The following is a 138,257-nucleotide window of genomic DNA, read 5'->3' as shown; positions in this document are numbered from 1 at the left end:
ACCTTTAGCCAGAAGTCTAGCTCATGCTGGAGCTTAAGTAGACTTTACTATTTGTTCTCTACACCTAACAGGTGTTTCTTCTGTCTTAGGTGTTATCAATTTTATTACTACAACTATTAATATAAACCCCTGCCATATCCCAATATCAAACACTGTTATTCATGTGATTAGTCCTAATCACAGCCATATTACTATCACTACCTGTATTGGCAGCTGGTAATTTTACTATGCTATTAACAGACTGAAATCTAAATACAGCTTTCTTTGATCCTGAAGGAGGAGAGGACCCAATACTGTTTCAACATTGATCTGAGTTTTCCGACACTCTGAAGTATATCTTTTGATTTTGCAAGGATTTAGGATGATTTCACATATTGTAACCTATTACTTAGGGGAAAAGAAACTTTCAGGTGCATGGGAATGGTCTGACCGATAGTGTCAACTGGATTCTTAGGATTTATTGTATGAGAACATCAGATATTCACAGTAAGGATGTATGTTGACACACAAGCCTATTTCACATCAGCCACTATAATTATTACCAGGCCAACAAGAGTAAAAATGTTCAGTTGATTAGCAATGCCTCATGACAGTAACATTAAATGACCCCCAGCTATAATGTGAGGCCTAGGTTTTGTATTTCTTTTCACAGTCAGAGGGTTAACAGGAATGTTCCTGGCTAATTCACCTTCAGATATTTTCTTCATGACATACACTATGTAGTTACATAGTTGCATTATGTACTTTCAGTGGGAGATTTGCTATTATAGGGGGCTTTCTGCACTGAATCTCATTATTCTCAGGCTATACTCAACTTGACATGAGCAAAACTTCACTTCATAAATGTATTTGTAGATGTTAACATAACCTTGCTCAAAAACATTTTCTAGGCCTGTTTGGAATACCACAACAATATTCTGGCTACCCAGATGCATACACAGTATGAAATACTATTTCATCTATAGGCCCATTCATTTCTTTAACCACAGTAATACCAATAATTCTTATTACCTGAGAAGCATTTGCATCAAGACGAGGTCTTAACAGTAGACCAACCATATCACACACTCAAAGAACCTATGCACATCATTTTAAAATAAATAAGGAAGGAATCGAACCATGAACTACTGATTTCAAGCCAAAATCATAACCATGATTTCCTTCTCTATTTAGGAGATATTAGCAAAATATTGTATCACTTTGTTGAAGTTAAGTTGTAGGTGAAAAATCTGTATATATCAATGGCATATCCTCTACAGCTAGACTTTCATGATGCAACACCAGCCATCATAGAAGAATTCTTAACCTTCATGATAACACATTAGTAATTGTTTTCTTAATCAGCTCACGAGTACTTTATATTATCTCACTTATTTTGACAACAAAACTCACACACACTGGCACTATAGACACACAAGAAGTAGACTATCTGAACAATCTTACAAGCTATTATTTTCATCTTAATTGCCTTTCCATCCCTATAAATTTTATACATGATAAACAAAATTACCACTCCATGCCTTATGATATAAACTATCAGTCACCAAAGACATTGAAGCTATGAATATACAGTTTATGAAGACTTGAAATTTTACTCCTATATAATTCCAACATCAGAGTTAAAGCCAGGGTATTTGCAAGTAGATGATTGGGTTGTTTTACCTATAGTGATAGTTAAATGAATGTTAATTTCCACAGAAGATGTGCTACGCTCATGAGCTGTGACTTCTCTAGGACGAAAATCAGATGCGATCCCAGGGCACCTATACCAAACAATTTTTCTAACACTAATTCAGTTCAGTTCAGTTGCTCAGTCATGTCTGACTCTTTGCGATCCCATGAACCGCAGCACACCACACCTCCCAGTCCATCACCAACTCCCGGAGTACACCCAAACCCGTGTCCATCAAGTCGGTGATGCCATCCAACCATCTCATCCTCTGTCGTCCCCTTATCCTCCTGCCCTCAATCCCTCCCAGCATCAGGGTCTTTTCAAATAAGTCAGCTCTTTGCATCAGGTGGCCAAAGCATTGGAGTTTCAGCTTCAACATCAGTCCTTCCAATGAACATCCAGGACTCATCTCCATTAGGGTGGACTGGTTGGATCTCCTTGCGGTCCAAGGGACTCTCAAGCGTCTTCTCCAACACCACAGTTCAAAAGCATCAATTCTTCTGTGCACAGTTTGCTTTATAGCCCAATACTCACATCCATGCATGATCACTGGGAAAAGGATACACTTGACTAGATAGACCTTTGTTGACAAAGTAATGTCTCTGCTTTTTAATATGCTGTCTAGATTGCTCATAACGTTCCTTCCAAGGAGCAAGTGTCTTTTAATTTCATGGCTACAATCACTATCTGCAGTGATTTTGGAGCCTAGAAAAATAAAGTCAACCACTGTTTTCACTCTTTCCCCATCTATTTAACATGAAGTGATGGGACCAGATGCCATGATCTTAGTTTTCTGAATGTTAAGCTTTAAGCCAATATTTTCACTCTCCTCTTTCACTTTCATCAAGAGGATCTTCAGTTCTTCTTCTCATTTTGCCATAAGGGTGGTGTCATCTGCATATCTGAGGTTATTGATATTGCTCCCAGCAAACTTGATTCCAGCATGTGTTTCCTCCATCCAAGCATTTCTTATGATGTACTCCGCATACAAGTTAAATAAGCAGGGTGATAATATACAGCCTTGATGTACTCCTTTTTCTATTTGGAGCCAGTCTGTTGTTCTATGTCCAGTACTAACTCTCGCTTCCTGACCTGCATATAGGTTTCTCAAGAGACAGATCAGGTGGCCTGGTATTCCCATCTCTTTCAGAATTTTCCACAGTTTATTGTGACCCACACAGTCAAAGGCTTTGGCATAATCAATAAGACAGAAATAGATCTATTTCTGGAACTCTCTTGCTTTTTTGATGATCCAGCAGATGGTGGCAATTTGATCTCTGGTTCCTCTGCCTTTTCTAAATCCAGTTTGAACACCTGGAAGTTCACGGTTCACGTCTTCCTGAAGCCTGGCTTAGAGAATTTTAAGCATCACTTTACTAGCCGTGTGAGATGTGTGCAATCATGGGGTAGTCTGAGCATTCTTTGGCACTGTCTTTCTTTGGGATTGGAATGAAAACTGACCTGCCCAGTCCTGTGGCCACTGCTGAGTTTTCCGAATTTGCTGGCATATTGAGTGCAGCACTTTCACAGCATCATCTTTTAGGATTTGAAATAGCTCAACTGGAATTCCATAACTCCACTAGCTTTGTTCACAGTGATGCTTCCTAAGGCCCACTTGATTTCACATTCCAGGATATCTGGCTCTAGGTGAGTGATCACAGTATCATGATTATCTGGGTCATGAAGATCTTTTTTTTACAGTTCTTCTGTGTATTCTTGCCACCTCTTCTTAATATCTTCTGCTTCTCTTAGGTTCCTACCATTTCTGTCCTTTATTGAGCCCATCTTTGCATAAAGTGTTCCCTTGGTATCTCTGATTTTCATGAAGAGATCTCTAGTCTTTCCCATTCTATTGTTTCCCTCCATTTCTTTGCAGTGATCACTGAGGAAGGCTTTCTTCTCTCTCCTTGCTATTCTTTGAAACTGGGCATTCAAATGGGAATATCTTTCCTTTTCACTTCCCTCTTTTCACAGCTATTTGTAAGGCCTCCTCAGACAGCCATTTTGATTTTTCCTATTTCTTTTTCTTTTCTGTATTTTTGGAGATGGTCTTGATTTCTGTCTCCTCTACAGTGCCATGAACCTCCACCCATAGTTCATCAGGCACTCTATCAGATCTAGTCCCTTAAATCTATTTCTCTCTTCTACTGTATAGTCATAAGGGATTTGATTTAGGTCATACCTGAATGATCTACTGGTTTTCCTTATTTTCTTCTATTTCCAATCTGAATTTGGCAATAAGGAGTTCGTGATCTGAGCCATAGTTGGTTCCTGGTCTTGTTTTTGCTGACTGTATAGAGGATCTCCATCTTTGGCTGCAAAGAATATAATCAACCTGATTTCGGAGTCATCCATCTGTTGATGTCCATGTGTAGAGTCTTCTCTTGTGTTGTTGGAAGACGGTGTTTGCTATGACCAGTTCATTTTCTTGGCAAAACTCTATTAGCCTTTACCCTGCTTCATTCTGTACTCCAAGGCCAAATTTGCCTGTTACTCCAGATGTTTCTTGACTTCCTACTTTTGCATTCCAGTCCCCTTTAATGAAAAGGACATCTTTTTGGGGGTGTTAGTTCTTGAAGGTCTTGTAGGTCTTCATAGAACTGTTCAACTTCAGCTTCTTCAGCATTACTGGTTTGGCCATTGACTTGGATTACTGTGACATTGAATGGTTTGCCTTGGAAACTAACAGGGATCATTCTGATGTTTTTGAGATTGCATCCAGTTACTGCATCTCAGACTCGTTTGTTGACTATGATGGCTACTCCACTTCTTCTAAGGGATTCCTGCCCTCAGTAGTAGATAAAATGCTCATCTGGGTTAAATTCACCCATTCCAGTCCACCTGAGTTTGTTGATTCCTATAATGTCGATGTTGACTCTTGTCATCTCCTGTTTGACCACTTCCAATTTGCCTTGATTCTTGGACTTAACATTCCCAGGTTCCTACGCAATATTGCTCTTGAGAGCTTCGAACCTTGCTTCTATCACCAGTCCCATCCACAACTGGGTGTTGTTTTAGCTTTGGCTCCATCCCTTCATTATTTCTGGAGGGATATCTCCACTGATCTTCAGTAACAAATTGGGCAACTACCCACCTGGGGAGTTCATCTTTCAATGTCTTATCTTTTTGCCTTTTCACACTGTTTATGGGGTTCTCAAGGCAAGAATACTGAAGCGGTTTGCCATTCCCTTCTCCAGTGGACCACATTCTAACCCTAACCCTAACCCACACATCTTAGTTCACTTATTCCTCAAATGTCAATGTTCACTCTTGCTATCTTCTTCTTGACCACTTCTAATTCACCTGGATTCATAGACCTAACATTCCACGTTGCTATGCAGTATTGCTCTTTACAGCATCAGACTTTACTTATACCACCATACACACCCACAACTGTTTCCGTTTTGACTTAGTCTTTTCATTCCTTCTGGATTTATTTCTTCACTCTTCTCTGGTAGCATATTGGGCACCTACCAACCAGGGGAATTCATCTTTCAGTGTCATATCTTTTTGTCTTTTCATACTGGACAACTGAATATTAAATGCCAGCTGAATTGTTAGGCAGCTAATATTCAGGAGGATTCAGGTTTTTGTAGTTGTTCAGTTGCTAAGTCTTGTCTGACTCTTTGTGACCCCATGGACTGCAGCACGCCAGGCCTCGCTGTCCTTGACTATCTCTGGGAGTTTTCTCAAACTCATGTCTGTTGAGTGGGTAAAGCCATCCAACCATCTCATTCTCTGCTGCCCACTTCTCCTCCTGTCCTCAATCTTTCCCAGCATCAAGGTCTTTTCCAATGAGTCAACTCTTTGCATCAGGTGGCCAAAAGATTGGAGCTTCAGTCCTTCCAATGAATATTCAGGGTTGATTTCACAAGAACTTTCTCTTTAACACATACAAATTTTTAGTACAGCTCAATTAAATAAAAAAACTCAACAAAAAATCAGCCAAAGGTCTAAATGCATGTTTCTCTAAAGAGGTCATACAGACGATGATAAAAGCACATGAAAAGATGCTCAGCATCACTAATGCTTTGAGAAAGGCAAGTCAAATGTACCATGAGGTATCACCTCACATAGGTCAGAATGGCCACATCAAAAAGCTACAACAATAAATTCTGCAGAGGATGTGGAAAGAAAGAAACCCTCCTACACTGTTGGTGGGAATGTAAATTGGTACACTTATTAGATAGAACATTACAGAAGTTCTTTTAAAACTAAGCACAGAAGTACCCAGTGACCCAGAAATCCAATACCTAGAAGTAGATCCAGAAAAAAAGCAAAATTTTAAAGACACCTGCACTCCAAAGATCATGGCAGCACTAGGTACGATAGCCAACACAGGGGAGCAACTTAAGTGTACAAGGACAGACGAATGGATACAGAAAATGAGGTACATATACACAAGACAATATTGCTCAGACATGAAGAAGGATGAAATAATGCCATTTCCAGTTACAGGGAAGAAACTAGAGGTGATCAAACTAAGTGCAATAACTGAGAAAGGGAAAGACAGATAATAGAGAGTACCACTTCTGTGGAATCTAAAAATGGATACAAATGAGTGTCATTACAAAATGCAAACAGATTCACAGACTTAGAAACTTACCCTTACCAAAATGGAAAGGTGGCAGGTGGTGGGGGGAGTAATTAGCTGGTACAGATCAATATTTACATGTCAAAACTGGTGCGGTTTTTGTTGTTTAGTTGCTCAGTCATGTCCGACTCTTTGCAACCCCTTGGACCGTAGCCTGCCAGGACAAAGGATGTCCATGGGACTCTCCAGGCAAGAATAGTGGAGTGGTTTGCCATTTCCATCTTCAGGGAATCTTCCCAACCCAGGGATCGATCCCAGGTCTCCTGAAAGTCTCCTGCATTGCAGGTGGATTCTTTTACCACCGAGTGAGCAGGGAAGCCATAAAACAGTTGCTGAAGGGCTCTAAATAGCCACAAGTTTGACAGGGCTTTAAATGACATCTGCCCTCGAGAAATGTCCTGGGGTATTTCATCAGAAAAGAATTCCAAACAGGGCCAAGTTTCAAGAGGCAAGTTTCAAGAGATAAATTGTACTCACAAAGTATAAAATAATAAAGCACATGGATAGATAGTCCACCCCAATAATTATTAACTCACTGCCAATCAAAACTGCAATAAGGTATCACCTCACGCTAGTCATGGAGGCCATCATCAAAATGATCTACAAAGAATAAAGATTAAATAAATAAATAAAATAAAACATCTGCAAAGAATATAAGGAAAGTGAAATCCTCCTACAATCTTTTTGGGAATGTAAATGGTGAAGGCACTATGGAAAACAGCGTGGAGCTTCCAAGAAATACAAGACATAGAAGTATCATATGACCCTGCAATCCCACTCATGGGCCTAGGTCCAGAGAATGTGAAGTGAAAGTCACTCAGTCATGTTCAACACTTTGTAACACTATGGACTATACAGTCCATGGAATTCTCTAGGCCAGAACACTGGAGTGGGTAAACTTTCCCTTCTCCAGAGGATCTTCCCAACCCAGGGATCAAGCCCAGGTCTCCCACATTGCAGGCAGATTCTTTACCTGCTGAGCCACAAAGGAAGCCCGAGAATACTGGAGTGGGTAGCCCACCCCTTCTCCAGCGGATCTTCCTGTCCCAGGAATTGAACTGGGGTCTCCTGCATTGCAGGTGGACTCTTTACTAACTGAGCTATAAAGGGAAGCGCGGTCCTCAGAAAATCACCATTCAAAACGACACGTGCACCTTGATTTTCAGGGCAGCACTATTTCAATAGGCAACACATGGAATCCACCAAAAGGTCCAGTGGAAGAAAAGTGAGGACAAGGCGTACATCTACAACTGGAACACCACTCAACCGTAAAACAGAGTGAAACAAGGAAGCTGTCAGCAGCCTGGGTGTGCTAAGAAATCATCACACCAGGTGAGGGAACTCAGACACAGAAAGACAAATGTCATGAGATATCACTTACGGGCGTAGTCTATAAATTCATAACAATGACTAATGTACAAAACAGACTTCACAGCCTGTGAAAATCAAATTATGAGTATCAGAAGAAAGAAAGAAGGGATAAAGAGTTTAGGATTTATATACACACTAAGATCTAATAAATAGATAAGCAAATAGGACCTAGTGAAAAGAACAAGGAACTCTACTAGAGAGACTGTAATAATCTATATGAGGAAAAAAATGGAAAAACAATAGATTCACTTCTATGTAAAATCAAATTAAGTCACTGTACAGGTAAAACTAATAAAACAATGGAAATCAGCCTGACTCCAATAGAAAATAAAAATTAAATTACAGAAGATCCATCTAGGGACCCCAGACAGTGGTGACGCTACAGATTAGGTCTGTGATACACTATGATATTAATATGACACCACCAAAGGATTTCACCCAGCAGAACACAGAGCAGCAACACATTCAAAGGTGCCTGACCTCATGTGAATGTCCCAAGATCAAGAGAAGAAAGACCACAGGTTAATGAGGGCAACACCCTCAATTCAGATGTTGGGGATCTCCAAGGGGCAAGACACACAGAGGTGAAGAGCAGACACGGGGTCTCTGGGCACAGGATCCAGACCTGTGTGGATGGGGTGAGACACACATGTTCCCCAAACCCTGCATCTGGGACCGCATGACTCTTGGTTAGGACAGCAGGTCCCTGATGGCTGGGCCCCAAAGGCAGAAACGAGTGGGTTCCTGGAACCTCCTGGGTTCCTGGAAGCTTCTCTCTTCCCAGAGAAGTCCTCCTCTCCTGCCCTTTGGTTCGGCCTGATACTAACTGTTTTGACAGCTGTCACGATAATGCTGAACACACTGCCTTGGTTCCAGCAGGCTCCGTTCTTTATTTTCCCACTGAGGTGTTGAGAAAACACACCAGGCATGGGGCTAGAAGACCAGGGTCTGGTCTGGTGTCTGCTGAGCAGGGACGGCTGATGGGAAGGCGATCACATAGCAACCTCACCTGCTGCCCGTTGGTTTTTTGCCTGATCCTTGTACCCTGGAATCAATGAGCCAGGTTAACCTGCCTCCCTACTCAAACTGAATATGCTAGAAAACTGGAATAATTACCAAGTAATTATTGAGGAGACTGAGGAGTCTCCATGAGCCTAAGGGCAGGTGACCCTGGCAGGAGGAAAGACTAAGAGCCCTACTGCAGCACTGACCCCTGGGAGGGCCATGGAACCCCTCTCAGAGCAGGGCACATTACCCAGAGAGGCCCACCTCAGCTCCAAACCCCAGACCTCTGAGCACTGACATTCAGACACAGGCACGGAGTTTGCCAGGACGGAGGCCAGGCCCAGTGCGCACCCAGGTCTCCACGTCCTCGTGCACACAGAACATGGTCAGGTGTCAATATTCTCATTGCAGAAAGCAAGATGTCCTGTCTAAACATAATCATGCAGACAGGATTGAAAAGTCAAAGTATTCATCCTTCAGGCATGTCTGACTGTTTGTGACCACATGGATTGTAGCCCTCCAGCCTCCTCTGTCCATGGGATTCTGGAGGCAAGAATACCGGATTCAGTTACCATTCCCTTCTCCAGGGGATCTTCCCAATCCAGAGATGAACCCAGTTCTCCTGCACTGCATGCAGATTCTTTACCATCTAAGCCACCAAGGAAGCCTCTAGACAAGACAGAGAGGTCTAAATCTACCATGCAGACAGAAGTTGGTCAGGTTTAAACTAGCATAAAGTTGCTCTCCTGGAGGCACAAGTCTCTCATCATTGGACAGGGGCACACCGTCAGGTGGGAACTGGCAAGTAACTTTCTTAAAGAAAAAATCATCACTGGGTCCCACATGTCACCCACATCAGGAAACCGAGAGAATCTTTGTCATTAAACACTTTAACAGGCAAAACAAAACTGTTACCAGTATCTTTGGCCATGTGGTGGTCAGGATCCAGGGAAGATCCAGGGATTCCTTAGAGTTGAGTCCAGTGTCTTGTAAAGACAGACAGACAGTGCCCTGATTCCTTCTTTCATGCTTCCAGCAGGAGGCAGCCACACTGGAAGCCTTCTAGAAAAGGATATTCTTTATCAGAATAAGAACTGTTGAAATGGAAAGCATACCAGTTAGTATTTGCCAACCTAAAATATTCTTAAAAGTTTGGCCCCCAGATCTTTGTGGTTCACACTGGTTCCTTTGTGTTCAGATTGTCAGGAGAGAAACGATCTGTTGTTTCAAATTGGTTTCTTCTAATTCTGTCTTTTGCTATTATATGAATGAAAGGTCACACTTGAAAAATACCTAAGAAAATTCTTGCAAGAAAAAATGGAGTCAAGGAGCCCATAAGCTGTATGAACTCTGCCTTCTAACAATTTCAATTTCAAAGACTGAGGGCAGGAGGAGAAGGGGATGACAGAGGACGAAATGCTTGGAGAGCATCACCAACATAATGAACATGAGTTTGAGCAAATTCTGGTAGATGGTGAGGGACAGGGAAGGCCAGCATGCTGCAGTCTATGGGGTTGCAAAGAGTTGGACACGACTGAGCAACTGAACCACATCAAGCTTCAATTTTCTGCCTGGAGAAACCTGATAAAATAGGCACCCTGATTTTGTCACTTCTCTGTTTAAACTCTGCTAAAATGAAATTGATATTCATATCAACATGTAAGGGTTTCTGAGTTTTGAGATGTCACACCAAGGTAAGAGGTGCTGGTGAGAATAGAACACTGCTGGTGGCAAAACGTTCTTCAAATAAAGCTCTGTTTCAAACTGCATTTAAAGACAACACTACATGGGTACATGAAGTATTAACCAAGAGCCTCAATATAGCAGGCAATATGTAAAAACAAATTTGATATCCCATATGTGAGAGTAAAAGCTACTGGTTTTTGCAGTAGTCATGTATGGATGTGAGAGTAGGACCACAAAGAAGGCAGAGCACTGAAGAACTAATGCTTTTGAACTGTGGTGCTAGAGAAGACTCTTGAGAGTCCCTGGGTCTGTGAGGAGATCAAACCAGTCAACCCTAAAGGAAATCAGTCCTGAACATTCATAGGAAGGACTGACGCTGAAACCAAAGCTCCAATCCTTTGGCCCCCTGATGTGAAGAGCCGACCCACTGGAAAAGACCCTGATGCTGGGAAAGGTTGAAGGCAAATGGAGAAGGGGATGACAGAGGAAGAGATGGTTGGATGGCATCACTGACTCAACTGTCATGAATTTGAGCAAGCTTCGGGAATTGGTGATGGGCAGGGATTCCTGGCGTGCTGCAGTCCATGGGGTCACAAAGAGTCAGACACAACTTAGCCACTGAGCAGCAACTACAACAACATGAGAGTGAATGTTTCTTGTCAGACCTGCAGCTGGTACGCACACATTGGTTTAGAACACTCCCCAACACAGATTGTCTCTAAGCTGATGAAGTGTGTCACAAGTGCATGAACCAAAAGGTAATGGATTCATTCCGGGATGGGATAGAATGTAACTTTGAACAGTCTGTAAAACTTACAGAGTCTGTAATCCACTCAAGATTTCAAATAATAAAACATTCACCTGAAATTTAAAGCCTCTTGGAAAGTTGCATCCTATCTATGAAAACATTCCATAGATTTCTTTTCATAATCAATTTTCACAGTGATAACACTTTAACTCTTCAGTTGCTGATATTATTACCAAGATAAACTTGTCCTCATGGGTGTGGGAGATGAAGTGGATCCATTGTGATTGCTCTCTGGTCAAATGACTCTCGCAATTTCGAATTATGTTCTATATCCACAATATTTATTTTTACATCCATCGAAGCCTATTTCTTAGATCTTTATGTACACCAAACAATAGATACCTGGTGAGTTCAGATTATATTAAACACTCTTTCCATAACTTTTCCAATGTCAACTGAATCAGAACAAGGTGAAGCAGGGAGAAGTGTTGAAATTTTAAATGATCTCTAAGGACCCTAAAAAAAAAAATTAGACAGAAATCCTAACCATTACTGGTCTATACAAAAGAATCACAATGTGTCTTTTTCATGAAATTGCGACAGTTGACTAACTAGAGTTGCAACAAGTTGGAGTTATGCTTGATTTGAGTTGAAACAGTTTGGATGTGGGCATATGAGGATATATAGCTGATACATACTTAAGGAGGTAACAAGTATTAATCCAAAAATGTATGAGGTATACTTTGTAAACAAAGATGAAACATTTAACTAGTTTTCACTATCTCACCCTTCCAGACTTTGCCTTCATCTACTGACCCCCTGTGGACTTGTTGACTTAGTGCCCTCAGATTAAAACTAGTCACATGCATCTTGCTTAGCTGTGTTCTCTTTGCTTGAAATTGTTCATGTTTCTCTCTCCTAGTATGCTCTTATAAATGTTACTATCTGTATCACTTATTTTGTCTATAAGGTGGTCTCCTTCATTGTCCACTGTGTAACCATCCTCTGTGTATACAGATATTTACATGTCTATGTATATAGATATCTATGTCTATATGTATCTATAATAGATATTTATATCTGTATATACATAGTTTTGTCTATATGTACATAAGTATTTATATGTCTATGTATATAAATATTTATGTCTCTATGAACCTAGGTATTTGTACATCTATGTACCTAGAATGTATATTTTTTTTGTCCATTTATTTTTATTACTTGGAGGCTAATTACTTTATAATATAGTAATGGTTTTTGTCATACATTGACATGAATCAGCCATGGATTTCATGTTTTCCCCATCCTGATCCCTGCTCCCACCTCCCTCTTCACCCAATTCCCAGGGTCTTCCCAGTGCACCAGGCCCGAGCACTTGTCTCATGCATCCAGCCTGGGCTGGTGATCTGTTTCACCGTAGATAATATACATGTTTCGATGCTGTTCTCTTGAAACATCCCACCCTTGCCTTCTCCCACAGAGTCCAAAATTCTGTTCTGTACATCTGTGTCTCTTTTTCTGTTTTGCATATAGGCTTATCGTTACCATCTTTATAAATTCCATATATATGTGTTAGTATACTATATTGGTCTTTATCTTTCTGGCTTAATTCACTGTGTATGATGGGCTCCAGTTTCATCCATCTCATTAGAACTGATTCAAATGAATTGTTTTTAATGGCTGAGTAATATTCCATGGTGTATATGTACCACAGCTTTCTTATCCATTCGTCTGCTGATGGGCATCTACATTGCTTCCATGTCCTGGCTATTATAAACAATGCTGTGATGAACACTGGGGTGCATGTGTCTCTTTCAGATCTGGTTTCCACGGTGTATATGCCCAGAAGTGGGAATCCTGGGTCATATGGCAGTTCTAATTCCAGTTTCTTAAGAAATCTCCACACTGTTCTCCATAGCGTCTATACTAGTTTGCTTTCCCAGCAACAGTGTAAGAGGGTTCCGTTTCCAAGGGGATTTTAAAAAACAGCCACTGAGGTTCCCAAATTTCATGTGCATCACCATCCACTGAAAATCTTGCTTAGAAAACATGAATTACAGGGCCCCAATTCAAAATTTTCTGATTAATTGGGTTTGGGTGGGGCCCATGGTTTACAACAAATTGAATTCTTTTTTTTTTCATTTATTTTTATTAGTGGAGGCTATAACTTTACAATATTGTAATGGTTTTTGTCATACATTGACATGAATCAGCCATGGATTTACATGTATTTCCCATCCCAATCCCCCCTCCTGCCACCCACTCTACCTGATCCCTCTGGGTCTTCCCAGTGAACCAGGCCCGAGCACTTGTCTCATGCATCCAACCTGGGCTGGTGATCTGTTTCACCCTAGATTATATACATGTTTCGATGCTGTTCTCTCAAAACATCCCACCCTCGCCTTCTCCCACAGAGTCAAAAAGTCTGTTCTGTACATCTGTGTCTCTTTTTCTGTTTTGCATAGATAGTTATGTCTATAGGTACATATATATTTATATGTTTAAGTATATAGATATTTATGTCTCTATGAACCTAGGTATTTACATATCTATGTACCTAGATATTTACATTTATGTACACTTATGTATATACAAATAGATGTCTTACCAGTATAACAGGGCCTGTAGAAAAGGGAACGCTCCTACAAAAAGACCTGACTGTGCAACTGAACAACAACCAAAAAGAAAATACATTCGGTTCACCTGCCACCAACAACACATGGTATATCAATGTTACTACAATATGAAATAAAGGTTACTTTAAAAAAAATAATGCTTAGGGGGACTTCCCTGCAGTCCAGTGGTGAAGATTCTGTGCTTCAAATGCAGGGGGCAACGGATCGACACTTGGTCGGGGAACTAAAAATCCCACATGCCACATGGCACCGCCAGTAAATAAAAAAAATTATTAAAATAAATAAGAATGTTCAAAAAGAGCACACAAGCTTTTGGGTGTTTCTTCAGCTACATTCCATATTGAATTACAGTCTTGAGTTAAAACTTGAAAGTTTTCACTTTCAAGGTAGTCACAACTGGGCATGAAAATGTCCTGATGCCTTGTGGCCATTCCCTGCAATAGCGACCTTAAAACATGCTTATGAGAACATTTCATGCAAAGATGGGCTCAGGAAAGGACATCAGTGGTATGGACCTAACAGGAGCAGAAGATATTAAGAAGGGGTGGCAAGAAAACACAGAAGAACTGTACAAAAAAGATCTTCATGAACCAGATAATCACAGTGGTGCGATCACTCATCTAGAGCCAGACATCCTGGAATGTGAAGTCAAGTGAGCCTTAGGAGACATCACTACAAACAAAGCTAGTAGAGGTGATGGAATTCCAGTTGAGCTATTTCAGATCCTAAAACATGATGCTGTGAAAGTGCTGCACTCAATCTTTCAGCAAATTTGGAAAGCTCAGCAGTGGCCACAGGACTGGAAAAGGTCAGGTTTCATTCCAATCCTGAAGAAAGGCAATGCCAAAGAATGCTCAAACTACAGCACAATTGCACTCATCTCATACACTAGCAAAATGATGCTCAAAATTCTCCAAGCCAGGCTTGACCAATACGTGAACTGTGAACATCCAGATCTTCAAGCTGGTTTTAGAAAAGGCAGGGAAACCAGAGATCAAATTGCCAACATCCAGTGGATCATTGAAAAAGCAAGAGAGTTCCAGAAAAAAAATCTATTTCTGCTTTTTAGTCTATGCCAAAGCCTTTGACTGTGTGGGTCACAATAAACTGTGGAAAATTTCCAAAAGATGGGACTACCAGACCACCTGACCTGCCTCTTGAGAAATCTGTATGCAGGTCAAGAAGCAACAGTCAGAACCAGATATGGAACAACAGACTGGCTCCAAATCAGGCAAGGAGCATATCAAAGCTATATATTGTCACCCTGCTTATTTAACTTCTATGCAGAGTACATCATGAGAAATACCAGGCTGGATGAAGCACAAGCTAAATTCAAGATTGCCGGGAGAAATATCAGCAATGCAGATGGCACAACCCTTATGGCAGAAAGTGAAGAAGAACTAAAGAGCCTCCTGAAGAAAGTGAAAGAAGAGAATGAAAATGTTGGCTTAAAGCTCAACATTCAGAAAACTAAGATCATGGCATCTGGTCCCATCACTTCATGGCAAATAGATGGGGAAACAGTGGCTGACTTTATTTCGGGGGGCTCCAAAATCACTGCAGATGGTGACTGCAGCCATGAAATTAAAAGACACTTACTCCTTGGAAGAAAAGTTATTACCAACCTAGACAGTATATTAAAAAGCAGAGATGTTACTTTGCTAACAAAGGTCTGTCTAGTCTAGGTTATGGTTTTTCCAGTGGTCATGTATGGATGGGATAGTTGGACTATAAAGAAAACTGAGTGCTGAAGAATGGATGCTTTTGAACTGTGGTGTTGGAGAAGACTCGAGAGTCCCTTGGACTGCAAGGGGATCCAACCAGTCCATTCTAAACGAGATCAGACCTGAGTGTTAATTGGAAAGAGTGATGTTCAAGCTGAAACTCCAATGCTTTGGCCACCTGATGTGAAGTGCTGACTCATTTCAAAGTACCCTGATGCTGAGTAAGATTGAGGGCAGGAGGAGAAGGGGACAACAGAGGATGAGATGGTTGGATGGCATCACCGACTCAATGGACATGAGTTTCGGTATACTCCGGGAGTTACAAATAGACAGGTAGGCCTGGCGTGCTACAGTCCATGGGGCTGCAAAGAGTCAGACACGACTGAGTGACTGAATTGAACTGATAAGGGGAAAGAATATGAAGAAGAATAGATATCTATATCTATATCAAGAATAGATATCTATATGTATACCAGACCAGCTGGAATGTAAGGGATGCTGATGGTGACTGGTTCTGACTCTCAAGACTTTAATCGACTGAAGCTTGGAGTCTCCCACAGCCCAAGACCCTTAATGAACATGCCTGTAAGTTAAAGTGTTAGTCACTCACTCATGTCTGACTCTTTGCAACCCCATGGACCACCAGCCTCCTCTGTCCATGGGATTCTCCAGGCAAGAATACTGGAGTGGACTGCCCCGCCCTCCTCTTGGGATCTTCCTCACTTAGGGGTTGAACCCGGGTCTTCTGCTATGCACAGATTGTTTACCATCTGAGTCACCACAGAAGCTGGAACATGCCTGTACTCATAGATTAAAGCTTACCCAACTTTGTGGTTTACAGAGACCCTGCTCTGGAAAGCTCCATGGTGTTCTCCATAGTTCTGCAAGTAATACACTTTTCCTTCCCATGAGCTTTGGCTGGGTTGTACCTTCTGGCTCTACACCCACCAAGAGGTAAACTCACTTTTCTGGTAACATTTCTCCATCCAGACTCCCAACCACCACTTGACACTAATTCTACAGTCAGTCGCTTTGCTTCTAATACATGGAAATCACATTAATTTTCTGTGAGCAAAGCTACCTAAGGGCCAGGAACAGTGTCCCTGTTTTATCTTGTGAAGCCAGTAGGTGTCAGGCAACCTCAGCTCAGTGGATCCACAGTCCTCCAGATCAATGCCTCGGCTTACAGAAAACACTTGCAAGGCTTTGAGGTTTTATTTATACCTCATTTCTGAAGGCTGCTCATACCTACATTAAATATACAGATGGCTCATCAGTGCCACTTCTACTTTAGGGTTAAAAATCCTCCAAGTTTTTTCTAACATCCTTATTCCACGCGTTGTGTTTAAATCTTTGACCACACGGTGTTTATCTTGTGTCTCATCAGAATGCAGTTAATTACACCGTTTCCCTTGAATAATGCAGTACTCACCACATAAGAGTTCTTGACCAAACTGGATTTGATAAGGTAGGGCACAGGTGTGCCTAGGATAAACTCCGGGAGCACGGTTACAGTCTGGTGGAGCCGATATACCAGTTGAGGGCACTGGAAAGAAACATTCAGTCTGAGGACCACCCGCCCACTTGAGGATCCAAGCCTAAGAGGTCATGCATGAAAACAAAGAAACCAGCCAAACTGCGCCTGAGCGCTGGAGGCTTGACAGACACGCCCACAGAGCAGCCAATCCCCGAGCGGTGGGGCGGGGCCTCCATCGCGCTCCGCACCCTCCGGGCGCCTATTGGCCAGACTGCCTCAGTCACAACGCCGATTGGTCGCTTGTGCCTGACAGGGTACAGGCCGGCTGCTGGCCCTTCACTTCACCTCAGCGCATAAGGACTGGACTTCGCTTAACCTCTAGCTCTCCTGGGGACACGGTGGGCAGCGCGGCAGGACAGCGGGGAGGCTGACGGGAACGCGCCCTGCCCAGCCCTCATAAACCCTTAGCCTGATGGCTTCAAATTCCAGGGTGGGAGGTCCGAAATCCTGTCAACTTTGAGTAACCTGAGTCCTATTCTGAAGGGGGCTTGGTCTCGTCAGCTTCAGGGATTACAAGTCCCTTCACCCACAGAAACACCAAACCTCTTAATGCTGCGACCCTCAAATACCTAGATTAAGCCCAGTTCCCCTCAGCCTGAGGCACCCTAAAAATACCACCCGCAGAGACACCAAATTTCCTCAACCTCACAGACCCTGAATCCCTCCGCCTGGGAGCTCTTAAAACTTCCTCCTCAAGACCCTAATTGTCCTGCCTGTCAGAGACTTAAAGTCCCTTAATAAGAAACCCCCGATTTCCTCAGCCTCACAGATCCCAAGGTTTCTCACCCTGCACATTCTACATCAGCCAAAAGATCCCCAGTCCCCTCTGTCTGAGGACCCTAGTTACTTCAGCCCGTGGGACCCAGATCTCCTCAAGCCGAGCGACTTCTCCCTTAGACGTAGGACCTACGTTATGCCCCGATTTTTCTGAGTGTCCAGGAGGAGATCCTCAAAACCCTTCTTGGAGAAACATTCCCTCTGCTGCACTGGAACAGAGCCCTAATTTCAGCCTGACCCCAGTCCAGCAGTTAGGGGTTTCCGGGTCTCATCAAGAACCCCTCCGTCACCCACAGACACTTTCCTCCCAGTGCCTTCCCTCAGAGGGGCTGAATTGTAGGGGAACCAAAGAAACCAAATCTAGTTCACATTAGGCTGATCTGTCATATCTAGTCAGGATCCGTCCATCCCACCAATACCCTCACCCTGACTTTCCCCTCACCTTCCTGCCCTGGACACTCCACCCAAGGAAGACAGACCAGGCTCTGGACACTGGTCTGGGCTATCTCAGCACCTTCTTCTTCCACAGGCACCTTGGCCTTGAGCACTCCAATGGCCATGAGGCCGAACAGGTCTCCAGAGGAGAGCACTGAGGGAGATGCCAGGAGAACAGAGTGGAAGCCCACGGTGAGAGGTGGAGGCGGCAAAGCTGGGCTCTAAGCCAGCTCTATAGGAAGGACATGGCGCTGGTCCCTGAAGCACCACAGACTGCTTGCCTGGGCAGCTGAGTGAACTTCCCTGTGACCATACACAGGATGGGAATGCCTGGTCCTGTCTGAGATGGGGGGGTGGAGTGGGACAAAACAGGACACTAGCTTCGTCAACTGCTCTGTGTCCAGGGAGAGCTAGGAAAATGCTCAGCGTTTGTTCAGGTAAGCAGGACACAGTCGGGAAGGAAAGTCTTCATCCCTGTCTCACACAGACCATCCAGTAGCTTCAGGCTACTCCCTGCACAAAAGGTGGAGGAGAAGGCCCAGCTCTAAGGTCTGACTTAGATTAGTAAATCACTGATGAAATCTATTATTTTCCTTAGGCCAAAGATGCTTTCAAAGACATCTCCGTATACTTCTCCAAGGAACAATGGGAAGAGATGGGAGAATGGGAAAAAATCCGATATAGGAATATGAAAAGAAACTATGAAGCGCTGATTGCTATAGGTAACAGGAAGTGCTGGGTGCCTGTGAGCCTGGGAAACATGAAACAGGTCTTCACCCTCACTGTTCACTTGGCCAGCTCTTAGGTGGCTTCATCTGCTCACAGTTCCCTTTTGTGTGGAGACTAAGGAAATGTTTACAGTTTTGTACCAAAGGGAGGTTGACCCTGCAGTGCACAGCTCACCTCTTGCCTTATTCTAGATTCCCCCAGCCCATCCTACAGATTTCCTTGACTTTGTGACACTTCCCATTGCTTCTATGCTTTGTTTCTCCTTCTTAGAACAAATGTTTTGCTTCTTTCCAGGTTTCAGAGCCACTCGACCGGATTTCATGCATCACCGCAGGCAGGTTATCAAGCCCCAGGTAGATGACACTGAGGATTCTGATGAAGAATGGACACCAAGGCAGCAAGGTGAGAGGCCAGGAGGATTTGGAGGTGTCTTCCTGAAACCAGCCTGGGCTTAGGTCTCAACTTCATCTCAGCCATTAGCAAGGAAAACATAATTTTCAGCATTCCGAAGTGGTTGTGGCCAAATATTTACATAAGCCTGAATGAAGATGAAGGTATAGGTTTTCCAGTGTAATTCTCAAAAGTTTTACGGTTAAAATTTATGATTCTTTTTAAAAAAGAATTATTTTTGCTAAACATTCTTAGTGGAAGGCAGTTAAAGAAACCTTAGAAATAAATTCACCAAACAGATTTAATACTAATCTCATTGGTTATTGGATTAAATCTCTTTGCAAAGGAAATAATTAACATATTATATTAAGATACATTATTTATGTATGTATTTAAAACAAAACCCATGATCTTCTTACCCTAAGGTTAAACTAATTCTATATTTTGATTTTGGGAAAGGATTGGAGAGAACTATTTATTCTCCGTGATCTTTCCCACATTTCACTGACCAGAGATGGCATCAGGTAAATAAAATGAAGTACACTTATTATAAAATAGAAGTGAGCAGCTCACTTCCTCTTCAGCTGCTCAAAGAGTTTAGAAGAGTTAATCTCCCTAGACTGGAGAAAACAATTTAAATAGTTCTATGATTCTCCATCTATGGATTTCTGTTCTCTCAGATTTTTAAAAATTATTTATTTAGTTTTGGCTGCACTGGGTCTTCATTGCTGTCCATGGGCTTTCTCTGGTTGCTGTGAGTGTCTTCTTGTTGCAGAGCACATGCAGGCTCTGTAGTTTGTGACACACAGGCTTAGCTGCCCCGCAGAAAGTGGAATCTTCCTGGACCAGCCATCAAACCTGTGTCCTCTGCATTGGCAGGCAGATTCTCATCCACTGTGCACCAGGGAAGTCCCTCTGTTCCCTTAGGTTATTAAAACTAGTGAAAGGGACATGAAAAGCAAACTTTTGGTTGTCTTCAAAGGTTTTGACATAAGGAGAGATTCTTCATAGGGAATACCTACACCTCGGGTCACCATACACCTGCACATCTTTATTTACCTTTTTAACAATTTCTGAGTGTATGGCACACTGTTGCTAATTGTGTGCATGTTAGTGTTAGTGGCCACAGTGCTAATCGCTCAGTCATGTCTGACTCTGCGTACCCATAGACTGTAGCCCACCAGGCTCCTCTGTCCGTGGGATTCTCTAGGCAAGAATCCTGGAGTGGGTTGTCATCTCCTGCTCCAGGTGATCTTCCCAACCCAGGAACTGGGCCTGCATCTGTGGCATCTCCTGCATTGCAGGTGGATTTTTTACCGCTGAGCCACCGGGGATATACATACACATTGATGTACAACAAATCTGTAGAAATGTTACATCTTGCGTGACTGAAGCCCTAACCCACTGAGGAACAATTCTCCAATCCTTCCTCCTCAGAGCCCTTGGCAACCACGATTTTATTTCCTGTTTCTATGGATTTGATTAATTTAGATGCCTCATAGAAGTGGAATCGGACAATATTTCTCTTTTTTGATTGGTTCATTTCACTTAGTAAAATATCATCAAGGCCCATCCATGACGGAGCATATGACAGAATTCTTTTTTAAGGCCTCAAAACATTCTGTTGTGTGCATGTGGATATAAGAGCTATAACATATATCTTATATATAATCTTTATCTTTTATCCACCAATGAACATTTAGATTGCTTACACATCTCGCCCATTGGGAATAATGGGGCAGTGACCATACATGTGCCCACTATTTATTCAATATCTTGCTTTCAATTCTTTATGGAAACACACTCTTGAGTGGGATTGCTAGATCATACAGCAGTTCTAATTTTCTGTGGAAACTCCATACTGTTTTCTAGAAAGCTTGCAACATTTTACATTGCCAACTGTAGTATATAAGGGTTCCAATTTATCCATATCCTTACCAAACTTGCTATTGTCTTCTTATACCTATTGCCCATCACAGAAGGTTTCAGTTTGTATTTCCCTATTGTTTAGTAATATTGAGCATCTTTTCATATGTTTGTTGGCCATATGTGTATTTTCTCTGGAGAAATGTCTATTCAATTCCTTCTCTCACGGTTAGTCACCTCACACTGCCATAAGAAAACAGACTGCATTCCTTAAACCACAGAGATTTGTTTTCTTACAATGCTGGAGCATGGAAATTTGATATCAAGGTGCCATCATGGTCAGTCAGTTTCTCTTCCTGGCTTATAGGTAGCCTTCATACTGGTGTATGCTTAGTAACCACTTATCAGATGCATATTTTACAAATATTTTCTACCATGCTGTAGGTGGCCTTTTCAACTCTGTTCAGTGTCCTTTGCTGCACAGAGGTTTTAAGATTAATCTCATTTGTCTATTTGTACTTTGTTACTAATACTTGTGCACTTGGTACCATATCTAAGAAATCATTGCTGATTCAGTGTCCTGAAGCTTCACTCTTGTTTTCTTCTAAGAGTATTATCAAGTCTTGCATTTAGGTCTTCAATCCATTCTGAATTGATTTTTCTTCAAGATGTAAGATGTTCATTATTTTGCATATGGTTATTTTTTTTGCCCAGCACCATTCATTACAGGGATTCAACTTTCCCCATTATCTTGACACCATAGATGAAGATCATTAGACCATGTATCCAAGAGTTTATTTCTGGCTGTCTATTGTGTTCCATTGATTGACATATCTGTCTTTATGCCAGCCAGCTTCCTCAGTGGCTCAGCAGGTGACGAATCTGCCTTCAGTGCAGGAGACACAGGAGATGCGGGTTCAATCCATGGGTTAAGAAGATCCCCTGGAGAAGGAAATGGCAACCCTGTCCAGTATTCTTGCCTGAGAAATACCCTGGACAGAGGAGCTTGGTGGGCTACAGTCCAAAAGGTCACAAAAAGTCAAGAAGACTGAGTGACTAAGCACACATTTTTTGCCATATCTACACTCTTTTGGTTCCTGTACCTTTGTAGTATGTTCAGAAATCAGAGGCCTCCAGCTTTGCTGTTCTTTCTAAGATTCTTTGCCTATTTGGGGTTCTCTGAGATTCCGTGTTAACTGTTGGATGGATTTTCTATATCTGAAAAAAATTCCATTCGGATTTTATTAGGAATTGCTTTGAATCTTTAAATTGCTTTGGGTAGTATGAACAGCTTAATAATATTAAGCCTCCAAATCCATAAACATGAGACACCTATCTATTTATTTATGTCAGATTCCTTTCTGCAATACTTTGTAGTTTTCAACATGTAAGTGTTTCATCTCTTTAAGTTTATTCCTAATTACTTCATTGTTTTCAATGCTATTACAAACAAGGTTCTTTGTCCAGTGTCTAAGACTCCACACTCCCAGTGCAGAGAACTTGGGTTCAGTCCCTAGTCAGGGAACTAGATCCCACATGCCGCAACAAAGACCTGGCACAAACAAATAAATAAAAATAAATTTTTTTTTTAAAATTTAGCTCTTGACTGTAGCTTAGAAAATAAAAAATAAATAGGATTGTTTTCTTATTTTCCTTTGTGGAATGGTCATTCTTAATGCATGGAAAGATATTTGAATGTTGATTTTGTCCCATGCAACTTTCTGTGGAGGATTTTTGTGTGTGTGGATTTAAAGATTTTTCTGCACATAAAACCATGCCCCTGTGAACAGACATAATGTTACTTCTTTCTTTCCAAATGGAAGCCTTTTGTTTCCATTTCTAACCTAAAGCCCTGGCTAGGACTTCTAATATTATGGTGAACAGAAATGTTGATAATGGGCATCCTTGCCTTTTTTTCTTGATCTTTTTCACTGATGACTATGATGTTAGAGGTAGACTTTCAATATATGACATTTATTATATTGCAGTCACTTCCTCCTATTTCTACATTGTTGAGTACTTTTGTCATGAACAACTAGTAAATTTATTAGATACTCTACGGAACATCAGATGAGGCACAGATGAAGTTTCATTTTTTTTTTTTTTTAATTTTAAGAAAATTATGTAATGCTCCCAGTGGAAGCACAGAGTTGATGATACAGAAATCATCTTCCATTCCTTCTTTGGTAATCATTGTCTTTGTCACTCTCTGGCTTAGAATTATGTATGCTTAATTAGAATACCCAGAGTTTGGAAACATTTCCCAACAAAAACACTGATTCTCGTCATTTTTTAGGTAAACCTTCCTCGATGGCCTTCAGAGTGGAGCACAGTAAACATCAGAAGGTGAGTATTTCCCAAATCCTGTTGCCAAAATATCCTGCTCATGGATCCAGTCACAGGTGAGAATAGGAGGAAACACAGAGATCCTGGAGACGGCTGCCTTCCTGTCCTGGATCTTTAGCACACTGTCTGATATCATCACCATCTTTACAGTTAGTAAGAACAAAAGCAGTAGTAGGCGGTTCTGTTGTTACATTATTTTCATAATATTTCAGACCTTAAGCATTATATGTGAATAAACTTACTTAAACCTTAAATCAATCCTACAGTACCTATAAGTAGGTATAGCTATCACCATTATAGATTCAAAAAATGAGGTAAAAAACATTTGATTATATGCCTGAGATCACAGTATCACTGGTAGTGCAATCTAAACCAATGCACGTTCTCTAAACCCCTTACAAACTGATTAAAACTTCCATAGTTCCATGAAGCTTATTCATACATCTTTATATTATTCATCTGAGAGATGTTTTCAACCTCAGTTCTCTTGTGCTGTGCTAGGGAGGGATATGCTAAGAAATCCGACTAAGGGAAGCTTAAGGACATGTTGGGGAGTTTGTAGAGTGGACAGTCCAAGATGAAGAAGGAGACAGGATCCCTACCTCAGAGCCTCCCACTCCAATAAGAGGAAGCAACTCACAACCCTGAGAAGCCTCAGGTTTATGACTGAAAAGCAACAAATAAGAAAATAACAGAAGGACTTCACATAGATTACCCACTTTTGAGTAGAAACTCATCATCTGGGCATCATTTCAAATGCTCATTCTTGCAGGAGGGAGTAACAGCTCCTCCTCTGAGCTCTAATAGGCGACTCTCCTGTTTGGAATCATTTGTTTAGCCTGCCCCTGTGTTATAAGCTTTGAGAGCCTAGCCCACACCCATTCATTCTCAGAAGTCCAGGCCGAGCTCAAAGCCGCTGAGGGACCCCTGAATGTTTTGTGAATGAGTGACTCCACATTTAAGCATTCGTCTAGGAGTAGAAAGGTCAAAGAATGCTGAAGATAGTATCTGTGAGCTAGACTTCAAATATAGATGCAGTTTAGGGAATAAATTGATACCAGGGGTGTACGCTCATGTTCTAACTGTATAAAATAACTGACACAACAATTTGGTGAAGGTTATTAAATTTCATGTCCACCATAATATTAAGAATTAGCCTGTATACCAATTAATGGATCAGGAAACTGAGTAGAACCAGCTAGTCATACAGCCTTGTTCAAGGAGAACTGATGAGACCAGCTACTTTAATTCCAAACATTGTCTCTAGGACATGGCAACCTGCAACTTTCATCTCATTTTCTTTATTGTCTAAATGGTTTCTGCCGATCATCTTTTCTCCTCTTAATCTCACTGCGTTGTCACCTTATTTTCCAGACGTGTTTTGTCCCCTCTGTAATTTTCCATACTTCCTCGTCCATCAAAGGACCACTAGTTAATAGAAACCCCCTGGATCTCACTACGAGCCCTTAGCCTCTTCTTTCCCTGGCCTCCAGCTATTCTCCCTGCCTTGCTGTCACTTTTATGCAGAAAGTTGCAGGGGAAGAACCTTAAGATATGAATTCTAGTTTTGATTCACTATCCACCTAGGTCCTTTTGTTACAGTCCAGTGTTCAGACCCTCCCCCCCCCCCCCAAATCAGGTATTTCCAAGAATTGTCAAAGTATTAACTAAAGTCATGCATGTGAAAACACTTCATAAAGTCCTAAAGAACTAAAGAACTGCATGTTGTCTCTTAATCACAAAGAGAATGACCAGGGCACCATTAAGTAAGGAATCTAGTTTGAAGGAATTGCTGGGAGCAGCAAAATCGCTGAAGACAAGTGGCTCCAAGCAGGCTCAGAAACCAGTGCCCCATCACAGAAAAGCAAGGACCCCTGGACAGCACCCCAGACAAAAAGTCGGTAAGAGAAATTTTGGGGAGTTCCTCTAATTAGTTCCTCTAATCCCTGTAGAAAAACTAATAAGTATGACCTAGGTGTGTGGCATGGACTTTGGGTAGGCGGGGTTTAAGCTGGACTGGTCTGAGACATGAAGTTAGCACTGGGGCCTTGGGAAATCTTATACATTTTCTGAGGTCCTGATTGCTGTCTTTAAAGTGAGGATAAGGATACATAATTCATACAGTAATGAAAGCCTTACATTAAATGCAAAAGTCTGACACCTAAAAGTAGTTCACTAAATCCAGCTGTGATAATGGGAACTGTGCTTTGTTAGTGTTTATGCCCAGAGCTCTGCTAGTGCCTTACGTGTTGTGTGCCCTTAACATATATTTTCTGAGTAGATGTGTTGGTGAACTATTTCCTAAGTAAGAAGGTTCGGAAGTTAAACCTACTAACGGGCAGTGCAGAACGCTATCACTGAACTGGGCATCTGTGGTCAGTGGAGCCTCAGTCTCCTGAACCAGTAGTTAAAGGGAAATTAAAAAAAGTATAGAGAAGGGACTTCCTGGGTGTGAAGTGGTTAAGGCTCCACACTTCCACTGCAGGAGGTGTGGGTTCCATTCCTGGTCGGGGAACTAAGATCCCACAAGCCAAGAAATAAATAATGGAACAATAAAGCATAAAATTACAAAAGTAAAAGTTTGAAAACTACATGTAAGAAAGTTTTAACAAAGTGTATAGATGGACAGGTAGGAGATCTCACACTTTCCAATAAAACAGGGACTAATTCTCCAGACCCCACCAGCCTTGCTTAGCTTCTGTTCTCCATCTTAGAACTCAGAGGAAAGGAGACTGGAGTGAAGAGGTACAGTTTACGAGAAAGAAAGGGCCACGTGTACCAAGAGGTCAGCGAGCCCCAGGATGACGACTACCTCTGTGAGTGACCCCGCTGGCCCACTCATGGAGAAGGGGCTACAAGGCCTTGGTCCACTAACCTCACCTCACCATCTGGTCCCCTGGTCATCCCCTTCCTCTATGACTTGAGGTGCAGGATCGAGGCCAAATGCCATTGTTGCAGGAAGGGGGACCCCTTCCAGGGCCCGAAACTGGGCTCTTGTCTAACACTCGGAAATGAATTGTCCAAGGAGACACATGCTGACAAAGCAAGAGATTTTATTGGGAAGGGCACCCAGGTGGAGAGCAGTAGGTAAGAGAACCCAGGAGAACTGCTCTGCCTCATGGCTCACAGTCTCAGGTTTTAAGGTGATGGGATTAGTTTCCGGATGGTCTTTGGCGAATCATTTTAATTCAGAGTCTTTCCTGGTGGTGCACGAATCTCTCAGCCAGGATGGATGCTAGCGAGAGGGATTCTGGGAGGTGGACAGACATGCGGTGTCTCCTTTTGATCTTTCCCGAACTCTTCCGGTTGGTGGTGGCTTATTAGTTCCGTATTCCTTATCAGGATCTCCTGTCATAAAACAACTCATGCAAATGGTTACTATGGTGCCTGGCCAGGGTGGGCAGTTTCAATCAGTGTGCTTCCCCTAACAACTCCCCCCTGAGAGACTTTATACTCAAGATGCTTCTTGGGAATTGGGGCGGAGGTCTCTTTCTTCTGTAAATTTTTCCTGCTGTGCCTGGGCATGGGCCTGCCTAGCAGAGCAGAAGTCTCTCTCTACCTGATCTAAGTTGGGGTGTTCTATATCTGAAACCAGCTTTTACGCTTGTAATAACAGCAATTTAGTTTGAAACTGTTGGCGCCTCTCAGAGATGAAATAGACAGGGGCCAAACAGGAGACCTTACAGGATGGTCATCACTGGTCCCCAGAAATAGGAGGCAACATTTGGAGTGAGGGCTGCGGGGTTTGTGACTTTTTTTTTTTTGCTTGGCTGGTGGTGAAGGAACAGAGCTGTGCTCCAGGAATCGTGTTTAGTCTGAAGTTACCATCTTCCACCAGGGTGGTGGCTCCAGTTCTGTAGAAGAACTCAAAAGACATTGTTATGCGTATTTCTTTGAGTAGGAACCAGGACCCTGTCTCAAGGCTGTACCGCCATTTGATTGTTTCTCCTGTTTCTGTATTCTCTCCCTTCCCTGATTTGCAATCGTTTGAATCCACCCTTTGGAACTCAGGGAAGGTCAAGGAGGCTGAATGAAGCCTATATCTTACAGATAACAAATGGGGAACACACAGCAGATCTGTACTCCAGAGTCGCCACCCACAGAGTCCTGCTCAGTTTTAATTTAGGGAACAGGGCAACTATGACTGTGATAAGTTTTTGTCAAAATGGGGCATAGGACCGCCTCAGCTTGGAGAAGAGACACTGAATTGAAAGTATTCCTGAGTTCTAAGTCCTAGATCTGAGCCTTTTATGATTAAAATCTCAATCTCTTGGTCTGCCATTTTGTTGTAACAGACCCAATTAGTAGTAGCTGGAGGAGGGATAACTGGAATTTTAATAGACAAAAGAAATCTCTTTTTTTTAAGAATAGGCCTGAAACCCAGTCTAGTCCTGGCACTTCACGGAGACTTTTAGCCAGGTGGCCAGTTGTCTAGTTTTATAAAAAGTAAGGTAGAAATTATTAGCATCCAGCAGACATTGTTTTGAGAATGGTGGCATCTAAGCCTGACACAACTCAGAAAACTCAAGTTTAGCAATATAACGTCTAATCTGAAATTACACCCATAGTAACACCTGGTTATTTTCCAGGATGTCTGAACCATAGCTGAGTACTCTATTTTGACTTTTAGTTGTAAAATTTTCCTTAATAGCCAAAGCAGATGTCACCATTACTGACGTCAGTGTTTCTCTAGGTATGAGAAGATGCAAGAATTGGGACTCATAAAATCTCTTGAAACGATCTAACTATCTGAAGGCCTGTTCTGCCAGTTTTTTTCAGAGCACCGAGTGCCTCATTCCTGATTTTCACCCTGAACTCCTTTCAGGGCTGTTGAAAGTCAGCAGTTGCACAGGCCATGATTTAATCTCTGTAGAGGTAGATGGCAAGTGTCAATCTTCAGTTGGCAGAGCCACTTTTTGCTCATAAACTTGACCATGATTTTGAGGGGGGCATTTCATGACCATTTTATCCCATGGTGCTGAGAATGTCCATTTTCAGGTTTGGCAAAGATTTTGTTGACAGGCCACTCAATGTGCTGTTACTGGACTAGGCCATTAAACAGTATCCAAAATTCTCTGGACCACCTGTCTTACTAGCCTCTTGGTCCAGGAAGACATTCCCTCTTGTTGCTTTTTTTCATATCTAGAGTTACACTGTTATCATCATCGATCTCATAGGGAACTATATATTATTTTATCAGAGGCCTCAGTCACACATTTGGCAGTGTAAGAAACAGCAGTTTTGTAAAACAGGTGAAATACAAAGAGCATAGCCAGCAGTATTAGTAAAGTCACAAGTAAGACTTAAGAGCTTCCATTAGATGTAGCCCAGTATATCCCAGGTCGTCTGACTTAGTCTACTCTGCACGAATCTTTATCTTGCACGGAAATTATCCATTGGCACCACCATCTATAAGGCACATAGCCCAGTGTAACTCAGGTCGTCTGACTTAGTCTACTCTGTACAAATCTTTATCTTTCAGGGAAATTATACATTGGCACCACCGTCTATAAGGCACATAGCCCAGTTTTTTAGTGTTACTAGACAGATTATCCTTAGTATGATTTAATTGTTTCCAACACAGAGGAGACTTTAAACCTAAATTACCATAGCATGGTGTTATCTATATAAATCCTTCTCATAATTGTGGGAGATTTTTTTTTTTTTTTTTTTTTTTTGCTGAAACTTTTCTTGTTGCTCTGATTAAGCCTGAGTGATAGAAAAAAGCTCAAATTTATGGCCAGAGTCAGAGCAGGCATTATTAATTGGCCCAGTGAGGGGATCCCATCTAGTAGCATCACAGTGACCTGAATATGACTATAATTTTTTTTTTTAAGTAAATTTTTTCAGGGCCAACCAGTTAGAGTCTTATAGTAGAGAAATTTACCAAGGTAACCCAGAATTGGATACAGGTAATTGGCCACAAACCCAAAAATTGGATTGATTTCTAAAACTAGCATAGGATCAGGCCTATGATAGAAAAGCATTTGATTTATATGCAAAGGTCTAAGAAGTCAAGAAAACACTATAAATGATCATACGAAGCAGATCCAGCATCTTGGGCAAGCTGCCTACCTCTGATGTAGTTGTCTTTTCATCCTGGTGTAGTGTAGTTTTTCCTGTTTGAGCATCATTTGAAGGTGAGATCAGGTCGGCTGTCTTTTCTATAGACCAATCCAGTGTAGGGGCCTTTGGAAGTGGGAATTAATCTAAGAGTTAATTTTCCTTCAGTTTCATTGTGCATGAGCTAGTTAAGAGTACCTGATAAAAAGCCCTTCTATCCAGGTTGGAGACAGTCTCCTAAATTATGTCTTTTTCTAGTCCTGGTTGCAGGTCATGAGGCATCTGATCTTCATCCAAAGATAGATTACTGAGATAAGCTTCAGAAACAAACTTAGGGTGTTCTTTAAGAATTCAATTAAATTTTACATTAATATCACATAACAGCAAAGAACTATCTAAGAAATGAGTCTTACTACATGCAGACCTCCATTAACTGAGATTTAACATTTTTTGAAATACCTTTTTTTTTTTCCTAAAGTTACCCTCATTTTTATCAAATATAACCAAATTAACGCTAGTTTGTTTGCAAAACAGGTCTGTTCTCACTAATTTTGGTCTAATGATTTATATAACCATAATTGTTAATAGACTTTTTATTTTGCTGAAACATTTATAGAATCTCAGACTGAACTTTTAATATAAAACAGGGCTGGGAAACTCACACCAAAGGCTTATCACAGATTTTGTCTAACAAATCTAGGTGAACTCTTTTCTTTTTAAGGGCTCAAAAATTCCTTGAGATTTTTCTACCTGTTAGTGAGATAACCTTCCTAGCTCATTTGATAAACTTACCGGAAACCTAAGAGTTCCAAATTTCTGGAGGAGTCAGATAGAGAGAAAATATAATTGTTTTGTTCATAACGTATAATTTTACCAAATTATTTTCATAGTTAGTTTGAGAGGAAGGTTTTCCTTACTCACGGAAAACACAAGATTCAAACCTGTAATTTTTTTAGATAGAAACCATAAGTTATAAGCATATTTACTGGTTCATTCAGTCCTTTGTTAACTTTTGTGAAGTCATCAGGTTTCTAATTAGAACACCAAGACATATCAAAATGTTAAGAACTCCATATAATTTCTAGGATATCTGTATTAGTAATTTTATCGTACATTATAACATGAGCAGATTCATTACTCATTTGATAATCTTTTTCATGTAATTTAACCAACCAAATAAACACAGTTTAATATCTCTCTTTGGGATGTTTCAGGGGCCCTCTGAAGCACCCCAAAGTTAGCTAGAGGTCAAAGGAACTTCAAAAGAATTCGATTTAGGAAGTTTTGTTGAAAAGATCAATTAAAAGCATTTAGAACATTTGGTCAGATTTAGTCAATGTTGACGGGTGTATCATTTAGCTTGTTGATATGTCACAATGGGCGTAAATACCAAGGCTCAAGGTCTAGTGAAAGTCAGCTCCGCCATCTTGGACCTAAGTGGCTCTAACCAGTTTTCTTATGACCATGTCATTCCTAACAAAATCCATTTATCTAACTAATTGTAATCCAATTTTAGAAAATCCTGATCATGCATAACTCTTTTTAGTATTTTTTCATACTTTTTTACTGAAAGCACACTTCCTGCTTTCCTTTAGCAACCAAGACCTAACTTTTATACTAGCATTTTATAGGTTGGTGAGCATAAATACCAGTGATAATTTATAAAACCCTTGCTTTCTTAAAACATTTTAGGATGGCATCAAATATTATTCATTTATAGTCCCAAATCTCTTTAGTTTTTCTGTAAAAGGAAATCAGTGTTTAGTAGTAAATGTTTCAAAATCTTATTTCATTTGGAAATGACATAATTATTTAATAGACTTCCAATACTTAGTTTAGCACAACCCTTAGAAATTCAAGTTACGCCAATCTGGGGAGACTATTGTAGACAGATATTTTTAAAGAATAATTATTCTTAATAGAGTTTATATACAAACTCATACCTCATTTACATTTTTTAGAAGTTTTTTCACTCGAGGTAATTTCCTTGTTGACAAACTTGTAACAGGTATAATATTTAACTTATATTAAACCTAGGTACAATGAAAATATTCTACTTGATGTTAATTACTCTAAGACATGTCTATATTAGATAGGTCAACAAACAAACATTCATATCAGGTATTTAGTACTGAATATTTCCCAGTTCACCTAAGCCTGGAATTTATTGTTTCATTTAGAATTATTTGATTTGTAAGCACTTACCTTTTTTAAGCCAATTAAGTAGAGCTAATTTACAAATTAACCTAAAAAATATTACCCAGAGAAAAAGACATACCAAAACATATTTAGACAGACACAGTGCAAGATCTAGCTTCATTTTCTAAGTTAGGTCATGAATTAGATATTACAATATAAAATTTACTAGTTTATAAAAAAGTTGAAATAAATAACATTTTTAAAGGCTTTTTTCCTTTTTCTCTCAGTCTCAGGAGTTAGAGATGGTCTATATAAGTGTTCCTGAGAGACCTGCTCTCAAGGCACAGGGAAAGAAAATCAAGTTCTAACAAAATGGCAGCAGGTCTAAATGGTGGCCAGACAAAGCAAAATGGCCATCACAAATCACAACACAGAGCAGAGTTAAAACACACACATATAAACCTGGCAGTCCTCATCAGACACTCCCTTAAATACAAGAATACAGTCTCTCAGAAAACCTTCCATAGAGACACAAAACTTCAGATGTCTTCAAAGATTTCAAAAGGAGGAAAGGAAGCCAGGTTGAAAGAAGAAGGAGGAGGAGGCGGGAAAGGGGGACAAAAGGGGTGGCCTTACAGACGTCTCTTGCCACCTACAGACACCCAGGCGTTACTGGACTTTTCCCTGGGCTTCCAGAAAAGGGAGGACTGGAACCCGGCCCTACCAGAAACCAGACCAGAAAATTCAAGTTCTCTGACAAGAGGAGATGATAGGTCTCCAATCCTCAGCTCAAGCTGAGGCCCTTCAACCAGATTCCTGCCTCCAGGACCAGGGGACTAGAAAAATGGGAAGGATAGGAAGGGCTAGGGAGAGGAAAGAGAGAGGGAAGGGGAGAGGTCAACAAAGTCTCTTGTTCCTTACCGGTCAGGGCACTCTGGCCAGTTGTCCGCATCAGAAGAGCAGGGACAAAAAGGTCCCAGTTGCAGCTGCTGGGTCTGGCCCATTGGCATGCAAGCTGGCCCCTGAGTACCCCGAGTGGTCAGGATATCAGTCTCAGCGAAGAAGAGTCCCACCAGAGTCGCCATTTGTTGCAAGAAGGGGGACCCCTTCCAGGGCCCAAAACGGGGCTCTTGTCTAACACACAGAAGTGAATTGTCCGAGGAGACACATGCTGACAAAGCAAGAGATTTTGTTGGGAAAGGGCACCTGGGTGGAGAGCAGGAGGTAAGGGAACCCAGGAGAACTGCTCTGCCTCGAGGCTCACAGTCTCAGGTTTTATGGTGATGGGATTATTTTCCGGGTGGTCTTTGGCAAATCATTTTAATTCAGAGTCTTCCCTGGTGGCTGACGCATCCCTCCGCCAAGGTGGATGCTAGCGAGAAGGATTCTGGGAAGTGGACAGACATGCCGTGTCTCCTTTTGATCTTTCCCTAACTCTTCTGGTTGGTGGTGGCTTATTAGTTCCGTATTCCTTATCAGGATCTCCTGTCATAAAATGACTCATGCAAATGGTTACTATGCTGCCTGACCAGGGTGGGCGGTCTCAATCAGTGTGCTTCCCCTAACACCATGAGTGCCCCAGTTCTTTGAGGAGGTCGTTACGACCAGCAACATCACTATACTTCCTCTCATCCCTGCTCTCACCTCCAGATTGTGAGGAGTGTCAGAACTTCTTCATCGAGAGCTGTGCTGCCCATGGGCCCCCAACCTTTGTAAAGGACTGTGCAGTGGAAAAGGGGCATGCCAATCGCTCAGCCCTCACGCTGCCCCCTGGGTTGAGCATCAGACTGTCGGGCATCCCTGACGCTGGGCTTGGAGTGTGGAACGAGGCGTCCGATCTGCCACTGGGCCTGCACTTTGGCCCCTATGAGGGCCAGATCACAGACGATGAAGAGGCCGCCAAGAGTGGATACGCCTGGCAGGTGAGAAGCACCTGTTTCCCTGTCCTCTGGCCTCTAACCGCTTGTATGTGGTGGGGGGTACTTCATGTCTACATGTGAGGATGCACATGGTGATAACATGGTCAGCAATGACACAGTCAGCCCTGGGTACTGTGTGCCCTGGGCGTGAACACAGGACCTCTATCTAAAGGTCAGAGGAGAGGTGGGACCACAGTGTACAGACACTCAGAACCTCTATCTAAAGGTCAGAGGAGAGGTGGGACCACAGTGTAGAGACACTCAGGACCTCTATCTAAAGGTCAGAGGAGAGGTGGGACCACAGTGTACAGACACACAGTTGTGACTCCTCCCTTGTGGAGCCCTTGCCTTCAATGAACCAAGGGACTCAGACTTGGAATGATGAGTAAGGGGCTTACCGAGTGGTCCGACTGGCAGGTGAATCCATGCAGGCTGAAAAACACCAATGACTACAGAGGGATATAGCTCTTCTATATCTTCCTACCAAAAAACAAATAAAAGAAAGAGGGAAGCTTGTAACTCTTTCTCTGACACTCAGATCACCAAAGGGAGGAACTGCTATGAGTATGTGGATGGAAAGGACACGTCTTGGGCCAACTGGATGAGGTGAGTGCAGTGAGCCTGCAGTGTGTAGACATTGAGACTCCCTCAATCCCACTCCCCTTTCCTTCTCAATCCGGCTCCCTCAACAGCATTCACATCTTCTTTCCTCTTTTCCCTCCATATCATGCTCTTTCATTTCAAAAGACACTAGAAAGAAGGAAATAAGAATATGGCATGTGCCGTCAAGATACAAGTCTATATGCTGAACAAAACTGGTGGACTTGAAAGCAACTTCACTGAAGCAGATCACACAATCCATGTCCTTTTGGAGAACATACGGCAGACAGACATTAGCCAATTGATTTTACGAACAGTAACCCTAGTTTTTCTATCTTTGAGTAACTACACAGTGCCAGGATAACCGAATACAGGAGACCTTGACTCTATGTTGGCAACAACCTCTTCAGGCTTGGTTCCAGTGAGAAGTGGGCTCTGAGGCCTCGGAAGGAATGGGGGGCAGGATGGCCCTGAATGGGGCCATTTTCTGAGGGCCTCCCTTTCATCAGGGCAGGCAGACAGTGAACAAACTATTATTATTCTGTGTCTCAAGCTATATCAGAGCTCAATCTAAGTTTCCGTGGGAGGGGGTGGGCAAGCAAATAGGACCCTGGATACACGTGGGGAGATGGGAGAAAGCCTCAGGAGAGAAAGCAGGCTGGGGTGAGTGCTGAGGGCTGTGTGTTAGCCAAGGAGCACCAACTCCTGTGGATGGAAGAGAGCTTAATTGAGAGTTTAGAGGAGCTGGAGGTCACCAGCCTCACGGACAGTCCAGGTGGACATGAGTCTGGAACTGGGCTCTGGAAAAATAGCTAATTAGGTAAGGAGAGAAAAGCATGGGAATTCACATGGCCTGGTTGAAGGTGTGAACAGAAGGTCCACATGAGGGGCAGCCTCAGAGGCGGAAGGCAAGGAGCTGGGCATGGTCGGAGGGTGGAGGGCACTCATCACCTGAGGTTTCTTTCCCTTTCCCGGCCTCGCCCCCAGGTATGTGAACTGTGCCCGGGACGATGAGGAGCAGAACCTGGTGGCCTTCCAGTATCACGGGCAGATCTTCTACCGAACCTGCCAGGTGGTCAGGCCAGGCTGTGAGCTGCTGGTCTGGTACGGGGACGAATATGGTCAGGACCTTGGCATCAAGCGGGACAGCAGGGGGAAGAGTGAGCTCGCGACCGCGAGAGGTGAGTGTCACCCCTCTTCCAGCACCCGACCCCATCCTGGGAGCCTCCGTGGTCCGATTTCAAAGCAGAGGACAATCCAGTCCAAAGTCAGTTGAGTTGCAATTAAAATGCCTCACAATTTTATTCTTGTCATATGATTGTGAGGAAAAATTATTATATTAAAAATGCTAGTTCTAATTTTTAATATTTCATGCAAAAAAATGTGTAACATCTCCTTCTGCTGAAAGGCTGAGAAGCAAAAAGCAACATTTCTAGCACCTACCAGCTTTCTGCCCTTTACCTGTTTCTTCCTCATTTCGTCCCATTTCTAAGAGACACATGTACAGTGATGTGCATTCAGTTACTGTTCCAGTTTGTTGTCATTTGAGTTCATACTCTGTGCCAGTCGGGGCTCCATGCACCGAAACAGACAGAACCACTGCCCTGGGGCAGCAGGGGCTTCATGCCACACAGGGGCTGGTGCTCTGAGGAAAACCAGTGCAGGGAACGTGCCTCGGGTCAGCGTGAGCAGAGGGTGGGGTGTGGTGCAGGACGGTGGGGCAGGGTCTCTGCAGAGATAACACCCGTGGGGAAGGATTCCAGGCAGGGGAGCAGCCAGTGCCTCAGACCCAGGGCCGGGAAGAGAGGCCAGGCCAGGGGTCGCAGGAGGAAGCACAGAGGGAAGGGAAGGAGGCTGGTTGGGACACGGAAGCCTCAGGGCCTGTGTCCACGTGCAGGCCCCAGGGGTCCTCCTGGGTGACACAGAAAAATCGCGCGGCTTTCAGCTGCAAGCATCATGTTCTCTGTGCTAAGACGATGCTTTGATTCATTTTTGGGAAGAGACAGCAGCGGGGAGTCCCCTCAGAGGTCAGTTCATTGCCAGACATGAGGGGAGAGTGGGCTAGCTTAATATGCTTGGGAGTGAGGGTATGAAGAGTCTGGCTGGAGATGTATGTTTAAACAGGGCTTCCTAGTGCACGTTGAATGGACTAAGACTGAATGTAATAAATGAGGTATGAGTACTGGTGAGGCTTGAGAAAGGATATGCCTTCATTTTATGATTTGTGGGAAACGGAGAGAGGAGCAATTTGTGAACCTGTTTGGGCAGCAGGGGCCAGAGACCTGTGGTCAGTGGGACCTGGGCCGCTCGGTCTCATCCAGTCTCAAACCCACTTCCTGCAGAGATCGGCACAAAGGCTGCTCTTTGAACAAGGAGCCACAAAGTCAGATTTACCCACACCTGCTGTAACCACCCCCTGTGCTGCCTCCCATATGCAGAGAGCTCCAGGCCAGGCGCCCCTAACTTAATAGACCCTTTCCCCTCACAGGGAGCCACTCAGGAGATTTCACCTAAGTCATCAAGTCTTATCCCTCAGTAGGGTAAGTACCTGTGGCCACTGTGACATGACATTTCAGTCACTTACATGCAGGGAAAGTCCCTACAGATCCACCTCTATCAGGAGAGATGCTGCCTCTGATGCTGCTGGAAGGTCCCTATCAGGGTGATATGTAGAAAAGGCCCCTGACACCAACTTCCTGGATTTCTGTAGATGTAGAGAATAAGAGTGGAGTGGAAACGTGGACTATAAAGAGACACCCGATAGGGGACAAATCGTGCACTGTCAACACTTAGATAATTAGTGAGGCAGGCCTGACCACGGCAAACCAGCTACCTGACCAAAAGCTTCCTCTTTCAGCAGAACTGAAGCCCAAGATCCACCCATGTGCCTCCTGCTCTCTGGCCTTCTCCAGTCAGAAATTCCTCAGCCAACACACTCAACGCAGTCACCCCTCTCAGACCCTCCTGAGACCATCCGAAAGAGACCTCCTCCAACCAGAGGATCCTTGCCCAGGCAATCAAAATCAGCAATATTCAGATCCACACAGCCCGAGCGACAAACCTGAGGGTCAGAAGGTCAAGGAGAGGCCCCAACAATTGCTGAAAAGCAAAAGGCTGAAGAGGATTTCAACGGCCTCTTCCTACTCACCCGGAGGACAAATGGGGGGTTCTGGGGTGCATGAGCGAATGAAAGTCGAGCCCAGCACAAGCCAGAAACTGAATCCAGAGGACACAGGCACATTGCTCATGGGGGCAGCGGTCTCGGGGATTATGAGGTTCACCTACGGAGAGTGTGGGCAAGGCTCCAAGGACAGGTCAAGTCTCACCACACACGAGATGACACACACAGGGGAGAAGCCCTATGTTTGCGGGGAGTGTGGGCGAAGCTTCCATCGGAAGTCCACCCTCATCACCCACCAGAGAACACACACAGGGGAGAAGCCGTATGTTTGCGGGGAGTGTGGGCAAAGCTTCAGTCAGAAGTCAGCCCTCATCAGACACCAGAGGACACACACAGGGGAGAAGCCCTATGTTTGCGGGGAGTGTGGGCGAAGCTTCAGTCAGAAGTCAGCCCTCATCAGACACCAGAGGACACACACAGGGGAGAAGCCCTATGTTTGTGGGGAGTGTGGGCGAAGCTTCAGTCAGAAGTCCCATCTCATCTCACACCAGAGGACACACAAAGGGGAGAAGCCCTATGTTTGTGGGGAGTGTGGGCGATGCTACTGTCAGAATTCAGCCCTCATCAGACACCAGAGGACACACACAGGGGAGAAGCCCTATGTTTGCGGGGAGTGTGGGCGAAGCTTCAGTCACAAGTCCGTCCTCATCACCCACCAGAGGACACACATAGGGGAGAAGCCCTATGTTTGTGGGGAGTGTGGGGGAAGCTTCAGTCAGAAGTCCCATCTGATCTCACACGAGAGGACACACACAGGGGAGAAGCCCTATGTTTGTGGGGAGTGTGGGCAAAGCTTCAGTAAGAACTTCAACCTCTTCAGACACCAGAGGACACACACAGGGGAGAAGCCCTATGTTTGCAGGGAGTGTGGGAGAAGCTTCAATGATAAGTCAAATCTCATCTCACACCAGAGGACACACACAGGGGAGAAGCCCTATGTTTGTGGGGAGTGTGGGCGAAGCTTCAGTCGGAAGTCACTCCTCATCAGACACCAGAGGACACACACAAGGGAGTAGCCCTATGTTTGTAGGGAGTGTGAGTGAGTCATGACCAACAAACCACACCTTAGCCACAGGAGGATTACTGCAGCCACCCCATGCCTCAGCTCTAAGGGGGCCTCAGAGGAGGCCTGTGACCCATTACTGTCCCCAGGAGTATGAGGAGAGACTTCCCAGGTGGTCCAGGGGTCAAGACCCCAATGCAGAGACCCACGTTCAATACCTGATTGGGGAACTAGCTCCCACAGGCTGCAACTAAGACACAGCACAGCCGAATAAATAAATATATGATAAATATTTTAAAGAAAGAGTGTGATAAGCAAGAATTACTTGTTAAATAGACCTTCCACTTTTATGACAGGAGAGGAGGTAGATAAACAGCAGAGGGTTTCTTAAGTGTTCTGGAGATGTTCATGCCAATTGCCTTCGTGGATTTTTAGTACTCCTCTTCTAATAAATTTTGTCTCCAAACAAATCTGAATCCCAGACTATGTACTCATTCCCCCCTTATCACTGACAGTAGTGGAGTCCAGTCATAGCTGAACACCTGGGAAGGCATCATTCTGGAGCCAAGTCAGTTAGGTCACTGGACAGTCAGTTCCTGGGTCCAGGTAGAGGAATGCAGAGTGGAGTCAGACTCACCAGGGAAGGGAATTCCTTGGCCTCCTGAGAAGTGGGGCCTCTCCTCCTTATAGACCCCGACTCTCCTTTGGCCTCTCCTGGTGGCCTTCTGGTTCCCTCTGACTTCTGTAGCTGCAAAGGTGAAGGCCACGTGCACGTGTGTGTGTGAGAGTGTGTGCCTGACTCAGCATGGGCCATCTGGTCTCTGCTGCTCCCTCAGGGTCATCACAGCATCTGGACTCCAGATGCGACCACAGGAGTCCAGTTCTCAGCCCTGCCCCGAGCAGCTGTGTGAGCTGGGGCAAGATGCTCAAACTCTCTGTGTCTCTATTCTCATCTGTGATACGGGGTGGGAGCACCAGCATTTTGGTCCCTACAGGAAGGGAAGCCACATAAACTCCCCATCTTCTGTGGCTTCAGGCTGGGGCCACGGGAGGGAGAGTTAGGGGTGGTGTAGGCAGAGGGGCTTCAACTGAAAAACGGTTGTGATCCAGAGACCTGCAGGGGGTTCTCACCTGCACCTCCCACCAGAGCTCGGCCTGGAATCCCCTGGAAGGCTGAGCAGGTCAAACCTTCTCCCTCCCCTCCCCTCCGCTCCCCTCCCCTCAAAAAGCTGACTCTTGGGGCCAGCCCACAATACCCCCAAATCTCCCATCACCCACAGCCCCACACAGGCCCTCCCTCACAGAAGTGGGATGACCTGGATGGTGGCACAGATGATGTGTGACCCCGGAGCTGGGGGTCTCAGCTGACCTTGAGCAAGGGGGTTGATGCTTTATACAGCCTCCCAGCCCAGGGAGCTGCCAGCAGCCACAAGCCAGGATCTGAAGCAGAGCTGGGAAATGGAGACTAGGGATGCGAGCTCTCTGAGGTCCCATCCTGTCCCCAGGACAGTGGCCAGGCCCCGCTTGACACCGTGACTGCCCTGCACGGTAACACAGGACACCAGCAGTCACGGGACGGACAGCCAGCTGCCTCCGTCGCATGCTCCACCCTCACCACGGTGGCCCCATGGCTGTACCAGCCCCGCCTGAGCACAGCTCTGCTTGGCTGCCAGGGCTCAGGGAACCTGGGTGAGTCGCTGAGGGCAGAGCTCCAGTGGCCAAGCCTGTCTTCAGCCACCAGACCTGCCCTGATTACTGGACTCATGAGCCCAGCCAGTATCTGAAGCCAAGATGCCTTTGGGAGAATGACACCACAGACGCTGACCCCAGAGCTCAGACTCCTGAAAACTTACTAAACAGATTATTTTTTGTCTTTTATTAAAGGGGGATGTTGGCAGAAAGCGGGGAGGGGAATGACTCCCTTGGTGGTGCTGTGGTTAAGAATCCACCTGCCAATGCAGGAGACACGAGTTCAATCCCTGATCTGGGAAGACCCCACGTGACGTGGAGCAAGTAACTCCGTTCACAACTACTGCAGCCCACGAGCCTAGAGTCTCTGCTTCCCAAACAGAGCAGCAGCCACAGGAAGTTCAGCGCAGAAACGAGAGACCAGCCCCCACGCCCAACAGCCAGAGACAAGCCCAAACAGCCAGAGACAAGCCCAAACAGCAGCGGAGACCCAGCAAGCCGAAAATAAATAAATAACCTTGCTTTAGGTAGGAGATCTCATCATTCTCTGCTGATCCAGAGGCTGGGACTCTGAGCTCCCAACAATGGGGGCCACGTTCAACTGTGGTCAGGGCACTATTTCCCACATGCTGCAACTGAAGGCCCTGCATGCCACAGCTAAGACCCAGCGCAGCCAATTAAATGAATATTTAAAAGTAGGAGGTGGTTCATCTGTCACCATAGAAAACTGCAACATTTTAGGAAAAGAAAAAACATAACATCTTATTTTGCAAGTGCTCATGGTTGATTGCAAAATCTTCTCATAATATGTAGCTGTTTAAAAAAGAAGAAACTTAGAAAATACAGAAACTAAAACCCACCCATAAATGTGTGGGGAACATCAATTACTGCAGCATCTGGCCAGCACACACGGGAACAACGTCCGTGTTTTTCCTCTACAAAGAAGCTTTCAGCCTCCACCCGCCTTCCCACCGGCCTCTGCTCTGCTCACCAAGAAGACTGCGCTTTGGCCTCGTGACCGGGGGGGGGGGAGGTTCTGTTGAACTCACGGAGGTGGAAGAGTAGGGCTGTGTGGTTGGGGGCACCGTCTGGCCTGCAGTGAGGAGAGAAGCGCGAGCTCTCCGCCTCTGGGTCCAGTAACTCCAGAGGCCTCGGGGAGCCGCCCGGGAAGAAGCCTCTCAAACACCTTCCCTGCATCATCCACAGTTACAGCACGTCCCATGTCTTGGGGTTCAGCTGTGGGTTAACAAGTCCTCACTTGTTGGACAGAAAAGTGTTTCCACAGAGAATCTGCCTGGATCTTGGCCTCGGTTGGTACAGATGTAACAGGCAGTACGTTCAGGGCTCAGGGAAGTTAGTTCTGAAGCTCTCTGGGTTTAGGGCTACAGCACGTCCTCACCTCCACCCCTTCCACGGTCATGGAGCCTTCTCTTCCAGGGGAAGGTGTTTGGCAACATCAGCCACAAAGACACATACTGAAGAGGAGAAAGGCCACGACAGGCGGGGCGGGGTGTTCCTGGGGAAGCAGAGGGGCCTTGGACACTCCATGCTTGACCCCTGCCCCACCGTCTTCTCCTCCTTCTCACTGCGCATGCAGCTTTCACCTCCTGAGTGCCCTCCAGTGAGGGGCTCCCAAGACAACAAGCTGGGATTGGCGATGGGGGAGCTGGGTGCCAGGGAACCCGAGACCCTGCAGCAGGTCAGTGCACTGTGGACGAGGGCCGGCCTCACTGAACGGTTAGGCCCTGTGCACTCAGGACACCCTCTCTGGACCCCGGGTGGAGGTTCTGCTGCCCCCAGGGCCCACCTGGGTCTCAGGAGTTGGAAGAGAGGCCGGGTTGTACTTCCCACCTCCTGCCCAGAGAATGACAAAGTCCAGTTCCCAAAAGTCAGAACAGGGTGGGCAGAGTGAGTCTTGGGTCTCACAGGTCCCTGAGAAGAGGGGTTCACTGCTCCCTGGAACCTTCTTGGCTTGTCCTCCTTCTGTGTTGTCTAAACACCAAATCTCACAAGGACGAGGCAGTCCAGGTGCCCACAGCATCACTTGCCCAGGTGCTGACAACACTCTTTATTTATTATGGGCAAGGAGACATGGTGGCTGGTGTGACGCTCCCCTGGACCAGAGAGGAGACCCCCCAGGCTGTGTCTCTTCTACTCCTGAAACCCAGGTGGGCACTGAGGGCAGAGCACCTCCACCGGGGTCTGGAGAGGGTGTCCTGAATGGACAGGGCCTAACTGTCCAGTGTGGCTTCAAGGGGTACAGGCAAGAGGGGCACTAACTCCTTTATAAATATTTCAGACAACCACTGAGTTCCTTTTGGTTTTTGGTTTCAGATTTTTTTATATGGTCCATTTTCAGAGTCTTTATTCAATCTGTTACAATATAGCTTCCATTTTATGTTTCGATTTTTCGACTGGAAGGCATGTGGGATTGTTACCAAGGCCAAGCTTGTTCTGCACGCCTCATAACAGGCCGATTAATCAGAGCCGAGATGCTGAGGCAAAGAATATTACTTTACTTGGAAAGCCAGCAGACAAGATAGCAGACTAACATCTCGAAGAAACCATCTTGTCAGGGTCTATATGCCAGTGTCTTTTATAGAACACGGAGCAGGAGTTAAGGAAATAAACTAAAAAGGCCATTTATTTGACAAATATCTCCTGGAATGGCCAGCCTCGGGAGGAGATGTGTTACTTTCTCCCTCCTGTAGCCATCCACAGGTGGACAGGTCCTGGAGAGAGGCAGAGGGGCGGGGTTTCCTGGGGCAGGCCATTGTGTATGGACAGTATCCCTAGAGCAAACAGACCAACAGGAAGCAAAGATTAGAGTAAAACTTTCAACATGGAGTCAGATTTTGTTCTTCCCTGTAACAATTCCCCAGTGTCAGCGTCCATTCCACAATCTTATGGGAAAGGGGTGATGAGTGTTCTAATTGCTCCACTAGTTGCATCTTTTGGGGAGTGCCCACCACTGGTGCCAGTGTGCTGAATGTTGAGATTTGTCTTTGTTGTCCTTTGGAAAGTCTCTACTTCATATGGATAGACATAATAATATTATAATACAGGTGTTGAGAGTTTTATTCAGTACAAATCTTTTAGGACTTCAAAACCAGGGGGCAGCATCTAAAGTTAAGGAACTTAGCACTTTTCTATGTGTGGGAAGATGCACCAGCCATCTCACTGAAATCATCCCCTTTGATACACACCTTACCACCTGGGACCAGCATCCTGACTTCTCCTTCCTGTGTTTCCTCGGGGATCACAGTGGGGAGTGGCTGAGTCTGATGGCTGCTGGAAAGCAGGTATTCCTCTCTTTCCTGAGGTTCCTCAGAGCTCACCATGAGGAGTGGCTTCAGTTTGATAGCTTCTAGATAGTAGGAGGGGGAACCTGGTTCCCCATTGAGATCATCTCAGCAGAGAGAGCAAGCAGGTCCTGTGACTCCAGACAACCTTCCAACGTTCAGGGCTCAGCGTTCAGCCTGCAGGATCCACATTCGTCAGCTCAGCCACCATGCTCTGCACTTAGTTGCTATCTAGCCCTGAAACCTACACTGCAGGAGGCCCTCTAAATGTGGCGTCCTGTCCAGCAAACTCTCGGTCACACCCTCCAAGCCTGACCCAAGCCCAGCTCTGCTGAGAGGGTCTCACTGGGACCCAGGTTCCCCTCCTGCTCTCCCACACTCCATACCTGAGTGGGGAGAAGGCAGGGGCTGGGGGCACAGTGCCTCCAAGCAGGTAGGGCAGACGTTCTCCCATCACCCCTTGTGGTCCATTCCTGGGAACACAGTCTAATGTCACTTTTAGCAGAAGAGGACATGTGCCCCCAGACCCAGCCCACTCTCTAGGGGGTGTGAGCTGTGAGCACTAACACAGGAAACCCCGAGTGACCTCCTTAGGCTGGAAGACTAGTTCCTGTGATGTGAGCTGAAGTCTGAAAGTAGCTTCTCATTGGGACTAGCCTTCTCCAGACGTAGCTTGGGGGCAGCAAGAGCGCAATAAGTGGCCCCCAGCTGGGGCAGCCACACAGTGTCTCTTGACAGCCCTGTGGAAACTGTGCACCAGAGTGACCAGGAGCCGACATTCACACAGCAGATGGCTTCTGAGAGGTCAGTGACAGACTAAAGCAACCATGAGCCTGTACTCACAGCAGACAGCCTCTGATAGGTCTGTGACAGACCAGAGTGACCACGAACCTGCACTCACCCAGCAGATGGCCTTTGAGAGGTCTGTGACAGACCAGAGTGACCACGAGCCTGCACTCACCCAGTGGATGGCCTCTGAGAGGTCTGTGTCAGACCAGAGTGACCACAAGAATGCATTCACCCAGTCGACAGCCTCTGATATGTCTGTGGCAGACCAGAGTGACCAGGAGCCCACATTCACCCAGCAGATGGCCTCTGATAGGTCTGTGACAGACCAGAGTGACCACGAGCCTGCACTCGCCCAGCAGATGTCTTCTGAGAGACCTGAGCCCAAGGAGGCTGGGAGTCCGGACTCAAACCCTGTACGCCTCTCTCCCGGCTCGGCCTCCTAATCTACTTAACCCCCACTCTGCAGCCTGACGCCGCCTGTCCTGTGCATCTCCACACTCGGACTGTCCACTCATTCACAGATATTTGCTTAGCACCTGTCTCTGGCCAGGTCGTGTTCCAGGCACAGGACAACCGTGAGGAGACAGACAATAACCCCAGTCCTTGGGGAGCAGAAATTCTACCAGAGGCCAGATGCACCGCTCCTGTGACTGAGCCCTGGCCTTGCCCTCCTCAGCCACCGGCCAGCCCTGCTGGAGCTCCGGTCCTAAGATGCAGTTCTGTCTGAGCATCTCCCCTCCTCCAAGAAGGCGCCTCTCTGGACTCCCACTCATCAGACCCTGCCTCCCCGAGTCCTGTGTCCTTCTCAGCACAGACCACCATCTGAAACGGCATCCCCGCCACCTGCGTGACCTCAGTGTACCTGGCAATGTCAAGTCCTCGGTGAAGGAAGGTCTTGGCTGCCCTCACGCCCTTTCTACTGAGTTCCCACCACAGGTTCCCATCATGACGGCCTGGAAGGACTCTCCAGACAGGTCTGGAGCAGGGGCTCGATGGGGCCCGAGAGGGTGGGCCCCTTGGGCCACTCCAGTGGTCAGGGTAGACAGGGACCTCCCAGCAGTGGCTCGGACCGGCCAGCAGGCCAATCAGCTTCCTTCTCCCTGGGACCATGAGGGGGCGAGGCTCTCATCGCTGCTAAGGGTCCTGGCTGCCCAGGGAGGGCTGTCAGTTCCACAGTCCTGAGCACCCTGTGAGCTGTTACACGTTTTACCTGTGTAATCTCAACTCCCTCAGGCAGAACGCTCTGGGCTACACACTTGGAAGAATCTACTGGAGTGGTTTCAGTTCAGTTCAGTCGCTCAGTCGTGTCTGACTCTTCACGACCCCATGGACTGCAGCACACCAGGCCTCCCTGTCCATCACCAACTCCCGGAGTTTACTCAAACCCATGTCCATTGAGTCGGTGAGGCCATGCGACCGTCTCATCCTCTGTCGTCCCCTTCTCCTCCCGTCTTCAGTTTTTCCCATCATCAGTCAGACATGACTGAGCAACTGAACTGAACTGATGCGACTGTGAATAAATGCAAGAGGAAGAAATCAAAGTCCTATCCCCTTTGTTTATCATACTGCTTCCTGACTGTGAGCCTTTCCTTCTATGAGCCCCTAGACTCCTCAAGGGGGGCAGGCACAGGTCTTGAGGCATCAACCTGCTTGTTCCCCTCTCTGCTGGCTGAGAATTGAAGCCAACTTTCTATTTCTTCCAGACTCAGTCTCTATCTTCTTTTATTCAGCTTCAGCAGGCAGAGAAGGCCAAGATTTTGGTCAGCAACAATACCACTAACCTGATCACCAGTTCAATCTGAATTAATACCACCACGCATAGTCTACTAACTAGACTCACAAGCCTACTCCTCCTTAATCAATGATAACAGCCTCAGTTTCTCATTAGTTTTCTCCCAGTCGCTATGGACACCACCACAGATTTTAACTACATGGTTATGACCCCTTATACTAACCGTCAACACCACTTATTAAAAGAATCTCTACCTGAAAAAAAATATTATCACTGCTAGTAATACTATAATTACTTTAATTATAACATTTACTGCCATAAAATTAATTCTTTTATATATTCTATTTGGAGCAACACTAGTTTCAACACTCATTATCATTACCCAAAGAGGAAATCAAGCAGAACACGTTAAGGCAGGTCTTTATTTATTTTATACCCTAGTAAGTTCTCTCCCCCTCTTAGGAATACTTGTCTACATTCAAAATACAGTAGTACCTTTAAATATTCTAATGCTGAGCCCAATCAATATCCAACTCTTGATCCAATGGTTTCATATGGTTAGTATGCATAATTGTCTTTATAGTAAAAATACAATCCTATGGCCTCCACCTTTGACTACCTAACGCACATGAAGAGGCCCCTAATGCAGGCTTCATAGTTCTGGCTATGCTGCCAGCACTACTAAACTTTGGATGCTATGGTATACTACGAATTACGAATTACAATAATTTGAAACCCACTAACAGACTTCATAGGGTATCCACTCATTCTATTGTCCTTATGAGGCATAATTATAACCAGCTCCATTTGCTTATGCCAGACAGACCTAAAATCACTCACTGCATACTCTTCTGTCAGCCACATAGCACTTTGCTATCCTTACCGGCACACCTTGAAGTGGTATAGGAGCCACAGCCCTAAAAATTGCCCACAGTCTTACATCCTCTGTTTTGTTCTGCCTGGCAAATTCAAATTACCAGGTCCATCGGCAAACAATAATCCTAGCCTAAAGCCTACAAATGTCCCTCCTACTAATAGCAACCTGATGATTACCAGCAAGTTAAACAAACCTAGCTCTACCCCCAACTATTAACTTGATTGGAGAGCTATTTGTAGTAATATCCTTCTCGTGATCAAACATTGCAATTATTTTAATAGGAATTCATATAGTAATTGCTGCCCTATACTCTTTATATATAGTCATTACAACACAGTGAGGCAAATACACACACCACATAAACAGTATCTCTCCATCTTTTACAGGAGAAAATGCTCTCTTTTCTTTAACCATCCTACCTCTTCTACTCTTATCCTTAAACCCAAAAATCATTCTAGGCCCCTATATTGTATATATAGTTTAGAAGAAAACACTTGATCGTGAATCTAGTAAGAGAAGACAATACCTTCTTATTTACCACAGAAGTAGATAAGAATTGCTGATTCTATACTCCCATGACTAACAGCATGGGTTTTTCAAACTTTTATCCACTGGTGTTAGAACCAAATTGGTGCAACTCCAAATAAAAGTAATAAAGTAAATTTCCTCTTTCACTCTAGCCTCACTATTTATATCATCTATCATAATAACAAACACTAACATTTATAAAACCACCACATACCCTCTATATGTAAGATTATCTCATATGCCTTCACCATTAGCTTAGCTCCAACAATAATATTCATGTATACAGGCCAAGAGATAATTATCTCAAACTGGCGCTGAATCACACTACAAACCCTTAAGCTATCATTCAGTTCTAAAATAGATTATTTCTCAATAATGTGTGCTGGTGGCCCTATTTGTCATATGATCAATGATAGACTTCTCAATATGATTCATTCACTCAGACCCCATCATTAACTGATTCTTCAAGCACTTCTTTTCCTTGTTACAATACTAATTCTTGTTACCACTAATAATCTCTTCCAATTACTTACTGGCTGAGAAAGAGCAGGGATTATACCCTTCCTGCTCATTGGATGATGGTGTGGATGGCAGATGCAAACACGGCAGCACTACAGGCAGTTTTGTATAACTCCTCAGTCACTCAGCTGTGTCCGACTCTTTGCGACCCCATGGACTGTAGCCCATCAGGCCCCTCAGTCCATGGGATGTTCCAGGCAAGAATCCTGGAGTGGGTTGCCATTTCCTTCCCCAGAGGCAAATCACCTCAGCGAAGCCCAAAGACTGACTGGAAAGAGGAGGCAGACTGCTGGCTTGCACTGTGTGGATGTGGGGATGCAGGCACGGGGGCGTGGATGTGAGAAAGCGGGGCCAGGGGGGCATGGATCTGTTCTGTATAACTCTGTGCTGCTGCTGCTGCTGCTAAATCACTTCAGTCGTGTCTGACTCTGTGCAACCCCATAGACGGCAGACCACCAGGCTCCTCCATCTCTGGAATTCTTCAGGAACAACACTGGAGTGGATTACCATTTCCTTCTCCAATGCATGAAAGAGAAAAGTGAAAGTGAAGTCACTCTGCCGTGTCTGATTCTTCGCGACCCCATGGACCACAGCCTACCAGGCTCCTCCATTCATGGGATTTACCAGGCAAGAGTCCTAGAGTAGGGTGCCATTGCCTTCTCCAAACCCTATGCTGATACAGGTTTTATTAAAACAACAGCATGATTCTTACTTAACTTCAATGCATGACACAACAAGTTTTTATCCTCAGCTCAGTTCAGTTGCTCAGTAGTGTCCAACTTTTTGCGACCCCATGAATCTCAGCACAGCAGGCCTCCTTGTCCATCACCAACTCCCGGAGTTTACCCAAACTCATGTTCATTGAGTTGGTGATGCCATCCAACCATCTCATCCTTTGCCGTCCCCTTCTCATCCTGCCCCCAATCCCTCCCAGCATCAGGGTCTTTTCCAATGAGTCAGCTCTTTGAATCAGGTGCCCAAAGTATTGGAGTTTCAGCTTCAACATCAGTCCTTCCAATGAACATCTAGGACTGATCTCCTTTAAGATGGACTGGTTGGATCTCCTTGCAGTCCAAGGGACTCTTTAAGAGTCTTCTCCAACACCACAGTTCAAAAGGATCAATTCTTCAGTGCTCAGCTTTCTTTATAGTTCAACTCACACATCCATACATGACTACTGAAAAAAACATAGCCTTGCCTAGACGGAATTTTGTTGGCAAAGTAATGTCTCTGCTTTGTAATATGCTGTCTTGGTTGTGCATAACTTTCCTTCCAAGGAGCAAGCGTCTTTTAATTTCATGGCTGCAATCACCATCTGCAGCGATTTTGGAGCCCTGTTTCCACTGTTTCCCCAACTATTTGCCATGAAGGGATAGGACAAGATGCCGGGCTCTTAGTCTCCTGAATGTTGAGTTTTAAGCCAACTTGTTCACTCTCCTCTTTCACATTCATCAAGAGGCTCTTTAGTTCTACTTCATTTTCTGCCATAAGGGTGGTGTCATCTGCATATCTGAGGTTATTGATATTTCTCCCGGTAATCTTGTTTCCAGTTTGTACTTCCTCCACCCCAACATTTCTCATGATGTAATCTGCATATAAGTTAAATAAGGAGGCTGAAAATATACAGCCTTGACATACTTCTTTTCCTATTTGGAACCAGTCTGTTGTTCCATATCCAGTTCTAACAGTTGCTTCCTGACCTGCACACAGGTTTCTCAAGAGGCAGGTCAGGTGGTCTAGTATTCCCATCTCTTTCAGAATTTTTCACAGTTTATTGTGATCCACAGAGTCAAAGGCTTTGGTATAGTCAATAAAGCAGGAATAGATGTTTTTCTGGAACTCTCTTGCTCAACTTAATTCAAATTTACCTATATTAGGTTTAGTATTAGCTGCAACAGGAAAATTTGCCAATTTGGGCTACACCCATAATTACCCTCAGTAATAGAGGGCCCACATCAGTCTCTGCCCTACTCCACTCAAGCACAATAGTAGTAGCAGATATGTTCATACTCATTCACCTCTAGCCTCTGACAGAAAGCTATAAATGTACCCCATCAGTTACATTATGCCTAGGGGCTATCACAACATTTATAGCAATATGTGCCATTACCCAGAATGATATCAAAATAAATCATTGCTTTCTCCACCTCCAACCAATTAGGCCTCATGATAGTAACAATTGGCATCAACCAACTCTACCCAGCATTCCTCTTTCTGCAAAAATATGCTTTTGCCTTGTTCAAAGCCATTCTATTTATGTAATCCAGATTATTCACAACCTAAATGATGAACAAGATATTCAGAAAATAGGAGGTCTGTTTAGAGCTATGACTTTTATTACAACCGCCCTTATCATTGGCAGCTTAGCATTGACAGGAATGCCTTTCCTCACTGAATTCTACTCTAAAGACCTAGATATTGAAACTGAATATGCCTTATACCAGACCCCTTATTTAAATTTAACCAGCCAAAAGTCAGCATCCCCCTTCTAGACTGAATCTAATGAGAGGATATTTTGCCAAAAACCACCTCCCTCAATCAAATAAAAATGTCTATATTAGTATCAGATCAAAAGGGGCTAATCACACTGTATTTCTTCTTTCCTTATCACCTTACTCATCAGTACAATTTAAATTTGCACAAGTAATTTCTGTAATAATTAATTATGACCAACTAGTAACATGGTTGGTTCCCCTTCTCTACAAGCTCATTTATTGCAGCACTTACTATAGTCCACTTACTATCTCTCCATGAAACAGGATCAAATAACTCAGTAGGAATTTCATCTGATATAGACAAGATCCCATTTCATCTATATTATACATTTAAAGACATCTTGGGTGCCTTGCTACTAGTTCTGGGGTTAAAAATACTAGTCCTATTTTCACCTGACCTACTAGGAGACCCAGATAGCTACATCCCGGCAAACCTCTCAACACACCTTCACACATCAAGCCAGAATGATACTTCTCATTCACATATGCAGTCCTACGATCAAGCCCTGACAAACTAGGCAGAATTTTAGCCCGAATCTTTTCTATCCTAATCTAAGTATTAATGCCATTACTTCATACATGCAAACAACAAAGCATGACATTCTGACCATTCAGTCAGTGCCTATTCTGAATTCTAATAGCATCTATTATATATTTTTCCTTATCCCACTATCAATGCCAGTAACTAGCATTACCTAAAATAATCTAAAATGAAGCGAAGCCTTTTCTAAATCCAGCTTGAACATCCGGAATTTCATGGTTCATGCTCTGTTGAAGCCCTGCTTGGAGAATTTTGAGCATTACTTTGCCAGCATGTGAGATGAGTGCAGTTGTACCATAGTTTGAGCATTCTCTGGCATTGTCTTTCTTTGGGATTGGAATGAAAACTGAACTTTTCCAATCTTGTGGCCACTCCTAAGTTTTATAAATTGGCTGGAACATTGAGTGCAGCACTTTCACAGCATCATCTTTAAATATTTGAAATAGCTCAACTGGAATTTCGTCACCTTCACTAGCTTTGTTCATAGTGATGCTTCCTAAGGCCCACTTGATTTCACATTCCAGGATGTCTGGCTCTAAGTGAGTGATCACACCATCGTGATTATCTGGGTCGGGAAAATCTTTTTTGTCCAGTTCTTCTGTGTATTCTTGCCATCTCTTCTTAATATCTTCTGCTTCTGTTGGGTCCCTACCATTCCTGTCCTTTATTGTGCCCATCTTTGCATGAAAGGTTCCCTTGGTATCTCTAATTTTCTTGAAGAGATCTCTAATCCTTCCCATTCTATTGTTTTCCTCTATTTCTTTGCACTGATCACTGAGAAAGGCTTTCTTATCTCTCCTGGCTCTTCTTTGGAACTCTGCATTCAAATGGGTATATCTTTCTTTTTTCTCTTTACCTTTCACTTCTCTTCTTTTCAGAGCTATTTGTAAGGCCTCCTCAGACATCCATTTTGCCTTTTTGTATTTCTTTCTCTTGGGGATGGTCTTGATCACTGCCTCCTGTTCAATGTCACAAAGTTCCATCCATAGTTATTCAGGCACTCTGTCTAGCAGATATAATCCCTTGAATCTATCTGTCACTTCCACTATATAGTCAAAAGGGTTTTGATTTAGGTCATATCTGAATGGTCTAGTGGTTTTTCCTATTTCCTTCTATTTAAGTCTGAATTTGGCAATAAGGAGTTCATAGTCTGAGCCACAGTCAGCTCCCAGTCTTCGTTTTGCTGACTGTATATAGCTTCCCCATCTTTGGCTGCAAAGAATATAATCAACATGATTTCAGGATTCACCATCTGGTGATGTCCATGTGTAGAGTCTTCTCTTGTGTTGTTGGAAGAGGGTGTTTCCTATGATGAATGCATTCTTTTGGCAAAACTCTATTTTGGTTTGTCTTGCTTCATTCTGTACTCCACGGCCAAAGTTGTCCGTTACTCCAGGTATTTCTTGATTTCCTACTTTTGCATCCCAGTCCCCTTTAATGAAAAGGACACCTTTTTTGGGTGTTAGTTCTAGAAGGTCTTGTAGGTCTTCATAGAACCATTCAATTCAGAAGCTGAAATTCAATTTCAGCTTCTTCAGCCTTGTTGGTCCGGGCATAGACTTGGACTACTGTGATATTGAATGGTTCGCCTTGGAAATGAACAGAGATCATTCTGTCCTTTTTGAGATTGCATCCAAGTACTGCATCGGACTCTTTTGTTGACTATCAGGGCTACTCCTTTTCTTCTAAGGAATTCTTGCCCAAAAGACATAATGGTCATCTGAATTATATTCACCCATTCTAGTCCATTTTATTTCACTGATTCCTGAAATATCAATTTTCACTCTTGCCATCTCCTCTTTGACCACTTCTAATTTGCCTTGATTCATGGACCTAACATTCCAGGTTCCTATGATATAATGCTCTTTACAGCATCGGACTTTACTTCCATCACCAGTCACATCCACAACTGGGTGTTGCTTTTGCTTTGGCTCTGTCTCTTCATTCTTTCTGGAGTTATTTCTCCACTGATCTCTAGAAGCATATTGGGCACCTACCGACCTGGGGGGCTTATCTTTCAGTGTCCTATCTTTTTGCCTTTTCAAAAGCTCATGGGGTTCTCAAAGTAAGAATACTGAAGTGGTTTGCCATTCCCTTCTCCAGTGGCCCATGTTTTGTCAGAAATCTCCACCATGACCCGTTCGTCTTGGCTGGCTCTACACAGCATGGTTTATAGTTTCACTGACATAGACAAGGCTGTGGTCCAGGTGATCAGATTGGTTAGTTTTCTGTGATTGTGGTTTTCAGTCTGTCTGCCCTCTGATGGAAATCCAATTTTCTGTTGAAGGGCGAGGTTGTATTCCCTCTCTGTTTTTTGACCTGAGGCCAAACTATGGTGGAGGTGATGAAGATAATGGCGACCTCCTTCAAAAGATGCCATGCAGGCCCTGCTACAGTCAGGCCCCCAACCCTGCAGGAGGCCACCACCAACCCACGCCTCCAGCAGAGACTCCTGGACACTCACAGGCACGTCTTGGTCAGTCTCCTGTGGGTCACTGCTCCTTTCTCCTGGGTCCTGGTGTGCACTAGGTTCTGTTGTGCCCTCCAAGAGTCTGTTTCCCCAGTCCTGTGGACGTCCTGGCGGCTCTGTGGTGGGTTAACGGTGAACTTCTCCAAGAGGGCTTCTGCCATACCCAGGTCTACTGCACCCAGAGTCCCTGTTCCTGCGACAGTCCACTGCTGACCCGTATCTCCTCAGGACACACCCAGACACAGTTCTGTCTCAGTCTCCGTGTGGCTGAGGTCCTGGTGTGCACAGGGTGCGTTTGAGCCCTCTCAGTGTCTCTGGCAGGTGTGGGGTTTGATTCTGAATGTGATTGTGCCCCTCATACCATCTCTCTGGGCCTTCTCCTTTGCCCCTGGACGTGGGGTATCTCCTCAGAGTCACTCGAGTGTGACGCAATTGCTGCTCTAGCATATGATAGAAACATCAGTCAGTCAGTTCTGTCGCTCAGTCGTTTCCGACTCTTTGCGACCCCATGGATTCTAGCACACCAGGCCTCCCTGTCCATCACAAACTCCCGGCGTTTACTCAAATTCACGTCCATTGAGTCCATCGGGTCACAAAGAGTTGCATGGGACTGAGCAACTGAACTGAACCAAATCACTGTTATTAACAGTCTCCTTCCTATCAATTTGAGCATTAGACCCCTGATTCCAATATGACCAATGAATACATTTACTCTTCAATATTTTCTATCCCTAACACTAAGCCCTATGCATATGACACATATCCTTATCCATCCTATTATCAAGTACTCTTCCACAAGCATAAGAAATGGTCTGACTAGACTTTCTTTGAGAGAGTAAATAATAAAGATTTAAATCCTCTTATATCTAGAATTATAGGAATTGAACACACCCCTAAGAATCCAAAGTTCTTTGTGCTACCAAATTACACCACATTCTGTGAGTAAGGTCAGCTAATTAAACTAATGGGCCTGTACCCCAAAAATGTTCATTTATACCCTTTCTGTACTAATAAGTCCCATCATCTTTATCATTATCCTATCAACTATTTTCTCAGGATTTATTGTCATTATAATTATCTCCATTGATTACTTATCTATTTGGCTTTGAAATAGATATATTAGGCATGATCCCCATTATAATAAATAATTCAACCCAGGAGCAACAGAAGCATCAACTAAATACTTGACACAATCCACCACATCAATATTACTCATGATAACTGTCATTATTTCTTATTCTCAGGACAATGGACTGCCACAAAACTATTTAATCAAAGAGCATCCATATTAATAACAATAGCCTTATGAATAAAACTGGAAAATCTGCATTTCACATTGCAATACCAGAAGGTATACAAGACATTATACTAACATCTGACTTCATCCTATGACCATGACAAAAACTTGCACCCATGTCTGTGCTATACCAAACTTCACCATCATTTAATTTAACAGCGTACTGTGTGCTGGGCTTAGTTGCTCAGCCGTGTCTGACTCTTTTTGACTCCAGGGACTGTATCCCACCAGGCTCTTCTGCTATGGGCATTCTCCAGACAGGAATACTGGAGTTGGTTGCCATGCTCTCCTCCAGGGGATCTTCCCAAGCCAGGGATCAAACCCAGATCTTCCACATTGCAGGCAGATTCTCTATCACCTGAGCCAGCAGGGAAGCCCAAGTTGATACAAGCTATATCCACATTATCCACTATAATTGGAGGCTGAGGATGGTGAAATCAGATGCAGTATGCAAAATCACAGCCTATTCATCAACGGTCCACATAGGATGTATAAACACCATCCTATTATGTAATCCCACTCTGACAGCACTAAACCTGGTTGCTGCTGCTGCTGCTGCTAAGTTGCTTCAGTCGTGTCCGACTCTGCAGTCCCATAGATGGCAGCCCACCAGGCTCTGCCGTCTCTGGGATTCTCCAGGCAAGAACACTGGAGTGGGTTGCCATTTCCTTCTCCAATGCATGAAAGTGAAAAGTGAAAGTGAAGTCACTCCATCGTGTCTGATTCTTGGCGACCCCATAGACCACAGCCTACCAGGCTCCTCCATCCATGGGATTTTCCAGGCAAGAGTACTGGAGTAGGTTGCCATTGCCTTCTCCACTAAACCTGGTTATATTATCTTAACTTCCACCATATTCAGAATGTCCATAACCAACTCCACCACCACCACATTATCACTATCACATACATGCAACAAGATACCAATCATAACAACCCTTATCCTCATCATCCTATTATCAATAGGAGGCCTCCCACCACTATTAGGATTCAGACCCAAGTGAACAATTATTGAAAAAATAACAACAACCAAAAAATGCATCGTTTTACCAACAGTAATAGCAATCATGGCACTACTATACTTCAACATATGACTCACACACTCCACGGCACTAACCTTATTCGTCTCTGCAAATAACAGAGAAAACATGACAATTCTACACTATGAAACAAATAACACTCCTATCCACAATAACTGCAATAGCCACAACAATTCTACCCATAACACCAATTCTCTCAGTGTGGGAATAGGAATTTAGGTTAACTAGACCAAGAGCCTTCAATGCCCTGTGTGCTGTGGGCTTAGTCGCTCAGTCATGTCCGACTGTTTGCAATCACATAGACTGTAGCCCACCAGGCTCCTCTGTCCATGGGATTCTCCAGGCAAGAATCCTGGAGTGGATTGCCATTCCCTTCTCCAGAGGATCTTCCCAACTCACAGATGGAACCCAGGTCTCCTGCATTGCAAGCAGATTCTTTACTGTATGAACTACAGGAAAATTCCTGTACTACAGGGATGTTCCTTATACTTCAAAGCCCTAAGCAAGTATAATTTACTTAATTCCTGTTCATAAGGTTTGCAAGCTTATATCTTACATCAATTGAATACAAACCAGCCACTTCAAGCTAAACCCTCTCTAGATTGGTGGGGTATAACCCAAGGAACTTTTAGTTAACAGCTAAATACCCTGGTCAACTGACTTCAACCTACTTCTATTGCAAAAGGAAAATAGAAAAAAAAAAAAAAAGTCGTATAATTGAACCGGCCTCTTTGAATTTGCAATTCATCATGAAATATTCATCACTGGACTTAGTAAAAAGAAAAAGTGGATTAAACTCCTGTCTTTAGATTTACAGTCTAAAGCTTACTCAGCCATTCTGCCTATGTTCATTAACTGCCTATTATTTTCAACTAACCGTAAAGATTTTGGTACTATATACTTATGATTTAGTGCTTGAGCCGGGAAGGCAGTGTTGCAGTGAAAAGGAAAAAGGAGGAATGAGTTTTTCTCCTTTCTTTTCTGACAACAAAGAAGATAAAGAGAACAGTGAGCAGGCCTGAACATTCCTAACTTTTCTTTTTCCTGTAACTGCTCCTTACGCTGAATGTCTGTGACAAAGTTTGCTTTTCTGTCCCTTCACTCTGAAGAAGCTACACTTGGCACATATTTTCCTTTGACTCTGCACTAAATATATCCCAATCTGCTGTTTATCCTCAGAACACTCTTCCCCTTGTAGTTACGTATCAGAAAGAAGGTCACAGAGTCACCGAGTGCCAGACTCAATTACTGGGTTATTGACATCAGTCTTCTACTGTCTTTGAAACAATGCAAAAGGAAGAAATCAAGATCCTATCCCCTTTGCTCCTCATCACTGATTCCTGACTGTGAGCTCTTGCCTTCTATAAGCCCCTAGATTCATCTCGGGGGGCAGGGCACAGCTCTCGAGGCATAAGCCTACTGCGTTTCTCCTCTATGCCAGCTAAGAATAAAAGCCACCTTTCTATTTCCTCCAAACCCAGTCTCCATATTTTTCGTTCAGCGTCAGTGGACAAAGAAGGCCAAGGTTTTGGCTGGCAACAGTAGGCACAGCCCCAAGGTTCTTAATCTGTGCTGGGTTGGGCCAACCTGGAACTCGACTTGGAGATGGCCAAATTTACAATGTAATTGTAACAGCTCATGCATTTGTAATAGTTTTCATTATACTCCTCCCTATTATGATTGGAGACTTTGGTAACTGATTAGTTTCCCTACTAGGTGGAGCTAATGACATAGCTTTTCCCTGAATAAATAAGCTTCTGACTTCTCCCTCCCTCTTTCCTCTTACTGCTTGCATCACCAATAGTTGAAGCAGGCACTGGCACAGGCTGAGCTATCTACACCTTTAGCCAGAAATCTAGCTCATGCTGGAGCTTAAGTATACTTTACTATTTTTTCTCTACACCTAACAGGTGTTTCTTCTATCTTAGGTGTTATCAATTTTATTACTACAACTATTAATATAAACCCCTGCCATATCCCAATATCAAATGCTGTTATTCATGTGATTAGTCCTAATCACAGCCATATTACTATCACTACCTGTATTGGCAGCTGGTAATTTTACTATGCTATTAACAGACTGAAATCTAAATACAGCTTTCTTTGATCCTGAAGGAGGAGAGGACCCAATACTGTATCCACATTGATCTGATTTTTCAGACACTCTGAAGTATATCTTCTGATTTTGCCAGGATTTAGGATGATTTCACATATTGTAACCTATTACTTAGGGGAAAAGAAACTTTCAGGTGCATGGGACTGGTCTGAGCTATAGTGTCAACTGGATTCTTAGGATTTATTGTATGAGAACATCGGATATTCACAGTAAGGATGTATGTTGACACACAAGCCTATTTCACATCAGCCACTATAATTACTACCAGGCCAACAAGAGTAAAACTGTTCAGTTGATTAGCAATGCCTCATGACAGTAACATTAAATGACCCCCAGCTATAATGTGAATTCTAGGTTTTGTATTTCTTTTCACAGTCAGAGGGTTAACAGGAATTTTCCTGGCTAATTCACCTTCACATATTTTCTTCATGATATATACTATGTAGTTACATAGTTGCATTATGTACTTTCAGTGGGAGATTTGCTATTATAGGGGGCTTTCTGCACTGAATCTCATTATTCTCAGGCTATACTCTACTTGACATGAACAAAAATTCACTTCATAAATGGGTTTGTAGATGTTAACCTAACCTTTTTCAAAAACACTTTCTAGGGCTGTTTGGAATACCACAACAGTATTCTGACTACCCAGATGCATACACAGTATGAAATACCATTTCATCTATAGGCCCATTCATTTCTTTAACCACAGTAATCCCAATAATTCTTATTACCTGAGAAGCATTTGCATCAAGACGAGGTCTTACCATAGACCAACCATATCAACACTCAAAGAACCTATGCACATTATTTTAAAATAAATAAGGAAGGAATCGAACCCCCAACTACTGATTTCAAGGCACAATCATACCATGATTTCTTTCTCTATTTAAGAGATATTAGTGAAATATTGTATCACTTTGTTGAAGTTAAGTTATAGGTGAAAAATCTGTATGTATCAATGGCATATCCTCTACAACTAGACTTTCAAGATGCAACACCAACCATCATAGAAGAATTCTTACACTTCATGATAACACATTAGTAATTGTTTTCTTAATCGGCTCACGAGTACTTTATATTATCTCACTTATTTTGACAACAAAACTCACACACACTGGCACTATAGACACACAAGAAGTAGACTATCCAAACAACCTTACCAGCTATTATCTTCATCTTAATTGCCTTTCCACCCCTATAAATTTTATACATAATAGACAAAATTAACACTCCATGCCTTATGGTATAAACTATCAGTCACCAAAGATATTGAAGCCATGAATATATAGTTTATGAAGACTTGAATTTTGACTCCTACATAATTCCAACATCAGAGTTAAAGCCAGGGTATTTGGAAGTAGATGATTGGGTTGTTTTACCTATAGCGATAGTTAAATGAATGTTAATTTCCACAGAAGATGTGCTACGCTCATGAGCTGTGACTTCTCTAGGACGAAAATCAGATGCGATCCCAGGGCACCTATATCAAACAATTTTTCTAACACTAATTCAGTTCAGTTCAGTCGCTCAGTCGTGTCTGACTCTTTGCGATCCCGTGAACCGCAGCACACCACACCTCCCAGTCCATCACCAACTCCCGGAGTCCACCCAAACCCGTGTCCATCAAGTCAGTGATGCCATCCAACCATCTCATCCTCTGTCCTCTCCTTATCCTCCTGCCCTCAATCTCTCCCAGCATCAGGGTCTTTTCAAATAAGTCAGCTCTTTGCATCAGGTGGCCAAAGCATTGGAGTTTCAGCTTCAACATCAGTCCTTCCAATGAACATCCAGGACTGATCTCCATTAGGATGGACTGTTGGATCTCCTTGTGGTCCAAGGGACTCTCAAACATCTTCTCCAACACCACAGTTCAAAAGCATCAATTCTTCTGTGCTCAGTTTCCTTTATAGCCCGATACTCACATCCATGCATGACTACTGGAAAAAGGATACACTTGACTAGACAGACCTTTGTTGACAAAGTAATGTCTCTGCTTTTTATATGCTGTCTAGATTGCTCATAACGTTCCTTTCAAGGAGCAAGTGTCTTTTAATTTCATGGCTACAATCACCATCTGCAGTGATTTTGGAGCCCAGAGAAATAAAGTCAACCACTGTTTCCACTGTTTCCCCATCTATTTAACATGAAGTGATGGGACCGGATGCCATGATCATAGTTTTCTGAATGTTAAGCTTTAAGCCAATATTTTCACTCTTCTCTTTCACTTTCATCAAGAGGCCCTTTAGTTCTTCTTCTCATTCTGCCGTAAGGGTGGTGTCATCTGCATATCTGAGGTTATTGATATTGCTCCCAGCAATCTTGATTCCAGCTTGTGCGTCCTCCAGCCCAGTGTTTCTTATGATGTACTCCGCCTATAAGTTAAATAAGCAGGGTTATAATATACAGCCTTGACGTACTCCTTTTACAATTTGGAACCATTCTGTTGTTCTATGTCCAGTTCTAACTCTTGCTTCCTGACCTGCATATAGGTTTCTCAAGAGACAGATCATGTTGCCTAGTATTCCCATTTCTTTCAGAATTTTCCACAGTTTATTGTGACCCACACAGTCAAAGGCTTTGGCATAGTCAATAAAACAAAAGTATATCTTTTTCTGGATCTCTCTTGATTTTTTGATGACGCAGCACATGCTGGCAATCTGATCTCTGGTTCCTCTGCCTTTTCTAAATCCAGCTTCAACATCTGGAAGTTCAAGGTTCATGGCTTGCTCAAGCCTGGCATGGAGAATTTTAAGCAGCACTTTACTAGCATGTGAGATGAGTGCAATTGTGGGGTAGTTTGAGCATTCTTTGGCATTGCCTTTCTTTGGGATTGGAATGAAAACTGACCTTTCCAGTCCTGTGGCCACTGCTGAGTTTTCCAAATTTGCTGGCATATTGAGTACAGCACTTTCACAGCATCATCTTTTAGGATTTGAAATAGCTCAACTGGAATTCCATAACTCCACTAGCTTTGTTCATAGTGATGCTTCCTAAGGCCCATTTGATTTCACATTCCAGGATGTCTGGCTCTGGGTGAGTGATCACACTATCATGATTATCTGGGTCATGATGATCTTTTTTGTACAGTTCTTCTGTGTCTTCTTGCCACCTCTTCTTAATGTCTTCTGCTTCTGTTAGGTCCCTACCATTTCTGTCCTTTATTGAGCCCATCTTTGCATAAAGTGTTCCCTTGGTATCTCTGATTTTCTTGAAGAGATCTCTAGTCTTTCCCATTCTATTGTTTTCCTCCATTTCTTTGCACTGATCACCGAGAAAGTCTTTCTTATCTCTCCTTGCTCGTCTTTGCAACTCTGCATTCAAATGGGTATATCTTTCCTTTTCTCCTTTGCTTTTCACTTCCCTCTTTTCACAGCTATTTGTAAGGCCTCCTCAGACAGCCATTTTGATTTTTTGTATTTCTTTTATTTTTCTGTATTTTGGAGGATGGTCTTGATTTCTGTCTCCTTTACAATGCCATGAACCTCCATCCATATTTCATCAGGCATTCTGTCCAACAGATCTAGTCCCTTGAATCTATTTCTCTCTTCCACTGTATAGTCATAAGGGATTTGATTTAGGTCATACCTGAATGATCTAGTGGTATTCCCTATTTTCTTGCATTTCACTCTGAATTTGGCAATAAGGAGTTCATGATCTGAGCCATAGTTGGCTCCTGGTCTTGATTTTGCTGACTGTATAGAGCTTCTCCATCTTTGGCTGCAAAGAATATAATCAACCTGATTTTGGTGTCGGCCATCTGTTGATGTCCATGTGTAGAGACTTCTCTTGTGTTGTTGGAAGACAGTGTTTGCTGTGACCAGTGCATTTTCTTTGCAGAACTCTATTAGCCTTTGAGGACAAGGTGGTACATCTACAACTGGAACACCACTCAACCATAAAACAGAGTGAAACAGGGATGCTGTCAGCAGCATGGGTGTACTAAGAAATCATCACACAAGGTGAGGGAACTCAGAGACAGAAAGACAAATCTCATGAGAGATCACTTACAGGCACAATCTATAAATTCATACCAGTGACCTAATGTACAAAACAGACTTCACAGCCTGCAAAAATCAAATTAAGAGTATCAAAAGAAAGAAAGAAGGGATAAAGAGTTTAGGATTTATATACACACTAAGATCTAACAAATTGATAAGCAAATAGGACCTAGTGAAAAGAACAGGGACCTCTACTAAAGAGACTGTAATAATCTATATGAGGAAAAAAATGGAAAAAGAATAGATTCACTTCTATATAAAATCAAATTAAGTTACTGTACAGCTAAAACTAGTAAAACAATGGAAATCAACCTGATTCCAAAGGAAAATAAAAAATAAATTACAGAAAATTCATCTAGGGTCCCCAAACAGTGGCGAGCCTACAGATTAGGTCTGTGATACACTATGATGTTAATATGACACCGCCAAAGGTTTTCACCCAGCAGAACACAGAGCAGCAACCCATTCAAAGGTGCCTGACCTCATGTGAAAGTCACAAGATTAAGAGAAGAAAGACCACAGGTTAATCAGGGCAACACCCTCAATTCAGAAGTTGGGAATCTCCAAGGGGCAAGACACACAGAGGTGAGGAGCAGACACAGGGTCTCTGGGCACAGGATCTGGACCCGTGTGGACGGGGTGAGACCCACACTGTCCCCAAACGCTGCATCTGGGACTGCATGACTCTTGGTTAGGACACCAAGTCCCTGATGGCTGGGCCCCAAAGGCAGAAATGAGTGGGTTCCTGGAACCTTCTCTCGTCCCAGAGAAGTTCCCCGTCTCCTGTCCTTTGGTTCTGTCTGATACTAACTGTTTTGACAGCTGTCACGATAATGCTGAACACACTGCCTTGGTTCCAGTAGGCTCCATTCTTTGTTTTCCCACTGAGGTGTTGAGAAAATACACCAGATGTGGGTCTAGAAGATGGGGGGCAGGTCTGGTGTCTGCTGAGCAGGGATGGCCAACTGGAAAGCGATCACATAGCAACCTCACCTGCTGCCCGTTGGGTTTTTGCCTGATCCTTGTACCCTGGAATCAATTAGCCAGGTGAACCTGCCTCCCTACTTAAACTGAATATGCTAGAAAACTGGAATAATTACCAAGTAGCCCACCTGAGGAGTCTCCATGAGCCTCAGGGCAGGTGAGCCTTGTAGGAGGAAAGACTAAGAGCCCTAAGGCAGCACTGACCCCTGGGAGGGCCATGGAACCCCATTCAGAGGAGGGCGCATTACCCAGAGAAGCCCACCTCAGCTCCAGACCCCAGACCTCTGAGCACTGACATTCAGACACAGGCACGGAGTTTTCCAGGACAGAGGCCAGGCCCAGTCCGCACCCAGGTCTCCACATCCTCGTGCACAGAGAACATGGTCGGGTGTCAATATTCTCATTGCAGAAAGCAAGCAGTCTTGTCTAAACATAATCAGTGGTCACCTCACTAGGAGTACTACCCAGGCTTGGGTATGAACAGTGTGATGGGCATGGGGAAGAAAAATGCATTTTTCAGGTTGTGCTTGGGGATCCCATGCAGGAAATGCCCCCGTGCGGCTGATTAGTATTCCCAGCAAGGGGTGGGGCTTGCCCAGAGCTCTGTGAGCCTTGAGTGTAAAGGTCTTCTCAACACATGCCCTCACAAATCTCTTTTCTCATCTTGTTTTCTTGCTGGAAGCTCCCTTGGAGCTTACCTCACAGCCAAAACCAAGGTGGAATTCATTTCCATGAGCAGCTGCCACAAGCTCCCAGCTTCTTGGATGAAACACTGAGTCATCCTGTCCTGTGCATCTTGTTCCCATGGTCTCTCATTGAGCTGGTTTGCTCTGGAGGAAAGAGGAATGGATTGTGTGCTCCACCTCAGTCCTCGTTTGTCCAATTGACTCATAGAGTCAACCAGCGTGAGGTGCACCCCTGGGGACAGTTTGTTGGCTTAGTAGGTCTTCTTGAGTTTCCTGTGAGGTGTTCACATCCTGTTGCCCATTTGTTGCTATCTCACCATGTGTCCATCACTCTGCTGAACATTTTAAGAGGTAGAAAAATCACGCCGTAAACAAACCCAAAAAATGCCTCTTAGAATTTGAAAGAACCTAAAACCTGATAGAAAAATGGGCAAGAGCATGATCCAACACTTTATAAGAAAGATGTATCACTGGCCTTTAAATTTTTGAAGACATGTTTAAAGACATGAGCAGCCAATTCACAGGAAGAGTATGGAACTAGCCCTGCAGTACTTAAGAACTTATTAAATCTAACGAAGGTAAGAAAAATGATACTGAAATTCTCTTGAGAACTGAAATTCAGGCAGAAGTGGCAAAGATTTTACTAATTGCAGACAGAGACATTAGGATACTTGGTATAAATGTGTTTTGTGTTCCAGAAATAAGGAGAGTCATGGAAATCCTAAAAGAGACCCCATTTGATCTTACAGATATGAAAAACATTGTGTCAGATGAAGCTCATTTTAAGCGTTCCCTATGGCTCAGATATTAAAAAAAAAATAACCCACCTGCAACATGGGAGACCAGGATTCAATCCCTGGATTGGGAAGATCCCTTGGAGGGCGGAATGGCAACCTGCTCCAGTATGCTTGCCTGGAGAATCCCCATGGACAGAGGAGCCTGGCGGGCTACAGTTCATGGGGTCAAAAAGTGTTGCACAGGGCTGAACAACAAAGCACAGCACAGTGCAGCACATTGAATGTTTGTGAAAGAAATTCAGTTAGGGAGGAAATAGGGAGAAAGGGAAAAAAGGGAAATGAAAGGAAGGAACGAAAATTCTCCGTGGCTGGTAGAACAGGGCAACCAGAGATGTACCCCAGCAGGACAGCACCCCACATGTCCATCTGACCACTCTCAGCCGGTTTCAAACAGCCATCGCCACCTTTGGTCCCACACCTTCAACCAAACTCATGTGCAGGGTTTACCACTAACAGGCTAATAGTCATCATGGTTTCTCCTCATTCAAATCGTGATTCACCCAGAAGTGAAAAAGACACGTGTGCCCAAATGTTCATCACAGCACTGTTTACTATAACCAGGGCATGGAAGGAACCTAGATGTCCATCAGCAGACAAATGGGTAAGAAAGCTGTAGTACATAGACACAATGGAATATTGCACACGCATTATGAAGAACACATGTGAATCCGTTCTAATGAGGTGGATGAAACTGGAGCCTATTATACAGAGCGAAGTAAGTCAGAAAGAAAAACACCAATATACTATACTAAGGCATATATATTGATTTTAGGAAGATGGAGATGATAACCCTATATGGGAGACAGCAAAAGAGACACAGATTTACAGAACAGCCTTTGGACTCTGTGGGAGATGGCGAGGGTGGGATGATCTGTGAGAATAGCATTGAAAACTGTATATTATCATATGAAAAATGGATAGCCAGTCTATGTTCGATGCATAAGACAGGGTGCCCAGGACTGGTTCACTGGGCTGACCCAGAGGGATTGGATTGGGAGTAAGATGTGAGGGGGAATCAGGATGGGGAATACATGTACTCCCATGGCTGATTCATGTCAATGGGTGGCAAAAACCACCACAATATTGTAAGGTACATACCCACCAAATGAAATAAATAAAATAAAATAAATTAGAATCCTTTGATTAAAAGGGCCTAATCAGTATTGACTTTTTGACCTCCAAAAACGCTCTTCTTTCTTTCCTTTCTTCCCTCCTTCCTCCCCCCTCTTTCTTTCCTTTTCTTTCTCATTATACAAATGTTAAAGCTTGCTTTCCATTTATAGTTATGACAAAGTCCTGGCTCCATTTCCCATGTTGTAAAATGCATCACTGAGCTCATCTTCCACCTAACTATCACTGGGTACCTCTCACTCCCCCACCTCTGTATTGCCCCACCCTCTTCCGCTCCCAGCTGGTAACCAGTAAATGCTTCTCTATATTTGTTCATCTCCATTAATATCATATTCTCTACTTCGCGGTTTGTTTACATTCTATGTGTGATATCATACAGTATTTGTCAATCTCTGTCTGAGGTATTTTACTCAATATTCTACCTTCCATGTTGCTGCAAATTCCAATTTTCTATTCTTTTGATGGGGCAGCTCCTCTGTATGCCTTTTGAACAAATGGCATGCCCCAGTGCACACGACACAGCTCCCAAGCTAAGTGTCCATCTCTGCACTCACACAGAGAAACTTCAAGTCCTCTTCCTCTTCTCCCATGGGAAGTGTGTCTTTGAAGCTCAGTCTGGAACCAGTTTTCCCCCTACTTTCTGGCAAAGTGGACCTTCTCATCACATCTCCAACTCCACAGAAGCCATCTCCCTCCCTCCTCACACACTTATCCCTTCCCTGCCCTCTCTGCCCCCCACTATCAGAGAACTCAGAGACAAATATAATTTCACATCAACTTGATTTTATTTTATTTTCGTTATTAGTGTATGTAGTTGCTATAATATTCAGCATCTGTACTTTTGGCCAGTAATCAGCGGCCAGACCCCTAATCATTTCTGAGGTGTCTAGACATGCCCCGAAGTCACTGGCTGTTGATTGGTCCTGCTGGAATGGCAGGGTTCTCCATGGTTTGTGGGACATCCTCTGGTTCATTCTGATTAGCTGGAATGACAGTGGTTCCATGGTCTCTGGGACCTCCTCTGGTTCCTTCTGATTTCCTGGAATGGCAGTGGTCTCCATGGTTCCTTCTGATTCAGCTGTGCTTTCGCCTTGGAACTCTGCTACAGGGCTTTGAGCATCTGATTTTCTTATGCTTTTTTGTGGTGGGAGTTTTCAGAGAAGTTTTCTTGGGCAGCTTTGCCAGAATGGGATTATTCACCCTCACGGTTACCCTGGCCACCTGGAGAAAACAAGACAGGGAGCAAGAATGGCACTGGTTTGGGTAGAGTGTGAAGGCAGGTGGGAACGATGGCTTCAGCAGAAGGGATGTGGACATAGAAGGGTTATGTGCCAGGCAAGGACAGGGGATGGTGGCTTCTGGGGTGGGGTCGATTGCCAAGATGAGTTTGGCTGCTTTCAGTTCACCTTGACATTTTTTTCTGGACCTCAATTAATAGCAGGTCTTCATCTTCTCCTGGGTAACAGGAGGTGGGTGTTCCATAACTACTCTGGAGCCTTGTGGCTTCCCAGTCACCTCAGTCATTTGGAGGACTCACAGTGGCCTGCTCAGAGTCCCTGAGCACCCCTATATATACCCGTCCCCATGGAGCCTCACCCTTATGCTTTATGAGGGCAGCAAGTCACTTCCCCAGCCAATGGTGGCCCTGTGTGTCGTTTGACATCACAAAGCCCTATCCTGACATGTCTAGCGGAGGATGGGGAGCAATTCAGATGATTTGCTGGGAGAAATGAGGCATTAGTAATGCCCTCAAGAGGCCTCCAAACTCACCTGCCACCCTCACCTCTATGTCAATTCTGATGGGTCACAAAGCAGGCAGAGTGCATCTCCTCCAAACCTTGCCCCACAGCCACACTCCTCGGGCATTCATTCTGTTCTCTCTCAGCTTTCAGCATTTTCTAGCTTTTCATATCTTGCCTAAAGTTCCTGCATGACAACTAGGTTGTGTTTAAGTGTCTGTGGAAACGAGAATCATTGCTCGTTCATCCTGCAATGTGGTCTTAACGCACCTTGAAGCCCATTGAATTCTGGGCAAGCCGACAGAAACCTTTCCATCCCACCTCCTTGTCTCAGTGATCCCGGAGCTCGCCTCAGTTTTCTGGTCTCCAGTCAGAAACCCTTGTCTTCAGGCTGTGAGAATGCAGTGAATACACTTGCCGTTGCTCCACACGGAGCTTTCTGGTTTCAAGTCTAGGACTCAGGGTCACCTCACTAGGAGTACTACCCAGGCTTGGGTTTGAACAGGGTGATGGGGATGCGGCAGAGAAATGCATGTTTTAGGTTGTGCTGGGGGATCCCATGCAGGAAATGCCCACCTGCGGCTGATTAGTATTCCCAGCAAGGGGTGGAGCTTGCCCAGAGTTGTGTGAGCCTTTTGTGCAAAGGTCTTCTCAACACGTGCCCTCACAAATCTCTTTTCTCATCTTGTTTTCTTGCTGGAAGCTCCCTTGGAGCTTACCTCACAGCCAAAACCAACGTGGAATTCATTTCCATGAGCAGCTGCCACAAGCTTCCTGCTTCTTGGATGAAACACTGAGTCATCCTGTCCTGTGCATCTAGTTCCCATGGTCTCTCATTGAGCTGGTTGGCTCTGCAGGAAAGGGGAATGGATTGTGTCCTCCACCTCAGTCCTCATTTTTCCAATTGACTGGTAGGGTCAACCAGCCTGAGGTGCACCCCTCGGGTAGGTTCTTGGCTTAGTGGGTCTTCCTGTGTTTCCTGTGAAGTGTTGAAATCCTGGTGTCCACTTGTTGCTTACGCACACAGTGTCCATCACACTGCTGAATATTTTAGGAGGTAGAAAACGCACGCCATAAGAAAACGCAAAAGATGAGTCTTAGAGTTTTTAGTATATCTAAACAGCTGAAAGAAAAATGGGCAAGAGGCACGAGCCAACACTTTATAAGAAAGATGTATCAATGCCCTTAAATTTTTGAAGACATGTTAAAAGACATGAGCAGCCAATTCACAAGAAGAGTATGGAAGTAGCCCCAAACCATGTAAAGAACATTTTAAAGCTCACGAAGGTTAGAAAAATCATACTAAAATTCCCTTGAGACCTGAAATCCAGGCAGAAATGGCTTAGATTTTAGTACCTACAGACAGAGACATTAGGATACTAGGAATAACTGTGTTTTGTATGTTCTAAACGTAAGGAGAGACATTTAAATCCTAAAATATACCCCATTTGATCTTACAGACATGAAAAACATAATGTCAGATGAAGCCTATTTTAAGGGTTTCCTGTTGGCTCAGATAGTAAAAAAACCTAATGCCCACCTGCAATATGGGAGACCAGCATTCAATCCCTAGGTTGGGAAGATCCCCTGGAGGGGGGAATGGCAGCCTGCTCCAGTATGCTTGCCTGGAGAATCCCCATGGACAGAGGAGCCTGGCGGGCTACAGTCCATGGGGTCACAAAGAGTTGCACACGGCTGAGCAATGAAGCACAGCACAGCACAGCACAGCACAATGAATATTTGTGAAAGAAAGGCAGGTAGGGAGGAAAGAGGGAGAAAGTGAAACAAGGGAAATGAAAGCAAGGAAAGAAAATCCTCTTTTGCTGGTGAGAACAGAGCAACCAGAGATGTCCCCAAGCAGGACAGCACCACACATGTCCATCTGAGCACTTTCAGACGGTTTGAAACAACCATCTTCAACTTTGGTCCCACTCCTTCAACCAAACTCATGTGCAGGGTTTACCACTAACAAGCTAATAGTCATCGTGGTTTCTCCTATTCAAATTATGATTCTCCCAGACTTGAAAAAGACATATGTGCCCCAGTGTTCATCCCAGCACTGTTTATAATAACCAGGGCATGGAAGCAACCTAGATATCCATCAGCAGACAAATGGGTAAGAAAGCTGTAGTACATAGACACAATGGAATATTGCTCAGCCATTAAAAAGAACACATGTGAATCCATTCTAATGAGGTGGATGAAACTCGATCCTATTATACAGAGCGAAGTAAGTCAGGAAGAAAAACACCAATACACTATACTAAGGCATATATATTGAAATTAGGAAGATGGAGATGATAGCCCTTTATGGAGACAGCAAAAGAGACACAGATTTATAGAACAGTCTTTTGGACTCTGTGGGAGACGGCGAGGGTGGGATGATCTGAGAGAATAGTATTGTATCCTGTATATTATCATATGTAAAAGGGATAGCCAGTCCATATTCGATGCATAAGACAGGGTGCTCACGGCTGGTGCACTTGGCTGACCCAGAGGGATGGGATGGGGAGGGATGTGGCAGGGGGAATCAGGATGGGGAACACATGTATACCCATGGCTGATTCATGTCAATGTATGGCCAAATCCACCACAATATTGTAAGGTAATTGTTATGCCCGATGTCCGAATCCCCGAGTGGGAAGAGAGAAGACCTTCAAGAGAATGCAACTCACAGGAAGGGAAGTTTATTACTGACTCGAGCCAGGACTCTCCGCCCACAACCAATGCACTGGTGTGAGTCAGAGAGTCCTGAGCCCAAGCAGTTACACAAATTTATAGAGTGAGAAGCGGATTGGTCACACGTTTGCAAAGCAATTTCATTGGTCAATACTTTCACGCGCACGAGTCTTTCCTGGGGGTTTCCACCCCATTCCTAATTTCCTAATTGACAAACATCGGTCAGTGTTAAGTGAAAGCTAATTCGTCTTAATTCACAAACAGTGGCCAGTGTTAAGTGAAAGCTACCTGATAATCTTATCACTTAGGACGGCCTACTCCTAATCTAAGCTGCGTTACTTCTGCTCGCCTCACATTCCCCCCTGTCTGTTGTTCAAGTAGAGGAATCTTCCTCTTTTCCATCTTGGACCGCTGACACTATAAGTGGACCCAGGAGGGTGGATTCCTGAGGTCTCGTTGAGCAGCTCATGAGTCTTCCCGTCACTGATCAGCAGGAGAATTAGGAGACTTCCCGGCGGACGAGTTTCAGTACGGGAGAGGACTCCTCTTTCATTTCCTGTTCTTCCGATGTGGCTTGCCGCACGTGATTGCTGTGAACCCAGTGTCCAACCCCGTAGGAGTGGTACGGAGAACAACACAAGGGCCTTTCCATCTAGGTTTTAAGGGCAGCTTATAAGGGGTGTTACATGCCTGAAAGAGTGCGAAGGGAAGGAGGCTCACCCAGTCCCCGCAAGTCTCTATTGCCAACTTTGTCAAAGTTTCTTTTAGGGTCTGATTCTTTCTCTCAACCTGTTCTGAGCTCGGGGGATTATATTCACAACGTAACTTCCATTTTGTCCCCAGAGCTTGGGCCAACCCTTGTACAATCTGGCTCACAAAGGCAGGTCCGTTATCAGAGCCCATAGTCACCGGCAGCCCATACCTAAGCATTATCTCCTCTAAGATCTTTTTAGCAACCACTATTGCTGTCTCTCCCTTAGCAGGGAAGGCTTCCACCCACCCTGAGAAGGTATCTACCAGAACCAACATATAGCGATACCCGTACTTGCCTGGCCTTACCTCAATGAAATCTATCTCCCAGTGTTGCCCTGGCTCTTCCCCTCCGTACCTTGTTCCCGTGTGCTGCTTTTTCCCTGTTCTCATCAGCTGGCATGCTTTGCAAGCCTGGATTATCTCTCGTCCAGTTGTATTTTCCTCAAACACTGATCAACACGCAGATTTAGTCCATATTTGGTTTCATTTATCTACTGAGTGTACCCAAGCTTCTTCTTCAAAGACTCTGGCATCTCAGGGGGAGGAGGGCGAGGGAGCCTGAAGTAGACCTTCACAGAGTGCAGTCAGAGTGCCGATCATGATGATGCGGGGAAAGACTCCCTTCCATACACCTCTAAATCCAAGTCTCTTGAGGACCTGAGAGGCATTGCTACACTTCTCTTTATGCAACACAGACACCACGGAATCAGCAACAGTACGTTCAAAGCAGGCAAACTTCATCATGGTGTATGGTATCTGTCTCATCCAAAAAGGAGCAAGCCCCCTGTAGAACGCCTTTAAGCCTTCTTCCTTATACATTTTGGGAGCTGCATCCCTCAGAGTGTTAGCATAACCTGGTTGGGTTTGAATTCGAACCTTACAGCTTCCATAGGAGCCAGAGAAATGTCAGCAAAGAATTCAGCACTGCAGAGGCAGCCAAATACAGTGATGTGTGCCCCAGATAGGAACTCTCCTCTCCCAACATGTAGTTCATAAAAGCCAAACTTGCAGAGCCCCTGCAGGGAGTAGCCAATGAGGGTCGGGGCCCATCCTTTGGCCAAACCATGGAAACCATTCTCTTTGAGTGTAACTGAAAATCCATTAAGAATGCCCTTGTACTTCTGTAGGTCCACATGCATATGGCATTTCACTAAATCCAGAGGAACAACAGCAGTGTGTGTCAGACCACAACTTAAGACCCCACCAAAGCCACACAGTGCATAAAAGTTCGTGGAGCCATATTCACAACTGTACTCTTCTACCATGGTGGCTCCCGCTTTCCTTTGCCCATCTTTTACATAGCTGCTCCCATCGGTGAACCATCATGGAGCTACAAACAGCTGGAATGGCTTATTTTGGGTTAGGTAGGGCAAGGGCTGGGGCTTCTAGTAGGGCCCGTCTGAGTGTCTGGAAAGCCTGTTTCATTGTCTCAGTCCAAGTCCAGCTTGGGGTCTCTTTACTTCCCTCATACAAGGGCCGGGCCTTCTCAGCAAACCCCATGGTCCACAGTCTGCAAAATCCAACAGTCCCCAGATACTCTCTCACCTGGAAGGGAGTCTTGGGCCTTCATGGCCTGGGTTAGCCACCTTTGCTCATGCCTGATCTTATACCCCAAACAGGTGACCTCTTGCCGGGCTATTAGCAGAAGGACCTCTGGGTGGCAAGTCTGATATTCGTAGAGGTCCTCACTCAGAGCCTCTTGAAGCTCTGTGGGATTACTGGTTGGCCTTCCCCCTCAGTCCACTCAAAGGCAAATATCTCCTGGCCCTGGGACGCCAGGGGTAGGCTGAAAAAGGCATCTTTCAAGTCCGACACAGTGTACCAAGTGTACTCAGGCAGCAAACTGCTCAGGAGGGTATACGGGTTAGATGTCACTCACTGTTTATTGACTTCTCGCAGGTAATCTGTCCCCCCTGGCTTCTTTACCGGCAGTAAGGGGGTGTTCCAAGGGGATTGACACTGCTTGAGAATTCCGGCATTCATGAGACGTCGAATGTTGGAAGTGATCCTCCGCCAAGCTTCCTGGCTCATGGGGTACTATCTCACCCTCACAGGAGTTGCCTAGGCCTTTAGCTTGATGACGACCGGATGTCTGTTTGGCCAGTCCGATCCCTGCCATTTCAGCCCAGGCCAACGGGTATTTATTCATCTCTTAAGGCTAGGGAAAAGACATGTATCGGCTGTCCAAGTCCATCCATGACTGTCATTCTCCCAGCTCTGTAGGCTTAACTGAATAAAACCCAATGGCCTCTCCTTTCTTCCACAGAATCTTAGCATAATCAGTACTGCTATGACACAGGAATAGGATCTCATTTCTCTCCATTTCCTGCTTTAACCACTCTCTCCCCAAGAGTTCTCACCTGCTTAAGCCCCTCTCTAGAAGGGACAGATGTTTTCACAGTATCATCAATAGCCCACCACTAATCAGCAAGGTAAAGCACCACAGCTGTGAGTGAGTCCTCAGGTGCAAAGGAGCAAGAACTTTCTGGGTCTGATCTCCACCATAGAGAGGTACAAAGTCTACATTTGACAGGCTAACAGGGAGCAGAATTTTCCAGTTCCTCATGACTGCGATTATCCAACATATACCCAGGACTCGGGGAGGGGTGCCGAGTCTTGACTTCCCTAGTCACTGTCTTCCCCTGCATATAGAACTCGAAATCCAGGGGAGATTCTCTCTCTGGGTCATACCTCTCCTCAGGTCCCTCTTAGGGCACTCGTTTTTCCAATGCCCCTCTTCTTAGTAGGCGCACTGATCTTTCTTTAGGGCCTGCCTTTTTTATTTCTGTTTTCCTCCCATAATCTGGGCTAGCTCCCTCTGGTTCTTCCGGTTTTCCCTCATTCTATATTCTCTATCTTCCTTCCTGATCTTCTCAGCTAATTCCCTTTCCTCCCATCGAATTCGTTCTTCCCTTTCTTCTGGGGTCTCCCTATTATTAAATACCTTTTTGGCTGCTTTCAATAAATCCTGAATCGTCTGTTCTCCCAATCTCTCTATCTTTTGTAATTTCTTCCTAATATCTGGGGCTGCCTGATTTACAAACGCTAACAGAACTGCAGTACATGACTCCTCAGCCTGGGGATCCATAGGTGTATGTTGCCTGAAAGCTTCCATTAGCCTCTCTAGGAAGGCTGTCGGGCTCTCAGTGGGCTCTTGCCTGACTAAATTTACCTTTGCCAAATTTGTCGGCTTTCTTGCTGGGGCCTGCAGGCCAGCCATCAGAGTTGGCGGTACACTTGGAGACGCTCCTTACCTTCCGCTCACTCAAAATCCCAGTTAGGCCGCAACAGAGGAAACCCCTCCTCCAGGAGATGAGGCTGGGCGGTTGGCCTCCCGTTGGCCCCTGGGACCCGTTTCCATGCTTCTGCCAGAATTCGCTCCTGCAACAGCTGCTGACAATCGTAGTGAAAGGAGAGTTTCACCTGGTTGGGCTCTAGTTATTGAGGCTTACTTATTGTAGGGCCTTCAGAGCCCGCTAGAGTGTTGCCCTTGCCGGGACTCATCAATTGCCCCCACAACTGCTCGCCTGTTCACTGAAACTCCTGAAAAGAGTGGGAATTGAACCAGAGACAATGCCAGCACACACACAAACACGGACAAACATGGAGAGCCAAAGACAAACACACAGACTGACAAATGTCGGCCGACAACACAGTGCTGGGTTTTTGGGCCCCCTGACCAGACTCGGGATCAGGAGAGGAACTTTCCTTCCCACAGAGCCGACTGCCTTCCAGCACGCTCACTGGCCTCGGCCTTTAGCCGGCTGGAGAAAGCTTTCTCCTGCCCAGATACCTTCCTGCTTCACAGCAGGGCCCCGGAATTACTCTGGACTTCCTGTGCCACATACCTTCCTGCTTTACAGCAGGGCCCTGGAATTACTCTGGACTTCCTGTGCCACATACCTTCCTGCTTTACAGCAGGGCCCTGGAATTACTCTGCACTTCCTGTCCTGCCTGAGACAATGCCGGCACACACAGACACAGAGAGCCAAAGACAAACACACGGACAGCTGACAACACAGCGCTGGGTTTTTGGGCCCCCTGAGTTTTCCTGAGCACCGGTGCTATTACCTATCCTTCCCCTCTGTCCTGGAAGTGTTGTCTTCCCCGGGTAAAGGGATCCTGGACGAGCCCCCAAATGTTATGCCTGATGTCCGAATCCCCGAGTGGGAAGAGAGAAGGCCTCCAAGACAATGCAACTCGCAGGAAGGGAAGTTTATTACTGACTCGAGCCAGGACTCTCCGCCTGCAACCAAAGCAGTGGTGCGAGTCAGAGAGCCCAAGCTGTTACACAAATTTATAGGGTGAGAAGCGGATTGGTCACACGTTTGCAAAGCAATTTCATTGGTCAATACTTTCACGCGCACGGGACTTTCCTGGGTGTTTCCATCCCGTTCCTAATTTCCTAATTGGCAAACATCAGTCAGTGTTAAGTGAAAGCTAATTGGTCCTAATCGGCAAACAGTGGTCAGTGTTAAGCGAAAGCTACCTGATAATCTAACCAAGTAGGAAGGCCTACACCTAATCTAAGCTGTGTTACTTCTGCTCGTCTCACAGTAACTACCCACCAATTAAAATAAATACAATAAAATAAAATGCATGCCTTTGCCAAAAAGGGCCTAATCAGTATTGGCTTTTTGACCTCCAAAAACGCCATTCTTTTCCTTCCTTTCTTCCCTCTTTCCTCCCCCCTCTTTCTTTCCTTTTCATTCTGGTTATACAACTGCTAAAGTTGCTTTCCATTGATCACTATGACAAAGACCTGGCTCTCTTCCCCATGTTGTACAGTGCATCCCCGAGCTCATTTTCCACTTAACTAACTCTGCGTGGCTCCGACACCCCCACCTCTGTATTTCCCCTCCCTCTTCCACTCCCTATCTCTAACCAGACGATGCTTCTCTATATCTGTGTGCCTCCATTTTTATCATATTCTCTACTTTGTGGTATGTTTAGATCCTATAAGTGATATCATACAGTATTTGTCTATCTCTGTCTGAGTCATTTTACTCAATATTCCACCTGCCATGTTGTGGCAAATGTCAACATTCCATTCTTTTCATGGGGCAGCTGCTTTCTATGCCTTTGAACAAATGACACTGCCCCCCCCCCCCACACAGGACACAGCTCTACAGCTAAGTGTCCCTCTCTGCACTCACACAGAGAAACTCCAAGTCCTCTTCCTCTTCTCCCATGGGAAGTGTGTCTTTGAAGCTTGGTCTGGAACCAGTTCTTCCCCCTACTTTCTGGCAAACTGGAACTCCTAGTCCCATCTCCAACTCCACAGAAGCCATCTCCCTCCCTCCTCACACACTTATCCCTTCCCTGCCCTCTCTGCCCCCACTATCAGAGAACTCAGAGACAAAATTAATTTCACATCAGGTTGATTTTATTTTATTTTCGTTATTAGTGTATGTAGTTGCTATAATATTCAGCATTGGTAAAGTTGGCCAGTATTCAGTGGCTAGACCCCAGAGCATTTCTGAGGTCTCTAGCCCTGCCCCGAAATCACTGCCTGTCCACTGGTCCAGCTAGAATGGCAGGGGTCTCCATGGTCTCTGGAACCTCCTCTGGTTCGTTCTGATTAGCTGGAATGGAAGGGGTCTAAATGGTGTCTGGGAACTACTCTGGTTCGTTCTATTTAGCTGGAATGGCAGGGATCTCCATGGTCTCTGGGACTTCCTCTGGTCATTCACATTAGCTGGAAATGCAGGGGTCTCCATGGTCTCTGGGACCTCCTCTAATTCATTCTGATTATCTGGAATGCCAGGGTTCTCCATGGTGTCTGGGACCTCCCCTGGTTCCTTCTGATTACCTGGAATGGCAGGAGTCTCCACGGTCTCTGGGACCTCCTGCGGCTCCTTCTAATTCAGCTGTTGATTCGCCTGGGAAATCTGGATACAGAGCTTTGAGCGTCTGATTTTCTTAAGCTTTTTCGAGGTGGGAGCTTTCAGAGAAGTTTTCTTGGGCAGCTTTGCCGCAATGAGATTATTCACCCTCACAGTTACCCTGGCCACCTGGAGAAAACAAGACAGGGAGCAAGAATGGCACTGGTTTAGGGAAGAGTGTGAAGGCAGGTGGGAATGATGGATTCAGAAGGGGTGTGGGCAGAGAAGGGTTATGTGCCAGGCAAGGACACTGGAGCGTGTCTTCTGGGGTGGGGTCAATGGGCAAGAGGAGTTTGGCTGGGTTCAGTTCACCTTCACATTTTTTTCTCGACCTCAATTGTGAGGAGGTCTTCATCTTCTCCTGGGTAACAGGAGGTGGGTGTTCCATAACTACTCTGGAGCCTTGAGGCTTCCCAGTCACCTCAGTCATTTGGAGGACTCACAGTGGTCTGCTCAGAGCCCCTGAGCACCCCTATATATATCCATCCCTATGGAGCCTCACCCTCATGCTTTATGAGGTCAGCAAGTCTCTTCCATAGCAATGGTGGCCCTGGGTGAACTTTGACATCACAAAGCCCCATCATGACATGTCTAGCAGAGGATGGGGAGCAATTCAGACGATTTTCCATGAGAAATGAGGCATTAATAATGCCCTCAAGAGTCCTCCAAACTCACATGCCACCGTCAACTCTATGTCAACTCTGATGGGTCACACAGCAGGCAGAGTGCATCTCCTCCAAACCTTGCCCCATAGCCACACTCCTTGGTCATTCCTTCTGCTCTCTCTCAGCTTTCAGCATCATCTAGTTTTTCATATCTTGCCTAAACTCCCTCCATGACCAATAGGTTGTGTTTAAGTGTCTGTGGAAGCGAGAATCATTGCTCGTTCATCCTGCAATGTAGTCTTAATGCACCTTGAATCCCATTGAATTCTGGGCAAGCCGACAGAAACCTTTCCATCCCGCCTCCTTGTCTCAGTGTTCCCGGAGCTCTCCTCCATTTTCTGGTCTCCAGTCCGAAACCCTTGTCTTCAGGCTGTGAGAATGCAGTGAATACACTTGCCTTTACTCCACACGGAGCTTTCTGGTTTCAAGTCTAAGACTCAGGGTCACCTCACTAGGAGTAAAACCCAGGTTTGTGTTTGAACAGGGTGATGGGGAAGGGGCAGAGAAATGCATGTTTTAGGTTGTGCAGGGGGATCCCATGCAGGAAATTCTGCCCTGCGGCTGATTAGTATTCCCAGTAAAAGAGACACAGATTTACAGAACAGTCTTCTGGACTCTGTGGGAAACGGCGAGGGTGGGATGATCTGAGAGAATAGGAATGAAACATGTATATTATCACATGTGAAAGGGATAGCCAGTTCATGTTCGATGCATAAGACAGGGTGCCCAGGACTGGTTCACTGGGCTGACCCAGAGGACTTGGATTGGGAGGAAGATGTAGGGGGAATCAGGATGGGGCATACATGTACTCCCATGGCTGATTCATGTCAATGTATGGCAAAAACCACCACAATATTGTAAAGTAAATACCCGCCATTTAAAATAAATAAAATAAAATAAAATAGAATAGAATCCTTTGATAAAAAGTGCCTAATCAGTATTGACTTTTTGACCTCCATAAACGCCATTATTTTCCTTCCTTTCTTCCCTCCTTACTCCCCCTCTTTCTTTCCTTTTCTTTTCGATTATACAACTGTTAAAGTTTGCTTTCCATTTATAGTTATGACAAAGTCCTGGCTCTATTCCCCGTGTTGTACAATGCGTCCCTGAGCTCAACTTCCACCTAACTATCTCTGTGTGCCTCACACTTGCCTACCTCTGTATTGCCCTGCCCTCTTCGCCTCCCCGCTGGTAACCAGTAGATGCTTCTCTATATTTGTGCACCTCCATTATTATCATATTCTCTACTTTGCAGTATTTTTACATTCTATAAGTGATATCATACAGTATTTGTCAATCTCTGTCTGAGATATTTTACTCAATATACTACCTTCCATGTTGCTGCAAATGTCAATATTCCATTCTTTTGATGGGGCAGCTCCTCTGTATGCCTTTTGAACAAATGGCACTGCCCCCACACACACGACACAGCTCCCCAGCTAAGTGTCCATCTCTGCACTCACACAGAGAAACTCCAAGTCCTCTTCCTCTTCTCCCATGGGAAGTGTGTCTTTGAAGCTCAGTCTGGAACCAGTTCTTCCCCCTACTTTCTGGCAACCTGGACTTTCTGGTCCCATCTCCAACTCCACAGAAGCCATCTCCCTCCCTCCTCACACACTTATCCCTTCCCTGCCCTCTCTGCCCCCCACTATCAGAGAACTCAGAGACAAATAATTATTTCACATCAGCTTGATTTTATTTTTTTCATTATTAGCGTATGCAGTTGCTATAATATTCAGCATCTGTACTTTTGGCCAGTACTCAACGGCCAGAGCCCCAAGCATTACTGAAGTGTCCAGCCTGCCCAAAAGTCACTGCTGTCCACTGGTCCAGCTGGCATTGCAGGGGTCTCCATGGTCTCTGGGGCTTCCTCTGATTCGTTCTGATTAGCTGGAATGTGAGGGGTTTCCATGGTCTCTGGGACCTCCTCTGATTCATTCACTATAGCTGGAATGGCAGGATTCTCCATGGTCTCTGGGACCTCCTTTGGTTCCTTCTGATTCATCTGTTCATTTGCCTTGGAACTCTGGCTACAGAGCTTTGAGCATCTGATTTTCTTAAGGTTTTTTGTGGTGGGAGTTTTCAGAGAAGTTTCTTGGGCAGCTTTGTTGGAATGGGATTATTCACCCTCACGGTTACCCTGGCCACCTGTAGAAAACAAGACAGGGAGCAAGAATGGCACTGGTTTAGGGAAGAGTGTGAAGACAGGTGGGAACGATGGATTCAGGAGAAGGGGTGTGGGCAGAGAAGGGTTATGTGCCAGGCAAGGACAGGGGAGGGTGTCTTCTGGGGTGGGGTCGATGGGCAAGAGGAGTTTGGCTGGGTTCAGTTCATCTTGACATTTTTTTTTCTGGACCTCAATTGATAGGAGGTCTTCATCTTCTCCTGCGTAACAGGAGGTGGGTGTTCCATAACTACTCTGGAGCCTTGAGGCTTCCCAGTCACCTCAGTCATTTGGAGGACTCACAGTGGTCTGCTCAGAGCCCCTGAGCACCCCTATATATACCCGTCTCCATGGAGCCTCACCCTCATGCCTTAGGAGGTCAGCAAGTCTCTTCCCCAGCCAATGGTGCCCCTGGGTGCTCTTTGACATCAAAAATCACCATCCTGACATATCTAGCGGAGGATGGGGAGCAATTCAGATGATTTGCTGGGAGAAATGAGGCTTTAATAATGCCCTCAAGAGTCCTCCAAACTCACCTGCCACCCTTACCTCTATGTCAATTTTAACGGGTCACACAGCAGGCAAGTGCATCTCCTCCAAACCTTGCCCCACAGCCACATTCCTCGGGTATTCATTCTGTATTCTCTCAGCTTTCACCATTATCTAGCTTTTCATATCTTGCCTAAACTACCTCCAGGACAACTTGGTTGTGATTAAGTGTATGTGGAAGTGAGAATCATTGTTATTTCGTCCTGCAATGTGGTCTTAATGCACCTTGAAGCCCACTGAATTCCGGGCCCTCGGACAGAAACTTTTCCATCCCGCCTCCTTGTCTTAGAGATCCTGGAGCTCGCCTCCGTTTCCTGGTCTCCAGTCAGAAACACTTGTCTTCAGGATGTGAGCATGCAGTGAATACACTTGTCCTGGCTCCACACGGAGCTGTCTCGTTTCAAGTCTAGGACTCAGGGTCACCTCACTAGGAGTACTACCCAGGCTTGGGTTTGAACAGGGTGATGGGGAAGGGGCAGAGAAATGCATGTTTCAGGTTGTGCTTGGGGGTCCTATGCAGGAAATGCCCACCTGCGGCTGATTACTATTCCCAGCACTCACCCAGAGCTGTGTGAGCCTTGTGTGCAAAGGACTTCTCAACACGTGCCCTCACAAATCTCTTTTCTCATCTTGTTTTCTTGCTGGAAGCTCCCTTGGAGCTTACCTCACAGCCAAAACCAAGGTGGAATTCATTTCCATGAGCAGCTGCCACAAGCTTCCAGCTTCTTGGACGAAACACTGAGTCATCCTGTCCTGTGCATCTAGTTCCCATGGTTTCTCTTTGAGCTGGTTGGCTCTGGAGGAAAGGGGAATGGATTGTGTGCTCCACCTCAGTTCTCGTTTTTCCAATTGAGTGGTAGGGTCAACCAGCCTGAGGTGCACCCCTGGGGACACTTTGCTGGCTTACTGGGTCTTCCTGGGTTTCCTGTGAAGTGTTCACATCCTGTTGTCCATTTGTTGCTTACTCACCCAGGGTCCTTCATTCTGCTGAAAATTTTAAGAGGTATAAAAAGCATGCCGTAAACAACCCAAAAAATGCCTCTTAGAATTTTTAGAAGATCCTCAAACCTGATAGAAAAATGGGCAAGAGGCACGAGCCAACACTTTATAAGAAAGATGTATCACGGGCCTTTAAATTTATGAAGACATGTTTAAAAACATGAGCAGCCAATTCACAGGAAGAGTATGGAACAGCCCTAAACACGTTAAGAACATATTAAATCTAACTAATGTAAGACAAATCATACTAAAATCCCTTGAGAACTGAAACTCAGGCAGAAGTGGCATAGATTTTGGTAATTGCAGACAGAGACATTAGGATACTTGGAATAAATGTGTTTTGTGTGTTCTAAAAATAAGGAGAGTCATGGAAATCCAGAAATAGACCCCAATTGATCTTACAGTTATGAAAAACATAGTGTCAGATGAAGCCAATTTAAAGGGTTTCCTGATGGCTCAGATAGTAAAATATATATATATATACCACCTGCAACATGGGAGACCAGGATTCAATTCCTGGGTTGGGAAGATCCCCTGGAGAGGGGAATGGCAGCCTCCTCCAGTATGCTTGCCTGGAGAATCCTCATGGACAGAGGAGCCTGGCAGGCTACAGTCCATGGGGTCACAAAGAGTTGGACATGCTGAACAAAGAAGCACAGCACAGCACAGCACATTGAATGTTTGTGCATGAAATTCAGGTAGGGAGGAAAGACGGAGAAAGCAAAACAAGGGAAATGAAAGGAAGGAAAGAAAATCCTCCGTTGCTGGTGAGAACAGAGCAACCAGAGATGTCTCCCAGCAGGATAGCACCACACATGTCCATCTGAGCACTCTCAGCCAGTTTGAAACAACCATCTCCAATTTTGGTCCCACACCTTCCACCAAACTCATGTGCAGGGTTTACCACTAACAGGCTAATAGTCATCATGGTTTCGCCTCATTCAAATCCTGATTCACCCAGAAGTGAAAAAGCCACGTGTTTCCCAATGTTCATCACAGCACTGTTTACTATAACCAGGTCATGGAAGCAACCTAGAAGTCCATCAGCAGACAAATGGGTAAGAAAGCTGTGGTACATAGACACAGTGGAATATTGCTCAGCATTAAAAAGAACACATGTGAATCCATTCTAATGAGGTGGATGAAACTGGAGCCTATTATACAGAGCGAAGTAAGTCAGAAAGAAAAACACCAATACACTATACTAAGGCATATATATTGAATTTTGGAAGATGGAGATGATAACCCTATATGGGAGACAGCAAAAGAGACACAGATTTACAGAACAGTCTTTTGGACTCTGTGCGAGTTGGACAGGGTGGGATGATCTGAGAAAAGAGCATTGAAACCTGTATATTATCATATGTGAAAGGGATAGCCAGTCCATGTTGCAGGCATAAGACAGGGTGCCCAGGACTGATTCACTGGGCTGACCCAGAGGGATTGGATTGGGAGGAAGATGTGAGGGGGAATCAGGATGTGGAATACATGTACTCCCATGGCTGATTCATGTCAATGTATTTCAAAAACCACCACAATATTGTAAAGTAAATACCCACCAATTGAAATAAATAAAATAAAATAAAATAGAATTCTTTGATAAAAAGGGCCTAATCAGTATTGACTTTTTGACCTCCAAAAACGCCCTTCTTTTCCTTCCTTTCTTCCCTCCTTCCTCCCCCCTCCTTCTTTCCTTTTCTTTCTGATTATACAACTGTTAAAGCTTGCTTTCCATTTATAGTTATGACAAAGTCCTGGCTCTATTCCCCATGTTGTACAATGCATCCCTGAGCTCATCTTCCACCTAACTAACACTGCATGGCTCCCAAACCCCCATCTCTGTATTTCACCTCCCTCTTCCCTTCACTGCCTCTAACCAGTAGATGCTTCTCTATATCTGTGTGCCTCCATTTTTATCATATTCTCTACTTTGTGGTATGTTTAGATTCTATAAGTGATATCATACAGTATTTGTCTATTTCTGTCTGAGATTGTTTACTCAATATTCCACCTGCCATGTTGCTGCAAATGTCAATATTCCATTCTTTTGATGTCGAAGCTCCTTTGTATGCCTTTTGAACAAATGGCACTGGCCCCCACACATGAGACAGCTCCCCAGCTATGTGTCCATCTCTGGACTCACACAGAGAAACTCCAAGTCCTCTTCCTCTTCACCCATGGGAAGTGTGTCTTTGAAGCTCAGTCTGGAACCAGATCTTCCCCCTACTTTCTGGCAACCTAGACTTTCTGGTCCCATCTCCAACTCCACAGAAGCCATCTCCCTCCCTCCTCACACACTTAGCCCTTCCCTGCCCTCTCTGCCCCCCACTATCAGAGAACTCAGAGACAAACATAAGTTCACATCACCTTGATTTTACTTTATTTTCGTTATTAGTGTATGCAGTTGCTATAATATTCAGCATCTGTACCTTTGGCCAGTACTCAGCGGCCAGTCCCCCAAGGTTTCCTGAAGTGTCTAAGCATGCCCCGAATTCACTGGCTGCCCACTGGTACAGTTGGAATGTCAGGGGTCTCCGTGGTCTCTGGGACCTCCTCTGGTTAGTTCTAAATAGCTGGAATGGCAGGGGTCTCCATGGTCTCTGGGACCTCCTCTCGTTCGTTCTGATTAGCTGGAATGGCAGGGGTCTCCATGGTCTCTGGAACCTCCTCTGGTTCCTTCTGATTAGCTGAAATGACAGGGGTTTCCATGGTCTCTGGGACCTCCTCTGGTTCATTCTGATTAGCTGGAAATGCAGGGGTCTCCATGGTCTCTGGGACCACCACTGATTCATTCCAATTAGTTGGAATGGTAGGGGTCTCCATAGTCTCTGGGACTTGCTCTCCTTCGTTCTGATTAGCTGGAATGGCAGGGACTCCATGGTCTCTGCAACCTTCTCTGATTCCTTCTGATTCAGATGTTCATTCGCCTTGAAACTCTGACTACAGATATTTGAGCATCTGATTTTCTTAAGCTTTTTTGTGGTGGGAGTTTTCAGAGAAGTTTTCTTGGCAGCTTTGCCGGAATGGGATTATTCACCCTCACGGTTACCCTGGCAACCTGTAGAAAACAAGACAGGGAGCAAGAATGGCACTGGTTTAGAGAAGAGTGTGAAGACAGGTGGGAACGATGGCTTCAGGAGGTTTGTGGGGAGAGAAGGGTTATGTGCCAGGCAAGGACAGGGGAGGGGCAGAGAAATGCATGTTTAAGGTTGTGCTCGGGGATCCCATGTAGGAAATGCCCACCTGCAACTGGCTAGTATTCCCAGCAAGGGGTGGAGGTTGCCCAGAGTTGTGTGAGCCTTGTGTGCAAAGGTCTTCTCAACACGTGCCCTCACAAATCTCTTTTCTCATCTTGTTTTCTTGCTGGAAGCTACCTTGGAGCTTACCTCACAGCCAAAACCAAGGTGGAATTGATCTCCATGAGCAGCTGCCACAAGCTTCCAGCTTCTTGGACGAAACACTGAGTCATCCTGTCCTGTGCATCTAGTTCTCATTGTCTCTCATTGAGCTGGTTCACTCTGGATGAAAGGGGAATGGGTTGTGTGCTCCACCTTAGTCCTCATTTTTCCAATTGATTCGTTGGGTCAACTAGGCTGAGGTGCACCCCTGGGGATAGTTTGTTGGCTTAGTTGGTCTTCCTGGGGTTCCTGTGAAGTGTTCACATTCTGTTGTCCTTTTGTTGTTTACTCACCCAGGTCCCATCACACTGCTGAACATTTTAAGAGGTAGAAAATGCACACCGTACACAAACCCAAAAGATGCCTCGTAGAATTTTTAGAAGATCTTAAAACCTGATAGAAAAATGGGCAAGAGGCACGAGGCAACACTTTATAAGAAAGATGTATCACTGGCCATTAAATTTGTGAAGACAGGTTTCAACACATGAGCAGCCAATTCACAAGAAGTGTATGGAACCAGCCCCGAACCACGTTAAGAACACATTAAATCTAACGAAGGTAAGATAAATCATACTAAAATTCCCTTGAGAACTGAAACTCAGGTAGAAGTGGCATAGAGTTTAGTCATTGCTGACAGAGACAATAGGATACTTGGAATAAATGTGTTTTGTGTGTTCTAAACATAAGGAGTGTCATGGAAATCCTAAAATAGACCCCATTTGAACTTAACAGACATGAAAAACATAGTGTCAGATGAAGCCCATTTTAAGGGTTTCCTGATGGCTCAGATAGTAAAACAAACAAACAAACAAACAAACAAAAAAAACACCTGCAACATGGGAGACCAGGATTCAATCCCTGGGTTGGGAAGATCGCCTCGAGAGGGGAATGGCAGCCTGCTCCAGTATGCTTGCCTGGAGAATCACCATGGACAGAGGAGCCGGGCGGGCTACAGTCCATGGCGTCACAAACAGTTGGACAGTGCTGAGCAATGAAGCACAGCACAGCGCAGCACATTGAATGTTTGTGAAAGAAATTCAGGTAGGGAGGAAAGAGGGAGAGTGGGAAACAAGGGAAATGAAAGGAAGGAAAGAAAATCCTTCGTTGCTGGTGAGAACAGAGTAACCAGAGATGTCCCCAGCAGGACAGCACCACACATGTCCATCTGAGCACTGTCAGCCGGTTTGAAACAACCATCTCCAACTTTGGCCCTACTGCTTCCACCAAACTCATGTGCAGGGTTTACCACTAACAGGCTAATAGTCATCATGGTTTCTCCTCATTCAAATCCTGACTCACCCAGAAGTGAAAAAGACTCGTGTGTCCCAATATTCATCACAGCACTGTTTACAATAAGCAGGGCATGGAAGCAACCTAGAAGTCCATCAGCAGACAAATGGGTAAGAAAGCTGTGCTACCTCCACACAATGGAATATTGCTCAGCCATTAAGAAGAACACATGTGAATCCATTCTAATGAGCTGAATGAAACTGGAGCCTATTATACAGAGCAAAGTAAGTCAGAAAAAGAAACACCAATACACTATACTAGGGCATATATATTGAATTTAGAAGATGGAGATGATAACCCTATATGGGAGACAGCAAAAGAGACACAGATTTACAGAACAGTGTTTTGGACTCTGTGCGAGTTGGACAGGGTGGGATGATCTGAGAAAAGAGCATTGAAACCTGTATATTATCATATGTGAAAGGGATATCTAGTCCATGTTCCATGCATAAAACAGGGTGCCCAGGACCGGTTCACTGGGCTGACCCAGAGGAATTGGATTGGGAGTAAGATGTGAGGGGGAATCAGGATGGGGAATACATGTACTCCCATGGCTGATTCATGTCAATTTATGCCAAAAACCAACATAGTATTGTAAAGTAAATACACACCAATTGAAATAATTTAAATAAAATAAAATATAATCCTTTTATAAAAAGTGCCTAATCAGTATTGACTTTTTGACCTCCAAAAAGCCCTTCTTTTCCTTCCTTTCTTCCCTCCTTCCTCCCCCCTATTTCTTTCCTTTTCTTTCTGATTATACAACTGTTAAAGCTTGCTTTCCATGTATAGTTATGACAAAGTCCTGGCTCTATTCCCCATGTTGTACAATACATCCATGAGCTCATCTTCCACCTAACTATCATTGCATGCCTCCCACACCCCCACGTCTGTATTGCTCCACCCTCTTACCCTCCCCGCTGGTAAACAGTAGATGCTTCTCTATATTTGTGCACCTCCATTATTATCATATTCTCTACTTTGTGGTATGTTTACATTCTATAAGTGATATCATACATTATTTGTCAATCTCTGAGTTATTTTAGTCAATATTCTCCCTTGCATGTTGCGGCAAATGTCAATATTCCATTCTCTTGATGGCGAAGCTCCTTTTTATTCCTTTTGAACAAATAGCACTGCCCCCCCCCCCCCCACACGACACAGCTCCCCAGCTAAGTGTCCATCACTGCACTCACAAAGACAAACTCCAAGTCCTCTTCCTCTTCTCCCATGGGAAGTGTGTCTTTGAAGCTCAGTCTGGACACAGTTCTTCCCCCTACTTTCTGGCAACCTGGACCTTCTCGTCCCATCTCCAGCTCCACAGAAGCCATCTCCCTCCCTCCTCACACACTTATCCCTTCCCTGCCCTCTCTGCCCCCCACTATCAGAGAACTCAGAGACAAATATAATTTGACATCAGCTAGATTTTACTTTATTTTCTTTATTAGTGTATGCAGTTGCTATAATATTCAGCATCTGTACTTTTGGCCAGTACTCAGTGGCCAGACCCCCAAGCATTTCTGAGGTTTCTAGACATGCCCCGAATTCACTGGCTGTCCACTGGTCCAGCTGGAATGGTAGGGTTCTGCATGGTCTCACTGTCCTCCTGGTGTTCATTCTGATCAGCTGGCAATGCAGGTGTCTCCATGGTCTCTGGTACCTCCTCTGATTCATTCTGATTAGCTGCAATGGCAGGGGAGTCCATGGTGTCTGGGACCTCCTCTGGCTCGTTCTGATTTCCTGGAATGGCAGGGGTCTCCATGGTCTCTGGGACCGCCTCTGGTTCCTTCTGATTCAGCTGTTCATTCAACAGGGAACTCTGTCTACAGAGCGTTGAGCATCTGATTTTCTTATGCTTTTTTGTGGTGGGAGATTTCAGAGAAGTTTTCTTGGGCAGCTTTGCAAGAATGGGATTGTTCACACTTATGGTTAACCTGGCCACCTGGAGAAACAAGACAGGCAGCAAGAATGGCACTGGTTTAGGGAAGAGTGTGAAGACAGGTGGGAACGATGGATTCAGGAGAAGGGCTGTTCGCAGAGAAGGGTAATGTGTGAGGCAAGTATAGGGGCACATGTCTTTTGGCGTGGGGTCGATGGGCAAGAGGAGTTTGGCTGGGTTCAGTTGACCTTGACATTTCTTTCTGGACCTCAATTAATAGGAGGTCTTCATCTTCCCCTGGGTAACAGGAGGTGGGTGTACCATAACTACTCTGGAGCCTTGTGGCTTCCCAGTCACCTCAGTCATTTGGAGGACTCACAGTGGTCTGCTCAGAGCCCCTGAGCACCCCTATATATACCCGTCCCCATGGAGCCTCACCCTCATGCTTTATGGGGTCAGCAAGTCTCTTCCCCAGCCAATGGTGGCCCTGGGTGAGCTTTGACATCACAAAGCTCCATTCTGGCAAGTGTAGCGGAGGATGGGGAGCAATTCAGTTGATTTGCTGGGAGAAATGAGGCATTAGTAATGCCCTCAAGAGGCCTCCAACCTCTCCTGCCACCGTCACCTCTATGTCAACTCTGATGGGTCACACAGCAGGCAGAGTGCATCTGCTCCAAACCTTGCCCCACAGCCAGAATCCTCAGGCATTCATTCTGTTCTCTCTCAGGTTTCACCATTATCTAGCTTTTCATATCTTGCCTAAACTCCCTCCATGACATCTAGGTTGTGTTTAAGTGTCTGTGGAAGTGAGAATCATTGCTCGTTGGTCCTGCAATGTGGTCTTAATTCACCTTGAAGCCCATTGAATTCTGGGCCAGCCGACAGAAGCCTTTCCATCCTGCCTCCTTGTCGCAGTGTTCCCGGAACTCGCCTCCATTTTCTGGTCCCCACTCTGAAACCCTTGTCTTCAGGCTGTGAGAATGCCATGAATACACTTGCACTTGCTCCACAAGGAGCTGTCTCGTTTCAAGTCTAGGACTCAGGGTCACCTCACTAGGAGTACTACCCAGGCTTGGGTTTGAACAGGGTGATGAGGAAGGGGTAGAGAAATGCATGTTTCAGGTTGTGCTGGGGGATCCCATGCAGGAAATGTCCACCTGCAGCTGATTAGTATTCACAGCAAGGGGTGGAGCTTGCCCAGAGCTGTGTGAGCCTTGTGTGCAAAGGTCTTCTCAACACGTGCCCTCACAAATCTCTTTTTTCATCTTGTTTTCTTTCTGGAAGCTACCTTGGAGCTTACCTCACTGCCAAAACCAACGTGGAATTCATTTCCATGAGCAGCTGTCGCAAGCTTCCAGCTTCTCGTAGGAAACACTGAGTTATCCTGACCTGCGCATCTAGTTCCCATGGTCTCTCTTTGAGCTGGTTGGCTCTGGAGGAAAGGGGAATGGATTGTGTGTTCCACCTCAGTCCTCGTTTGTCCAATTGACTCGTAGGGTCAACCAGCCTGAGGTGCACCCCTGGGGACAGTGTTTTCAGGGAATGTTTGACGGGAGGATTCCTACGTGCTGTCTCTCATGAGTCCTTTGTCCCTCTTCAAGCGGAACAGCACGCTGCTCCCAGGGACGGAAGTCATTGTGTGAGGCAAGCACGAGTCTCCTTTAGTAAACATTCTCCTTAGGACAAAACAGCTTAGTCACCTTCCCCTTTCTTTTTTTTTTTTTTTGTTTTATTTTTTTTTCCTGCACTGACCCAGCAATGAATTCTTGCCTGGAGAGTCCCATGGACAGAAGAGCCTGGTGGGCTACAGTCCATGTGGTCACAAAGAGTCAGACACAACTGAACACCTGAGCACACACACATGAAAGAGAAATGGACTCGGGGACAGAGGGGACAGACTGGCGCTCTCCGAGGAAGAGGCGGTGGAGGGCCAGAGTGGGAGGCTGGGGTCAGCAGATGTAGCTTTTGTAAGTAGAATGGTTAAAGAAGGCCTTGCTGCATAGCAGAGAAAAATATTCAGTATCCAATGATAAACTATAAAAGAATACTTTTAAAAAGAATGTATATGTGTGTATAAGTGTATCTCTGAGCTATGAGCAGAAATTAAGAGATTGTAAACCAGCTATACTTCAAAAAAAAAAAAATACGGATAAAAAAAAAAAAAGAACAGACCCTAGCCAATTACAATAGACACTCAACCCAGGAGCACCAAGTCCCGAGCAGTCAGAACATGGACCAACCAGTCAGAAGAGGGGCCGACAGGAGACGGGGTCCCACGGTGGCCCACAGGCTGGATGGGAGCCCTGGGTGCCGTAAGCCACAAGTGTCGCTGGAGGAAATGAGAACTCTACCCACACGACTCCCCTTCCAGCTCAAAACAAAGCGGTTCTGCTTCCCCTGACCCCTTAACTGAGGGGCCCTGGGACGCCCTGGCTTGGTGCTGGGACCAGGAATGTACTGGTCAGACCCCAATGCAGGGGAGGTCTGTGAGGGCAGCTCTGGAGCAGGTGGGCCAGGATGAGCGCAGCAGCTCTGCCCATTCCTCAAAGGTCGGACAAAACAGAGCCCAGGAGGCTGGAAAGTGTCCTCATGGAGGGCAGGTCCAACGTGGGAGCCTCCGCTCTCCAGCTGGGGCCCAGCGCTGACCCCCTGTGCCGGTCTGCAGCGTGTTCTGCACACGCCCTGACAGCTCAGCCGCTGAGCCCCAAGGAGAAGGCTTGTGATGGCAGCCATGCCCACAGGCACCAGCAGTACTGACCATCTGGCTCCCGGCCAAACAGCGAGGCCCAGCTGAGACCAGTGGGCACCTTGTCAGCGGTGCTCCAGGGTGGGGCCCGAGTCACCAGTAAATGGCAGTGTCGCGATGCAGGCCAGCAGGACTCAGCCTGGCAGATTCCTAGAATCAGCGGGGACACACCGACCCATGAACGCTCCCGGTCCTGGGTCAGGCAGAGACCCGAACAGGCAGACAACTGCAGAGAGCAGAGCCCACGGCACAGACAAGGAGCACCCGTCCCCGGGCAGGGAAGGGGCCCCATCTCAGGGGGCGCTCTTAGGATCCCCCAGCTTAAGCATAAAGAGGCTTCAAGCACAGGTGGGAGGAGCAGACTTGGAGCTGCTTTTAAGTCATGCAGGGCAGGATACGCAGGTGAGTGAAGGCCAGAGGGAATGTACCATAGAAAGCAGAGTGTCTGGGGAACAGATGGGCTTGGGTGGAGCTGAGCCCAAGGGGGCTGGGAGTCCGGACTCAGAAACCCTGTATGCCTCTCTCCCAGCTCGGCCTCCTAATCTACTTAATCCCCACTGTGCAGCCTGACGCCGCCTGTCCTGTGCATCTCCACACTCTGACCGTCCACTCATTCACAGATATTTGCTTAGCACCTACCTCTGGCCAGGTCGTGTTCCAGGCATGGGACAGCCGTGAGGAGACAGACAATAACCCCAGGACTTGGGGAGCAGAAACTCTACCTGAGGACAGATACACCGCTTCTGTGACTGAGCCCCGGCCTTGCGCTCCTCACCCACCGGCTGGCCCAATGGAGCTCCAGACCCAGATGCAGTTCAGTCTGAGCATCCCCCCTCCTCCACGAAGGCGCCTCTCTGGACTCGCCGCCTGTCAGGCCCTGCCTCCCCAAGTCCTGTGTCCTTCTCAGCACAGACCACCATCTGAAACGGCCTCCCCGCCACCTGCGTGACCTCAGTGTACCTGGCGATCTCACGTCCTCGGTGAAGGAAGGTCCCGGCTGCCCTCACACCCTTTCTGCTGAGTTCCCACCACAGATTCCCATCATGGTAGCCTGGAAGGACTCTCCACATGGGTGTGGGGCAGGGGCTTGGTGGGGCCCGAGAGGGTGGGCCCCCTGGGCTGCTCCAGTGGTCAGGGTAGACAGGGACCTCCCAGCAGTGGCTCGGACCGGCCAGCAGGCCGATCAGCTTCCTTCTCCCAGGGACCACGAGGGGGCGAGGCTCTCATCGCTGCTCAGGGTCGTGGCTGCCCAGAAAGGGCTCTCAGTTCCACAGTCCTGAGCACCCTGTGAGCTGTTACACGTTTTACCTGTGTGATCTCAGCTCCCTCAGGCAGAACGCTCTGGGCTACACACTTAGAAGAATCTACTGGAGTGGTTTCAGTTCAGTTCAGTCGCTCATTCGTGTCTGACTCTTCGCGACCCCACGGACTGCAGCACACCAGGCCTCCCTGTCCATCACCAACTCCCGGAGTTTACTCAAACCCATGTCCATTGAGTTGGTGAGGCCATGCGACCATCTCATCCTCTGTCGTCCCCTTCTCCTCCCGTCTTCAGTCTTTCCCATCATCAGTCAGACATGACTGAGCAACTGAACTGAACTGATGCGACTGTGAATAAATGCAAGAGGAAGAAATCAAAGTCCCATCCCCTTTGTTTATCATACTGCCTCCTGAATGTGAGCCCTTCCTTCTATGAGCCCCTAGACTCCTCAAGGGGGGCAGGCACAGGTCTTGAGGCATCAGCCTGCTTGTTCCCCTCTCTGCTGGCTGAGAATTGAAGCCAACTTTCTATTTCCTCCAGACTCAGTCTCTATCTGCTTTTATTCAGCTTCAGCAGGCAGAGAAGGCCAAGATTTTGGTCAGCAACAATACCAGTAACCTGATCACCAGTTCAATCTAAATTAACACCACCACGCATAGCCTACTAAATAGACTCACAAGCCTACTCCTCCTTAATCAATGATAACAGCCTCAGTTTCTCATTAGTTTTCTCCCACTCCCTAAGGACACCACCACTGATTTTAACTACACGGTTAAGATCCTTTATACTAACCGTCAACACCACTTATTAAAAGAATCTCTACCAGAAAAAAAATATTATCACTGCTAGTCATACTATAATTACTTTCATTATAACATTTACTGCCATAAAATTAATTCTTTTATATATTCTATTTGGAGCAACACTAGTTTCAACACTCATTATCATTACCCAAAGAGGAAATCAAGCAGAACACCTTAATGCAGGTCTCTATTTATTTTATACCCTAGTAAGTTCTCTCCCCCTCTTAGGAATACTTGTCTACATTCAAAATACAGCAGGACCTTTCAATATTCTAATGCTGAGCCCAATCAGTATCCAACTCTTGATCCAATGGTTTCATATGGTTAGTATGCATAATTGCCTTTATAGTAAAATTACAATCTTATGGCCTCCACCTTTGACTACCTAACGCACATGAAGAGGCCCCTATTGCAGGCTTCATAGTTCTGGCTATGCTGCCAGCACTACTAAACTTTGGATGCTATGGTATACTACAAATTACGAATTACAATAATTTGAAACCCACTAACAGACTTCATAGGGTATCCACTCATTCTATTGTCCTTATGAGGCATAATTATAACCAGCTCAATTTGCTTATGCCAGACAGACCTAAAATCAATCACTGCATACTCTTCTGTCAGCCACATAGCACTTTGCCATCCTTACCCGCACACCTTGAAGTGGTATAGTAGCCACAGCCCTAATAATTGCCCATAGTCTTACATCCTCTGTTTTGTTCTGCCTGGCAAATTCAACTTACCAGGTCCATAGCCAAACAATAATCCTAGCCTAAAGCCTACAAATGTCCCTCCTACTGAGAGCAACCTGATGATTACCAGCAAGTTTAACAAACCTAGCTCTACCCCCAAATATTAACTTGATTGGAGAGCTATTTGTAGCAATATCCTTCTCGTGATCAAACATTGCAATTATTTTAATAGGAATTCATATAGTAATTGCTGCCCTATACTTTTTATATATAGTCATTACAACACAGTGAGGAAAATACACACACCACATAAACAGTCTCTCTCCATCTTTTACATGAGAAAATGCTCTCTTTTCTTTAACCATCCTACCTCTTCTACTCTTACCCTTAAACCCAAAAATCATTCTAGGGCCCTATACTGTATATATAGTTTAGAAGAAAACACTTGATTGTGAATCTAGGAAGAGAAGACAATACCTTCTTATTTACCGCAGAAGTAGATAAGAATTGCTGATTCTATACTCCCACGACTAACAGCATGGCTTTTTCAAACTTTTATCCATTGGTGTTAGAACCAAATAATTGGTGCAACTCCAAATAAAAGTAATAAATTAAATTTCCTCTTTCACTCTAGCCTCACTACTTCTATCATCTATCATAATAACAAACACTATCATTTATAAAACCACCACATACCCTCTATATGTAAGATTATCTCATATGCCTTCACCATTAGCTTAGTTCCAACAATAATATTCACGTATACAGGCCAAGAGATAATTATCTCAGACTGGCACTGAATCACAATACAAACCCTTAAGCTATCATTCAGTTCTAAAACAGATTATTTCTCAATAATGTGTGCTGGTGGCCCTATTTGTCATATGATCCACTATAGACTTCTCAATATGATCCATTCACTCAGACCCCAACATTAACTGATTCTTCAAACACTCCTTTTCCTTGTTACAATACTAATTCTTGTTACCACTAATAATCTCTTCCAATTAATTACTGGCTGAGAAAGAGCAGGGATTATGTCCTTCCTGCTCACTGGATGATGGTGAGGATGGCAGATGCAAACACAGCGGCACCACAGGCAATTTTGTATAACACCACAGTCGCTCAGCTGTGTCCGACTCTTTGCGACCCCATGGACTGTAGCCCACCAGGCCCCTCAGTCCATGGGATGTTCCAGGCAGGAATCCTGGAGTGGGTTGCCGTTTCCTTCCCCAGAGGTGAATCACCTCAGCGAAGCCCAAAGACTGACTGGAAAGAGGAGGCAGACTGCTGGCTTGCGCTGGGTGCATGTGGGGATGCAGGGCACGGGGGCGTGGATGTGAGAAAGGGGGTCAGGGGGGCATGGATCTGTTTTGTATAACTCCGTGCTGCTGCTGCTGCTGCTAAATCACTTCAGTCGTGTCCGACTCTCTGCAACCCCATAGACGGCAGACCACCAGGCTCCTACGTCCCTGGGATTCTTCGGGAACAACACTGGAGTGGGTTGCCATTTCCTTCTCCAATGCATGAAAGAGAAAAGTGAAAGTGAAGTCACTCCGTCGTGTCTGATTCTTCGCGACCCCATGGACCACAGTCTACCAGGCTCCTCCATTCATAGGATTTTCCAGGCAAGAGTCCTAGAGTGGGGTGCCATTGCCTTCTCGAAACCCTATGCTGATACAGGTTTTATTAAAAGAACAGCATGATTCTTACTTAACTTCAATGCATGACACAACAAGTTTTTATGCTCAGCTCAGTTCAGCTGCTCAGTCATGTCCAACTTTTTGCGACCCCATGAACCTCAGCACACCAGGCCTCCTTGTCCATCACCAACTCCCGGAGTTTACCCAAACTCATGTCCATTGAGTTGGTGATGCCATCCAACCATCTCATCCTTTGCCATCCCCTTCTCATCCTGCCCCCAATCCCTCCCAGCATCAGGGTCTTTTCCAATGAGCCAGCTCTTTGCATCAGGTGGCCAAAGGATTGGAGTTTCAGCTTCAATATCAGTCCTTCCAATGAACATCCAGGACTGATCTCCTTTAAGATGGACTGGTTGGATCTCCTTGCAGTCCAAGGGACTCTTCAAGAGTCTTCTCCAACACCACAGTTCAAAAGGATCAATTCTTCAGCGCTCAGCTTTCTTTATAGTCCAACTCACACATCCATACATGACTACTGAAAAAAACATAGCCTTGACTAGACGGAATTTTGTTGGCAAAGTAATGTCTCTGCTTTGTAATATGCTGTCTTGGTTGTGCATAACTTTCCTTCCAAGGAGCAAGCGTCTTTTAATTTCATGGCTGCAATCACCATCTGCAGTGATTTTGGAGCCCTGTTTCCACTGTTTCCCCAACTATTTGCCATGAAGGGATAGGACCAGATGCCGGGCTCTTAGACTCCTGAATGTTGAGTTTTAAGCCAACTTGTTCACTCTCCTCTTTCACATTCATCAAGAGGCTCTTTAGTTCTACTTCACTTTCTGCCATAAGGGTGGTGTCATCTGCATATCTGAGGTTATTGATATTTCTCCTGGTAATCTTGATTTCAGTTTGTATTTCCTCCAGCCCAGCATTTCTCATGATGTACTCTGCATATAAGTTAAATAAGCAGGCTGAAAATATACAACCTTGACATACCTCTTTTCCTATTTGGAACCAGTCTGTTGTTCCATATCCAGTTCTAACAGTTGCTTCCTGACCTGCATACAGGTTTCTCAAGAGGCAGGTCAGGTGGTCTGGTATTCCCATCTCTTTCAGAATTTTGCACAGTTTATTGTGATCCACACAGTCAAAGGCTTTGGTATAGTCAATAAAGCAGGAATAGATGTTTTTCTGGAACTCTCTTGCTCAACTTAATTCAAATTTACCTATATTAGGTTTAGTATTAGCTGCAATGGGAAAATTTGCCAATTTGGGCTATACCCATAATTACCCTCAGCAATAGAGGGCCCACATCAGTCTCTGCCCTAATCCACTCAAGCACAATAGTAGTAGCAGATATGTTCGTACTCATTCACCTCTAGCCTCTGACAGAAAGCTATAAATGTACCCCATCAGTTACATTATGCCTAGGGTCTATCACAACATTTATAGCAATATGTGCCATTACCCAGAACGATATCAAAATAAATCATTGCTTTCTGCACCTCCAACCAATTAGGCCTCATGATAGTAAGAATTGGCATCAACCAACTCTACCCAGCATTCCTCTTTCTGCAAAAAAAATGCTTTTGCCTTTTTCAAAGCCATTCTGTTTCTGTAATCCAGATTGTTCACAACCTAAATGATGAACAAGATATTCAGAAAATAGGAGGTCTGTTTAGAGCTATGACTTTTACTACAACCGCCCTTATCATTGGCAGCTTAGCATTGACAGGAATGCCTTTCCTCACTGGATTCTACTCTAAAGACCTAAATATTGAAACTGAATATGCCTTATACCAATGCCTGATCCCCTGCACAAACCGCCACCTCACTCACAGCCGTCTACAGCATCCTCACTCTCTTCTTCATGCTACTAGGACGGCCTCAATGTACTACTCTGATTATCATTGACAAGAACAACCCCCTCCTAATCAATTAAATGCCTACTAGTTGGAAGTATTTTTGCTGGCTTTATTATCTCCAACAATATTCCCCAACAGCAGTTCCACAAATAACCATACCTTACTACCTCAGAATAACTGCCCTGGCCCTGAATATTCTAGGCTTCATCTTGGCACTCAAAACTAGTAGTAACACAAAACCCGAAGTACAACTATTCAAATGTATTCAAGGATACTTTTCCACTATCATACACTGCCTGACCCCTTATTTAAATTTAACCAGCCAAAAGTCAGCATCCCCCTTGTAGACTGAATCTGATGAGAGGATATTTTGCCAAAAATCACCTCCGTCAATCAAATAAAAATGTCTATATTAGTATCAGATCAAAAGGGGCTAATCACACTGTATTTCTTCTTTCTTTATCACCTTACTCATCAGTACAATTTAAATTTGCACAAGTAATTTCTGTAATAATTAATTATGACCAACTAGTAACATGGTTGGTTCCCCTTCTCTACAAGCTCATTTATTGCAGCACTTACTATAGTCCACTTACTATCTCTCCATGAAACAGGATCAAATAACTCAGTAGGCATTTCAGCTGATATAGACAAGATCCCATTCCATCTATATTATACATTGAAAGACATCTTGGGTGCCTTGCTACTAGTTCTGGGGTTAAAAATACTAGTCCTATTTTCACCTGACCTACTAGGAGACCCAGATAGCTACATCCCGGCAAACCTCTCAACACACCTTCACACATCAAGCCAGAATGATACTTCTTATTCACATATGCAGTCCTACGATCAAGCCCTGACAAACTATGCAGAATTTTAGCCTGAATCTTTTCTATCCTATTCTAAGTATTAATGCCATTACTTCATACATGCAAACAACAAAGCATGACATTCTGACCATTCAGCCAGTGCCTATTCTGAATTCTAGTAGTGAACCTCTTAACACTCGCATGAATTGGAGGGCAACCAGTAGAACATCCCTTTATCATCACTGGACAACTAGTAACTATTAAATGTTTTTCCTTATCCCACTTTCAATGCCAGTAACTAGCATTACCTAAAATAATCTAAAATGAAGTGAAGCCTTTTCTAAATCCAGCTTGAACATCCGGAATTTCATGGTTCATGCTCTGTTGAAGCCCGGCTTGGAGAATTTTGAGCATTACTTTGCCAGGATGTGAGATGAGTGCACTTGTACCGTAGTTTGAGCATTCTTTGGCATTGTCTTTCTTTGGGATTGGAATGAAAACTGACCTTTTCCAATCTTGTGGCCACTCCTAAGTTTTATAAATTGGCTGGAACATTGAGTGCAACACTTTCACAGCATCATCTTTAAAGATTTGAAATAGCTCAACTGGAATTTCATCACCTCCACTAGCTTTGTTCATAGTGATGCTTCCTAAGGCCCACTTGATTTCACATTCCAGCATGTCTGGCTCTAGGTGAGTGATCACACCATCGTGATTATCTGGGTCGGGAAGATCTTTTTTGTACAGCTCTGCTGTGTATTCTTGCCATCTCTTCTTAATATCTTCTGCTTCTGTTAGGTCCCTACCATTCCTGTCCTTTATTGTGCCCATCTTTGCATGAAATGCTCTCTTTTCTTACCTCTAATTTTCTTGAAGAGATCTCGAATCTTTCCCATTCTATTGTTTTCCTCTATTTCTTTGCACTCATCACTGAGAAAAGCTTTCTTATCTCTCCTGGCTCTTCTTTGGAACTCTGCATTCAAAAGGGTATATCTTTCTGTTTCTCCTTTGCCTTTCACTTCTCTTCTTTTCAGAGCTATTTGTAAGGCCTCCTCAGACATCCATTTTGCCTTTTTGTATTTCTTTCTCTTGGGGATGGTCTTGATCACTGCCTCCTGTTCAATGTCACAAAGCTCCATCCATAGTTATTCAGGCACTCTTTCTGGCAGATAAAATCCCTTGAATCTATTTGTCACTTCCACTATATAGTCAAAAGGGTTTTGATTTAGGTCATACCTGAATGGTCTAGTGGTTTTTCTTATTTTCTTCTATTTAAGCCTGAATTTGGCAATAAGGAGTTCATGGTCTGAGCCACAGTCAGCTCCCAGTCTTCTTTTCGCTGACTGTATAGAGCTTCTCCATCTTTGGCTGCAAAGAATATAATCAACCTGATTTCGGTGTTGACCATCTGCTGATGTCCACGTGTAGAGTCTTCTCTTGTGTTGTTGGAAGAGGGTGTTTGCTATGATGAATGCATTCTTTTGGCTAAAGTCTATTAGGGTTTGTCTTGCTTCATTCTGTACTCCAAGGCCAAATTTGCCTGTTACTCCAGGTATTTCTTGATTTCCTACTTTTGCATCCCAGTCCCCTTTAATGAAAAGGACACCTTTTTTGGGTGTTAGTCCTAGAAGGTCTTGTAGGTCTTCATAGAACCATTCAATTCAGAAGCTGAAATTAAATTTCAGCTTCTTCAGCCTTATTGGTCTGGGCATAGACTTGGACTACTGTGATATTGAATGGTTCGCCTTGGAAATGAACAGAGATCATTCTGTCGTTTTTGAGATTGCATCCAAGTACTGCATCGGACTCTTTTGTTGACTATCAGGGCTACTCCTTTTCTTCTAAGGAATTCTTGCCCAAAAGACATAATGGTCATCTGAATTATACTCACCCATTCTAGTCCATTTTATTTCACTGATTCCTGAAATATCAATGTTCACTCTTGCCATCTCCTGTTTGACCACTTCTAATTTGCCTTGATTCAGGGACCTAACATTCCAGGTTCCTATGATATATTGCTCTTTACAGCATCGGACTTTACTTCCATCACCAGTCACATCCACAACTGGGTGTTGCTTTTGCTTTGGCTCTGTCTCTTCATTCTTTCTGGAGTTATTTCTCCACTGATCTCCAGGAGCATATTGGGTACCTACCGACCTGGGGAGCTTATCTTTCAGTGTCCTATCTTTTTGCCTTTTCATACTGCTCATGGGGTTCTCAAAGCAAGAATACTGAAGTGGTTTGCCATTCCCTTCTCCAGTGGCCCATGTTTTGTCAGAAATCTCCACCATGACCCATTCGTCTTGACTGGCTCTACACAGCATGGTTCATAGTTTCATTGAGTTAGACAAGGCTGTGGTCCATGTGATCAGATTGGTTAGTCTTCTGTGATTGTGGTTTTCAGTCTGTCTGCCCTCTGATGGAAATCCAATTTTGTGTTGAAGGGCGAGGTTGTGTTCCCCCTCTGTTTTTTGACCTGACACCAAACTATGGTGGAGGTGATGAAGATCACGGCGACCTCCTTCAAAAGATGCCATGCAGGCCCTGCTACAGTCAGGGCCCCCAGCCCTGCAGCAGGCCGCCATCAACCCACGCCTCCAGCAGAGACTCCAGGACACTCACGGGCACGTCTTGGTCAGTCTCCTGTGGGTCACTGCTCCTTTCTCTTGGGTCCTGGTGTGCACTAGGTTCTGCTGTGCCCTCCAAGAGTCTGTTTCCCCAGTCCTGTGGACGTCCTGGCGGCTCTGTGGTGGGTTAACGGTGAACTTCTCCAAGAGGGCTTATGCCATACCCAGGTCTACTGCCTCCAGAGTCCCTGTTCCTGCGGCAGTCCACTGCTGACCCGTATCTCCTCAGGACACACCCAGACACAGTTCTGTCTCAGTCTCCGTGTGGCTGAGGTCCTGGTGTGCACAGGGTGCGTTTGAGCCTCTGAGTGTCTCTGGCAGGTGTGGGGTTTGATTCTGAATGTGATTGTGCCCCTCGTACCATCTTTCTGGGGCTTCTCCTTTGCACCTGGACATGGGGTATCTCCTCAGAGTCACTCAAATGTGACGCAATTGCTGCTCCAGCATATGATAGAAACATCAGTCAGTCAGTTCAGTCGCTCAGCCGTGTCCGACTCTTTGCAGCTCCATGGACTCCAGCACAATAGGCCTCCCTGTCCATCACCAACTCCCGGAGTTTACTCAAATTCATGTCCACTGAGTCGGTGATGCCATCCAACCATCTCATCCTCTGTCATCCCCTTCTCCTCCTGCATTCAGTCTTTCCCAGCATCAGGGTCTCTTAAAGTGAGTAAGTTCTCCACATCAGGTGGCCAAAGTATTGGAGTTTCAGCTTCAACATCAGTCCCTCCAATGAATATTCAGGACTGATTATGTTTAGGATGGATTGGTTGAATCTCCATGCAGTCCAAGGGACTCTCAAGAGTCTTCTCCAACACCACAGTTCACTAGAACACTTTCTAACACCATACACAAAAATAAACTCAAAATGGATTAAAGATCTAAATGTAAGACCAGAAACTATAAAACTCCTAGAGGAGAACATAGGCAAAACACTCTCCGACATAAGCCACAGCAAGATCCTCTATGACCCACCTCCCAGAATATTGGAAATAAAAGCAAAACTAAACAAATGGGACCTAATGAAACTTAAAAGCTTTTGCACAAGAAAGGAAACTATAAGTAAGGTGAAAAGACAGCCCTCAGATTGGGAGAAAATAATAGCAAATGAAGCAACAGACAAAGGATTAATCTCAAAAATATACAAGCAACTCCTGCAGCTCAATTCCAGAAAAATAAATGACCCAATCAAAAAATGGGCCAAAGAACTAAACATACATTTCTCCAAAGAAGACATACAGATGGCTAACAAACACATGAAAAGATGCTCAACATCACTCATTATCAGAGAAATGCAAATCAAAACCACAATGAGGTACCATTACACGCCAGTCAGGATGGCTGCTATCCAAAAGTCTACAAGCAATAAATGCTGGAGAGGGTGTGAAGAAAAGGGAACCCTCTTACACTGTTGGTGGGAATGCAAACTAGTACAGCCGCTATGGAGAACAGTGTGGAGATTTCTTAAAAAACTGGAAATAGAACTGCCATATGACCCAGCAATCCCACTTCTGGGCATACACACTGAGGAAACCAGATCTGAAAGAGACACGTGCACCCCAATGTTCATCGCAGCACTGTTTATAATAGCCAGGACATGGAAGCAACCTAGATGCCCATCAGCAGATGAATGGATAAGGAAGCTGTGGTACATATACACCATGGAATATTACTCAGCCATTAAAAAGAATTCATTTGAATCAGTTCTAATGAGATGGATGAAACTGGAGCCCATTATACAGAGTGAAGTAAGCCAGAAAGATAAAGACCAATACAGTATACTAACGCATATATATGGAATTTAGAAAGATGGTAATGATAACCCTATATGCAAAACAGAAAAAGAGACACAGAAGTACAGAACAGACTTTTGAACTCTGTGGGAGAAGGTGAGGGTGGGATGTTGCGAAAGAACAGCATGTATATTATCTATGGTGAAACAGGTCACCAGCCCAGGTTAGATGCATGAGACAAGTGCTCGGGCCTGGTGCACTGGGAAGGCCCAGAGGAATTGGGTGGAGAGGGAGGTGGGAGGGGGGATCTGGATGGGGAATACGTGTAAATCTATTGCTGATTCATGTCAATGTATGACAAAACCCACTGAAAAAATAAATAAATAAGTTTAAAAAAAAAAAAAAGCATCAATTCTTCGGTACTCAGCTTTCTTTATAGTCCAACTCTCACATTCATGCAGGATGACTGGAAAAACAATACCCTTGACTAGACGGATCTTTGTTGACAAAGTAATGTCTCTGCTTTTTAACATGCTGTCTAGGTTGGTCATAACTTTTCTTAAATGCAGTAAGCGTCATTTTATTTCATGGCTGCAATCACCATCTGCAGTGATTTTGGAGTCAAGAAAATAAAGTCAGCCACTGTTTCCACTGTTTCTCCATCTATTTGCCATGAAGTGATGGGACCAGATGCCATGATCTTAGGTTTCTGAATGTTGCTGCTACTGCTATGTCGCGTCAGTCATGTCCGACTCTGTGCAACTGAGTACCCCGTAGACGGAAGCCCACCAGGCTCCCCCATCCCTGGGATTCTCCAGGCAAGAACACTGGAGTGGGTTGCCATTTCCTTCTGCAATTAATGAAAGTGAAAAGTGAAAGGGAAGGCGCTCAGTCGTGTCCGACTCTTCTCGACCCCATGGACTGCAGCCTACCAGGCTCCTCCTACCATGGGATTTTCAGGGAAGAGTACTGGAGTGGGGTGCCATTACCTTCTCCTCTAAATATTGAGCTTTAAGCAAACTTTTTCACTCTCCTCTTTCAGCTTCATCAAGAGGCTCTTTAGTTCTTCTTCACTTTCTGCCACAAGGGTGGTGTCATCCACATCTCTGAGATTATTGACAATGCTCACAGCAATCTTAATTCCAGCTTGTGCTTCCTCCAGCCCAGCATTTCTCATGATGTACTCTGCATATAAGTTAAATAAGCAGGGTGACAATATACAGCCTTGACATACTTCTTTCAAATTTGGAACCAGTCTGTTGTTCCATGTCCAGTTTTAACAGTTGCTTCATGATCTGCATGCAGGTTTCTCAAGAGGCAGGTCAGGTGGTCTGCCTTTCCCATCTCTTTAAGAAATTTCCACAAATTATTGTGATCCACAGTCAAAGGCTTTGGCATAGTCTATACAGCAGAAATCGATCTTCTTCTGGAACTCTCTTGCTTTTTCAATGATCCAGTGAATGTTGGAAATCTGATCTCTGGTTCCTCTGCCTTTTCTAAAACCAGCTTGAACATCTTGATATTAACATTTCACATATTATTGAAACCATTATATCTACTACTGTGGGCAAGAGTCCCTCAGAAGAAATGGAGTAGCCATCATAGTCAACAAGCGAGTCTGAAATGCAGTACTTGGATGCAGTCTCAACAACGACAGAAGGATTTCTGTTCATTTCCAAGGCAAACCATTCAATATCACAGTAATCCAAGGCTATGCCCTGACCAGTATTGCTGAAGAAGCTGAAGTTGAACAGTTCTATGAAGACCTGCAAGACTGGAATGCAAAAGAAGGAAGTCAAGAAACACCTGGAGTAACAGGCAAATTTGGCCTTGGAGTACAGAATGAAGCAAGGCAAAGGCTAATAGAGTTCTGCCAAGTGAATGCACTGGTAAAAGCAAACACCCTCTTTGGAAAAAAGTGTACTTAAAACTCAACAATCAGAAAACTAAGGTCGTGGCATCCAGTCCCATCACTTCATGGCAAATAGATGGGAAAACAATGGAAACAGTGACAGAATTTATTTGTGTGTGTGTGTGGGGGGGGGGGGGTGTCCGCCAGGCTCCAGCAATATGTGAACTGTGAACGTCGAGATGTTCAAGCTCGTTTTAGAAAAGACAGAGGAACCAGAGATCAAATTGCCAACATCCGCTGGATCATCAAAAAAGAAAGACAGTTCCAGAAAAACATCTATTTCTGTTTTATTGACTATGCCAAAGCCTTTGACTGTGTGGATCACAATAAACTATGGAAAATTCTGAAAGACATGGAATACCAGACCACTTGACAAGCCTCCTGAGAAATCTATATGCAGGTCAGGAAGCAACAGTTAGAACTGGACATAGAACAAGAGATTGGTTCCAAACATGAAATGGAGTACGTAAAGGCTGTATATTATCACCCTGCTTATTTAACTTATATGCAGAGTACCTCATGAGAAACCCTGCGCTGGAGGAAGCACAAGCTGGAATCGAGATTGCCAGGAGCAATAACAATAACTTCAGATACGCAGATGACACCACCCACATGGCAGAAAGTGAAGTAGAACTAAAGAGCCTCTTGATGAAAGTGAAAGAGGAGAGTGAACAAGTTGGCTTAAAACTCAACATTCAGAAAACTAAGATCATGGCATCTGGTCCCATCACTTCATGGCAAATAGATGGGGAAACAATGGAAACAGTGACAGGCTCTTTTGGGGGGCTCCAAAATCACTACAGATGGTGACTGCAGCCATGAAATTAAAAGATGCTTACTATTTGGGGGGGAAAAAAAAAAAAACTATGACACACCTAGACAGCATATTAAAAAGCAGTGACATTACTTTGTCAACAAAGGTTGGTCTAGTCAAAGCTATGGTTTTTCCAGTAGTCATGTATGCATGTGAGAGTTGGACTATAAGGAAAGCTCAGCGCCGAAGAATGGCTGCTTTTGAACTGTGGTGTTGGAGAAGACACTTGACAGTCCCTTGGACTTCAAGGAGATCCAACCAGTCCATCCTAAAGGAGATCCGTCCTGGATGTTCATTGGAAGGACTGATGCTAAAGCTGAAACTCCAATACTTTGACCACCTGATGCGAAGAGCTGACTTATTTGAAAAGACCCTGATGTTGGGACAGATTGAAGGCGGGAGGAGAAGGGGACGACAGAGGATGAGATGGTGAAATCGCATCACCGACTCAATGGACATGGGTGTGGGTCGACTCCAAGAATTGGTGATGGACAGTGAGGCCTGGAATGCTGCAGTCCATGGAGTCACAAAGAGTCGGACAGGACTGAGCAACTGAACTGAACCAAATCACTATTATTAACAGTCTCCTTCCTATCAATTTGAGCATTAGACCCCTGATAACAATATGACCAATGAATACATTTACTCTCAAATATTTTCTATCCCTAACACTAAGCCCTATGCATATGACACATATCCGTATGCATCCTATTATCAAGTACTCTTCCACAAGCATATAAAATGTGTCTGACTAGAGTTACTTTGAGAGAGTAAATAATAGAGATTTAAATCCTCTTATCTAGAATTGTAGGAGTTGAACATACCCCTAAGAATCCAAAGTTCTCTGTGCTACCAATTTACACCACATTCTATAAGTAAGGTCAGCTATTTAAACTATTGGGACTGTACCCCAAAAATGTTCATTTATACCCTTTCTGTACTAGTAAGTCCCATCATCTTTATCATTATCCTATCAACTATTGTCTCAGGATTTATTGTCATTATAATTATCTCCATTGATTACTTCTCTGATTTGGCTTTGAAATAAATATATTAGGCATGATCCCCATCATAATAAATAAATTCAACCCAGGAGCAATAGAAGCATCAACTAAATACTTGACACAATCCACCACATCAATATGACTCATGATAACTGTCATTATTTATTATTCTCAGGCCAATGGACTGCCACAAAACTATTTAATCCAACAGCATCCATATTAATAAGAATAGCCTTATGAATAAAACTGGAAATATCTGCATTTCACATTGGAGTACCAGAAGGTATACAAGATATTTTACTAACATCTGGCTTCATCCTATGAGCATGACAAAAAATTGCACCCATGTCTGTGCTATACCAAACTTCACCATCAATTAATTTAATAGTGTACTGTGTGCTGGGCTTAGTCACTGAGCCGTGTCTGACTCTTTGCAACCCCATGGACTGTAGCCTGCCAGGACAAAGGATGCCCATGGGATTCTCCAGGCAAGAATACTGGAATGGTTTGCATTTTCTTCTCCATGGAATCTTCCCAACCCAGGAATTGAATCCAGGTCTCCTGAAAGTCTCCTGCATTGCAGGTGGATTCTTTTACCACTGAGTGAGCAGGGAAGCCATAAAACAGGTGCTGAAGGGCTCTAAATAGTCACAAGTTTGACAGGGCTTTAAATGACATCTGCCCTCAAGAAATATCCTGGGGTATTTCATCAGAAAAGAATTCCAAACAAGGCCAAGTTTCAAGAGGCCAGTTTCAAGAGATAAACTGTACTCACAAAGTATAAAATAATAAAAGTACATGGATAGACAGTCCACACCAATAATTATTAAATCAATGCCAATCAAAACTACAACAAGGTATCACCTCATGCTGGTCACAGTGGCCATCATCAAAATGATGTACAAAGAATAAAGATTAAATAAATAAATAAAATAAAACATCTGCAAAGAATATACGGAAAATGAAATCCTCCTACAACCTTTTTGGGAATGTAAATGGTGAAGTCACTATGGAAAACAGCATGGAGCTTCCAATAAATACAAGACACAGAGGTAACATATGACCCTGCAGTCCCACTCATGGGCCTAGGTCCAGAGAATGTGAAGTGAAAGTCACTCTGTCGTGTCCAACACTTTGCAACACAATGGACTATATGGTCCATGAAATTCTCTAGGCCAGAATACTGGAGTGGGTAGCCTTTTCCTTCTCCAGGGGATCTTCCCAACCCAGGGGTCAAGCCCAGGTCTCCTGCATTGCAGGCAGATTGTTTACCAGCTGAGCCACAAAGGAAGCCCAAGAATACTGGAGTGGGTAGCCCATCCCTTTTCCAGTGGATCTTCCTGTCCCAGGAATTGAACTGGGGTCTCCTGCATTGCAGGTGGATTCTTTATCAACTGAGCTATCAGGGAAGCATGGTCTACAGAAAATCACCATTCAAAATGACACGTGCACCTTGATTTTCAGGGCAGCACTATTTCAGTAGGCAAAACATGGTATCCACCAAAAGGTCCAGTGGAAGAAAAGTGAGGACAAGGCAGTACATCTATAACTGGAACACCACTCAACCATAAAACAGAGTGAAACAGGGCTGCTGTCAGCAGCGTGGGTGTGCTAAGAAATCATCACACCAGGTGAGGGAACTCAGAGACAGAAAGAAAAATATCATGAGACATCACTTAGGGCACAATCTATAAATTCATACCAATGACCTAATGTATAAAATGGACTTCACAGCCTGCGAAAATCAAATTATGAGTATCAAAAGAAAGAAAGAAGGGGTAAAGAGTTTAGGATTTATATACACACTAAGATCTAACAAATTGATAAGCAAACAGGACCTAGTGAAAAGAACAGGGAACTCTACTAAAGAGACTGTAATAATCTTTATGAGGAAAAAAATGGAAAAAGAATAGATTCACTTCTATGTAAAATCAAATTAAGTTACTGTATAGCTAAAACTAATAAAACAATGGAAATCGACCTGACTCCAATAGAAAATAAAAATTAAAGTACAGAAAATCCATCTAGGAGACCCCAGACAGTGGCGACCCTACAGATTAGGTCTGTGATACACTATGATGTTAATATGACACCGCCAAAGGATTTCACCCAGTAGAACACAGAGCAGCAACCCATTCAAAGGTGCCTGACCTCATGTGAATGTCACAAGATTAAGAGAAGAAAGACCACAGGTTAACCAGGGCAACACCCTCCATTCAGATGTTGGGAATCTCCAAGGGGCAAGAAACACAGAGGTGAAGAGCAGACACGGGGTCTCTGGACCCGTGTGGATGGGGTGAGACCCACACGGTCCCCAAACCCTGCACCTGGGGTCTCATGAGACTTGCTTAGGACACCATGTCCCTGATGGCTGGGCTCCAAAGGCGGAAACGACTGGGTTCCTAGAAGCTTCTCTCGTCCCAGAGAAGTCCTCCTCTCCTGCCCTTTGGTTCTGTCTGATACTGTTTTGACAGCTGTCACGATAATGTTGAACCCACTACCTCGGTTCTGGCAGGCTCCGTTCTTTGTTTTCCAACTGAGGTGTTGAAAAAATACACCAGGCGCGCGGCTAGAAGACGAGGGGCAGGTCTGGTGTCTGCTAAGCAGGGACGGCCGATGGGAAGGCGATCACATAGCAACCTCACCTGCTGCCCGTTGGATTTTTGCCTGATCCTTGTACCCTGGAATCAATTAGCCAGGTGAACCTGCCTCCCTACTCAAACTGAATGCACTGAAAAACTGGAATAATTACCAGGTAGCCCACCTGAGGAGTCTCCATGAGCCTCAGGGCAGGGGAGCCTGGCAGGAGGATAGACTAAGAGCCCTACTGCAGCACTGACCCCTGGGAGGGCCATGGAACCCAACTCAGAGGAGGGCACATTACCCAGAGAAGCCCACCTCAGCTCCAGGCCCCAGACCTCTGAGCACTGACATTCAGACACAGGCACGGAGTTTTCCAGGACGGAGGCCAGGCCCAGTCCGCACCCAGGTCTCCATGCCCTCGTGCACACAGAACATGGTCAGGTGTCAATATTCTCACTGCAGAAAGCAAGCACTCTTGTCTAAACGTAATCAGTGCAGACAGGATTGAAAAGTCAAAGTGTTCATCCTTCAGACATGTCTGAGTGTTTGTGATCACATGGACTGTAGCCCTCCAGCCTCCTCTGTCCACGGGATTCTGCAGGCAAGAATACTGGATTCAGTTGCCATTCCCTTCTCCAGGGGATCCTCCTGATCCAGAGAAGAACCCAGTTCTCTTGCACTGCATGCAGATTCTTTACCATCTAAGCCACCAGGGAAACTCCTAGACAAGACAGAGAGGTCTAAATCTACCATGCAGACAGAACTTGGTCAGGTTTAAACTAGCATAAATTTGCTCTCTTTGGAGGCACAGGTCACACACATGCATGGTCTCTCATCATTGGACAGCGGCCTCACCCTCATGTGGGAACTAGCATGTAAGTTTCTTAAAGAAAAAATCATCACTGGCTCCCACATGTCACCCACATCAGGAAACCAAAAGAATCTTTGTCATTAAACACTTTAATGGGCAAAACAAATCTGTTACCAGTATCTTTGGCCATGTGGTGGTCAGGATCCAGGGAAGATCCAGAGATTTCTTAGAGTTGAGTCCAGTGTCTTGTAAAGACAGACAGAAAGTGACCTGATTCCTTCTCCCATGTTTCCAGCAGGAGGCAGCCACACTAGAAGCCTTCTAGAAAAGGATATTCTGTATCAGAATAAAAATTGTTGAAATGGAAAGCATACTAGTTAGTATTTGCCAACCTAAGATATTCTTAAAACCTTGGCCCCAAGATCTTTGCGATTCCTACTGGTTCCTTTGTGTTCAGATTTTCAGGGTAGAAACAATCCATTGTTTCAAATTGGTTTCTTCTAATTCTGTTATTTGCTATTATATGAATGAAAGGTCATACTTGAAAAAATACATAAGAAAATTCTTGCAAAAAAAAATTGAGTCAAGGAGTCCATAAGCTGTATGAACTCTGCCTTCTAACAGTTTCAATTTCAAAGACTGAGGGCAGGAGGAGAAGGGGATGACAGAGGACGAGATGGTTGGATAGCATCACCAACATAATGAACATGAGTTTGAGCAAACTCTGGTAGATGGTGAAGGACAGGGAAGCCCAGCATGCTGCAGCCTATGGGGTTGCAAAGAGTTGGACACGCCTGAGCAACTGAACCACATCAAGCTTCAATTTTCTGCCTGGAGAAACCTGATAAAATAGGCACCCTGATTTTATCACTTCTCTGTTTAAACTCTGCTAAAATGAAATTGATATTCATATCAACATGTAAGAGTTTCTGAGTTTTAAGATGTCACATCAAGGTAAGAGATGCTGGTGAGAATAGAACGCTGCTGGTGGGCAAAACATTCTTCACATAAAGCTCTGTTTCAAACTGAATTGAAATACAACACTACATGGGTACATGAAGTATGAACCAAGAGCCTAAATATAGAAGGCAATATGTAAAAACAAATTTGATATCCCATATGTGAGAGTAAAAGCTACTGGTTTTTGCAGTAGTCATGTACAGATGTGAGAGTAGGACCACAAAGAAGGCAGAGCACTGAAGAACTAATGCTTTTGAACTGTGGTGCTAGAGAAGACTCTTGAGAGTCCCTGGGTCTGCAAGGAGATCAAACCAGTCAATCCTAAAGAAACTCAGTCCTCAACATTCATAGGAAGGACTGACACTGAAACCAAAGCTCCAATCCTTTGGCCCCCTGATGTGAAGAGCCGACCCACTGGAAAAGACCCTGATGCTGGGAAAGACTGAAGGCAAATGGAGAAGGGGATGACAGAGGAAGAGATGGTTGGATGGCATCACTGACTCAACTGTCATGAATTTGAGCAAGCTTCGGAGTTGGTGATGGGCAGGGATTCCTGGCGTGCTGCAGTCCATGGGGTCACAAAGAGTCAGACACAACTTAGCAACTGAACAGCAACTACAACAACATGAGAGTGAATGTTTCCTGTCAGACCTGCAGCTGGTATGCACACATTGGTTGAGAACACTCTCCAACCCAGATTGTCTCTAAGCTGATGAAGTGTGTCACAAGTGCATGAACCAAAAGATAATGGATTCACTCCAGGATGGAATAGAATGTTACTTTGAACAGTCTGTAAAACTTACAGAGTCTGTAATCCACTCAAGATTTCAAATAATAAAACATTCAACTGAAATTTAAAGCCTCTTGGAAAGTTGCATCCTATCTATGAAAACATTCCAAAGATTTGTTTTCATAATCATTTTTCACAGTGATAAAACTTTAACTCTTCAGTTGCTGATATTATTACCAAGATGAACTTGTCCTCATGGGTGTGGGAGATGAAGTGGATCCATTGTGATTGCTCCTGGTCAAATGACTCTCGCAATTTCTAATTATGTTCTATATCCACAATGTTTATTTTTACATCCATCGAAGTCTACTTCTCAGATCTTTATGTACACCAAACAATAGATATCTGGTGAGTTCAGATTATATTAAACACTCTTTCCATAACTTTTCCAATGTCAATTGAATCAGAACAAGGTGAAGCAAGGAGAAGTGTTGAAGTTTTAAATGATCTCTAAGGACCCTAAAAAAAAAAAATTAGAAATCGTAACCATTACTGGTCTATACAAAAGAATCACAATGTGTCTTTTTCATGAAATTGCAACAATTGACTAATGAGAGTTGCAACAAGTTGGAGTTATGCTTGATTTGAATTGAAACAGTTTGGATGTGGGCATAAGAGGATATATAGGTGATACATACTTAAGGAGGTAACAAGTATGAATCCAAAAATTTATAAGGTGTACTTTGTAAACAAAGGTGAAACATTTAACTTGTTTTCACTATCTGGCCCTTCCAGACTTTGCCATCATCTACTGACTCCCCTGTGGACTTGTTGGTTTAATGCCTTCAGATTAAAACTAGTCACATGCATCTTGCTTAGCTATGTTCTCTTTGTTTGAAAATGTTTATGTTTCTCTCTCCTAGTATGCTCTTATAAATGCCACTATCTGTATCACTTATTTTGTCTATAAGGTGGTCTCCTTCATTGTCCACTGTGTAACCATCCTCCGTGTATACAGATATTTACATGTCTATGTATATAGACATATCTATGTCTATATGTGTCTATAAAAGATATTTATATCTGTATATACATAGATAGTTATGTCTATATGTACATATATATTTATATGTCTATGTATATAGATATTTATGTCTCTATGAACCTAGGTATTTATACATCTATGTACCTAAAATGTATATTACTTTTTTTCCCATTTATTTTTATTAGTTGGAAGTTAATTACTTTACAATATTGTAGTGGTTTTTGTCATACATTGACATCAATCAGCCATGGATTTACATGTATTCCGCATCCCGATCCCCCCTCCCACCTCCCTCTCTACCCGATCCCTCTGGGTCTTCCCAGTGCACCAGGCCCGAGCACTTGTCTCATGCATCCAACCTGGGCTGGTGATCTGTTTCACCCTAGATAATATACATGTTTTGATGCTGTTCTCTCGAAACATCCTACCCTCGCCTTCTCCCACAGAGTCCAAAAGTCTGTTCTGTACATCTGTGTCTCTTTTGCTGTTTTGCATAGATAGTTATGTCTATATGTACATATATATTTATATGTTTATGTATATAGATATTTATGTCTCTATGAACCTAGATATTTATACATCTATGTACCTAGAATGTATGTCTATGCATATAGACATTTGTATATCTATGTACCTAGACATTTATATCTCTATCTGGACATTTATGTATCTAAGTACCTAGATATTTACATTTATGTACACTTATGTATATACAAATAGATGTCTTATCAGTATAACAGGGCCTGTAGAAAAGGGAACGTTCCTACAAAAAGACCTGACTCTGCAACTGAATAACAACAAAAGAGAAAATACACTCGGTTCACCTGCCACCAACAACACATGGTATATCAATGTTACTACAATATGAAATAAAGGTTACTTTAAAAAAAATAATGCTTAGGGGGACTTCCCTGCAGTCAGTGGTGAAGATTCTGTGCTTCAAATGCAGGGGGCGAGGGTTCGACACTTGGTCGGGGAACTAAAAATCCCACATGCCACATGGCACTGCCAGTAAATAAAAAAAAAATTATTACAATAAATAAATAAGAAAGTTCAGAAAGAACACACAAGCTTTTGGGTGTTTCTTCAGGTACATTCCATATTGAATTACAGTCTTGAGTTAAAACTTGAAAGTTTCAACTTTCAAGGTAATCACAACTGGGCATGAAAAAGTCCTGACGCCTTGTGGCCATTCCCTGCAATAGCAACCTTAAAACATGCTTATGAGAACATTTCATGCAAAGATGGGCTCAGTAAAGGACATAAATGGTATGGACCTAACAGAAGCAGAAGATATTAAGAAGTGGTGGCACGAAAACACAGAAGAACTGTACAAAAAAGATCTTCATGAACCAGACAGTCACGATGGTATGATCACTCATCTAGAGCCTGACATCCTGGAATGTGAACTCAAGTGGCCTTAGGAGACATCACTGCAAACAAAGCTAGTAGAGGTGATGGAATTCCAGTTGAGCTATTTCAGATCCTAAAAGATGATGCTGTGAAAGTGCTGCAATCAATATGCCAGCAAATTTTGAAAACTCAGCAGTGGCCACAGGACTGGAAAAGGTCAGTTTTCATTCAAATCCCAAAGAAAGACAAGGCCAAAGAATGCTCAAACTACTGCACAATTGCACTCATCACATACACTAGCAAAATAATGCTCAAAATTCTCCAAGCCAGGCTTGAGCAATACATGAACTGTGAACTTCCAGATCTTCAAGCTGGTTTTAGAAAAGGCAGAGAAACCAGAGATCAAATTGCCAACATCCACTGGATCATCGAAAAAGCAAGAGAGTTCCAGAAAAAAATATCTATTTCTTCTTTACTGACTATGCCAAAGCCTTTGACTGTGTGGGTCACAATAAACTGTGGAAAATTCCCGAAAGATGGGAATACCAGACCACCTGACCTGCCTCTTGAGAAATCTGTATGCAGGTCAAGAAGCAACAGTCAGAACCAGACATGGAACAACAGACTGGTTCCAAATCAGGAAAGGAGCACATCAAGGCTATATATTGTCACCCTGCTTATTTAACTTCTATGCAGAGTACACCATGAGAAATACTGGGCTGGATGAAGCACAAGCTAGATTCAAGATTGCTGGGAGAAATATCAACAATGTAGATGGCACAACCCTTACGGCAGAAAGTGAAGAAGAACTAAACAGCCTCCTGATGAAAGTGAAAGAGGAGAGTGAAAATGTTGGCTTAAAGCTCAACATTCAGAAAACTAAGATCATGGCATCTGGTCCCATCACTTCATGGCAAATGATGGGGAAACAGTAGATGACATTATTTTGGAGGGCTCCAAAATCACTGCAGATGGTGACTGCAGCCATGAAATTAAAAGATTGTTACTCCTTGGAAGAAAAGTTATTACCAACCTAGACAGTATATTAAAAAGCAGAGATGTTACTTTGCTAACAAAGGTCTGTCTAGTCAAGGCTATGGTTTTTCCAGTGGTCATGTATGGATGGGAGAGTTGGACTATAAAGGAAACTAAGTGCTGAAGAATGGATGCTTTTCAACTGTGGCGTTGGAGAAGACTCAAGAGTCCCTTGGACTGCAAGGGGATCCAACCAGTCCATTCTAAATGAGATCAGACCTGAGTGTTCATTGGAAAGACTGAGGTTGAAGCTGAAACTCCAAAGCTTTGGCCCTGATGTGAAGAGCTGACTCATTTGAAAAGACCCTGATACTGAGAAAGATTGAGGGCAAGAGGAGAAGAGGACGACAGAGGATGAGATGGTTGGATGGCATCACTGACTCAGTGGACACGAGTTTGGGTAAACTCTGGGAGTTACTGATAGACAGGGAGGCCTGGCATGGTACAGTCCATGGGGCTGCAAAGAGTCAGACATGACTGAGTGATTGAGTTGAACTGATAAGGCGAAAGAATATGAAGAAGAATAGATATCTATATCTATATCAAGAATAGATATCTATATGTATACCAGACCAGCTGGAATGTAAGGGATGCTGATGGTGACTGGTTCTGACTCTCAAGACTTCAAGCAACTGAAGCTTGGAGTCTCCCACAGCCCAAGACCCTTAATGAACATGCCTGTAAGTTAAAGTGTTAGTCACTCACTCATGTCTGACTCTTTGCAACCCCATGGACCACCAGCCTCCTCTGTCCATGGGATTCTCCAGGCAAGAATACTGGAGTGGACTGCCCTGCCCTGCTCTTGGGATCTTCCTCATTTAGGGGTTGAATCCGGGTCGTCAGCTATGCAGAGATTGTTTACCATCTGAGTCACCATAGAAGCCAGAACATGCCTGTACTCATAGATTAAAGCTCACCCAACTTTGTGGTTTACAGAGACACTGCTCTGGAAAGCTCCCTGGTGTTCTCCATAGTTCTGCAAGTAATACATTTTTCCTTCCCATGAGCTTTGGTTGGGTTGTACCTTCTGGTTCTACACCCACCAAGAGGTAAACTCACTTTTCTGGTAACATTTCTCCATCCAGACTCCCAACCACCACTTGACACTAATTCTACCGTCACTCGCTTTGCTTCCAATACATGAAAATCACATTATTTTTCTGTGAGCAAAGCTACCTAAGGGCCAGAAACAGTGTCCTTATTTTATCTTGTGCAGCCAGTAGGTGTCAGGCAAACTCAGCTGTGTGGATCCACAGTCCTCCAGATCTATGCCTCGGCTTACAGAAAACACTTGCAGGCTTTGAGGTTTTACTTATACCTCATTTCTGAAGGCTGCTCATACCTACATTAAATATACAGATGGCTCATCAGTGCCACTTCCACTTTCAGGTTAAAAATCCTCCAAGTTTTTCTAACATCCTTATTCCACGCGTTGTGTTTAAATCTTTGACCACACGGTGTTTATCTTGTGTCTCATCAGAATGTAGCTAATTACACCGTTTTCCCTTGAATAATGCAGTACTCACCACATAAGAGTTCTTGCCAAAACTGGATTTGACAAGGTACGGCACAGGGGGGCCTAGGATAAACTCCGGGAGCACGGTTACAGTCTGGTGGAGCCGATATACCAGTTGAGGGCACTGGAAGGAAACATTCAGCCTGAGGACAACCCGCCCACTTGAGGATCCAGGCCTAAGCGGCCAGGCCTGAAAACAAAGAAACCAGCCAAGAGGCGCCTGCGCTGGAGGCTTGACAGACACGCCCACAGAGCAGCCAATCCCCGAGCAGTGGGGCGGGGCCTCCATCACGCTCCCCACCCTCCGGCCGCCTATTGGCCAGACTGCCTCAGTCACAACGCTGATTGGTCGCTTGTGCCTGACAGGGTACAGGCAGGCTGCTGGCCCTTCACTTCACCTCAGCGCGGAAGGACTGGACTTCGCTGAACCTCTATAGCGCTCCTGGGGACAGGGTGGGCAGCACGGCAGGACAGCGGGGAGGCTGACGGGAACGCGCCCTGCGCAGCCCTAATAAACCCTTAGCCTGATGGCTGCAAATTCCAGGGTGGGAGGCCTGAAGTCCTGTCAACTTTGAGTAACCTGAGTCCTAATCTGAAGGGGGCTTGCATCTCATCAGCTTCAGGGATTACAAGTCCCTTCCACCCACAGAAACACTGAATCCCCTAGTGCTGTGACCCTCAAATACCTAGATTAACCCCAGTTCCCCTCAGCCTGAGGCACCCTAAAAATACCACCCGCAGAGAGACCAAATTTCCTCAACCTCGGAGACCCTGAATACCTCCGCCTGCGAACTCTTAAAACTCTTCCTCCTCAAGACCCTAACTGTCCTGCCTGTCGGAGCCCTAAAGTCCCTTAATAAGAAACCCCCGATTTCCTCAGCCTCACAGATCCCAAGTTTTCTCACCCTGCGCATTCTACATCAGCAAAAAGATCCCCAGTCCCGTCTGTCTGAGGACCCCAGTTACTTCAGCCTGTGGGACCCATATCTCCTCAAGCCGGGCGACTTGTCCCTTAGACGTAGAACCTACATTATGCCCAGATTTTTCTGAGTCCCCAGGAGGAGATCCTCAAAACCCTTCTTGGAGAAACATTCCCTCTGCTGCATTGGAACAGAGCCCTGATTTCAGCCTGACCCCAGTCCAACAGTTAGGGGTTTCCAGGTCTCCTCAAGAATCCCTCCATCACCCACAGACATATCCCTCCTAGTGCCTTCCCTCAGAGGGGCTGAATTGTAGGGGAACCAAAGAAACCAAATCTAGTTCACATTAGGCTGATCTGTCATATCTAGTCAGGATCCGTCCATCCCACGAATACCCTCACCCTGACTTTCCCCTCACCTTCCTGCCCTGGAAACTACACCCAAGGAAGACACACCAGGCTCTGGACACTGGTCTGGGCTGTCTCAGCACCTTCTTCTTCCACAGGCACCTTGGCCTTGAGCACTCCAATGGCCATGATGCCGAACAGGTCTCCAGAGGAGAGCACTGAGGGAGATGCCGGGAGAACAGAGTGGAAGCCCACGGTGAGAGGTGGAGGCGGCAAACCTGGGCTCTAAGCCAGCTCTATAGGAAGGACACGGCGCTGGTCCCTGAAGCACCACAGACTGCTTGCCTGGGCAGCTGAGTGAACTTCCCTGTGACCATACACAGGATGGGAATGCCTGGTCCTGTCTGAGATGGTGGGGTGGAGTGGGACAAAACAGGACACTAGCTTCGTCAACTGCTCTGTGTCCAGGGAGAGTTAGGAAAATGCTCAGCGTTTGTCCAGTTAAACAGGACACAGTCGGGAAGGAAAGTCTTCATCCCTGTCTCACACAGACCATCCAGGAGCTTCAGGCTACTCCCTGCACAAAAGGTGGAGGAGAAAGCTCAGCTCTAAGGTCTGACTTAGATTAGTAAATCACTTATGAAATCTATTATTTTCCTTAGGCCACAGATGCTTTCAAAGACATCTCCATATACTTCTCCAAGGAAGAATGGGAAGAGATGGGAGAATGGGGAAAAATCCGATATAGGAATGTGAAAAGAAACTATGAAGCGCTGATTGCTATAGGTAACAGGAAGTGCTGGGTGCCTGTGAGCCTGGGACACATGAAACAGGTCTTCACCCTCAGTGTTCACTTGGCCCACTCTTAGGTGGTTTCATCTGCTCACAGTTCCCTTTTGTGTGGAGACTAAGGAAATGTTTAGAGTTTTGTACCAAAGGGAGGTTGACCCTGCAGTGCAGAGCTCACCTCTTGCCTTATTCTAGATTCTCCCAGCCCATCCTACAGATTTCCTTGACTTTGTGACACTTCCCATTGCTTCTATGCTTTGTTTCTCCTTCTTAGAACAAATATTTTGCTTCTTTCCAGGTTTCAGAGCCACTCGACTGGATTTCATGCATCACCACAGGCAGGTCATCAAGCCCCAGGTAGATGACACTGAGGGTTCTGATGAAGAATGGACACCAAGGCAGCAAGGTGAGAGGCCAGGAGGATTTGGAGGTGTCTTCCTGAAACCAGCCTAGGCTTAGGTCTCAACTACATCTCAGCCATTAGCAAAGAAAACATAATTTTCAGCGTTCTGAAGTGGTTGTGGCCAAATATTTACATAAGCCTGAATGAAAATGAATGTATAGATTTTCCAGTGTAATTCTCAAAAGTTTTATGGTTAAAATTTATCATTCTTTTTATTTTATTATTTTTTTATCATTCTTCTTAAAAGCAATTATATTTGCTGAACATTCTTAGTGAAAGGCAGTTAAAGAAACCTTAAAAATAAATTCACCAAACAGATTTAATACTAATCTCATTAGTTATTGGATTAAATCTCTTAGAAAAGGAAATGATTAACATACTATGTCAAGATACATTATTTATTTATGTCTATAAAACAAAACCCATGATCTTCTTAGCCCAAGGTTAAACTAATTCTTTATTTTGATTCTGGGAAAGGGTTTGAGAGAACTATTTATTCTCCATGATCTTTCCCACATTTCACTGACCAGCGATGACATCAGGTAAATAAAATGAAGTACACTTATTATAAAATAGAAGTGAGCAGCTCACTTCCTCTTCTGCTGCTGAAACAGTTTAGAAGAGTTAATCTGCCTAGACTGGAGAAAACAATTTAGATAGTTCTATGATTCTCCATCTATGGATTTCTGTTCTCCCAGATTTTTAAAAATTATTTATTTAGTTTTGGCTGCACTGGGTCTTTGTTGCTGTGCACAGGCTTTCTCTGGTTGCAGTGAGTGTCTTCTCATTGCAGAGCACGTGCAGGCTCTGTAGTTTGTGACACACAGGCTTAGCTGCCCCGCAGAAAGTGGAATCTTCCTGGACCAGCCATCAAACCTGTGTCCTCTGCATTGGCAGGCAGATTCTCATCCACTGTGCACCAGGGAAGTCCCTCTGTTCCCTGAGGTTATTAATACTAGTGAAAGGGACATGAAAACAAACATTAGGTTGTCTGCAAAGGTTTTGACATAAGGAAAGATTCTTCATAGGGAATACATACGCCTCGGTTCACCATACGCCTGCACGTCTTTATTTACCTTTTCAACAATTTCTGAGTGTATGGCACACTGTTGCTAACTATGTACACGTTAGTGTTAGTGGCCATAGTGCTAATGGCTCAGTCATGTCTGACTCTGCGTACCCATAGACTGTAGCCCACCAGGCTCCTCTGTCCGTGGGATTCTCTAGGCAAGAATCCTGGAGTGGGTTGCCATCTCCTGCTCCAGGTGATCTTCCCAACCCAGGGATTGGGCCTGCATCTGTTGCATCTCCTGCATTGCAGGTGGAATTTTTACCGCTGAGCCACCGGGGATATACATACACATTGCTGTACAACAGATCTGTAGAAATGTTACATCTTGCGTGACTGAAGCCCTAACCCACTGAGTAACAATTCTCCAATCCTTCCTCCTCACAGCCCTTGGCAACCACGATTATATTTTCTGTTTCCATGGATTTGATTAATTTAGATACCTCATAGAAGTGGAATTGGGCAATATTTGTCTTTTTTGATTGGTTCATTTCACTTAGTAAAATATCATCAAGGCCCATCCATCAAATGAGTAATAAATCTGCTCATGTTATAATGTATGATAAAATTACTAATACAGATATCCTAGAAATTATATGGAGTTCTTAACATTTTGATATGTCTTGGTGTTCTAATTAGAAACCCTGATGACTTCACAAAAGTTAACAAAGGACTGAATGAACCAGCGAATATGCTTATAACTTATGGTTTCTATCTAAAAAAATTACAGGTTTGAATCTTGTGTTTTCCGGGAGTAAGGAAAACCTTCCTCTCAAACTAATTATGAAAATAATTTGGTAAAATTATACGTTATGAACAAAACAATTATATTTTCTCTCTATCTGACTCCTCCAGAAATTTGGAACTCTTAGGTTTCCAGTAAGTTTATCAAATGAGCTAGGAAGGTTATCTCACTAACAGGTAGAAAAATCTCAAGGAATTTTTGAGACCTTAAAAAGGGAAGAGTTCACCTAGATTTGTTAGACAAAATCTGTGATAAGCCTTTGGTGTGAGTTTCCCAGCCCTGTTTTATAGTAAAAGTTCAGTCTGAGAGTCTATAAATGTTTCAGCAAAATAAAAAGTCTATAAACAATTATGGTTATATAAATCATTAGACCAAAATTAGTGAGAACAGACCTGTTTTGCAAACAAACTAGCCTTAATTTGGTTATGTTTGATAAAAATGAGGGTAACTTTAGGAAAAAAAAATAGATATTTCAAAAAATGTTAAATCTCAGTTAATGGAGGTCTGCATGTAGTAAGGCTCATTTCTTAGATAGTTCTTTGCTGTTCTGTGATATTAATGTAAAATTTAATTGAATTCTTAAAGAACACCCTAAGTTTGTTTCTGAAGTTTATCTCAGTAATCTATCTTTGGATGAAGATCAGATGTCTCATGACCTGCAACCAGGACTAGAAAAAGACATAATTTAGGAGACTGTCTCCAACCTGGATAGAAGGGCTTTTTATCAGGTACTCTTAACTAGCTCATGCACAATGAAACTGAAGGAAAATTAACTCTTAGATTAATTCCCACTTCCAAAGGCCCCTACACTGGATTGGTCTATAGAAAAGACAGCCGACCTGATCTCACCTTCAAATGATGCTCAAACAGGAAAAACTACACTACACCAGGATGAAAAGACAACTACATCAGAGGTAGGCAGCTTGCCCAAGATGCTGGATCTGCTTCGTATGATCATTTATAATGTTTTCTTGCCTTCTTATACCTTTGCATATAAATCAAATGCTTTTCTTTCATAGGCCTGATCCTATGCTAGTTTTAGAAATCAATCCAATTGTTGGGTTTGTGGCCAATTACCTGTATCTAATTCTGGGTTACCTTGGTAAACTTCTCTACTATAAGACTCTAACTGGTTGGCCCTGTAAAAATTTACTTAAAAAAAAAAATTATAGTCATATTCAGGTCACTGTGATGCTACTAGACGGGATCCCCTCACTGGGCCAATTAATAATGTCTGCTCTGACTCTGGCCATAAATTTGAGCTTTTTTCTATCACTCAGGCTTAATCAGAGCAACAAGAAAAGTTTCAGCAAAAAAAAAAAAAAAAAAAAAAAATCTCCCACAATTATGAGAAGGATTTATATAGATAACACCATGCTATGGTAATTTAGGTTTAAAGTCTCCTCTGTGTTGGAAACAATTAAATCATACTAAGGATAATCTGTCTAGTAACACTAAAAAACTGGGCTATGTGCCTTATAGACGGTGGTGCCAATGTATAATTTCCCTGAAAGATAAAGATTTGTACAGAGTAGACTAAGTCAGACGACCTGAGTTACACTGGGCTATGTGCCTTATAGATGGTGGTGCCAATGGATAATTTCCGTGCAAGATAAAGATTCGTGCAGAGTAGACTAAGTCAGACGACCTGGGATATACTGGGCTACATCTAATGGAAGCTCTTAAGTCTTACTTGTGACTTTACTAATACTGCTGGCTATGCTCTTTGTATTTCACCTGTTTTACAAAACTGCTGTTTCTTACACTGCCAAATGTGTGACTGAGGCCTCTGATAAAATAATATATAGTTCCCTATAAGATCGATGATGATAACAGTGTAACTCTAGATATGAAAAAAAGCAACAAGAGGGAATGTCTTCCTGGACCAAGAGGCTAGTAAGACAGGTGGTCCAGAGAATTTTGGATACTGTTTAATGGCCTAGTCCAGTAACAGCACATTGAGTGGCCTGTCAACAAAATCTTTGCCAAACCTGAAAATGGACATTCTCAGCACCATGGGATAAAATGGTCATGAAATGCCCCCCTCAAAATCATGGTCAAGTTTATGAGCAAAAAGGGGCTCTGCCAACTGAAGATTGACACTTGCCACTACATCTACAGAGATTAAATCACGGCCTGTGCAACTGCTGACTTTCAACAGCCCTGAAAGGAGTTCAGGGTGAAAATCAGGAATGAGGCACTCAGTGCTCTGAAAAAAACTGGCAGAACAGGCCTTCAGATAGTTAGATATTTTCAAGAGATTTTATGAGTCCCAATTCTTGCATCTTCTCATACCTAGAGAAACACTGACGTCAGTAATGGTGACATCTGCTTTGGCTATTAAGGAAAAATTTACAACTAAAAGTCGAAATAGAGTACTCAGCTTTGGTTCAGACATCCTGGAAAATAACCAGGTGTTGCTATGGGTGTAATTTCAGATTAGACGTTATATTGCTAAACACTTGAGTTTTCTGAGTCGTGTCAGGCTTAGATGCCACCATTCTCAAAACAATATCTGCTGGATGCTAATAACTTCTACCTTACTTTTTATAAAACTAGACAACTGGCCACCTGGCTAAACGTCTCCGTGAAGTGCCAGGACTAGACTGGGTTTCAGGCCTATTCTTAAAAAAAAGAGATTTATTTTGTCTATTAAAGTTCCAGTTATCCCTCCTCCAGCTACTAGTAATTGGGTCTGTTACAACAAAATGGCAGACCAAGAGATTGAGATTTTAATCATACAAGGCTCAGATCTAGGACTTAGAACTCAGGAATACTTCCAATTCAGTGTCTCTTCTCCAAGCTGAGGCAGTCCTATGCCCCATTTTGACAAAAACTTATCACAGTCATAGTTGCCCTGTTCCCTAAATTAAAACTGAGCAGGACTCTGTGGGTGGTGACTCTGAAGTACAGATCTGCTGTGTGTTCCCCATTTCTTATCTGTAAGATATAGGCTTCATTCAGCCTCCTTGACCTTCCCTGAGTTCCAAAGGGTGGATTCAAACGATTGCAAATCAGGGAAGGGAGAGAATACAGAAACAGGAGAAACAATCAAATGGTGGTACAGCCTTGAGACAGGGTCCTGGTTCCTACTCAAAGAAATACGCATAACAATGTCTTTTGAGTTCTTCTACAGGACTGGAGCCACCACCCAGGTGGAAGATGGTAACTTCAGACTAAACACAAGATTCCTGGAGCACAGCTCTGTTCCTTCACCACCAGCCAAGCAAAAAAAAAAAAAGTCACAAACCCTGCAGCCCTCACTCCAAATGTTGCCTCCTATTTCTGGGGACCAGTGATGACCATCCTGTAAGGTCTCCTGTTTGGCCCCTGTCTATTTCATCTCTGAGAGGCGCCAACAGTTTCAAACTAAATTGCTGTTATTACAAGAGTAAAAGCTGGTTTCAGATATAGAACACCCCAACTTAGATCAGGTAGAGAGAGACTTCTGCTCTGCTAGGCAGGCCCATGCCCAGGCACAGCAGGAAAAATTTACAGAAGAAAGAGACCTCCGCCCCAATTCCCAAGAAGCATCTTGAGTATAAAGTCTCTCAGTGGGGGAGTTGTTAGGGGAAGCACACTGATTGAAACTGCCCACCCTGGCCAGGCACCATAGTAACCATTTGCATGAGTTGTTTTATGACAGGAGATCCTGATAAGGAATACAGAACTAATCAGCCACCACCAACCGGAAGAGTTCGGGAAAGGTCAAAAGGAGACACCGCATGTCTGTCCACTTCCCAGAATCCCTCTCGCTAGCATCCATCCTGGCTGAGAGATTCGTGTGCCACCAGGAAAGACTCTGAATTAAAATGATTTGCCAAAGACCACCCGGAAAATAATCCCATCACCATAAAACCTGAGACTGTGAGCCACGAGGCAGAGCAGTTCTCCTGGGTTCTCTTACCTACTGCTCTCCACCTGGGAGCTCTTCCCAATAAAATCTCTCGCTTTGTCAGCATGTGTCTCCTCGGACAATTCATTTCCGAGTGTTACACAAGAGCCCAGTTTTGGGCCCTGGAAGGGGTCCCCCTTCCTGCAACAATGGCATTTGGCCTCGATCCTGCACCCCAAGTCATAGAGGAAGGGGATGGCCGGGGGACCAAATGGTGAGGTGAGGTTAGTGGACCAAGGCCTCGTAGCCCCTTCTCCGTGAGTGGGCCAGCGGGGTCACTCACAGAGGTAGTCGTCATCCTGGGGCTCGCTGACCTCTTGGTACACATGACCCTTTCTTTCTCGCAGACTGTACCTCTTCACTCCAGTCTCCTTTTCTCTGAGTTCTAAGATGGAGAACAGAAGCTAAGAAGGCTGGTGGGGTCTGGAGAATTAGTCCCTGTTTTATCAGAAAGTGTGAGATCTCCTATCTGTCCATCTATACACTTTGTTAAAACTTTCTTACATGTATTTTTCAAACTTTTACTTTCGTAATTTTATGCTTTATTGTTCCATTATTTATTTCTTGGCCACGCTGCATGGCTTGTGGATCTTAGTTCCCTGACCAGGAATGGAACCCACACCTCCTGCAGTGGAAGCGTGGAGCCTTAACCACTTCACCACCAGGAAGTCCCTTCTCTATACTTTTTTAAATTTACCTTTAACTACTGGTTCAGGAGACTGAGGCTCCACTGACCACAGATGCCCAGTTCAGTGATAGCTTCCTGCACTTCCCGTTAGTAGGTTTAACTTCCGAACCTTCTTACTTAGGAAATAGTTCACCGACACATCTACTCAGAAAATATATGTTAAGGGCACATGACACGTAAGGCACTGAGCAGAGGTCTGGGCATAAACACTAACAAAGCTCGGTTCCCATTATAACAGCTGGATTTATTGAACTACTTTTAGGTGTCAGATTTTGCATTTAATGTAAGGCTTTCAAGCACTGTATGAGTTATGTATCCTTATCTTCACTTTACAGACAGCAATCAGGACTTCCGAAAATGTATAAGATTTTCCCAAGGCCCCAGTGACAACTTCATGTCTCAGATCAGTCCAGCTTGAACCCCCGCCTACCCAAAGTCCATGCCACACACCTAGGCCATACTTATTAGTTTTTTCTACAGGGATTATAGGAACTAATTAGAGGAACTCCCCAAATTTTCTCTTACCGACTTTTTGTCTGGGGTGCTGTCCAGGGGTCCTTGCTTTTCTGTGATGGGGCACTGGTTTCTGAGCCTGCTTGGAGCCACTTGTTTTCAGCAATTTTGCTACTCCCGGCAATTCCTTCAAACTAGATTCCTTACTTAATGGTGCCCTGGACATTCTCTTCCATGTGAGTAAAAGACAACATGCAGTTCTTTAGTTCTTTAGGACTTTATGAAGTGTTTTGACATGCATGACTTTAGTTAATACTTTGACAATTCTTGGAAATATCTGATTTGGGGCGGGGGGGTCTGAACACTGGAGTGTAACAAAAGGACCTAGGTGGATAGTGAATCAAAACTGGAATTCATATCTTAAGGTTCTTCCCCTGCAATTTTCTGCATAAAAGTGAGAGCAAGGCAGGGAGAATAGCTGGAGGCCAGGGAAAAAGAGGCTAAGGGCTCGTAGAGAGATCCGGGGGGTTTCTATTAATTAGTGGTCCTTTGATGGATGAGGAAGTATGGAAAATTACAGAGGGGACAAACCACATCTAGAAAATAAGGTGACAATGCAAGGAGATTAAGAAGAGAAAAGACGATCGGCAGAAACACATTTAGACAATAAAGAAAATGAGGTGAAAGTTGCAGGTTGCCATGTTCTAGAGACAATGTTTGGAATTAAAGTAGCTGGTCTCATCAGTTCTCCCTGAACAAGGCTGTATGACTAGCTGGTTCTACTCATTTTCCTGATCCATTCATTGGTATATAGGCTAATTCTTAATATTATAGTGCACATGAAATTTAATAACCTTCACCAAATTGTTGTGTGAGCTATTTAATACAGTAAGAACGTGAGCGTACATCCCTGGTATCAATTTATTCCCTAAACTGCATCTATATTTGAAGCCTAGCTCACAGATACTATCTTCAGCATCCTTTGACCATTCTACTCCTAGATGAATGCTTAAATGTGGAGTCACTCATTCACAAAACATTCAGGGTCCCTCAGGGGCTTTGAGCTGGGCCTGGACTTCTGAGAATGAATGGGTGTGGGCTAGTCTCTCAAAGCTCACAACACAGGGGCAGGCTAAACACATGATTCCAAACAGGAGAGTTGCCTATTAGAGCTCAGAGGAGGAGCTGTTACTCCTCCTGCAAGAATGAGCATTTGAAATGATGCCCAGATGATGAGTTTCTACTCAAAAGTGGGTAATCTATGTGAAGTCCTTCTGTTATTTTCTTATTTGTTGCTTTTCACTCATAAACCTGAGGCTTCTCAGGGTGGCGAGTTGCTTCCTCTTATTGGAGTGGGAGGCTCTGAGGTAGGGATCCTGTCTCCTTCTTCATCTTGGACTGTCCACTCTACAAACTGCCCAACATGTCCTTAAGCTTCCCTTAGTCAGATGTCTTAGCATATCCCTCCCTAGCACAGCACAAAAGAACTGAGGTTGAAAGCATCTCTCAGATGAATGATATAAAGATGTATGAATAAGCTTAATAGAACCATGGAAGTTTTAATCAGTTTGTAAGGGGTTTAGAGAAAGTGCTTTGGTTTAGATTGCACTACCAGTGATACTGTGATCTCAGGCCTATAATCAAACTTTTTTACCTCATTTTTTGAATCTATAATGGTGATAGCTATACCTACTTATAGGTACTGTAGGACTGATTTAAGGTTTATGTAAGTTTATTCACATAAAATGCTTAAAGTCTGAAATATTATGAAAATAATGTAACAACAGAACCGCCTACTACTGCTGTTGTTCTTACTAACTGTAAAGGTGGTGATGATATCAGACAGTGTGCTAAAGATCCAGGACAGGAAGGCAGCCGTCTCCAGGATCTCTGTGTTTCCTCCTATTCTCACCTGTGACTGGATCCATGAGGAGGATATTTTGGCAACAGGATTTGGGAAATACTCACCTTCTGGTGTTTACTGTGCTTCACTCTGAAGGCCATCGAGGAAGGTTTACCTAAAAAATGATGAGAATCAGTGTTTTGGTTGGGAAATGTTTCCAAACTCTGGGAAATCTAATTAAGGATACATAATTCTAAGCCAGAGAGTGACAAAGACAATGATTACAAAAGAAGGAATGGAAGATGCTTTCTGTATCATCAACTTCTGTGTTTCCACTGGGAGCATTACATAATTTTCTTAAAATTAAAAAAAAAAAAAATGAAACTTCATCTGTGCCTCATCTGATGTTCCGTAGAGTATCTAATAAATTTACTAGTCGTTCATGACAATAGTACTCAACAATGTAGAAATAGGAGGAAGTGACTGCAATATAATAAATGTCATATATTGAAAGTCTACCTCTAACATCATAGTCATCAGTGAAAAAGATCAAGAAAAAAAGGCAAGGATGCCTGTTAGCAACATTTCTGTTCACCATAATATTAGAAGTCCTAGCCAGGGTTTTAGGTTAGAAATGGAAACAAAAGGCTCCCATTTGGAAAGAAAGAAGTAAAATTATATCTATTCAGAGGGGCATGGTTTTATGTGCAGAAAAATCTTTAAATCCACACACACAAAAATCCTGCACAGAAAGTTGCATGGTACAAAATCAACATTCAAATATCTTTCCGTGCATGAAGAATGACCATTCCACAAAGCAAAATAAGAAAACAACCCTTTTATTGTTTATTTTTTTAAAGCTACAGTCAAGAGTTAAATTAAAAAAAAAATATTCATTTTTATTTATTTGTTTGTGCCAGGTCTTTGTTGTGGCATGTGGGATCTAGTTCCCTGACTAGGGACTGAACCCAACTTCTCTGCACTGGGAGTGTGGAGTCTTAGACACTGGACAAAGAATCTTGTTTGTAATAGCATTGAAAAGAATGAAGTAATTAGGAATAAACTTAAGGAGATGAAAGACTTTCATGTTGAAAACTACAAAGTATTGCAGAAAGGAATCTGACATAAATAAATAGATAGGTGTCTCGTGTTTATGGATTTGGAGGCTTAATATTATTAAGCTGTTCATACTACCCAAAGCAATTTAAAGATTCAAAGCAATTCCTAATAAAATCCGCATGGAATATTTTTCAGGTATAGAAAATCCATCCAACGGTTAACACGGAATCTCAGAGCACCCCAAATAGGCAAAGAATCATAGAAAGAACAGCAAAGCTGGAGGCCTCTGATTTCAGAACATACTACAAAGGTACAGGAACCAAAAGAGTGTGGATTTGGCAAAAAATGTGTGCTTAGTCACTCAGTCTTCTTGACTTTTTGTGACCTTTTGGACTGTAGCCCACCAGGCTCCTCTGTCCAGGGGATTTCTCAGGCAAGAATACTGGACAGGGTTGCCATTTCATTCTCCAAGGGATCTTCTTAACCCATGGATTGAACCCGCATCTCCTGTGTCTCCTGCACTGAAGGCAGATTCTTCACCTGCTGATCCACTGAGGAAGCTGGCTGGCTTAAAGACAGATATGTCAATCAATGGAACAGAATAGACAGCCAGAAATAAACTCTTGGATTCATGGTCTAATGATCTTCACCTAGGGTGTCAAGATAATGGGGAAAGTTTAATCCCTGTAATGAATGGTGCTGGGGAAACAAAATAACCATATGCAAAATAATGAACATCTTACATCTTGAAGAAAAATCAACTCAGAATGGATTAAAGACCTAAATGCAAGACTTGATAAGACTCTTAGAAGAAAACAAGGGTAAAGCTTCATGACATTGAATCAGCAGTGATTTCTTAGATATGGTACCAGGTGCACAAGTATTAGTAACAAAGTACAAATAGACAAATGAGGTTAATCTTAAAATCTCTGTGCAGCAAAGGACACTGAACAGTGTTGAAAATTTCACCTACAGGATGGTAGAAAATATTTGTAAAATATGCATCTGATAAGGGGTTACTAAGCATACACCAGTATGAAGGCTACCTATAAGCCAGGAAGAGAAACTGACTGACCATGATGGCACCTTGATATCAAATTTCCATGTTCCAGCATTGTAAGAAAACAAATTTGTGTGGTTTAAGGAATGCAGTCTGTTTTGTTATGGCAGTGTGAGGTGACTAACCGTGAGAGAAGGAATTGAATAGACATTTCTCCAGAGAAAATACACAAATGGCCAACAAACACATGAAAAGATGCTCAATATTACTAATCAATAGGGAAATACAAACTGAAACCTTCTGTGATGGGCAATATGTATAAGAAGACAATAGCAAGTTTGGTAAGGATATGGATAAATTGGAACCCTTATACACTACAGTTGGCAATGTAAAATGTTGCAAGCTTTCTAGAAAACAGTATGGAGTTTCCACAGAAAATTAGAACTGCTATATGATCTAGCAATCCCACTCAAGAGTGTGTTTCCATAAAGAATTGAAAGCAAGATATTGACTAAATAGTGGGCACATGTATGGTCACTGCCGCATTATTCCCAATGGGCAAGATGTGTAAGCAATCTAAATGTTCATTGGTGGATAAAAGATAAAGATTATATATAAGATATATGTTATAGCTATTACATCCACATGCACACAACGGAATGTTTTGAGGCCTTAAAAAAGAATTCTGTCATATGCTGCGTCATGGATGGGCCTTGATGATATTATACTAAGTGAAATGAACCAATCAAAAAAGACAAATATTGCCCGATTCCACTTCTATGAGGTGTCTAAATTAATCAAATCCATGGAAACAGAAAATACAACCGTGGTTGCCAAGGGCTGTGAGGAGGAAGGATTGGAGAATTGTTACTCAGTGGGTTAGAGCTTCAGTCACGCAAGATGTAACATTTCTACAGATTTGTGGTACAGCAATGTGGATATATATCCCCGGTGGCTCAGTGGTAAAAAATCCACCTGCAATGCAGGAGATGCAACAGATGCAGGCCCAATCCCTGGGTTGGGAAGATCACCTGGAGGAGGAGATGGCAACCCACTCCAGGATTCTTGCCTAGAGAATCCCATGGACAGAGGAGCCTGGTGGGCCACAGTCTATGGGTACGCAGAGTCAGACATGACTGAGCAATTAGCACTATGGCCACTAACACTAACGTGCACATAGTTAGCAACAGTGTGCTATACACTCAGAAATTGTTGAAAAGGTAAATAAAGACATGCAGGCGTACGGTGCACCGAGGCGTATGTATTCCCTGTAAAGAATCTCTCCTTATGTCAAAACCTTTGCAGACAACCAAATGTTTGGTTTTCATGTCCATTTCCCTAGTTTTAATAGCCTCAGGGAACAGAGGGACTTCCCTGGTGCACAGTGGATGAGAATCTGCCTGCCAATGAAGAGGACACAGGTTTGATGGCTGGTCCAGGAAGATTCCACTTTCTGCGGGGCAACTAAGCCTGTGTGTCACAAACTACAGAGCCTGCACATGCTCTGCAATGAGAAGACACTCACTGCAACCAGAGAAACCCATGGACAGCAACAAAGACCCAGTGCAGCCAAAACTAAATAAATAATTTTTAAAAATCTGGGAGAACAGAAATCCACAGATGGAGAATCATAGAACTATCTAAATTGTTTTCTCCAGTCTAGGCATATTAACTCTTCTAAACTCTTTGAGCAGCTGAAGAGGAAGTGAGTGCTCACTTATATTTTATAAAAAGTGTACTTCATTTTATTTACCTGATGCCATCTCTGGTCAGTGAAATGTGGGAAAGATCATGGAGAATAAATAGTTCTCTCCAATCCTTTCCCAGAATCAAAATATAGAATTAGTTTAACATTAGGGTAAGAAGATCATGGGTTTTGTTTTATATACATACATAAATAATGTATCTTAATATAATATGTTAATTATATCCTTTGCAAAGAGATTTAATCCAATAAACAATGAGATTAGTATTAAATCTGTTTGGTGAATTTATTTCTAAGGTTTCTTTAACTGCCTTTCACTAAGAATGTTTAGCAAAATTAATTCTTTTTTAAAAAGAATGATAAATTTTAACCATAAAACTTTTGAGAATTACACTGGAAAACCTATACATTCATCTTCATTCAGGCTTATGTAAATATTTGGCCACAACCACTTCAGAATGCTGAAATTTATGTTTTCCTTGCTAATGGCTGAGATGAAGTTGAGACCTAAGCCCAGGCTGCTTTCAGGAAGACACCTCCAAATCCTCCTGGCCTCTCACCTTCCTGCCTTGGTGTCCATTCTTCATCAGAATCTTCAGTGTCATCTACCTGAGGTTTGATGACCTGCCTGCGGTTATGCATGAAATCCGGTCGAGTGGCTCTGAAACCTGGAAACAAGCAAAATATTTGTCCTAAGAAGGAGAAACAAAGCACAGAAGCAATGGAAAGTGTCACAAAGTAAGGGAATCAGTGGGATGGGCTGGGGGAATCTAGAATAAGGCAAGAGGGTCAACCTCCCGCTGGTACAGAACTGTAAACATTTCCTCCAGTTTAGTCTCCACAGAAAAGGGAACTGTGAGCAGATGAAGCCACCTAAGAGCGGGCCAAGTGAACACTGAGGGTGAAGACCTGCTTCATGTCTCCCAGGCTCACAGGCACCCAGCATGTCCTGTTACCTATAGCAATCAGCGCTTCGTAGTTTCTTTTCACATTCCTATATCGGATTTTTTCCCATTCTCCCATCTCTTCCCATTCTTCCTTGGAGAAGTATACGGAGATGTCTTTGAAAGCATCTTTGGCCTAAGGAACATAATAGATTTCATCAGTGATTTACTAATCTAAGTTAGACCTTAGAGCTGGGCCTTCTCCTCCACCTTTTGTGCAGGGAGTAGCCTGAAGCTACTGGATGGTCTGTGTGAGACAGGGATGAAGACTTTCCTTCCCGACTGTGTCCTGCTTACCTGAACAAACACTGAGCATTTTCCTAACTCTCCCTGGACTCTGAGCAGTTGACGAAGCTAGTGTCCTGTTTTGTCCCACTTCACCCCCCCATCTCAGACAGGACCAGGCATTCCCATCCTGTGTACAGTCACAGGGAAGTTAACTCAGCTGCCCAGGCAAGCAGTCTGTGGTGCTTCAGGGGCCAGCGCCGTGTCCTTCCTATAGAACTGGCTTAGAGCCCAGCTTTGCCGCCTCCACCTCTCACCGTAGGCTTCCACTCTGTTCTCCCGGCATCTCCCTCAGTGCTCTCCTCTGGAGACCTGTTCGGCCTCATGGCCATTGGAGTGCTCAAGGCCAAGGTGCCTGTGGAAGAAGAAGGTGATGAGATAGCCCAGACCAGTGTCCAGAGCCTGATGTGTCTTCCTTGGGTGGAGTGTCCAGGGCAGGAAGGTGAGGGGAAAGTCAGGGTGAGGGTATTGGTGGGATGGACGGATCCTGACTAGATATGACAGATCAGCCTAATGTGAACTAGATTTGGTTTCTTTGGTTCCCCTACAATTCAGCCCCTCTGAGGGAAGGCACTGGGAGGAAAGTGTCTGTGGGTGACGGAGGGGTTCTTGATGAGACCCGGAAACCCCTAACTGCTGGACTGGGGTCAGGCTGAAATCAGGGCTCTGTTCCAGTGCAGCAGAGGGAATGTTTCTCCAAGAAGGGTTTTGAGGATCTCCTCCTGGACACTCAGAAAAATCTGGGCATAACGTAGGTTCTACGTCTAAGGGAGAAGTCCCTCGGCTTGAGGAGATCTGGGTCCCACGGGCTGAAGTAACTGGGGTCCTCAGACAGAGGGGACTGGGGATCTTTTGGCTGATGTAGAATGTGCAGGGTGAGAAAACTTGGGATCTGTGAGGCTGAGGAAATCGGGGGTTTCTTATTAAGGGACTTTAAGTCTCCGACAGGCAGGACAGTTAGGGTCTTGAGGAGGAAGTTTCAAGAGCTCGCAGGCGGAGGGATTCAGGGTCTGTGAGGTTGAGGAAATTTGGTATCTCTGCGGGTGGTATTTTTAGGGTGCCTCAGGCTGCGGGGAACTGGGGTTAATCTAGGTATTTGAGGGTCGCAGCACTAAGGGGTTTGGTGTTTCTGTGGGTGAAGGGACTTGTAATCCCTGAAGCTGACGAGACCAAGCCCCCTTCAGATTAGGACTCAGGTTACTCAAAGTTGACAGGATTTCGGACCTCCCACCCTGGAATTTGAAGCCATCAGGCTAAGGGTTTATGAGGGCTGGGCAGGGCGCGTTCCCGTCAGCCTCCCCGCTGTCCTGCCGCGCTGCCCACCGTGTCCCCAGGAGAGCTAGAGGTTAAGCGAAGTCCAGTCCTTATGCGCTGAGGTGAAGTGAAGGGCCAGCAGCCGGCCTGTACCCTGTCAGGCACAAGCGACCAATCGGCGTTGTGACTGAGGCAGTCTGGCCAATAGGCGCCCGGAGGGTGCGGAGCGCGATGGAGGCCCCGCCCCACCGCTCGGGGATTGGCTGCTCTGTGGGCGTGTCTGTCAAGCCTCCAGCGCTCAGGCGCAGTTTGGCTGGTTTCTTTGTTTTCATGCATGACCTCTTAGGCTTGGATCCTCAAGTGGGCGGGTGGTCCTCAGACTGAATGTTTCTTTCCAGTGCCCTCAACTGGTATATCGGCTCCACCAGACTGTAACCGTGCTCCCGGAGTTTATCCTAGGCACACCTGTGCCCTACCTTATCAAATCCAGTTTGGTCAAGAACTCTTATGTGGTGAGTACTGCATTATTCAAGGGAAACGGTGTAATTAACTGCATTCTGATGAGACACAAGATAAACACCGTGTGGTCAAAGATTTAAACACAACGCGTGGAATAAGGATGTTAGAAAAAACTTGGAGGATTTTTAACCCTAAAGTAGAAGTGGCACTGATGAGCCATCTGTATATTTAATGTAGGTATGAGCAGCCTTCAGAAATGAGGTATAAATAAAACCTCAAAGCCTTGCAAGTGTTTTCTGTAAGCCGAGGCATCGATCTGGAGGACTGTGGATCCACTGAGCTGAGTTTGCCTGACACCTACTGGCTGCACAAGATAAAATGGGGACACTGTTTCTGGCCCTTAGGTAGCTTTGCTCACAGAAAATTTATGTGATTTCTATGTATTGGAAGCAAAGCGACTGACTGTAGAATTAGTGTCAAGTGGTGGTTGGGAGTCTGGATGGAGAAATGTTACCAGAAAAGCGAGTTTACCTCTTGGTGGGTGTAGAGCCAGAAGGTGCAACCCAGCCAAAGCTCATGGGAAGGAAAAGTGTATTACTTGCAGAACCATGGAGAACACCATGGAGCTTTCCAGAGCAGTGTCTCTGTAAACCACAAAGTTGGGTAAGCTTTAATCTATGAGTACAGGCATGTTCCGGCTTCTGTGATGACTCAGATGGTCAACAACCTCTGCATAGCAGAAGACCCGGGTTCAACCCATAAGTGTGGAAGATCCCAAGAGGAGGGCGGGGCAGTCCACTCCAGGATTCTTGCCTGGAGAATCCCATGGAGAGAGGAGGCTGGTGGTCCATGGGGTTGCAAAGATTCAGACATGAGTGAATGACTAACAGTTTAACTTACAGGCATCTTCATTAAGGGTCTTGGGCTGTGGGAGACTCCAAGCTTCAGTTGATTGAAGTCTTGAGAGTCAGAACCAGTCATCATCAGCATCCCTTACATTCCAGCTGGTGTGGTATACATATAGATATCTATTCTTGATATAGATATACATATCTATTCTTCTTCATATTCTTTCCCCTTATCAGTTCAATTCAGTCACTCAGTCGTGTCTGACTCTTTGCAGCCCCATGGATTGTAGCACGCCAGGCCTACCTGTCTATTTGTAACTCCCGGAGTTTACCCAAACTCGTGTCCATTGAGTCGGTGATGCCATCCAACCATCTCATCCTCTGTTGTCCCCTTCCTCCTGCCCTCAATCTTTCTCAGCATCAGGGTACTTTGAAATGAGTCAGCACTTCACATCAGGTGGCCAAAGCATTGGACTTTCAGCTTCAACATCAGTCTTTCCAATGAACACTCAGGTCTGATTTCGTTTAGAATGGACTGGTTGGATCCCCTTGAAGTCCAAGGGACTCTCAAGTCTTCTCCAACACCACAGTTCAAAAGCATCCATTCTTCAGCACTCAGTTTTCTTTATATTCCAACTATCCCATCCATACATGACCACTGGAAAAAACATTGCCTAGACTAGACAGACCTTTGTTAGCAAATAACATCTCTGCTTTTTAATATACTGTCTAGTTTGGTAATAACTTTTCTTCCAAGGAGTAAGTGTCTTTTAATTTCATGGCTGCAGTCACCATCTGCAGTGATTTTGGAGACCCCCAAAATAAAGTCAGCCACTGTTTCCCCATCTATTTGCCATGAAGTGATGGGACCAGATGCCATGATCTTAGTTTTCTGAATGTTGAGCTTTAAGCCAACATTTTCATTCTCTTCTTTCACTTTCATCAGGAGGCTCTTTAGTTCTTCTTCACTTTCTTCCATAAGGGTTGTGACATCTGCATTGCTGATATTTCTCCCAGCAATCTTGAATTTAGCTTGTGCTTCATCCAGCGTGGTATTTCTCATGATGTACTCTGCATAGAAGTTAAATAAGCAGGGTTACAATATATAGCCTTGATATGCTCCTTTCCCAATTTGGAACCAGTCTGCTGTTCCATGTCTGGTTCTGACTGTTGCTTCTTCACCTGCATACAGATTTCTCAAGAGGCAGGTCAGGTGGCCTGGTAGTCCCATCTTTTGGGAATTTTCCACAGTTTATTGTGACCCACACAGTCAAAGGCTTTGGCATAGACTATAAAGCAGAAATAGATTTTTTTCTGGAACTCTCTTGCTTTTTCAATGATCCAGTGGATGTTGGCAATTTGATCTCTGGTTTCTCTGCCTTTTCTAAAACCAGCTTGAAGATCTGGACGTTCACAGTTCACGTATTGTTCAAGCCTGGCTTGGAGAATTTTGAGCATCATTTTGCTAGTGTATGAGATGAGTGCAATTGTGCAGTAGTTTGAGCAATCTTTGGCATTGCCTTTCTTCGGGATTGGAATGAAAACTGACCTTTTCCAGTCCTATGGCCACTGCTGAGTTTTCTAAATTTGCTGAAAGATTGAGTGCAGCACTTTCACAGCATCATCTTTTAGGATCTGAAATAGCTCAACTGGAATTCTATCACCTCTACTAGCTTTGTTTGTAGTGATGTCTCCTAAGGCTCACTTGACTTCACATTCCAGGATGTCTGGCTCTAGATGAGTGATCACACCATTGTGATTATCTGGTTCATGAAGATCTTTTTTGTACAGTTCTTCTGTGTTTTCTTGCCACCCCTTCTTAATATCTTCTGCTTCTGTTAGGTCCATACCATTTCTGTCCTTTACTGAGCCCATCTTTGCGTGAAATGTTCTCATAAGCATAAGTTTTAAGGTTGCTATTGCAGGGAATGGCCACAAGGCGTCAGGGCTTTTTCATGCCCAGTTGTGACTACCTTGAAAGTGAAAACTTTCAAGTTTTAACTCAAGACTGTAATTCAATATGGAATGTAGCTGAAGAAACACCCAAAAGCTTGTGTGCTCTTTCTGAACATTCTTATTTATTTATTTTAATAATTTTTTTTTATTTAGTGGCAGTGCCATGTGGCATGTGGGATTTTTAGTTCCCCAACCAAGTGTCAAACCATTGCCCCCTGCATTTGAAGCACAGAATCTTAACCACTGGACTACAGGGAAGTCCCCCTAAGCATTATTTTTTTTTCAAGTAACCTTTATTTCATATTGTAGTAACATTGATATACCATGTGTTGTTGGTGGCAGGTGAACCGAATGTATTTTCTTTTTGGTTGTTGTTCAGTTGCAGAGTCAGGTCTTTTTGTAGGAGCATTCCCTTCTCTACAGGCCCTGTTATACTGGTAAGACATCCATTTGTATATACATAAGTGTACATAAATGTAAATATCTAGGTTCATAGACATGTAAATGTCCAGTTAGAGATATAAATGTCTAGGTACGTAGACATACAAATGTTTATGTGCATAGAAATATACATTCTAGGTACATAGATATATAAATACCTAGGTTCATAGAGACATAAATATCTATATACTTAAATATATAAATATATATGTACCTATAGACATAACTATCTATGGAAAACAGAAAAAGAGACACAGATGTACAGAACAGACTTTTTGACTCTGTGGGAGAAGGCGAGGGTGGGATGTTTTGAGAGAACAGCATCGAAACATGTATATTATCTAGGGTGAAACAGATCACCAGCCCAGGTTGGATGCATGAGACAAGTGCTCGGGCCTGGTGCACTGGGAAGACCCAGAGGGATCGGGTAGAGTGGGAGGCGGGAGTGGGGATCGGGATGGGGAATACATGTAAATCCATGGCTGATTCATGTCAATGTATGACAAAAACCATTACAATATTGTAAATTTATAGCCTCCACTAATAAAAATAAATGAAAAAAAAAAAAAGAATTCAATTTGTTGTAAACCATGGGCCCCACCCAAACCCAATTAATCAGAAAATTTTGAAGTGGGGCCCTGCAATTCATGTTTTCTAAGCAAGATTTTCAGTTGATTATGATGCACATGAAATTTGGGAACCTCAGTGGCTGTTTTTTAAAATCCCCTTGGAAACGGAACCCTCTTACACTGTTGGTGGGAATGCAAACTAGTATAGCCACTGTGGAGAACAGTGTGGAGATTTCTTAAGAAACTGGAATTAGAACTGCCATATGACCCAGGAATCCCACTTCTGGGCATATACACCATGGAAACCAGATCTGAAAGAGACACATGCACCCCAGTGTTCATCACAGCACTGTTTATAATAGCCAGGACATGGAAGCAACCTAGATGCCCATCAGCAGATGAATGGATAAGGAAGCTGTGGTACATATACACCATGGAATATTACTCAGCCATTAAAAACAATTCATTTGAATCAGTTCTAATGAGATGAATGAAACTGGAGCCCATGATACAGAGTGAATTAAGCCGGAAAGATAAAGACCAATACAGTATACTAACGCATATATATGGAATTTAGAAAGATGGTAATGATAACCCTATATGAAAAACAGAAAAAGAGACACAGATGTACAGAGCAGAATTTTGGACTCTGTGGGAGAAGGCGAGGGTGGGATGTTTCGAGAGAACAGCATCGAAACATGTATATTATCTAGGGTGAAAGAGATCAGCAGCCCAGGCTGGATGCATGAGACAAGTGCTCGGGCCTGGTGCACTGGGAAGACCCAGAGGAATTGGGTGGAGAGGGAGGTGGCAGCGGGGATCGGGATGGGGAAAACATGTAAATCCATGGCTGATTCATGTCAATGTGTGACAAAAACCATTACAATATTATAAAGTAGTTAGCCTCCAACTAATAAAAATAAATGGACAAAAAAAGAAATATACATTCTAGGTACATAGATGTATAAATACCTAGGTTCATAGAGACGTAAATATCTATATACATAGACATATAAACATATATGTACATATAGACATGACTATGTATATACAGATATAAATATCTATTATAGATACATATAGACATAGATATCTATATACATAGACATGTAAATATCTGTATACACGGAGGATGGTTACACAGTGGACAATGAAGGAGACCACCTTATAGACAAAATAAGTGATACATATAGTGGCATTTATAAGAGCATACTAGGAGAGAGAAACATAA

The 138,257-nt window shown here is 44.1% G+C and overlaps 1 pseudogene; it reads left to right on the top strand.

The window, feature by feature from the left end:
- Positions 1 to 18,308: 18,308 nt before the first annotated feature.
- LOC122448955 lies at positions 18,309 to 90,169 on the top strand (annotated as a pseudogene).
- The last annotated feature ends 48,088 nt before the right edge of the window (positions 90,170 to 138,257 follow it).

This window comes from Cervus canadensis, chromosome 10 (assembly GCF_019320065.1).
Source record: "Cervus canadensis isolate Bull #8, Minnesota chromosome 10, ASM1932006v1, whole genome shotgun sequence".
Classification (NCBI taxonomy): domain Eukaryota; kingdom Metazoa; phylum Chordata; class Mammalia; order Artiodactyla; family Cervidae; genus Cervus; species Cervus canadensis.
Note: the sequence above shows the minus strand (reverse complement) of the source record. Positions and strands in the feature narration are given on the sequence as shown.